The sequence below is a fragment of the Actinia tenebrosa genome, unplaced genomic scaffold, assembly GCF_029948245.1.
Source record: "Actinia tenebrosa isolate PJP-AT-01 unplaced genomic scaffold, QUT_ActTen_1.0 PGA_scaffold5__44_contigs__length_20552954, whole genome shotgun sequence".
Classification (NCBI taxonomy): Eukaryota; Metazoa; Cnidaria; class Anthozoa; order Actiniaria; family Actiniidae; genus Actinia; species Actinia tenebrosa.
In genome coordinates this window covers 15885045-16028457 of record NW_028292582.1, presented here as the reverse complement: position 1 = coordinate 16028457, position 143413 = coordinate 15885045, and the positions used below count along the sequence as shown (strand labels likewise).

Genomic DNA, 143413 nt, shown 5'->3' with positions numbered 1-143413 from the left:
GGATGAAGAGGTGCCTCATCTAGCGATAATACTGGCGCAAAACAAGCATCGGTACCTTTGAATATCTCACACCATTCGTCTCTTGTTTTAGTTGCAAACACCTTAGCAAAATTCTTCTTTTTTTCTGCCCAGGTTTTAAAGTTCAGTTGTTGCGAGAGATCATCTTCACGAATACCAAGGCCTGTGGGTGGGATGAAGAATTAATTACCAGTTACCACTCCATTTAGGCCATTGATCTGATACTCAACAAAACTATCCATCATACTATGCCCTCTTTCTCGCTAGTACGGAATGCACTATGGGCTACACACTCGATAAAGCGGTACGTTTTCGATCGCGTAAATAATCGCATGATGTAATGCATGAATCTTAGTGAAAGTGAGATGATCAGTTCAGAATGGCAAAATATCTGCAAAACGCGCCTCTTTCAATTACTCTTTCTTGAAGAGATGATTGTATGAGTATTAGTCATTACAATGCAAGGCAAACTATATACACTTTATCAAAGGCAATCAAGAGAAAATGAACTAAGAGAAGTAATCCCCGTGCCCCATCATGTGCACACTTTGATGCTATTTTTAGAATCAATGATGCTATTTCTAACTCGTTACCATACCCGCGCGATAATCATGCTTCCCTTTAATGCCTCGTTTTAGGACACGAAAAGCGCCATATTTCGCTACGTCCACGACAAAAACACAGGCTTTTGTTTACTGCAAGACTGGAAGCCGCCTGCCCTAAAGAAATCAACCAATTAGGTTCTTCACTCAAAATATCTCCAAGCTAAAAATAGCATCAAACTGTGCACATGATGGTTACAAGGCTATATAGGTAGGATTCCTTTTCTTAGTTCTTATTCTCTTGATGGCAATCCTATATTGTTAACACTTAGGGCAGGGATTTTTAACTGATCTCTTACCTTCTATTAGGACTTTATAGAATTTTGGCTCAATTGCACCAACAGAGACAAACTTGCCATCCAGTGTTTGATAAGTATCATAAAAATGTGCCCCGGTGTCCAGGAGATTCTCCCCTCGTTCTGCTGGCCAAATGTCACGTGACTTGTACACAAACGAACCTATGTAAGCTGCCCCATCAATCTGAGAAAAAGCATTCAAAGAATTGTTAGCATGGGCTGTTTCATTATTTATCATGTATTTGGAACTAACAACATTTTTTTCACTAGATAGCCTCTTACTTGAAAACACAACAAAATGTTTTACAAGCCAACTCTGAATATGTACTGTATTTAATTAGCTATTGATTATACAGTAGTTGTGTAATTGATGTTGAACTAGCCTACTAACTGACCACAACTTCTAAAACAACATTTGGTGAATCTTTTCATGGACAGGATCTATTTTTGAGTAATTTAACCTTTAGTTTATCAAGCTGAAAACCTGGAAATAGAAAATATTGGGCAAAACATTTTTCTCTGGTTGGCAAAATTCTTTCAGGCTGAGAAAACAGAAATCACATGGAAATGATATAGGATAAATAAAGTGGGAGCTAGTGATTTATTTAGAAATATGAAACATGTATTTTTCATACAAACTACATCTGGGTCCTCAGTGACTTATTCTCTGATCCTCAGACATGAATATATCAATGACATCATTTCCTAATGTTTTCCCACTCACTTTAACACAAGTTGCAACAAGTTTTTGAATGAAATATTTTCACCACTCCAAGATGAACTTCATTTCTTCACCCCACTATGTAATATCCTCTATTATTTGTCTGCCTAAACTGACAAAAAAAAAAAGCATTTTCTACTTACCATTGCAGAATCAATGACTTGACCTTGTCCTGAGTTATTTCTCTCTAATAATGCTATAAGTATGCCCATAACACACATTAAACCACCACCAGCAAAATCCCCAAGTAAATTGAGAGGAGGCATAAGATTAGAATCTTTACGTCCTAGCATTGACAGCATGCCAGAAATTGCTATGTAGTTTATATCATGTCCTGCTTGAGAAGCCATTGGACCATCTTGACCAAAGCCTAGAACATAAAATGTGCATAAAGAATGAAGAGAAAAAGGTTAATTTATGCAAGACTGACTGGTTAGTGTACTAAGATAAGGTCTAGGCTAGCGTATTTAATATCCTGTAACACTGTATCAGCTAGTATACCTACCTGTAGCTGTGCTGACCACAATGTACACAGATGAGCACCATTTTAAGAAGTACAGTACTTAACAAATATTCACCAAGGTGAAGTGAATATCGGGGAATATTTACTGAGACATGAGTCTTTGAGCAGCGAGGTAAATATTTAGATCTTATTAACCTAGCGGGGGGTCTGTAAGGATAATCTTGACCGAGGTCTGTACCCGACCGAGGTCAAGATTATCCCGTACAGACCGACCAAGCTCGGTTGATAAGAGTTTTATTATATGACCACTTTTCATTGAAAAGGACAAAATGTTTTCGCCGTAAGATTAATATGCGATCGAACTGATTAATACCGGAGAATCTAGACCAGTCCTGCGATGCGATCTATCCAATCAGATTGCTCGATTTGCTAATGTCCAGGCTCTAAGATTCACGGTCATATAATAATCCCCGATATTCACTGAGCCTGAGGCAAATAATCATTTTAGTATTTTTAACACAAGTGAATATAATAAATAATGGAGAAGTATTTTTTGTGTTCAAATTCTATTCATCCCTGCAAGCAGCACAAATTAACAATTGAACATGTGCATGAGTGCGTTATGTTCACCTCTAGGTTAATATTGCAGCAGATATATTGTGACCAATGATCGTGCCAGATTTATTATATTCACTTCTGTAAAAATACTAAATACTTTCATTAACTATCCAGGCACAATGATAATATAACTTTTCTATACAGGTGAGAAATCTTAATCTTGGCAAAATATTCAACTTCATTCTGTACTGTGAGATGATTAGTATCAAAATCAAAAGATTAAAAGGTTTAATAAGCAATTGGTTTAGTATTAGTTTGACTATAGCATGTAGTAGCTCTTGGAATCATGAAAATAGCCAGTAACGAACAATTGAATGGTAACTCAAATGTTAAACTTATGGTGAGCAAATGACTGTAACACCCGGGAGGGCGGTGGTACTCCACCAGCATTTTGGTAGGGGTGTTCCGCTGGGATTCTAAAAGGGGTACCCTGTTTATGACAAAAAAACTCAAATTTGTAGACCCTGTTTATGACAAAAGATGTAATTAATTGCACTGAGTTCCTGTTTCAATTATCATGTCATCTTGCATAACGTTTTTTTTACGACCATAATAACCAGTTTCGGTCAATACAAAAGGAGAAACCCTGAATATGATAGGAAACTCAGGAAAAAAATTAGAACTTGAGTGAAATTGCATACCCTGTTTATGACAAAAAGCTTGAAAAACCATACCCTGTTCAGCGGATCATCCCCGTATAGTCCATATATGGGAGTACCCCCCGGGCTGTAACACCTCAGGACTTTGTTTTTTGGCCCATAGATTATTTGACGTTACTGTGACCAAAAAGTTTGGACATTGTCATTTGTCATACAAATGTACTGAAACTCTTTCATAGTTTATCAACTTCATTTGACTTGAGTCCTTGATGCTTATCATATGTAGCTATATTGTAATATAGTGTTTCATCCTTGTTTAAAATAACTGTTCAGAAAAAATAAAGATTTGAGTAATCTGAATATTATATAAATCAAGTTGATAAACTGTACATTTGTACGACAATTTGATAATAATGCCCAAACTTGTACAACATGTGCAGTATAGGGGTCAATACTCCATTTTACAGTTCAATTCAGTGACCACGAATAATAGTTCCTAGCCGAGGCTGGAGTTTACGCACATGATAAAATGTAGTTTTGCTATGTGTGGAAACTCCATGCAGCCTCTGCTAGGAACCATTATTTGTGGTCACTGAATGGACTGTAAAATGGAGTATTGGTGAATTTCATCAAGCCGCAGAATACCTAGCCTGCGCTTACGAGTAAACTTTCAGAGGCACGCAGGCTACAGAATACCAGGCAAACATGTTTATGCATAATAATTATTTTGAGTAGTTTGTAGCTAATGCTTGGTTATCACAATATTTAAAAAAAAAGCCAATCTGAGTGGTACACTCTTTATGCTTAATAGATGTTATTAGAAGATATATTACAGTGATGGGATCCCTGTGTACCTTTTACAAACACCGGGCACAACCCATACCACAGGCAGCCCAATCTCTTGTTCTGTGGTGTTGTTGTATTTGAATGTTAATGGTAATATTTCGCAGTGTGTAAAATTAGTACCTTTAAGAATAAAAACGACTTTCCTTGATAGCTTGTTGTAAATTTGATGTTTTGCTGATTTTGAAGCCAGTTTGGTGCATTTTTACGGAGTTATTGTAAAAACACAACAGAACAAGAGATTGGGCTGCCTGTGCCCATACAAGTTTTACAGTTTTGAGTTTTGCTCATCAAGATCTTTCACATTTATTCAACAAAATTTTTATTAAAGAAATATGTAAAGTTAAAGTGTAAAGTTAAATTTTTCATAACATGTTGATGACATCATTTTTCCACCAAAAAAGAAGATATCCCAAAATGTAACAAGATATGATTTCTGAGAATATTTTCTTCTTCCTTTTGGCCAAGTTTAATCATATTTGGTTTAGAACTAGAAAAGTTATATATCACCTGTATAGAAAAGTTATATTATCATTGTGCCTGGATCAGTTAATGAAAGTATTTAGTATTTTTACAGAAGTGAATATAATAAATCTGGCACGATCATTGGTCACAATATATCTGCTGCAATATTAACCTAGAGGTGAACATAACGCACTCATGCGCATGTTCAATTGTCAATTTGTGCTGCTTGCAGGGATGAATAGAATTTGAACATAAAAAATACTTCTCCATTATTTATTATATTCACTTGTGTTAAAAATACTAAAATGATTATTTGCCTCAGGCTCAGTGAATATCGGGGATTATTATATGACCGTGAATCTTAGAGCCTGGACATTAGCAAATCGAGAAATCTGATTGGATAGATCGCATCGCAGACTGGTCTAGATTCCCCGGTATTAACCAGTTCGATCGCATATTAATCTTACGGCGAAAACATTTTGTCCTTTTCAATGAAAAGTGGTCATATAATGAAACTCTTATCAACCGAGCTTGGTCGGTCTGTACGGGATAATCTTGACCTCGGTCGGGTACAGACCTCGGTCAAGATTATCCTTACAGACCCCCCGCTAGGTTAATAAGATCTAAATATTTACCTCGCTGCTCAAAGACTCATGTCTCAGTAAATATTCCCCGATATTCACTTCACCTTGGTGAATATTTGTTAAGTACTGTACTTCTTAAAATGGTGCTCATCTGTGTACATTGTGGTCAGCACAGCTACAGGTAGGTATACTAGCTGATACAGTGTTACAGGATATTAAATACGCTAGCCTAGACCTTATCTTAGTACACTAACCAGTCAGTCTTGCATAAATTAACCTTGGATTTTCTTTCATCAGTGTTTTTGGTCCAAGTCCTAGTTGTTCCATGACACCAGGTCGAAAAGGCTCTATCATTACATCAGTCTTGGAGCACAACCTTAAATTATCAAAACAAACATTTGATGAGGTAAAAAAAGAATGAGTCTGAAATATGTCTCATAATGACAGAACAGCATTATATACAATGTGATTTCCATTCTCATTTAACCCAATCTCATATGGAAAGTTCCATTTTTAGCAGATAATGAGGGATTTTATCAGCTGATTGAAACCCATTAATTTTGTATCCATTCACCTAGCTACCCCTCCCACCCTCAGCTATACAAACACACATAACCCACCACCATTACTATTACTATGTACTCCTTAGCCTGGTAGTGACCCAAATTGGGGGGAGGGGGAAGGGGTGGTGGCCCTGTGGGGGGGGAGGGGGGAGAGCCTCTTTTCCCGCCCCAGTCTTCAATGCGCCGCTACGCAGGCTATGTACTCCTTGAAGCAATCTCCAAAATATGCAGCTCAATTCAGTGGATAATTTAGGATATTTTAAAAGGGGTCTATGCTATGTTCACTCCGGCTATTAAACACCACCAACATGAACCTCTGAAGAATTCATTTAAATAATGAATGTACTGACAAATCTATTAACAAACCTGCGAAAAGTTTCCACTCCTCTGGGGCTTTTCAAATCAAGAGCTATCGATCGCTTCCCTCTTGCTAGTCTGTCTAGTGTCATAAAAGACTTTACTTTATCTACTCTAGTAACAGTTGCTCCAAAATCTGCTAGAATCATCCCTGCAAACGGAGCTGGAGCGAGTCCTGCCAATTCCAAGACGCGAACCCCCGATAAGGCAGCCATCTTATCCATAAATAACACAGGAAGCCCAACTGAGTCTGTGTGTAGTTAAAGCTGCACTGCCTGCTCTAGGCGACTCGGGTTATTTTTAAAATCAAATTTTCACTAAATTTGGGAAGGTAATGCCTTCATGATAACCGTCACAAAATTAAGATTTTTTGGAGTGTTTGAACAGAGATTTTGTTTAGCGGCAAATTATTCCAGGTTGAATCGGATACCAAAGGAAAACAAAGGCGTGCGCGAAAACATGTTCCATACCATGCCAGTGTTCCAGTGCATTTTATATATTGATTTTTTCACTCTTCCGTATTACGGCGGACGTTATCTTGACCTCCAATAACAGGGAGCCCGATTCAGATTAATTTGAATGGTGAAAATAAAATCTCTATGTTCGACATTCTTAATTTCGCTTTTTTGGTTGGTTTTACTTGAAAAATGACTAAGACAACATAATATCAGGTTTAGTGAAATGCAATGGATGTCTTTCATTTAACTTAAAATTTTGGAGATTTCCGTGTTCTTTTTCAGGTCAAAACTTTATCATCATGAAAGCTGGTAAGCAAAAATCAATGCTTAATCTTTATGCTTTTCGTTTCAGAAGTTCTGAATGTGAATGAAAACTATAAAAAGATATAACTAGCTAAAAATAGTGTGAGCTGCGTCGGTGTTTCTAATGAAACAGTAATGATGAAAACTATAATGAGTTAATGAGTTAATGAATAAATTATCAGTTGAGCTAACACCAGTTTGGTTTCGTTGTTTATAGTGCCTGGCAAGAAAAAAAAAAAGATTCAATAAAAAGGATGGTGGAAGGTTTTTCAAGAACAAAACTAGCCCTGTGGAGTGGCTGGTGGTGGGTAGTGTACGCGTTACAAAAATTCTGTGCGGGAGAGTAGTAAGGACGAAATTCGTTCTCGCCCGAGTCCTACGCAAGTAAGAACCTTGACATAATATGGAAGAACATTTTCTGTAAGGAAAAAACTTTCTGCACGGAAATTTCGGTCATAGAAATAGGAAAAAGGAAGAACCAAAAGAGCTTTTACAAATGAATCCCCCATTTACTTTCTCTGATTCTCCTTAATCTAAATTGGGCTCCCTGTGCTCGAATTAAAACAAATTTATTCAAGGTTTCACATTTATCTAAATTTGGCTCCCTGTAGTTTTGCTAATGATCTTTATTTTAAAGTACAGTTTCGCATGTGGTTCGGTGTGCCGTCTAGTTTCCGGTTTTCGGTCATAAGGTTTATTGCAAACAAAAACATAAAGTTTTATACGTTAGTCTATCACGGAACTAGTTGCTGCAAGCGAGCGTAATATAAGCGAGTAGCGATTCTCATCTTGCAGGTGCGGTCCCCATGTGGAATCCATAATCAACCGTGCTGAACGAAGATCTTCCATCTTAGGACTTCGAAAAGGATGGTTTTGATTCGAGGTACGTGATTTGCGAAGCCTTGGTACTAGTGGTCTGCGGCGGTGGCTTTGTACCTTTGTATATATCTTCAGGTTTTTTGTGCGCGCGCCGTCCTCCTTGGCATCCCCGTTCTCGCGAGAAAGTAGTATCCCCCTCTGAATCCCAACCCAAAGGTTATAGAGGGCAGTTACGCAGGCTAGAAAACGTGAATGTCCTTGATCCCAAATACTGTTCAAACACAAACAAACGCCGAGAAAAACTGTGATCGTAGTGGTAGAGCCCCCAACGAGGTAAATCAGAATCACAGCCTGAATACTAAATGCAATTGCATTGCACGCTACTCGCAAAATTTCACTCTAAACCGCTAGTTCTATATTTCTATCCAAGAGCCCGTTCACACGTATTCGTTTTTGCATGAAGACGCTTTTTTTACGCAATTTCTTGGCGGATTGGCCTTCGTCCGACACGCATTCTGCAAATACGGTCAACAGCAATGATTATTCTAAGACCCCGTCCACACGTATCCGTTTTTGCATGAAAAAGCAACTTTTTATTGCTGATTGGTCTTCCGTGTATTCGGCGAATACGGTCATCGAAAGCGGAAGTTTTTGAAAACGCTGACGTCATAGTATTGGAACCAGTCTCAGACCGCGTCATATTTTTGATAAGCGCATGCTCTATAGCCTGGTTTTCACTTGAGTCGGAGTCGGAATCGGAGTAGGAATCGCAGTCATAAACCAGTTATGCAAGTCAAAACCGATTGTCATAAGCGGAATCGGAAGCAGAAGCCTCGATTTCATGTACATATATTTTTCATATCCGATTCAAGATGGCGGACCGAAAACCGGCTATGGCGCTACTCATGCATGGTTACCATCATTATGCGAAGAAGACGGCGTTTGAGGTAAAAAAAAACCCTAACGTTTCTGAGTTAGAGAAATTTTCAAAAATCGTCAGGAGAATATCCTTGGTTGTTCGCTTCGGCTTCCGGTTCTGCTTCCGCTTAGTCTGATTTTCACTTATCGTAAGGGCCAGAGTCTGGATCGGAATTGGAAGAAAATGGAAACCTTCAGATTCTTCCGATTCCGATTCTGACGCACTTACGACTCCGATCCCGACTCCGCTTTCTGGTTTTCACTTCCGCGTAAGGTGCTTATGACTGCGATTCAGACTCCGCTTCCGACGCTTAACCAGGCTCGAATTTTGCGTGCAAGCTTGGGCGGGTAAAAACCATATGAAAACAGTACATGTGGAAGGGGAAACGATTGACAACGGATTAAAAAGTTTTCGCTTTCCTGCAAAAAAGGGATACGTGTGGAAAAGGTCCAAGTGTAGCTGCTTGATTCTTTGTGTTGGAAGCCGAAGTTTTAACTAAGTTTGTTGACTGGTCTCCAAGTTCCAAGCCTGAATTCTAGTAACAATTATATTAATAAAGGCATAGACAGCCAGTCCCAAATCGAGTGCGCGCGCGAGCTAATCGTCCGATCTGCGCCGGCCACCCGTTCGGCTGTTCAGAATTTAATAGTCGTCCCTTCTATTTATCATAATGTACAAAGGAAGTACCGAATTCCTCCTCCCCCCCCCCCCCCCCCCAAAGCAACACATGAAAGCAACACATGAAACAAAAAGACATTGAGTCAGTCTCAATACTGTTTATAAGTTTGACAAATTAACTGAGTAATGTAGCGTCATCAATCGATTATGTTTAATTAGCAAGAGAACAACATCAAAAATAAAAACACTGAAAAATGGGAAATACATGCGGTGTGTTAACAAAGTCAAAGAGAACAAAGAGGAGTGGAAAACTAGACCAAGATCATACGTTGCTGACCTGGTGTTCGAATCCTGCGTTGAAGTCAACGAGACCGATAGAAAACAACAAGAAAAAGAGGAAGAAGAAAGCAAATAAATATAAATACATTGTACCCGAGACAATCACGACAAATAAGAAGCACGAGGGAAGTAAAGAAAAGAAGCGGAATGAATCCAAAACCTGCTCCGAATGGTTCTTTTCTTGTGTTTCAAGAGAAACAATCTCAACGCATTCTAGTTGTTATGGCAACCTCGAAAACGAGACAGACTTCTCAGCGTTCCCGTACAATACGAGATTCCGCCATTCTCTCGACTCTCAACAAAGTTTAAATGGTTGTTTCTCTAGAATCTCTAGCTCTTTTCCCGAATCTGCGTTTGAAAGTTCTAGCGAGTTCCCAGCTTCTTCTATATCGCGGACGTCAAATATTACATCTAGTGCAAGCACCTCGCTTGCTAGTATGGTTGCGCAGATTAATACTGAAGATAAAACAAAGTGTAATACCATCCTTGATGGACATTCCGAACAAGCTTCAAGAATTCACCACCCTATACAACCTCAAGAATCCAGCTTAACACTAGAAAGCCATAACAAAACTGGTTTCCATCAATGGGCTTTGTCCAATTTTAGCGCTTACAGATTTTCCGAGGAATGCAGTCCAATATTCCTTGCTTCAAGATCAGATAGCATCATAGAAACCGTGGTGCGGCGAGCGCGTCGATATAGATTGCTCATTCCAACATGGGTGTGATACATTCACCCCGACTTGGTAGATTGAGCACGAGGCATGGATAGATATTATAATACCTAGAGACAATAGACCCTTTTCGAGTTCCAAATTACCGCTGTGTTCCTTGATTACAGACTCATTTACTCAGGCTTAGCCTCGATTTTGTGTAGAATATTCACGTGTTCCAGTCAAGGTCCGTCGAATTTCAAAGTGTTTGTATTGTTGTAGTTGTGCATTCTTTCCTTTACCGTTGAACCGTTGGTATTTGTGAATATTAAAACACTGATGCGATGCTAAGCCTGAGTAAATGAGTCTGTAATTAAGAAACACAGCGGTAATTTGTAACTCGAAAAGGGTCTATTAGCTATAAGTAATTTAAAATCCAAAAAATCTAATGATACTACGTTGTATTGCTTTTCATTCAAAATACTATAATCTTATTTCAAAAATATTAAAGTGCTACTACGACGAAAATCGCTCAAACTTGGATTCAGCTGAAACTTCCTAAGAATACTCTTTAAAGGTCCAATAATCACTGTATGAAGTGTTTTCTCGATATTCAGGACGAAAGTATGATATTTTTACGATTATTTTTTGGAGTCTGTGACCTCATACACTCAACATCGAACATCGCTCCATACATTTCTTTGTAGTTTATGATCAAAATATCAGTAGTAAAGGGAGAAAGAAATACCCAAACTCCCCAAAATATAAATTATAGTCACAAGTAATGTGAAATAAGCACATTAGCCACCCTTTGGGCTTCATAGGAATAAAATAAATTAAGGATTTATATACAAAGAAATGTATGGAGCGATGTTCGATGTTGAGTGTATGACGTCACAGACTCCAAAAAATAATCGTAAAAATATCATACTTTCGTCCTGAATATCGAGAAAACACTTCATACAGTGATTATTGGACCTTTAAAGAGTATTTTTAGGAAGTTTCAGCTGAATCCAAGTTTGAGCGATTTTCGTCGTAGTAGCACTTTAAAGTCTAAATTAAAAATAAAAATTCGCATGCCGTAAAATTTATTATTTATTGTTGTAAAAATTAATTTTGTCTATGATGATATGGATAATTAATAGCGCAGCGAACTGATTCTAAAACATTGCATTCTGTTTAACCGCTACGAGGATTATACGAACCGATTTTAATATTTTTACTTAAAGTTACAATAATAACCCATGTAAACTAAGATCAACTGCGATCGGCTGTGAAAATTATTAGCTGAAAGTAAACTTGGAAGTTTGTTTGTCCGAATTTCGCCTTCGTCTTCGTTTTTATGACGTCACGACTGCGCTGCGCTATTATGATACTATACCAGCTGGGCTACCTTTGTTTCATGTATGTAGCAGAATCGCGTGGAGCAGTTAGTTAAAATTGAAATATAAATTTTCATAGAATAACCACTCAGTATGAAGCGTGATGCAAACTGGAATTTTTCCATTCTATAGTTAACTTGTTCTCAATAACATGGATACCTAAATCGTATAACAAAGCGCTAGCGTTTCCATGCCATTTTCGGAGGCTCTTGTCGGGTTATGTGATTCTTAATTATAATTACAGCGTCATTGACTTCTATCAAGATCTATCCGCAGCATTATCGGGTTGACCATCCCACACGTGTTATTGAGAACGAGAGTACATGACAGTAGTATGAGATCCTTTTGCTCAGGTCTGGATTTCTCAGTTGGCACTAGCTTCATCATGAAAAGTTCAAGATTTAGTCAATGGGGCTTCCCCAAACAGATTTTGGTGTCACAGCCTCCAAACCTATGAGTGATATTCAGTGCTATTGGCCTTTAAGTGCACTAATTTCTTTCTGTGGAGTAAAAAGAGCAGCATGAGAATTACGTTCAACTTAGATACCTAGATAAAAATTAATAAGATATGCTGATTTGCACGCCCAGTCGCTGTTTTAAAATCTTCAGCGTATGCGCGAAATGGATTTTATCTTCTTAATAACATGAGCTTGATTTCCTGACACAGAGGCTGTTTGTAAGGTGAAAAAACAGTAGCTAATAGTTCGTTATTGCCACTTTGTTTGGGCTAAACTAAATTCAATAAACATCGTTGTCGGGTGGTTGAAACGTTTTACTCATTGAAGCTGAGACCGAGGGGTATTCTGGGTAGTTGATATCCTGGTCATTTTGGAGAGTGTTTGCATACAGACATAGAGCAGTTTTCGTATGACTGTGAAAAGCTCAGTGCCGTGGGCGTGACGTGCCGTGACCGTAATACTTTCTAGAATTTTAATTGGCTGATTTTTTTCTCGCGCAATATGATTGGTCTAAAAGTGCAGTGATCTTGGCGTGACCGTGTCCGCGCCGTGTTTATGCCGTGGTATTTGATTGGATGGAGAGTAAATTCTCGTGCAATGTGATTTGTCTGGCGTATCCCTTGCTGTGTCACGACCGTGTTCGTGGCGTGAACTTTTCACAGTCATACGAAAACCGCACTATGCATGAAGAGTTACAAAATACTTTGTTCGGTAACTTGAATCTATGTTGAGAGCTGCAAAACTTCAATCTACATAATATGAGCCCTTTAACTGTTTACCCATCACACCCGTCGACCTTAGGTTCGATGATTTAATCTTCAGTGTACTAAGTGATACCTCAAGTTCTGCGTTTCTCGTTTTTATTTTAATAATCTCTTCTTTCAGTTCATCATTTTCAGCAGTCAGCTGTTCAATCTTCTTCTCTGCTTGAATCTTGACAGACATTACAATCCCTGCAAAGGAACAGTTAGTACGTGTTGTTGGTGCAAGCTCTTTATTTCATTCTAATTCTCCAGGGATAAGGTCAAAACATATACAATTGCCATCTCGATCAAGGGACCTGAATTAGAGGGAGTAGTGGTGGGGGAAACCGGTACCTAACTGCCAACCAGGTGAAACCCTGGATTTTGTACAGAAAAATATTTCCATTTTTGTATGCTTGCTAATCAAAGTCAGTATTTGCCTTTAGAAATGGCCACTAAGGGATCCCAGTATCGAGTATGTCTCTGAAGGGAAGGCGGTAAGTACTCGGGTGCCTATTACCTAAATCTTCAATAGCTGAGAATATAAGCAAATAATATAATCTAATTTTGCCTACCATTCACAATTCTCGTAACACGCCACAGACGAAGAATAACTAAAAGGCTTGCTCCTTCTGCAGCAGATTCAGATCCACTAAACGAGAATTCAAAACAGTATTAGTAAAAGAAGAGATACGATGTACCAGACTCTGATATTCCTCAATAGTTTGAAGCAGCGTGTTCGTTTAGGCAATCCGAATTCTTCAGCGATTTATTTGCTAGTTTAGTTTTACCTGAAGGCGATGTCCAGGGCGAATGATACAACAACTACGATACCATCAAAAACCTAGAATAGGAACGCGTAAAGAAACTTGTAAACTTAAACAGTCTTCCAAAATACATTTAATTAACAGGCAAGTGTTTTAGTATGTCGATGACAATATCTTTATTAGTACTCACTAGCTACAATGGTCTTCCCACTGAGAATTATTTCTGCATTGGGATATTGGCATTCCTTGAAAGTTATCTTTTTGGTTAGTTTCGACTGGGATCAATTCCAGGGCATGCCGTTATAATTTGAAGGTTTTGCTCTGGGCTCTCCCATTGCCGGTCTCCCTCCCTCCGTAATTAAAGTCTGTGCCATTCATTGTTCTAACTTCCAGTTTGTCGGATCGTTACGCAGCAGTCTTTCCGTCTGGAATGGAGCTTCAACTTGTTGTGGCTTTGCACGCGCGCGACACAACAACGAAAGCCAATCAAAAGTAGATATATTCCATAAATAAAAGGAAAGAACAAAGAAAAAAGGGTAAAAGCGTTGCAAGGTCTATATATTAGACACGGAATCCAGGCTATCTTACCTCCATTTTATGCCTCAAAAAGTCCAAGCCCATCGCGTACATTTTAAGGATCAGCTAAAAGAAATGAAAGGCGCGAAATCCTGCATTAGAGGCTGAACACTTCTATCTTTAGCTACATTTTGCCCCTTTTCTTTGACAAAATAAAAGCTTTAGCAAGTTTAATAGCTATTACTTCAGAAATAGCTTACCTCAATCAAGAAGATACTTAGAATTGCTATACTTATGTAATGAAGAATGTGGGGAGCTGGGTTGTCGTGATGAACTAAAACAAAAATACAGAACACACCTATATCAATATTGAATTTCTCTAGAAAACGAGTGCACTGATTATTTTTGCAAGTGATCTCGACAGAGTGGTGCGAGTGGTCGACGTGTTTCCCTTGCAGGAATTAGATTTGGCACCAAGAAATGTAGCCTTATTGGCTGGTTGGCTGCTTTACCCACTGAACGTGAAAAATCCCGAAAATTTTAGGGAGAGAGTCCTCAGTCCGGCAAGGAAATAGAGGCAGACAGAGGAAGGAGTCGACATTAGACACTAGGGCCTGCTGGCTGACAACTGTTTCTTATCATGCATTCCAAATATACCTTTAAGAATCTGAAGATCAACAATAAGCTCAGCAATAACAATTATACAGTCCAATACGACTAGTCCAACCACAGCATACTGGGCCTTTTGGCTGTGCAGCAACTCTCGAAGCTTTGCTCTGTTATCTTTCCACCTAAAGGGTAAAAAAAAATATGTCCCTTTATCAATAATTATCCATAAAATACCTATATTTCTCCTTTTTGAAAAACTGATATTTTCACATGTGAAAATAACATGTTATTTTATATATAGTTTATAAATAAAAACTTTTCATAATAATAAAAAGCTTGTTAAGTTGATTTTATGGATAAATATATAATAAAAAGAATATTACATGGGCGCTTGGAGATACGAAATTTATCTTCTCATGTTGAAAATCTCTCACTCGTTTGCTGCGCTCACTTGTGAGAGATCTTTTCAACACTCAAAGATAAATTTTGTATCTCCGCGCGCCCATGTAATATCCTCTATATACCAAATAGAGTGCACTCCATATATCCTTGAAACAAAACTAAAGATGTAATGTCTAGTTGCAGCTATTTTGATATCCCACAGGTAGCCCAAGCTAGGTTTTTGTGGTATCACAGTTCTCTTAGCTTCTCTCTTAACGGTGGAGGCAAAAAATGTGTAAAAACTAGCAGGGTGAAAGAGGTAATACTTTTCAAAAGTCAGCTAAGATTTCTTTACTTTATTTCTCTCTATAAGATTTCTTTATTTTATTTCAAATTTTGATGATTTTATTGACATTTTTAAGGATTGCTATGCATTATCTTATGATTCACCATTTTCCATACATTGGTTCACTGGTCAAACACAAAGCATTCAGTCAAGGTTGCAAGGTTCAATTTTGAATAATCCTTTGAAAGTACCTTGGCGCCTTGCTTGAGCGCTTTGTGTGTTGACCAGTGAACTGATGTATGGAAAATGGTGAATATGACACCGCAGAAACCTAGCTTCGGCTAGATTGAAAACAAAAGCAAATATACCTCTGAGCATCATCAAAGGTTCATTAGATATGATGATGCAGGTATGATAATATAAAGGGGGGCAGCTATTTTTTTTTGACAGATATAGAAGGAGTGGGGGCTTTAAAGTTGGGGATGGTAAGTAAAGGGAGGCCTGGTTATATTTTTTAACTACATATTGGGAAGGACCAAAATTGACACGTTTAAAAACTGGGGGCTCTGAAAATTTCATATTGTAAAATTTGACACCTTCATGGCCCCCTCATCATATTAAATGAATATTCCCTAAATAGCTAGTAATTCGTTGTTTCAAGGATATATGACATGCACTCTGATCCTTTCAATAAATTCTGATCCAATCTTAATCTCATCTTCGATTATAATAATTGCAGAGGAAGGGGTAGAATATCGTGACAAAGGAGCACCCCTCCCCTACCCCCCTCCCTAAAGGAGCATGAACAGTGTTTCTCAATAAGAATGCTACGTTTGTCAAAATAAACAAGACGAAAGAAAACATTCAATTCCACCATAAGTCAACTTTGAAAATCAAATCATTCGACTCTAGGGTAATGGATCTAAGTTGGACATATAATAAACTACTTTGGAGCTCACGAAAGGAGCACCTTAGAGTAGACTAAGATACTGTACTAAATGCCGTTCAAATCATAAAGCGCTTATAATATCCCGATCACAAATTCATATCTTTGCTAACATCAAATCTTTGTAATAACATAATGAATACGAATCAATAGAAATCACAAATCATGCTGTAACAAACAACACCAATTCCTTCTCCTCACCCCGTACCATGGCGTGGATGGTACGACTTCCAGATTCGAATCCCCAGCGCCTCCAGCTTCCATTTCTGCAGTATCAGTCGAGAGCTCGTCGAACGAAAGCCGTCCTACCAACTGCTGATCGTCAGGGTCCATGTCACAAGTCCCAACGAATCAAAAGTTATAATGGTAAAATATTGATCAGTCAACCAAAATGATGCGCCAAGACAGACTCCATGCGGGATGTTTGTTTTCAGTACGACATCAAGCAGGCGTTGCTTGCTTTATGATGATGGGCTCCCTGTGTTTTGATGTAAGGAAGCAAACATGGCGTATTCCTTGTCGGGCCTCGGGCGGTGAAAGTTCGTGATCAAAGCATCTCTTATTTGACCTGGATTAACTTGGAAAAAAAGGCTTTCTTGTTTAAAATTAGTGACGAAGATGGCAACACTTGAAGATTTCGAGGTACTTTTAAGTCATGTCTGATAATTAATGCTTAAAAAAGGGTTAAATCTCAGCATTGGGCCAAAGAAGACAGTTCAACCATACGAAGAAAATAATGCAAAATATATTGAATATAGAGCGGAGCATATATGTTGCGTTGAACTATAAGTATTTGCAAAGATTTTGCAGAAAAATAGGAAAATTTTATTGCACCTTTTTTGATTATCTCCAGTCAAAGATTTTTATTTCAGGGCCTCAAGATAAGAAATCATGGTTGTTAGTTTGAAGGTCTGGAAGTAAAATGAGATACAGTGTATGTTTGATCTTATTGATAGAAAATATGTCATCTCAATTCAAGAGCCCAAAGTTTATTAAAAAAATTTCTTATCATTTTCTTGAAATAACAGGCGTAAATGCATTTCTTGATTCAGTTTCCTTTGCTTTAAAATGATGAATCTCAGTTGTACTGAACCAGATTTACTAAATTCAAGAATTTATTCAAATTCATGTTTATAAGGTCTTTTATACAAATGTGAGAATGTTCTTAATATAAACTGAAGTATACGGCTTTCGCTAGCTTACATTTCATTTTGTTCTCTTGATGTAAAACAAACCTACTCTTTTGCGTAGGAAGCATTTGACAGCTATGAATATGTGGAACGTTTGGCAAGTACTGTAGATGGTGGTGGAAGCAAGGGAGGTGCAGAAGCCTTCAATCCAATCAACTTGTCACAGGTGTTTCAAAGAACCATACAAGAACTATGTGCTCTGGATGAAAAAATGCAAGGACGCATTAACAAGTTAGAAGAATTGTGCATCAAGGAGCAAGAAGAACACAAACAAAGAGCCATAGATTTGGAATCATCCTATAAGGTAGATTTAGAGAATGGCATGGGATACATAATTTTAGTTTGAGCATGATCTTGTGTTTTACTGGTACTAGAATACATTATAGTGAATGTATATTGAACATATAATGCTCATATAGACCCCTTGCAGCACGTCGGAATGTAACTCAATTTGGAGGACATTATCATAGGTTTTTGCTTTTTTCCCTCCAAATTTATCTGCTTTTGACGCCGCATGCAAGGGGTCTATTACCAATTGAAATCAGCAATCTTGTTTACAATGATATATGCTAATTAATTGTAATAGCCCAGGAAAGACCAGAATAGGTTGCAGATGGGATGCTGGTTTTCAATAATTCCCAAGAGAGTGAAATAACAAAAGACACGGCGGCCATGTTGGATGACATAACAAAAAAGACTACTGATGAATCTTTTGTTTTATTCATTCAACATGGTGGCTGGGAAAACCATTAATATTGGTGAAAATATTTTCAAAGGCTCTTGGTACAAAACATAAAAAATAAAACAAAGTATTGGTGAATCAACCTTGTTTAATGGTGATGAAACTAAGACAGTAGTTCAACTGATAAACTAGTGGTCAGCCCTTTAATGTCTCTAGTTGGGAAGGGATGGAGATGCCTATTAGCCTGGTAATCTGAGCCACGTGAAGGTTTAACTATTTGCAGATGTAATGACAAAATTTGCCAAAACGGCTGCACTGTGAATGTTGGCCAAGGCTTGAACTGCAGGAACGCAACTCCCACACAACAGATAGACGCTCAAACATGTTACCCAGGCAAATTTTTGTAGTCATTATACATGTGTAGGTATTGAATTTTCAAGTAGCCTGTCTGCAGCTCAATTGACTTTTGTTCTGGTAGCCTGTAAATAAACACAAGATTTCTTGTTGTAGACCCCCCCCCCCCCTTGCATAGTTGCATAATAATGGTCTCTGATTGGCTGATCTGTCAATTCACTCTTTGTAACTACATGTATTCTGATTTAACTAGGGTAAGACCTTGCATCAGAGTAGTCACTGTAAAATATTTACAGCTGGGCAGGGATGGGAAGACCCCAAGCTAAAGTATGAGCAGACATATTAAGTATGAGGTTGTTCTTATTTGATGTTTTTTTTTAGATTGCAGCTGGCTATTTTCAAGAGCTTGATGACCGCATTAACTATGTAGCCACAAAAGTCGTACATCTTGGTGATCAGCTTGAGGGAATCAATGCCCCACGATCAAGATCTCTTGAAGCTCAGGAACTCATGAAATATTTTGAAGAATTTGCAACCCAAGATAAGCTTACCTCTAAAGTCTTTACTGATGCTGATCAGGTAAACCCAGAAACTGTATGTCAGATTTAATCAATCAATTAAATAGACTTCATTGTTCTTGACCATCTTGGCCATAACAAGAAGGCTATCTTCAAGCAAAACTACTAAGTCTGTTTGGGGTTACACCTATATATACTTGCAAGAAGGTTGTCATACAAGAATAGGAACATTTGTTATTTAGTAAATTAGTGATTTAGTAAATTTACCGATTAGGAATAAATTATCACTGACGTCAGACTAACTACATACTAACATACATGTATCAGAAACGCCAGGCAGTGCTAGAATTTGTAGTTTTAGTTACATTAGTTTTCCCAGTCTAAAGGGAAATACTTTTAGCATTGTTATTATGTCAACCTATTCATTTTACTGCATGATAGCCACAATGTTACACGAGCAGAAACGTACAAAAACAAATACTGATCTTATTTTTTATTTATTCATTTTCGTTTTAACTTTGAAATAATTACATCTTCATCTGCATGCTGGTTACATCATGTCGTCCAAAATTATCTTTTTCTTACTGATGAATTCGAGTCTGACGTCAGTGATAATTTATTCCTAATTGGTAAATTTACTAAATCACTAATGTACTAAATTACAAATGTTCTATTCTAGTAATGACAACCTTCTTGCAAGTAGGTGTATGCATGACATTTTGTACACCCATTCACTTTGATTTTATTCTGAGAAATTAATGTTACATATTGTTTTCAAGAAAATGTTTTGCATTGAACACGATAATTTGAATAATTAATACCCAATTTGATATTGATAATAGTTGTATTTATGAAACTTAATGGGACGGTAACAAACCTTTTTCTGGGTGAAAGGGAGAGGGCTACTACCATTTTTTAAAAGTTTGCTGCAGATCCCCAGCCCCCCACCCCCCCCCCCACTAAATAAAAATGTACCTTCCCTAATAATGATGATGATAAAAGGAGATTTGAGGCTCACATTTCAATGAGTAACACTGTGCTAGGGGAGACATCTATACATTATGCATTATGAGTAAATTAATATTATTGATTAATTGGGAAATAACTTCTTATTAGATTCACGAGGCTGCTAACATCATACAAAAGTTATCAATCATTGCACAGGAATTGCCATCAGACAGGTATGGAATGCTTTGCAAACCAATTTTGGGGTGTATGATCAGATAGTTATATATAATGATATTTAGTATGCTTTATTTATTATTGTCTTTTTAATTTTAACACATTTTTAAAATGAAAGTTATATATTATTATTATTATTATTATTACTATTATTATTATTATTATTATTATGATTAAAGTATATTAGAATATGTTAATTTGTCAGGTTTTTTAGAATGAGAATAATAACAGAATGTTACTGGGTTGCAGATAAGTATAACCTTTTGCCAATCTGGCTCATATTGCCTCCAATAGATTGGGACTGCTGTAAATTAATTACAGCTTTCAATGCAAGATGTAAAGTTCTGTTTTTTTTTGTTTGTTTGTTTTTTTTGGCCTTTGTCCATTTTGAAAATATCTGAAGTATTAATTTTGTATTGCTGATTTACATGTACAAAAAAAAACAAAAACCAAAAAAAAATCAAAAACAACAAGGAAATGACATGATCTGAAAAATAGGAAAATGGGAAAACAGTGGATTAGATCTGCAGCATATTAAATTGTATTGATTCAGACTCCTTGGCTCTTTACCTACTGCACTACCTGTGCCATCTTGAAAGTTAAACATGACAGGGCATCAAAGTGAGAGCGGTGCAGTGACCTTGCAATGATAGAGACATGTACTGATGTTAAAAAAGGTCAATGACTATCATTGCAAGGTATAGTACCTTCTGTTAGTAAATGTTCTTGCTTCGATACGCAGACACAGCTACTGTAATCAACCTTGATATAATCCAAAACTTGCTTATTAATATCATCTTGAATCTAGGTTTGAAGATGTGAAAGATAGAATTCAAGGTATGTATTGCATACAGTGATAGTATTTAATATTACTGTATTTGTATGCTGTAATTAGGAGCACTAACATTACCTTTGTAGTTTCCTCCTAATGGTCAATCATGGACTCTTCATCTATTCCACTTTTTCTGGTGATCCTGCACCCAGTCTTAACAGCCACCTGGTTGACTCATTTGTTAAGGGTCTAAAAAGATATAACTAGCTAAAAACTAGTGTGACCTTGTTCATTTGTTAAGGGTCTGTTGGGCAAGAGGTCATGGTTCAAGCCTCTGCCAACACTCAGGGTCTATAATACTGAGGAGAAAATGCTGCCTTAATTACAACTGCAAATGGTTAGACCTTCACATGACTCAGATGACCACGTTAATGGTGGTCCTGTCCCTACTCAACTAGAGAAACAAGTTTTTCAATTGAATTACTGTCAAGTTTCATCCTCTATAAACAATGTTGATTGGTTTGTCTATTTATTTAGTGTTGAATACATGAGTCCTTCCTTAATGTCATTTACTCAGATCACTATAATAAAGTGGAGGCAAATCTTATCCGCCAGTTCAAGCATGCACACCATGAAGGCAATGTAGAGAAGATGAGAGCTTATGCAGAGACCCTATTGCCATTCAAGGTAGCATGTTTTCTTATATAATTCAACTTCTCTTTAGCAATTTTTGTACATCTTGACCATTTGGTGCTTATGTCAGGATATTTGACTTCATTGATTCTTAGGGATATTCTCAGTGCATTGATACCTTCATTGATCAATGTCAGAAGGGTCAGTTTCACTCTGCTGATGTCTTCCAAGCCGCTATTCCATTATGTGAGAATGTACACACTCTGATTAAAGATGTCTTTGGACACAATGCTGAAGCTGTGATGGGTAAACTAGTGCAAAATATCCACGAAGGGGTTTTCCAAGTAAGAAAATTATCTGCATTATTAATAACTATGATCATAATGTAACCTAAATCCTCGCATTAATTGAGTTTTACCAATAAAGTCTTTATCATAGTCAAGAGATGATTTGTGAAATTCTCTTTGTTGCAGAAACATGTGCAGTCTAAGTTGGTAAACTTTGGTTTTGACAAAGAGCAATCACTGAAAAACCTTTTCGCACTCTATGTCAAGTAAGACATTTATTTGTGATTTTATAGGCAATAGCATGACATGACGGTGATTTGTCATAAATATCCACACAGCAATGGAGTAAAGTTACATAAAGTAATCAATACATCAATAATACCCCTCCCCCTTAAAAAAGAAACTAAGAAAAAATCGAAGAAAGGAAGGAAGGAAGGAAGGAAGGAAGGAAGGAAGGAAGGAAGGAAGGAAGGACGGACACAAAAATTTCATTGTGCTTTTTACAAGTTTAGTGTAATAACTGTTTTAGGTTAGTAGCCGTCCGTGATAGTTTAGTGAAGGGGTGCAAGAGGGAATGGGGTCTGGTCTCTTCTTTTTTCAAAGCGATGCTGTATTATTTGTATTTTTCGTAGTTGGAAGTATCAAGAACATGTATTCCATGTTAAAAATACTTTACTATACTGTGTTTCTATCTAAGGTCTTAATTATTATGGTCAAGGATCTTTTAAAAGTGTGAAGTTATGTGTCTGACTTATAGCTATGGTTTTGTTGCAGGGCCAAGGATACTAGTAAGAAGATGTCAGAGTACAAGCTTGGTTCCGACTCAAATTTTATTGAAAGGCTGCGCAAGAACTTGTTTAGTGAATATCTGAGTAGATATATCAGGTATGATAATGTCACGTGATTACATGCCTGCCACTATGGCATAACTCAATCGGTGTGCACGTTTGAGGTAAGTAAGTGTAAGGTAATGATAATGATTAGAATGATTGAAGTGTGTGTTCTTCGTTTAACAGCACAGAGATTGACCACCTGAAAGAAAAATCTACCTTGATCTTAGACAGATACTATAATTCAATAACCCATCAGAAGAAGGAAAGACCGACTGCAACAGGGTATGTTAGTACAGTTGAACCCCTACCACTGTCAGTTGAGCTTGTTAGGGATCTCACATTTTCCTAAAGCAACCCAGTTTCTTTTTCTAACTCTTGCTTTGGTAGTATGTATCTCTATTTTCAAAACATGAAATAGCTAAACAATCAAATAATGGGATGGAATTATAGCATTAAAATAACATTTGACTGGCCCTTGTTTAGCCTTCTCTTGACTCAAGAGCTCCACAGGCGCATGCCCGTTCGATTGCAAGGTACACCTACAGAAGTAAGTAAAGAGACGTACCTTTCACAAGATGTAGCTGTCAGCCTTTTACAAGAAAACAAGACTGCACTGAAAAGATGTGAACTGGTAAGAACCTTCGACATCATTTGTAACACATATTTGAGGAGGTTGTCGCAAGACCGAAGGGAATTTTGGGCATACCACTATAAGTTAACAAGAAAAATGAAGTGTTTAAGTTGGCAGAGTTGGCAGATATTCTTGGATCTTTGAATGACCTACATGTATTACGCCTTAGCAAGCTATGACCATTTTTTCGAAATAGATGTACATCAGTTTAGTTTAGCTTAGTTTTGTAATGAATTTTTTTCTAATTTTTTTTGAACATTATAGGTTTTAGATATACATACTTTCAGAGCATTTATTTTACTAGCTTTAGTCATAGATTTAATCATCTTTCACTTTCTTTCTTCATTCTTGCTAGTCTGTTTTCAGTTTGTCTGGTGATGACATTAATGACTACCTTGTGTGCTATCAGAATAACCCACAAAAATTGTATCTATAGAATCATATTGAATTCAATGTTTTTTATTGCCTTTAGTTATCTAATCCATCAGACCTGGCTTCGAATGCTTATGCTATCTACCAGAAGCTCTTGGATAATCTTTGTATTGATCATATCGACTATGCACTTGACCTGGCTTTACAAGGTAAGGAATAAGGTGCAGTCTATAAAACTGACACCAATGAGGTTCAGTACAAGCAGCAGTAAGGGGGACTCGCGATCACCATTCGGAATCGCCCGCGAATTACCCGTGTTTACGCACTAGCGTCCCCCGCGGGAATTACCCGTGTTCTGTTATATGTTGCGCGAATGTTAAGATATTTGTCTTATATATGCATGAATGTAAAAAGTTCACCAATGACTTCTGTATAATTTGCCTAAGATCCAAAGTTAACATACCTAAGCCCAAGGGTTTCTGGTGTTGTGGTAAGAAAATGCAAATAGAAGACGACACGTCAGCACAGTGTTACGAGTGTGGTAAAAATATTCGTAATGCCGTACCAAGTGCTACCAGAGAGCAGTATTACGCCAATGGAGGTCGTAAGAAAACGCCATATAAGAGAATAAAATACTTCAGGGACTGGATGAGTCATATCCAAGGTTTACATCCGATATATTTAAGCGACGAAGTAAAGAAGAAAATCATAGACCATTTAGAAGAGCCAACCCCACAAAGTCTACGGAAAACGTTGAAAAAATTAAAGCTAGGGAAATATTACAAAGCTATTCCCTATCTTTTGTCTGAAATTACCGGTAAGTCTATTCCTGAGGTTTCTGATATGACAAAAGCCGAGTGGATGTTTTGTCGGCTGAATAAGGATATTCCTTATTATCCTGACGTAATTTACGAAATATTTTACAAAATAGACCCCAACCACCCCCTGTTAGGATGGATTCCGAGAAAATAAAAATGCAAAACTGGCGTTTATTTTGCCAGAAACCCCACTGGGGAATGCATCGCGCAGAACACCAAGCTATCCCCAGTGGGGTTTTTTTGCATTTTGGGCTTACGGGGCTTATTTCATCCCGCGCCAGAGGCCCTCTAGTACATACACATATATCTTTCTTACGACCCACCAGAGGGTGAACTCCGGACAGCGTCCCGAGACACCCCCTGACTTTTCCAATCGCGAAACCCCCATCGCGGGGTTGAATCGCACTTTCTACCCCTCCCCCCACGGTTGCTGTGAGTGGGGGAGGCTTTTTTTTCACTCACAGCAACCGGTCCAAATGCATCTACAGCGAGGCTCGAACTCGGGACTTTAGGCCTCCCCAGCCCCAAAGTCCACGATCACAAGCGAACGCCAGACACATCTGGACGCTTATGTATGTGAAAATTATTATATTTAATCTGCATATTTTCTAGACTGACGTTCGATATGTAAATAGAATCCCGTCACGCTCTTTTCGAAGCAGATGTTTACTGAGCAAGCTTTCTTTGAAGCTCTTCTTTTGCCTCCTGGTAGATCTTTTTGCGAGATTCCTCGGAAAGATCTTTTACGACTGTTTTTTTATTCCTTATGTCCGACTTTAATTTCTCGTATTTGTCTTCTTCGGCCAGAATAAGCGAGAATTCTACGTCGTCTATCTTTCTGTCACGCAAAGCCTTTGAGACAAGATCGGTAATTGTATTTACTTTAGCCCTTGACAGAGCTATTGTCGTGTCATGCTTGGATATTTTGCTTGACAACTGTTTCATAATACCCGTAGCAACAGCAGAAATAATACCACAAGCTGCCCCAACGCCGGCCAAAGGAACTCCAACAATTATTCCCGGCCCAGTAAGCGAAGTAGCAACGCCGGAGCCCGTTAACACGACAGATATGGATCCTGAAGTTATCGCAATCTTATGTAGCGTACTCCGGGCTCTGACGTACTTTTTTCGGACTTTTTCGTAGTGTTTTGCCTGCCCTTCCAAGTAAGCCAAGATTAAGTTCGCTTTATTCAGACGAAAGTTTTCGGCGTTTAGTTCGTTAGGTGTAGTATAGGGAACATCTGGGTACAACTTAGGTGCTGATGGTATAACATCCATTATATATACTAATGTACGACGCTTTTGGGAATGATATTGAGGAGCAGCCACATCACGACAACCGGGATTACTGGAACTGGAGGGCCTTTAGGAAGATGTTTCCGCATGCAGACCCTAGTAAGTTCGAAAGAAGACCCGATGGGATTTACTATAACGGCTCTAGGATGTACAGCAATGAGGATTTGAAACCTACGCTGGTCGATCAGATAGACAATCAACTGAAGAATTCTGGTTATATCGAACATAAGCCCTTGCATGTCGAACCTAAACCTAGTTGGTCAAAGGAATTATTGCTGGGTACCAGTACTTATCCGATACCCGCAGTTTCATTTGATAAACACCCAAGCTTGGACCTAACGCTGAACATGCGGATCTCTAACAACCATTCCTTTCCGTTAAAGGTGCGAGATATCTTCAAAAACGTTCCCATTGTTCATACCACCGCTAAGGAATCTCATGAATGGTTAAGTGGTCCTAACATGCGTTATTGGCCGCAGCAACTAAACTTTGCGGTTTGGTGTGCCACCAGCGGCTGCGGTGTAAGTGCGAAGTTGATGAAGAATTCGATATTTATGTTTCACTTCCACTTTACCGTCCGAAGAATACTGCATGAGATGGGTGTTATTGCGCTGCCGGGAGATGCCGCGTTTTATCCAAGAGATAACAAATACAGCGTGCCGGCTTATGATAGACTTTGTAAGGAGTTTGGTGTCGTAGGGAAGGATTTCCGATGCACTACGGGCGCTAACAATGGTTTGGGACATATTTGGGCTTATTGGGGGATTGGTGGGCACGAGCTAAGCAACAGGGAAGTTCATGCATTGCAGTTGCGATGGAACACCGGGTATCATAAGGAAACTCACGACAGTAGCACCTTCTTTGAACCAAATGCTAAGACCACTAAGGAAGTTAGAGACGGGCCTCTGTTTAAAGACGAGGGTGGTAAGTATGCCGGGGCTAATCCATTGATTATTAAGATTACCAACGACGAGCAAGCAAAGCAATATTTTAATTTCATACCCCCAGAAGGTAAAGGACTAACTAAGGCCGGCCTTGCCCGTTTGAACCGCAGCATAGAAGCTTACGTGTATTCTATCCTTGGAGCTCAGGTAAACACCCGATCTAGCATAGTGGGGAATACCGGCGCCGCAGAAGAGACGCGAGCCGAAGCCTTGATCTTATTCGAAAGTTCAATTTTGGAGGGTGACATTAGCAAGGGCGTACAGCGTTACCAACTAGCTATACAAAATTCTAAGGCGAGGTTGGACTACGCAGTAGCCCCGGGTTGTTGGTTAATGCCCAGTAATTTATCTATAAATACTGGCTCTGTAGTAGGATACAACAACAAACTTCAACGAGCTACTAAGGATATGAAGTTTGGGGCGAATGACGTGAACTCTGACACTCTTAGGAACATTCCTCACTTCGTGGAGAAGCCAAAAAAGGTACACGAAACGAAGCTACCCGTAGTTAAGGAACCATCAAAGAAGGTCCTGCCTACGATACCTGAGGAATATGACCATAACTTACTAAAAGCCGGTCTAATAGTCGCAAGCATTGGTTTGAGCTATTATATATGGCGATGAACAACCCCTACGTAGCTGGAGTAGATTGTGTCTATACGACTTACACAGGTGAGAAAAAATATACCCAAGCAGCTTGGGTCGATGTCACTGGGATGTCTGTGGATTTGAACTACTCGGGAAAGAAGTTAATCCTTTGTAGTATTTGCATTGGCGCGAGCAGCCACGCCAACGTGGGCTTCAGGTTTTTGGATGCGAACGGTATACTGCAACCCATACGCGCGAAGACGAACAACAGGGAGCCTGCGCATTTCTCCGTAGAGCCCAACCCAGCCAGTAATGAGAACCTATCGGTTTGGACTTTCCACATGGTCGCCGATTGCCATGGGAAGGTAAAGCTGCAGATACGCGTAGATGATACGGGGAAGGTCACGGTAAATAGCATAGAAAATCAGAGGGATCAGCCTTATAATCACGCAACCATTAGCACTCTTACGGTGGTGAGCCTTTAAATATATGAATCCGCACACGAAAGAGGACTGGTTTTTTCATTACCTGGGGGAGAAGGGCTACGTAAACGACGAATGGTATGACACCGGATTCTGGGTGAAGGTTGGGGGCCTGGGATTGATCATGTGTACCATTAGCATTTCGACAGAGTATTCGGGCAATGTCGGGTTTAGGCTCGTCGATGAGGCCAACCATCCGCTATTGCCTTACAGGTCAAAAGATAATGCTAGACATTCAACCCATTTTTCATGTGAACCCAATCCACCTACCCAAGAAGACCTAACGCCCGTGACTTTTCATATGATAGCTAATTGTCAATATGCAAAGCTTCAAGCTCGCCCCAGCGATGCCACTAATTCTGGAGCCAACCCCAGCAACTTCCGAATAAATGTTGTGGAAGATCCTCCGGTGGATGCTACTTGGAATCATAAGACCATTAGCACCATGAGTGTGCTGCCGCTAGTTCCGCATTATCAAGGCGGCGCGAATACTATCTTTACTTATCCCCAGTCGAGAACACCTCGGGCACCCGACAAGGATAAGCCCCCAGTAACGTACCCAGATAAGATTAACCCTTCATCTTCTTCAGGAATACCACGCCGATAGCGACGACTAATATCCAAATGTTATTCCCCACAAACTTTAGCAGTTCTCCGCCGGCCCTAAGTGCCAAGGAAACAACCGAACCCAGCAGCCCAGGAAGACCGGCTGCCATCTTTTTTCCCAAGTCCGTCAGCCCATTGCCTAATTTCTTTACGCCCGCGCCCGTAGCCTTAAGCGTGGACAAGATCACGCCTACTACGGTACTAATAGCGACCGCAAATGCCAGCGGAATACCATACTTCACCAGAGCTCTTTTTATTTTTTCCTTGGTGGTAAGCCCCAGCTCTTTTTCCAGGTTGTCCTTTTGCGCCTGTAATTCCGCGACTCTTTCCTGAAGGGCTTCTACTTCCCTTTGAGCTGCTTCCTTTTCCTCTTCGGTACGAGTTTGGTCCTCGATTACTTCTTGCTGCCGCTCTATTTGCCCCTCCAGGTCTTCGATGGCCTGATCTCTTTGCCGGATTTGTTCCTCCTTAGTATTGATTTCAGCCATTAACCGTCGCCGTTCCACTAAAGAGCCGACTATGGTGGTTTGTAGGTTATCGGTATCGTCTTTAATTAGATCCAACTCCTGCAGGGCGAGGTTAAGAGCCCTTTGAGTTTGATTTCTTTCACGTCGAATTTGGGTTCTTTGGTCTACCAGCTCGCTTATTTCTTGATTTTTAAATTCGACCTCCCTTCTATGTGCGTCGGCAAGCCGCTGGTTTTGCTTCATGTATTCCTCCTCCCTTTCTTCCAACGTTTCCCGCAGTGCTTCCACTGAGGCGCCAGAGCTTTGGGCTTCTCCTAAGTCCTCCCGTGCTTTGTCTAATTCGCGCAGGGCCTGATCCACCTGATTTCCTATTTCTTTTATTCTTTCATCTTGATGGGCGGACTTCTTTTCAGCATCGGCAAGTAGCTGACCTTGCTTTGCATATTCTACATCTTTTTCTCTTAACTCCCTTTGCAGATCCGCGGCACGTTTTTCCGCGTTGGTCCTTTCGGTTAAGTTGTGCAGCCTTTCTAACAGGCTTCTAGTAGCACGCTGAAAGCCTCTTAATCTCAAGACGTCACCCCTAACGTTGCCCTCCTCATCAAAGAGGTTTTGCGGTTTTGTCCAGCGGTCTTTGTCGGGAAATCTTAAGTCTTGGACGCTTATGAGGACTTTGTTTCCCTTTTCCGTGAGCTTTACGTCGTCAGCATCAAAGTTGTCGTAGCGCAGCTCTAGCTCCCGCGCTGCCCACTCTACGGTTTCCCGCGCGGCTGCTTCCGGCTCGCCCATGTTTTGAAGCTCTATGTGCTCACGCGGAAACGTGTACTTGCGTGCTTTGGGATGTCTTAGGGCCTTTGCAATCCTATCCCTTAGGGAATCGTCGACTTGTTGGGTGGGAAGCAGCGGTTCTTCATCACCGTCGTTAATGTCAGCCTGACCTTCCTCAGTGGTGGGATCGAAGTCGGGGTCTGTTCCTTCTACTTCCATTATATATGATAAGCTCAAAGTTAAATCCCAACGTATTACCTAAGCAGGTTGGCGGACTGAAAGCAGAACGCACCTTTCACCGGGTCACCTTTACCCCCAGCAGCGCTAAGCCAGGGGAAATCCTGTACGTAGGCGTGCCCCGCCTAACGGATAACCTAGTCTTAGTTCCTGGCACCTTGGCTTTGAGGTTTGACCTAGCGGTGCAGTCAAGCCCCACAGATGAAAGGATTATCGTTAACAACGTGGGTCGCAACATCGTTTCTAAGATGAGAATCAAGTTTGCTGGGGAATCCTTGCTGGACTTAAATAGGTACGATCTGTATACCACCTATAAGGATCTATGGTTAACAGCATTTGACCGCGCGCAAAGGATAGAACAAGGAATTGGTAGTGTCATTCTACGTAAGGTCCGCACACCTACGAAAACGCAACCTACTGACGGCAGCGGAGAAACCACAGTGGCAGACGCAAAGCGAATAAAGACCGCCTATGGTAGCAAGTATGTCATACCGCTGGACTTTGAAGTAATCACGAATCACGGTGTGTATTACCCAAGACAGTTATCCGAGCTACAGTTTGAAGTAACTTTAGCAGATGCTAATAACATCATTGGTGGGCTAAGCACTGCACTTACCACAACAACCCCATACTCTATTACCAACTTAGAGCTACAGTACGAAACGGTGTACAGCGAAGAGCTGGCCCGTAGCGCTGGCATGGAATATAGCGCCGGAAAGGCATTCTTATACGACCACGTAGTAATGTATAAGACGTTTAGCTTCTTGGATAAGACGGATGAGGTTATCAACCAAAGCATTAACCTCCCCCGAAGAAGTCTTACGGGGTTGATGTTGGTGTTTGCTAAGCCCTACGAGGCCGGTAAGCGTGACTCCGAAGACTTTCACAACCCCAACATTACTAACGTAGGGGTCAACATAAACGGCGTTCCAAACAAGGTCTACTCCCAGGGGATAAAGCCCGCAGACGTGTACAGAGAGGCCATGCGCAAGTTTGGCGACCAAATTAGCCCCGAGGAATTCTTTAAGGATAAGTATGCGCTGTGGATTGACATGCGCACCATTAACGACGAAGACCTACATGGTCAGGGTTTACGTCTAGTAAATACGCAGGATGGCATAACATTGGAGATCAAACGCACCAAGAATGCCTCCGCGGGCGACGGTGATAAAATAAACTGCTACGTCTTCGTCGTGTCTGACGCGCAACTGAGCGTAGAAATGAATCAGCTAAAGAGCGTTGCCTATTGATCCACTCGCTCATCCTTTTGATAAAAAAATATCGTTGGTATATAATGCTTCGCGTATTCGAAAACAACGAAACCAAACTGCAATGCATAGTGCGAGGCGATAAACTATACTTCAAAGCAAAGGAAGTGGCGCTGGCGTTGGGTTACGAACGCCCAAAAGATGCAATTAAGGTGCATGTTCGTGAAAAGTATAAGGTAAAGCTTAGCGAACTTAGAGTGGAGGTGAATCGCCTCCCCTCGTATTCACAGCCTAATTCCCTGTACGTAACCGAATCTGGGTTGTATCAACTAATATTTAGCTCTAAGATGCCAACGGCAGAGACATTCCAGGATTGGGTCCTCGAGGACGTTCTTCCCGCATTGAGAAAGACAGGTAAGTATGAAATAGAAAGGCGGTTCGATAGTCCTAACAAGTTAGTCTTCAAAATGGAAAATGAGTTTGACCTGCATAAGAAAGTCGTGCACTACATACGCCGCTTCTACCCACAGATGCTCATAGCGCCCGACTTAGGGGAATTGCAGGATTCTGACAGCAAACGCATAAAATGCTGGCAGAAGGGTTATCAAAGGGGTCAACCCGACCTCTTAATACTGAACGCGCATTTAAGGTATGAAGGGCTTTGTATCGAATTAAAGACGCCGAAAGGAAATGGCATACTCTCCGCAGACCAACGCAAGATAATTTCGCAGTATGACGCGAATGGTTACCTGACCATGGTTAGCAACGATTATGACGTCATCTGTCGTGCCCTTAGCAACTACGCGGAAGGCATCCGTATTCCCTGTCGGTGGTGCTGCAAACGCTTCAAGACTACGGAGACAAGGACAACGCATTTAAGAATATTTCATAGATATAATGATCGTCAACCAAATACACTGGCGTGACCTGATTTGCGGTAAAGCATACGAAATAAAAAATTACGTCGTCTTCGAAGACATCGACCGTTTACGGTTAGTCCTCAAAGACTTAGAAGGTAAGGAATATTCCCTTTGGGCGCCGGATTGCGTGCGGTACGTAATTCAGGGCGAGGAATTCACCCACTTACGCAGCTATGGTAAGGTAAATGGCCGATGGAAGTTTGACATTGAAAGAAGAGTCACTCCATCTCCTCTTTGTAGTTAAGCGCGTCTGCTAAAGTCCGCTGCGCTTTAGGATCCGCGGAGCACCAATGCCCCACAAAGGATCCTTCGGAGAATACCCTGTCGCAATGAAGGCAGGTGTATTTTTTACGCGGTTTGGGTATCGGTGGCTTACGAGGGGTAATGCAGTCGGCAGGTAGTTCGCAAGTAATACAGTCCATATATTGAAAGGGTGATTAGGGCGCCCCCAAAGAATGCCGTGAAGTAGGCTACCATATACTTAGGGGACTCTGCAAGGCCCCTTTAAAGGGGTCTTTATTTTTATTTATTATTATTCATTATCCTTAATAATAATAAATAAAAATAAGGATGGGATTTGAGACTCTTTGCGCAAACCCTACCTTACTATTAAAGGCCCCAAGAAATGCTATTTCAAAAGTGTCTCAGAATGTTAACAATAAGGTTAAATCTTTGTTAAGACACCCCGGAAACTATTTCAAAAGTGTCTCAGAATGTTAACAATAAGGTTAAATCTTTGTTAAGACACCCCGGAAACTATTTCAAAAGTGTCTCAGAATGTTGACGTTTAGGTTAAATCTTTGTTAAGACACCCCGGAAACTATTTCAAAAGTGTCTTAGAATGTTGACGTTTAGGTTAAATCTTTGTTAAGACAGTTGAAGATATGTTCCTCTTCTCTAACACAACCACAACGATCGCACTCCTGCCTCCAATACTCCCTTTTAGTCCACGGAACGCCTTGGGCGCGTTCAAAAGAGGGGAAAGTACGGACTATCTTCTTATGGTAATCTATGCGATTCCTTAAGTAATCCTCTTTATGCGGGCAGCGACACATCAAATCCGCACATTGGTAGCAATCCACGCCTTCCAAGTCGTAAGCGCGGGAGAGAAACCTATAATTCACTTCATGTGTTTTCCGGTGCGTCTGTAAACGTTGACGACTACTAAGTATCTTATTACAGAAACTACACTGTCTGGTTCGATTACAGACGCCCCTTTTCAGATGCTGCTGCATTTCGAAGGGGTTGGGGAATTCCTTATTACAGTCCTTACGAAGCCCACAAATGCGTTTATCCTGATGTTGTTGCATCTTTTGAACGGTGCTGAATTCCTTACCGCAATCCTTACAAGCGCGGCTAAGGGGTTTCTTTGTACAAACGCCGCGACGAACGTGGTATTGAAGTCTTTGTTTGGTGCTGAACACCTTCTTACACAACAAGCAGTCCATATATACTTAACAATATCTTAGCCTCCATTTAACATCCTTAACAAAGATTTAACCTAAACGTCAACATTCTAAGACACTTTTTAAATAGTATATATACTTAACAAAGATTTAACCTTATTGTCAACATTCTGAAGCATTTTTTGGAATAGCTTATGGGCGACTTAACAAAGATTTAACCTTATCGTAAACATTCTAAGACACTTTTTAAATAGTTTCCAGGCATCCTTAACAAAGATTTAACCTTATTGTTAACATTCTACAGGGGATATCGCATGAAGTCCTTAACGGACTCCTTAGCCCACGTTGCCATCGTTATCAGCGCACCAAACCTCTCCGCGCGCTTCAGACCGCACATTTCATCGTACAATTCCTGCACGCGCTCTTTTAACCGGTCTATCTCCTCCCTTTGCATTTCTATGGTGTCTTTTTTATCCTTTGCGTTGGCGGCAATCCTTCTTACTGCTTCCACTGGCTCCATCTATATATCTAGTGAAAATCCCTGTGATTTTCTAAAATATAAATGAACCCAAATCACATGCCTTGTAACGCTTTGATAGTAGGACCCACCGGCTGCGGAAAGACCCAGTTCGTAGTGGAGCAGCTATTAGGACCCTTTAGATACCGCTTCGACTACATCGTGCTGCTTTGCCCCACCTACGTGAACAACCGCACCTGGACGGGCATAGGAGTGAAAGACGACGACTTCTTCGTAGATATCTTGGACCCTAACGAGTTATCCAGCCATTTGAAGTTCTGGCACAAGCAATTCCCTAAAGATACGCAGACTTTACTCATACTGGACGACATCGCCTGTGGGGACGACGTAAAAAGGCGCACTTCCGAGCTCGTTAAACTCGCCTTCAGCGGTAGGCATGACAATATCAGCGTTTGGTTGCTTTCCCAGCAGCTTACCAGTGTCTCTAAACCCTTCAGGGAAAACATAGGCTCTCTCGTAGTATTTTATACGCCCAGTAAGTCTGACCTGGAAACCATCTTAAGCGACTACGGCGGCGAGATAAGCAAGGAACAGTTACACGAATACATGCGGCATTTAAAGACGCACCAACATTCCAAGATGATCTTCTCTTTAAGGTTTCCGTATTCCATAAAGATCTGCGATCTTTAAAGTCTTTGATTCCTAATGTATATGGACATTGAGCAGCTCTTAGATGAAGTCCCCGCGCAGTTAGACGAAAGTAACCTCAAGGAACAACTTAACATCCTTGTGTCTTCGGGGAAGTGTAAAGAAATGATAGGCAAGGAACTTACCCATGAGCAAGTTAATAAGTTGTCGGAAGAGGAAGTCAAAAAGTTCCATAAGAGGTACGAGGCTGCCCTTGCAAGTAAGACCACGGACGCCGTAGCAGACTCAGCCATCCGACTTGCAACTAAATTGCTTGGACTTGCGCTGCCCATAGACGACGTGGAGCAACTGCGGAAGGACATAAGCGAGGACTATGTCATTGCTCAAGAACTTAAGATAACCTGCGGGTGGTTGTCTTTGAAGTGCGGTAAGTTAATGGCAGTCGCCTCTGCGGCTTTGCACGTAGCTCAGCACGTCGACTTGAAGGAGGTACTAGGTTCCTTTGGAACATCTTGGAAGGACTTCAAGAAGGACAGAGAAGTCGAAAAGGTCTTCCAGGCAGCACTTGCTGAGGTACCTGATCAAGTCGCCTCAAGTACTTAGTCAAGTTGTCCTTAAGTCATTCTCAAGTACTTAGTCAAGTCGTCCTTAAGTACTTGCTCAGGTCCTATTAAGTTACTTATCAAGTCCTTCAAGTCCTTAGATATAAATGGAACCAGAGTCGAAGGTAGAGCAGCCCCAAGAGGAGCAGAAGATTACCAAGGCTAAATCTCCGGGCAGAGTTGCCGCGGGGAAGAAGCTCGCGGAGATGAATAAAAAGAACAAAGCCAAAAAAGAAGAAAAGGTGGAGGAAAAAGAAGAGGAATCCTTCATTAATCCTGGGTACGTCATTGGCGCGTTAGGAGTTGCTATAGCAGCAGGCAGCCTTTACTTACAATGGCGGGCTACGAAGCCAAAAGTAGAACCACCAACATATCACGCGCCCGTGCACGCACCTGTGGAACCAGCTGTTAGAAAAAGTAAGATCCCTGAAATGGAGTAATAACCTTCTCGCTCTGTAATATAATGTCAACCGCGTTATTGAAAACTGTTGAAGAAGCAGCTATTATTACTTCCATCGTTGTGGGTATTGGTTGGGTAGGTAAGAAAGTGCTCAAAGAAGACTTTACTGAAGACCCAAGCAAGAGCTTCGCTAATTTCGCCAAAATGACCGCTGCCGTAGGCGGGGCTATCATGGTAAAGGATTACCTACGGAAGGAAAAGTACCTGCCAACGACATAACTCGTGAAAATCCCTGTGATTTTCTAATACATAATGGCTAGCGTGGTCGTAGGTGGAGTTATTGCGGCTTTAGCATTCACTGGAGCTAATTATGGTGGTCAGTATTTGGATAGATTAGTTAGAGGTGATCGCAGCGGAGATTTAGCCGCCGAAAGGAAGAGACACGACTTAGCGCTGGAGAAATATCAAAGGGACGTGGCAGCTTGGAATGAAAAAAGACAAGCTTACAGGGATTGGTTGGACAAGAACTACCAAGACAAGATGCAGGCGGATAAGAACTTCGAAAATACAGACTACGCCTTTAAGCTCTATGCGCAAGCACACCCCGACTTTAGGTTAAGAAAGCCTCAGTTCAAGAATTACTACCAGCCTTCTAAGAAACAAAAAGATAGCGAGCTGGTCTTTGTAGGAGTTGCAGGGCTGGCGGGAGGCGTAGCTTTGGCGTATCTGCTCTAACGAAGGAAACTGTGTTTCCTGAAATATATGATCGTCTTTTTGGAAAGCGACAAGAATGACTTTACCACTTATCTGAATCCCCCCATCAAAGCCCATAAGGTTAGGCTGGTTAGTTGTTCTTTGTACAATTCTTGGTATAATTTAGTCAATGCCTTGATCACTGAGCATAAAGGCGGCGGCAATTATCAAGGCGTATTGCTGCCCGATGGGCATTACACACCAATCACCCTTGCTAAGGAATTAGCAAAACACGGTTATACTCTCACCACGGGATTACCACACGAAATGACCCTCAAACATAATATGCCAAACTATTCAGTAACTTTTGGAAAGCTTGACCCATTGGGATCTTTATTATGTGCCTCGGGCAAGACAATTACCGACACAGCCATACCTGTGAAATGGAAAGTCGCATCCTCTTATGAAGTCTATTGCGACTTGGTCCATAGTTACAACAATGGAGAAAAGTCTTCTCTTATGTCCAAGTTTCTGCCCAAAGGTAATCCATTTGACCTGGTAGAATACACCCCCATTTCTTTGGAATATGATTTGTCTCATTTGGTAGAAAGCATAAACATCACCATTAAGGTGGACGGAAAGACGGTGGATTTCAACGGACGTAAGATCAATCTCGTCCTGGAATTCATATAATGGGCCGCATAGAGGACAAACTCAAAAGGATTTACTATGGGCCCGAGGGCTATTGGAGAGGAGCGTCAGCTATCAAGAAACTCGCGACCGCGGCCAGGGTATCAGAAGAAACGGCTAAGAACTGGCTAAGAAAACAAACCCTCTGGCAGGTTTATCTTCCCGTGCCCAAGTACATTCCCAGGCCCAGCTTTACCGTAAATACCCCTAATGAAGTTCATCAGGCGGACTTGCTTTTCTTGCCGCACGATAAGGTGAGAAGAAAGACCTATAGATACGCTCTGACCGTAGTTGACATCGCAAGCAGATATAAGGACGCCGAACCCATAACCAGCAAGGATTCTGGAGAAGTCGCAGAAGCCCTAGGTAGGATTTATAAGCGCGTTTTGAAATGGCCTAAGCTGCTGCAAGTGGATGCGGGAACGGAGTTCATGGGCGTGTTTACTAAGACCCTGAAAGACCACAGCACTAAGATTAGGAGAGCCGAAGCAGAGTACCACAGGGGTCAGAGCATCGTCGAAAGATTCAACAAGACCTTGGCCGAGCGTCTCTTTGGGTACCAGTATTGGAAAGAGCTGGAAGATCCCTCCAAACGCAACAGGGAATGGACTCAGAGGCTCCCCCAGGTCGTCGCGGCTTTGAACAACGAGGCGGCCAGGGCTACGGGAATAAAACCCAAGGATGCCATAAAAAAGAAACACGTGGAACACAAGTCCTACGTCAGAAGTTCGAGGGCGGTCGGACTGAAGGAAAAAAAGCTACCCCGCGACATAGTGGTCAGATACCTCTATCAGCCGGGGGAACTCGAAGGTGGCAGTAAGAGAGCCACGGATCCTAACTGGTCTTTGGAAACGTATGAGATTTCGAAGTCCGTCACCAAGGAAGGGCAACCCGTGTTGTATTACCTAAATGGCCCAAGTCGTGGATTTGTCATGGAAGAGCTGCTCATAGTCCCCAAAGACTCAAAGTAGTGCTGCTCCACGCGCCCGATTACACTCTAGGCATGTCAGCCTTACGTTGCCTCTGCAATGCCCGCGTTTATTATTTATGCGATCCACGGAGAACTGCTGATTGTCATTTGGGTCAAACCTCCATAGTAGAGGTATGTTACACTTGGCACACCGCGCCCCTTTCTTATAGACGTCGTCCACGCATAGGTCGAACGTCATATCTTTTTCTTCGTCGTGCCGCTTGTAGCGAAGGAGTTTCTTAGCAATGTTCTCTTTGGCTATGTCTTCTGGCGTCTTATCGTAACGCAGTTGCGGCCCCCAGGCTCTTTTCAACTGCTTGGCATATTCTACGCGGCTTACGGCGGTGTAGATAAGGTTGCTCCAACACAGCCGCTGGTCTATGATCCATAAGGTTTCTTTTATGGTAAGCCCTTGCGCGCTGTGGACTGTCATACAATAGCCCAAGCGCCAGTCTGGATGGGAGGTTATTTTTCCACCTTTTCTATGGGTACCCAGGCTTTATCATGTGTTACTGCGTTCTGCAGTTGGATGTCGGTACCAGGTACCCAGACGTCTCTTTTTTGCATGCGGGTGTCGTGGGGTTTGTAAGAAACGGGCACCAAATGCGTAGGGAAGCGCTCTCGGTGTATATTGAGTAAGTCTTTCTGTATGCGAGACTGTGCCGCGCGCTTACTACTTAGCACCAGATCCTTAGGGTGCCAGGCGTATAGAAAGTCCTCGTATTTCTTCGCTCGTACGCGTTTGCGCAGTGTTTTGCATTGCTCGGCGTCACTGAGGCCCCTCAATTCCGCTTTCAGGTTTCTTATTTGATCCTTACTGCGGTAGTCGGTGTTAATTTCCTCCGCATGGTCTACGAAATCTTTCAGCCATTCGTGGGGCATCTCTCCGGCTATTGGAGGAGGCTGGCAGGGATCTCCGGCGAATATTACTTGACACTTTCCACGGAGGAATTCTACGAATTCTTTGAGGATTTCTAAAGGAACGGTGCAAATCTCATCCCAAAGTATCACCGGAGGTATGTCATGGATGGCTTCTGGTACCCACTTTTGGCCATTCCAACGGAAGAAGCTGTGGTACGTTTGAGCGTCGTGACCCATTTCGCAGAGTTCTCTTTCCAAACGATGTGTTGGCGTTAGCACCTTTATCTTAGGAAAGAGTTCTAACACGCGCGTAGTTTTACCGCTGCCGCCGGTACCATAGAGGTAAGAGAAGCGTTGGTAGGAAATAGGGTCCGCAACTGAAGGTAGAGGCTCTTTGGTAGGCGTAATGGAACCGCGGGTGTGTTCTCCGTGATATTCTACACGTGCCCTCCAAGACCTTATTTCTTCATCTTTGACGCGCCATTGGCCACTTTCTGCAAGTTCATCGGCAGTGTAGAATTCCTTCATCTTTTCCAATACGTGCGGTTTCACGTATAAGGAATCCGTGGCTACGCGGGGGATATCTTCTTTGTCAAATCGCAGGAGCATCGCTAATAGGTTAATGTGCACATATGCGAGCATGCTGGCACGCAGATGGTAATACTGCGGCCGATGGTCCTGGTAATAACACAGCGCATTCCATTCATGTAGTTTATCGTCGACAAGGTAGTCCCATTTCTCTACAGACACCATCGTTCCTTTGTCATGCGCGCGCTTGATGAGGAAGCTTAGCTCGCCTTCGTCCGTTATCAGGCGCCTTTGCATATGTTTTTCACCTTCTTTTGCGCCCTGCGTGAATTTACCTATGACCACGCGCGCTGTGGGGTTATGCTCCGGTAACCACTGCGTAAAGGCGCTGTGACAAAGTATGGCTTCATGCGCTGTGTATTTTAAAAGTTTACGCTCTTCAAAGAACTTCAATAGGGGCACCGGTATCCATTCTTTCTCCTGCAGGTGCTTCCCATACCACGCATAGATTATGGGGTGCAAACCCGCTGCTAATTTCCAGGTGGTCAACCGTACAAACCCCGTTGCTGGGGCGTCGTAGTGACCATCCAACGCAACACGAAAGAATTGCGAGTCTGGATGCCCGTATCTATCATAATATTCCTTACAATCCCCCAGGCCTTTGAAGCTTGCGGGGTAACAGTGTTTCATATCCAGCGACACGTATTCGTCTTCATCGTATTCCATGTTCCACAGACCGCCGTGGCCGTGTTCTACGCAAGCTTTAGCTATGTCTTTGAACTCCTCCGGCGTGGATTTCCAACCGTTTCTTTTCTTTGCGGCTAAGAAGTCCAAACTGCGACTGCTAAGCACTTCGTCGGAGAAGTCTTCTCCTAAAGTCTCACAGGCGCTTTGAATGCGCAGCTGTTCCACTTCAGGACGATACAAAGTACCATCTTGGGTCATAAATTGACTTCCCTCCGCATCCATTAACCAAATAGAATTCTCGTGCATTAGTTCTGCAAGCGGCGACTCCTTGTAAACGCGCGTCTCCTTCTTCTTTGGGAACCTTAACTCCCTCCACGCATGTGCGTTATGCTGGTAAATTACGATAGGCGCACCCCGGCCCCCATACTTGTGCGTCCCGGAGTAGATAAAACCGTCCGTGATATCTTTCACGTGTATACGCCTCTCTAAGGCAGTTTCTAACTTCTTGATGTTTTCAATGGTGGCTCCTGCCCTACGAGTAGCATGCTCCCATTTCCTGATGGCTTCTCTTCTCTTCAACGTAAGCTTACCTCCCCTAGAGGAATCCTCGAAGAACTCTCTAACTAACTTACCCACGCAGTTACCCGGATGCCGCATTGGTTTGAGCTTCTTAACGTCCGGGTTCTTAATTTCATACGCACCGTAAATAACCACGGTGACCGGGTAAGCAACTTCGTAGAACAACATGTCGATGCCCACCAGCGCCCCAGGACGCGTGTCCTTGTTTAAAACGAACAGGTCCTTCCTGCCAGACGCCCGTATTGGATTCCTGCCCTTTTCTATTATCCACTCGCCGTCTAAATACTTTATAAACGTCAACTCCAGGCGGTAATTACCTTCGGGCATCAAGCCAATTATCCTTTCTGCTCTTTCCTCGTCCATCGTCTCGTCTGTATCTCCCTCCATAAATGTCGTGAAGGCAAAGTCGGCGTCTAAGCGGTCCAGCACCTGAGTTCTGAGCTGGCGCACAGTTTTATTTCTAATGCTTTTGATGGTATCCATCTATATATAAAGGATATTTTAACCTCCGTTTACGGTACCCAACACAGCAGCAGTAAGGACACACCGCGGGAAATCCCGTAAATCTGCTGTACCCGCGTTCGGAATTCCGCGGGTTAAACCCGCAAATATACGGCATCGATCGCGAGTCCCCCTTACTGCTGCTGTACAAGACTACTAAAAGAGATGTTTAAAGGCACAGCTCTTTCAAATCGCTATTGCATGGCATTTTTCTTTATTCAGCCGATCAGAGCACTTGCATTTTCCTCACATGAATGGCAAATTCTTGATTGTACATGTATTATGATGTGGTTTGATTGGGTTGGGCTCAGCGCATTTCAGAGCTACTAAAAATGCTCAAATATGGATAGAATTGTGTGACCTAATTTGCAGACAGCCTACTAGCCTCCCCCGAGTTGCATCCTACTGTCAGCCCCTCAATCTCTTTCATTAGTAGCTTGCCAGTTTTCCGCGAGTTGTGACATCAGTGCGCTATCCGGCAAACGTTATCATGTAAGAGAAGCGTATTTAAATTAAGTAATTTTGCGTTTTATCTCATAAAGAGTTGAACGACCCTTCGTTATCACTGATTATTCACAACTAATCTTATCCACTGCACTACAGGGCAAAATATTTCCAAAAAGGATAAGGTATTTTCGTTATTGTATTTTAAACAGGCTTACCTCCACCTGATCCTCGTAGTGAGGTGGACACAGTGTACTTCGAAGTGGTTGATCAAGCAAATGGTATATTTCATCTACTGGAGAAACATTTCACAGACTGCATCATTCGCTTGGTGGGGTAAGATCCAACAACCAATGAAATAGCAGGAATGTCACTCTTAGTATTGACCTCAGTTGTATTATGCTACTGGGGATTGTAAGACTTAGTACTTAAGTTAAAGGATACCATAAACGTTCACGTGGGTAGGTGTAGTCTTTAGAATCCCGATAATGAAAGGATTATTTTATTCCCTAACGCAGTTCGTCACCAGTCTACTCTGAATGTGTTCGAAGAAAGAAAGAAGTCATGGAAATCATGGAATCCAAACTAGACACAGGCATTGACAGGTACTGTACTAGACACAGGCATTGACAGGTACTGTACTAGACACAGGCATTAACAGGTACTGTACTAGACACAGGCATTGACAGGTACTGTACTTTACCAGACATAGGCATTGACAGGTACTGTACTTTACCAGACAAAGGCATTGACAGGTACTGTACTTTACCAGACAAAGGCATTGACAGGTACTGTACTGTACCAGACACAGGCATTGACAGGTACTGTACTTTACCAGACAAAGGCATTGACAGGTACTGTACTTTACCAGACACAGGCATTGATGGTTACTATACTAGACACAGGCATTGATAGTTACTATACTAGACACAGGCATTGACAGTTACTATACTAGACACAGGCATTGATAGTTACTATACTAGACACAGGCATTGACAGTTACTATACTAGACACAGGCATTGACAGTTACTATACTAGACACAGGCATTGACAGGTACTGTACTAGACACAGGCATTGAAAGTTACTATACTAGACACAGGCATTGACAGTTACTATACTAGACACAGGCATTGACAGTTACTATACTAGACACAGGCATTGACAGTTACTATACTAGGCACAGGCCTTGGAGGGTACTGTACTGTACTAGACACAGGCATTGACAGATACTGTACTAGACACAGGCATTGACAGGTACTGTACTAGACACAGGCATTGACAGGTACTGTACTAGACACAGGCATTGACAGGTACTGTACTAGACACAGGCATTGACAGGTACTGTACTAGACACAGGCACTGACAGGTACTGTACTAGACACAGGCATTGACAGGTACTGTACCAGACACAGGCATCGAGTACCTAAAATTATCTTTTATTTGCTCACAGAGTTCTTACATCTCTTGTTGGATACGTCAGATATATTTTAAACTCAGAGCAGAAGAAAACTGATTTTAAACCTGAAGAGTCTGGGCCAAATGACAATTACTTTAGGTGTACACCGGTGAGAATGACCTTATCTCATTTATAGTATACTCATTATCCTATTCGGTCCTTCCTTCCTTTTTTCCTTTCATTTTTTTTTTTTTTTACTGATTTCACTGATATTTTGGAATTCCTTGCATACCATGTTAGGCATGTGCAAAAAGCTGTAAGTTTATTTGCTCACAACACGAACGAATTCGTGAAGCATTGGATGGTAAGAATTTGGAAGCAGTTCTTACTGAATTTGGAACAAGAATTCATCGGCTGTTGTTTGAGCATCTGCAACAATTCACCTTTAGCTCTGACGGTAGGTCAAAATGTCATTGGGCCAGAATATCACAATACATGATGTAGTAGGCCCTTTGCAGTTAATGGTCACTTGTCTGTACTGGAGGGCAAAATTTATGTTTTTATATTAAATTGGTGATTCTTTTTAGCTACTTGTAAAGAACTGAATACACCCTTCTCATAATGGCTGACAAGTGCACGAAAACGAGGTCACCCAGTCATTATTTCACAATAAAAGATCGATATAAAATTACATGAAATGACTTTAAAGAAGAAAAGTATAAAAAAATGACCTTTGTTTTGATCTGCATTAGCGCTAACAGCCTTTATTTTGAATGAGCAGCTTGGCTCAACCTTGCAAGATGACTGGGTGACCTCGTTTCCGTGCGGTCATCAGCCATTATGAGAAGGGTGTATAAAAAGATGTGTGTCCAGTGTTACGAAATGCATTTTTATTACGATCTCGCAAAACAGGTTGTAGAAAGTCTGTTTGTTCTCCAGTAAATTTCACCCATAGGAATCAAAATGTTCATTCATTTGCTCTCATTGAATTAATCAGCACATTTTCACATAATTGCTTAGCTGCAAAGGGCCTATTATCTCATTAACGATTTACGAGGTAACCAGCCAACTATATGGCGAGAATGGCAAAATGTAATAGAGTTTTATGTCGATTGCAGAGCGATTGCTCGGTCTCCCTAGCTTTCGACAGAGATCGAATCTGAATAGGAAAACCGGAAAATCCTATGGATGTTCTTGAGAACTCAGAGGTGTATCAAGTGAAGTACAGTATTTGGATCACCGTTCACTGTAAAGGAAAATGTAACAGTAGCCTTGCCTGGTGTGGTTCAAGGCGTCTTACTTTCAGTCTTTTACTATGTATTTCTTCAATGTAATCGATTATTTATCTCTATCTAGCTCACAAAGCTTACTTTTGATATTAATAATTCTCATAACAGTTTAGGCAAAAATAAATTGCTTATTCCACAGTCTTCACTTGCTCATTGCTTATTTAGGCGATAGTGGTTTATATAATTTATAATTGTAGTATTGTAGTTTATCCAGAATGGTTTTGGTAATTGTCCCAATTAGGCTAATAGAATTTGTTATTCATCAGGTGGGATGCGTGCTATTTGTGACATCAATGAATACCGAAAGTGTATGAAAGAATTCAAGGTATGTAACATCAAGATAAGGGTTATGATAATATTGATAAATATGATATCAAATAAATTGGAGCAGATGGGAAACTGAAGAAATGATGCAACAGGACGTATTCACTTGGGGCGTAATGTTTCTTCACTGAACTACCTCTTATTCTCTTGGTTATTATTATTGGTAAGACGTTGTAGCGCTCGAGAAAAAATAATTAAAAGAGTCACAGGCTTGTCCTAGTGGGAATGAAACGTGGTTTGGAGTTGCGCGACATTTTTGATGTTATGATGTTATATTTCTATAATAGGTGCCCCTGTTGGTGTCCCTGTTTGAAACACTTCATCAACTTGTTAATTTATTCATTGTGATGCCTGATAATCTGAAACAAGTCTGTGGTGGTGACCTACTGGTAAGACGTCTTGTCTATTTAGTGTGAGAATCTTCACGACGGATGTGCTTTACGTCCATCCAGTCACCTTTTCCAACCGTCCACACTAAGTTTCGTTTTCATTCGAAATCGTGTCTCAGACTTTGATCCCCACCTAAATAATAGAAAACGGATAACTGAAGGCAAGGATCAAGTCTCCTTTTTTGCTGTCTTCACTAAAACAATATCCGGAGAACATTTGTAGGCGTTTTCCATGATGTTTTAAACGAATTGAAAGCGTTTTATGAAAGGCTATGCCTGCCGGGTGTGCTAAATATCGACCATCAAAATACTAATGTACATCAAGGGGGCTAGCTTTAATCGTTATAGTTGTTACTTGACTACAGCTATTTCTATTTTCAATAACGTTTGGTGAAGGTTTTGTTTCATGTTGCATTTTGCATGTTGTTTACCTAGCTCGAAATGTATATTCATACATTAAGAATATCAGCGCCGAAGAAAATGTCCGGAAAATCGTACAGACAAAGTGTTGTTACATTACATCGCCCATATTTCGAACTTGTTATGCATCGTGCAACAAAACTTTCACCAACTTTTTTTGAAATAGCTGTTGCCTCACTATATCCGTATTTGCCTTACCCTCCTCGTTTATCTTTAACCCTAGGCATCTCTTGACAAGTCTGTTCTTCATCAGTTTATCCAGCTCCGTGCAGACTACAGGACCTCGAAACTACAACGGATAGTTGTGTAAAGATGCAATAGGCTACTATATACTATAGAAACACTATGTCACACTAAGAAGTGATTGAGAACTATTAGTTTATCAGTTGCGTGAGGTGCCATTCAGGATCAAATCCAGTTGCTTTATCAATGCGACGTTTGCATTATACGCCATTTTTCTACCACTACCAAAATAATTCGCGATTTGTTCTTGATATACAAGCTTGTATTCCCTCATGAGAATAGTAAAACAATTGCTGGTAATTAATTGAACAAAAGTAAGTGTGCAGGAAACTCTGGAAGTTGTAGTTAATGACAGCATAATGCAAGTGTTCTTTTTTACTGCACAGTTAACCGAGGAAATAAGAATCTTGAATAAATATAATAAATTGTGCTTGTTGCGATGTCCCGGCATCGTTTTCAAAATAAAGTAAAAAAAAATAAATATTACAAGGTATTTGCATGGGAATTCAATGCTTCAAGAGTGATTGCTTGAGGTGCTCATAACATTGGTTTCCTGATTAATGGGGTTCCCCTAATATTGGTTTCCTAGTTGTTTGGGGTGCCCCTGACCTTGGATCCCTAGTTGTTGGGGGTGCCCTTGACCTTGGTTTCCTGGTTGTTGGGGGTGCCCCTGACCTTGGTTTCCTGGTTGTTGGGGGTGCCCCTGACCTTGGATCCCTAGTTGTTGGGGGTGCCCCTGACCTTGGTTTCCTGGTTGTTGGGGATGCCCCTGACCTTGGTTTCCTGGTTGTTGGGGGTGCCCCTGACCTTGGTTTCCTGGTTGTTTGGGGTGCCCCTGACCTTGGTTTCCTGGTTGTTTGGGGTGCCCCTGACCTTGGTTTCCAGGTTGTTGGGGGTGCCCCTGACCTTGGTTCTCTGGTTGTTTGGGATGCCCCTGACCTTGCTTCTCTGGTTGTTTGGGGTACCCCTGACCTTGGTTTCCTGGTTGTTGGGGGTGCCCCTGACCTTGGTTTCCTGGTTGTTTGGGGTGCCCCTGACCTTGGTTCCCTAGTTGTTGGGGGTGCCCCTGACCTTGGTTCTCTGGTTGTTTGGGGTGCCCCTGACCTTGGTTCCCTAGTTGTTGGGGGTACCCCTGACCTTGGTTCTCTGGTTGTTTGGGGTACCCCTGACCTTGGTTTCCTGGTTGTTTGGGGTGCCCCTAACCTTGGTTCTCTGGTTGTTTGGGGTACCCCTGACCTTCGTTCTCTGGTTGTTAGGAGTGCCCCTGACCTAACCTTTGCAAGCTATATGTGTTCTGGACAATTCACTCTATTATTTTCGACGTAGATCATCAACCCTACTCTTTTTACATGGATATACCCCATAGGAAAAGAAAGTCCGTTCTTGCACGTGTTTGGAGATGGAGGATGTATATTCAACATAGTTACATACACCACATTGAAAACGATGGTCTTCCGGGTTTCTCCTCGTGATTCTAGGAAGTCTATATCATTTTTTATGACCGTTGCGACACCGGTAGCAGAGAAAATTGCTCCGTGTGATCGCGCCTTTACTTTATATAGTTTATTTCTCATTTGAATATTTATAATTCAATACTGCTGTACAAATTGTAAATTTTTGCGTTTGAATTTATATACATATATAGAGGATATTACATGGGCGCGCGGAGATACGAAATTTATCTTCGAGTGTTGAAAAGATCTCTCACAAGTGAACGCAGCGAACGAGTGAGAGATTTTCAACACGAGAAGATAAATTTCGTATCTCCAAGCGCCCATGTAATATTCTGTTTATTATATAATTATCAATGAAAGTATGTTTTGGATTTTTCAGGCAATTCTTTCCGTGTATTTTTGAAGAGCCATCGCAATGGTGTTATTTTCACAAGTGAAAATAACATGTTATTTTGACGTGTGAAGGTATCAATTTTTCGAAATAGAGAAAAATAGATATTTCATTGGTAATTATATAATAAAAATATGTTTATATATGGCAAGGTAATTTCACGCGCTATGATTGGTCAATTTGCGGTACGGACCGAAAATGAAATGGTTCACTGAGTGTACGTATTTATAATCTTTTAAAACATTCAAATCTTTATCAAAAAATATATATTTCTGGATGAAAATCGTCGGAAAACCTTCAATAAATAACTAAAGATAACTGAAAGTCACTGGCATTTAATGTAAAACTTATCAAACAAGCGACAACTCTTTCATACAAGCGAAACTCTTTCGATCAAGGTTCTACAAGGCACTAGTTGAGCGATTTTGTACGACTAGAAAAAACTAGAAAAAGCTATGCTAAAGCTAAAACTATGTCAAACTACGAACTAAAGGGTGGTGAACAGCGGCTAATTCAGTAAATGAAATAAAGATAGGTTTACAAGTAGAATTAACGTAAATTTGTTATTTCAGTGAGCTAACAACGTCCAGTTTGAACTTATCTGAATCGATCGGGTGAAGGAGCCAGTATAGCTTCTTTCGTAAACGTTTTAAGCAGTTTTCTAGGCTCATCCGCTCTTGAAGTATGTCCATATTTCAGTAATATTTCACCCCCACTTGCATTTAAATGTATTTTTAGACAGGAGAGTTGCCAGAACCTTTTTTAATTGAGTCGAAAGTGTGCCGTCTTCATGTCAGCCATTGTGCATATGGTGGCCTGCTTCAAACAGTCAAAACGTTGAAAATTGACGAAAACTATCCATGTTCAGCCAGCCGTAATTTTCCAAAGCTTCTTATTCATTTCTGGAGACAGTTTTTGAGTTTTTTCTCAATAAAAGGCAGGAAAACAAGCGGAAGGCTGTAGTATTTTTCATCTTGGTTGTGAATATCTTGAAGTTTGAAGTACGACAGTTTTCTTCTCAATCTCATGTTGAGTTCTCGAGGTCTTCTTTTGATGCCTTTTTTGCTTTGCATTTATATGTTTTGCAAAATAAAGCCTCACTTTTGTTTGAACTAGTATTTCAGAAAACTTTAAACTTTAGCTAAATTCTTTCAAAGTAAAGTAAAAATTCTCTATTTGAGCGACTCAAACACTACATGACTTTTGGCATGTACAGGAAGCCCTTCCAATGCAGTTCTCGTTTGACATGCGCTGTCAACTTTACTTTTTGTTGCTTCGCCTCTTTTTGATCTCAATGCCTTGCCATATAATAAATATCTTATTAACCTCGTATGCTCGGTCCGTACCGTAAGTTATGGATCCTCGTTTTTTCCACTTTTTAATGGCCCGCGCGCTACGCGCTTGGGCCATAAGGCAGTGGAAAAAGCTCGGTCCATAACTTACGGTACGGACCTCGCACTCGGTTAATAAGACCTATACATATATAAAGAGAAAAATATCGACTGCGCTTTCAGAAGTGAATAAATCATACAGTTGTCATTTCCCAGCATACCTTTTTGTCTTAGCTCCTATTTTCTCTGTTTTTAACCATGCAGACGATGATTTTGCGATTGATTAGTGTATCCTGAAAGAACTTGTGTTAGTGCTGGAATATCTCTCGCAACCTCGCTTTGAAAGGATGTTTTTCAAGAACTCTCACTGGGCTTGCCAATGTTCTTGCATTAGATAATTGTAAATACTAGCGAAACGAATCAAACGTATCTGATCATTTAACATCAATATTGACTTTATTAACACTTAAGGAACTTAACAAAAACATTTTATATTAAAAATTACTTAGCCCCGTTAAACGTCGAATTTCACGTTTTATCTGATGCAAATGAACAAAACATCGGGAGATTTGGCACATGTAAAATTCGACTTTAAGCTGGCCGTTTTTCAGATTAAAAAATGGATTAAAACTAAGTTTAAAACCTAACATTCTATACCAATATATTTGTAGACAGAGTCTGATGCGTGTGGTGTTGATCTGATCAACTCGTCTTTACTGTATTTGGTTTGTTTTACAATCCTTTATTTAGGTGGTATAGCGACTGCAGCGTGCTCATTTGTAAACACGTGGCTTAGCCTCGTTTAAGGATAAGTAAGAATGAGCGAGACAGTCAGTTGACATAAAGTATGCACAACGTGAACAACACCAATCGTTTAGTTTCAATTGCACCAACTTTAGTTAATTGTAATACGACTTCATCTACGAACACCTTTCTTATACAGTTAATTCAAAAAATTTTGTCGTCGACCAATTCAAGCCTACGCGACTGAACCGAAAGGAACTCTGGGTAGCAATCATTGAAGCCGAGTTGACTCCATCATTTTGTCTGACTAGTTATGCCTGGTTTACAGCACGAACCTTCGTAGGCGAGCGGGAAGTGTCGAAGGAGACTTTGTTTTAATGCCTTCATATTTTCGAAATTGTGAACTGAATCATAACTACTTTGTTTTCCTTTCCCTAAACCCGAAGGCATGCATTTGATGGATTGTTTCTGGCCAATATTGTCTTATTACTAGCGGGAACAATAAATTCAAAACGAATATTTAACCGCTTCAGTGATTTTTACCCATATTCCTTTCGGTCCAGTCGCGTACGCTTGAGCCGGTCAACGACAACGTTTTTTGAATTGACTGTACATAATAGAGGAGCCTGCACAAAGGTATTCTTATCACTCTATTGTCTTGGCGATGCTTGCAGCCATGAAACATAATACATTAAGATATTTCTGCAACAACACACTAAGTCTTCCGTCATAAATATCAAACAATTAAGGGAATAATATGAATTCTTTTCCTTAGTACATCTACAACATTAGGAAAGATCTAGCGGATATTTACTAGGAATCTTTCTTTTTGCCTAATATTTTATTGACAATGAGGGTTTTTTTGGGGGAGGAAGGGAAAAATCCACCGCTTTTACCTTTGAGGTTTGTTATTTCTTTAAGAAAAAGAAAAACTGTTTTTACGAAATGTCTATTGTTTCTAGTGTTTTATATTTATTCCGCATTTTGCTTGTAATTTTTCTAGAAATATAACGATTGCCAATTCCAGTTAGATTGCTTTCTGGAAAGAGACTTTTGAAGCGCCTTCTCTATATCAAACCAATTATTCAACGTTTGATGGACGAGAGCCACAATACCCCTAAAAAACTACTTTTGAATTTGTTTAAAAAAATCCTTCTTAAGCCTTTTTAAAAACTTCGAATTACCAGCTAAGAATTTACAGATTTCAAGAAAATTTCACCTTGAATCAAATCTGTTTTCGAGGTGGATCTCTATATATTATTCTACTCTATACTCCCTCATCATAAACCGATTTAGATATTAGTTTCAAATATCACTTATTAAAATGCCTTTACGTGCGGCTCGATATGGTTTTAAAATTATCTGGAGTCTGAGGTTAACATAAAAATACAAAAAATACCTCAAATTCCAAAATTGTGAATTCTTTGTATTTCATTTGTATTTTTGTATTTCATTTGTATTTTTGTGTTGACTCTTTAATTTCCAAACTAATTTTAAATTGAAACAGTCTTTAAAATGATATTAAAATATTTTTGGCAAACTAAAAAGGCTAATCGAAGCATCGTTACAACCCGGTTATTATTTCAAGGTGTTAGTAGACTTATTGCGTGTCATTACCTATTTACGCAAGTATGACTAACGCGATTCATGACGACATTAAAACAAGAGTTCAAAACCCAGCTGCCAGCCACACGTTATAAGCCATCATGATCGACAAACGGTTTGCTATCATCAAACATCTGCATTGGTTCGTGGCTATTTTTTGGCCCTCCTCTCATTTTAAATTTGAGTGCTGTAAGCCTGTCGGGTTTGCCGGTATCATCACCCAACTCGTATCTGAACGCGGTTGATGGGCCAGCTCTCCCACTGTAGTAACGATATAGCACTACGCCTACAATGACTAGAAGTATTATCAAGAGAATGACGACGATAGCAACCACGGCACCTGTACTAAGTCCTTCACTTTTTGCAGCAGCACTGGACAGCATTGTTATTCCTATAGATAGAAAGAATAAATAAAGTAAATGAGACAAAAGTAAATAGACCATTTTCGTTTTCCAAAATTACCGCTGTTTCTTTACTACAGAGTCATTTACACAGGGTTAGCCTCGAGTTTGTGCAGAACATTCACGTGTTCTAATCAAGGTCCGTCGAGTTTCAAAGTGTTTGTATCGTTGGTATTTGTGAACATTTAAATACTGAAACGAGGCTAACCCTGTGCGAATGAGTCTGTAATCAAGGAACACAGCGGTAGCTGGTCTATTTGCGCCACCAGTGCTTCATAGGCTAGTATTTTTAGCACTTCACTCCCTCTCTCCATCAGTGCTCTGTCGCAGATTAGACAGAAGTTTGAGGTGGTTTCATATAGTTTCGGGCTTTAGAGTAATAGAACTAGAAATTATTTTATAGCAAATACAGATCTATATCTTGTACAGCTCTGTACAGACGAATGAAGCTTCCTTTGAAGCCATACTGACTCGAGGCTGGACATCACCCCAGACAGGCTATCGGCATGGCTCGTTTTAATACTGTAACGCTTTAAAATAAATGCGGACATACTTAAGCGCATCGCGCTGTACGTGTTTCTCTGTTTGAAGTTGTTGTGTTGATTCTGATTCTACAAAAAGCATTACTGTAGAATGTTAAACCGAATGAAAAGAAGAATCACAGATTTTGCAGCAATAACTTTAAAGTATTTACATTAAGATCTACCCTGCGATCAGTCTCCTTTTAACTCCTCTACGGGCGAAAGATCATTCTACACGATTTCTGCAGAGTCTCCTTTCCTTCCCTCGCCCGTAGAGGAGTTAAAATGAGACTCTGCTCGCAGGGTATTTAAGATCTAAACTGTAACCTATTTGTCCTGGCCGTAATACGGGGTTAAAAAGTATGGAAGTTTGTCAATCGGGCCACAAAAAAGTGGCCGTTGGCCGTATTAACGGGTGGCCATATTAAGCGGGTACATTTTACTGTAAATGTATGGGTATTTCGTTGGGACCCAAAAGAGCTGACCGCAATAACGGGGTGGCCGTATTAAGCGGGTGGCCGTAGGGCGGGGTTCCACTGTATCGATTTTTCAAGATAAAAAGTTTTCTGGAGTCCAATTTTTTTATATATATTGTAAATCGCCCTATCATTCTACGAAGAAAAAACTGTAGAAATTTAAAGATATTTGACCACGCAGTTTTCGAGTTTTTATTTTTTTAAATAACGCATGCCACCGACATTTCGTGACGTCATCAAAATAAAAATTATTCAAGTTCTGGTACTGCGCATGCTCGTGCACAACCTGGGGCGCGCGCGTACAAAAACTATATGGAGCCACCTTAAGCACGGATAACCGAGCTAAGAACCTATCGCTTAGTAGGCAATGCATTTTTCAACTAACCACACTTTTGGCTTGAACCTCACTTTAGCGAAGAGGCGTTCAACTCGTATGATCAGCAATTCATAAATCCATGGTAATGAACCTTTAGTTTGCTTTTCATCCCAACGAAGAGAGACTAAGTGTACATGGAATATACATGTAGTATAAGTACATATTTTCTTACCCGACATTCCATCTACAATCAGGAAGGAAGATTTCGATGCGGTTCCATATTCATTACTAGCTTCGCATGTTATCATGCTAGCATCTGACATCTTTACATCTACTAGGGTTAACTTGTCTTCAACTACATTGCCGGCACCAGATTTTGTTTGGACAACTTTAGAGTTTCTTTTCCAGGTAATCGTGGGGTTTGGGTGTCCAAGCGCTCGACAGTAAAATGACACATTTGCACCAGTAAGTACTGACATGTTTACGGGTGGAACATCAATCGAGGGTGTGCCTAGAAAGTGATTAAAACAAAGTAAATAGATCAAAGCACAAGATAAACGTTGTGGATGTCGTCCCAAACGTGTTAGCCAAACACATTAGATCTACAGGATATTTACCACTCTAATAACTGGAACCCAAAGTATTTTATCCTCATGGCAAATGATTTAAATAAAATATAAAAATGAAATGAATATATTTTATTTGGTCTAATCCACACCGGGCCCTGCCAAACGATGCAACTCATCTGCATTTAACATCGTATGCAACAACGCAAGCTGCCTTTTGTGTCTACGGTACCTTTACATTTGTTAAATATAAAGTAGGCGAAACATTCAAAGTTTAAATAAAGCAATATTCACTGGCTTGTTGATGGTATGTAATATATAGCATACACTGCAAGCCATCCCAAATACTGATACTACTGATGCATTAACATTACTAGGGGTTAGGACCCGCTTACAAAAAAATATGGAAAAAAAAAAAAAAAAAAAAAAAAAAAAAAAAGAAAGAAAGAAAGAAAGAAAATCTGATAGTACAGTATTTGTTTCCTAAGGGATAGCAGTCAATCTATAACTTACCCATTAATATGATGGAAGCGAAACTTGCAATTATCTTTTGAGGGTTTCGAGCTATGCAAGAGTATATACCAATGTCACTCATATTGATATATTTGATGGTGAGTTTGCCTTCTCCGATCACGTGATTCTCATCCGGGGTAATAACATTTCCTTCTCTTTTCCATGTAATTGTTGGTTTAGGTTCTCCTTTCGCTTTGCAATTGAGAGTTTTTGCTTCGCCTTTGGAGGTTCTCTGATCTTTGGGAAAGACTTCAAAGCTCGGAGGAACTGAGGGAATTAAAGCAATATGAATATGACTGTTGTTTGTCAATGTAAGGTTAGTTATAGGGGAAATCTGTTGCAACACACAACGATCCTCAGTGAAAAAAGATAATCCAATCATTGCTTAATATCCTGCGAATTCCGAATTCAGTTAATTATTATACCTTTTGCAAACAATATTTAGATTCTTTGTGACATTTTCTTTGTAGAGAAAGTCTAGATCTGTTGTTAATCAACGGATAATACATTTATTATGTCGAAACGGCTACACCACGTGAGAAACAACAGCATCGTGATTACGATATATATTCATGGAACATAGTTGCAATACTGACTCCAAGCTTTTGTAGATCAGTTTTCTTATGGCTGTGAAAAGAACACTGTGCCGTAAGTGTGCCATGCCGTGACCGTGATTCTTTCTAGAATTTTAATTCGCTGATCTTTTCTCTTCAATGTTGTTATTTGGACAGTGCCATGATGTTGGCGTGAACATGCCCACCCCTTGTTCTATGTATTTGATTGGATGGAATGTAAATAGGACGTTTGCATAATGGCGTCCTTTTCTTTCTTGTTTTAAATTTGTATTCCCTCATGAAAATAATTAACTGAACAAAAGAAAGTGTGCAAGGGAGTCTGGTAGTAGAGGTCAATGACGCCATCATGCAAACGTACTATTATAGAAATATGATTGGCCTGGCGTATACCTTGCTGTGTCACGACCGTGTTTGTATGGTGAGCTTTTCACAGTCGTCATGGAAACTGCTCTATATTAAAATAGTCATCTTATAAACGTCATTCTTATTTAGTTCACTTACGTCCAATAGTAAGAGACACTTTAGCAGATACTTGACCAAGTTCGTTAGCAGCAATACATTCATATTCTCCCTTGTCTTCGTCGGCTACGTTTTTAATGACGAGGGTAAAATTCGAAGAAAACGAAATAAAGCGAGGAGATGTCAATTCTTTTCCATCCTTTTTCCATGTTATGTTAGCTGGTGGATAGCTGGAGATGGAACAACTGATATATCCTGTCATCCCTTTCGTCACAACGTTAGGAGAAATATCACGGATTCGGGGAAACTCTGAAAAAAAGGAAGTTAAGAGAAATTTAGCCACTTTCTATTTTTATCATGGCCATGATTTAGACTAGGCCATCAAATTGTTCTGATTTGAAGTTTGAATGTCATTTCTGATAACTAACTCCAGAAGTATCTAAGTGTCTTTTATTGAATAAGCATTTACGTTTTCTCTCAATGACATGCCTGCCTCTTTGTAAATGTAATGGAACTTTACCGTTTATAGTGACATCAGTGGTCGCTTCCACTGATCCAGCGGTATTCGTCAATGAGCATGTGTAGTTACCAGAGTCAGACTGTTCTACATCGTGCACTACAAGCTGACCACTAGAAACGGTTATTCTTTTAGACACGATGTCGTCCCGATTAAGAGGCTTTCCATCTTTCTTCCAGTCATTAATAAGAGAATTGACTCGAGGAGAGACCGACGATGATGATCGGCATGTAATACGAAGTACACTTCCTGACGTTAATGTTATGTTTTTTGGAGGTTTGGTGCCAAAAACAGGTTCAAGAGAAGACACAGCTACGGAGCAAGAAAAAACAACATATCATCATATATCCCGAATGAAACAATGGTGACAATTTGAATAAGTATTGTTCTACACTGAATATTGAATTGAAGTCGTTGCTGAGTGTTTCTCAGTGTTTTTTCTTTTTCTGGACCTGATCTCTAGCAGTTACAGGTTAGCTGTCAGCAGTAAACCTGATGCTAAAGGTCTCTTAGTAATGAATGTGAGCAGAACCAAATGAAGGTTGTGCCTACTTTCTCCTCTCACCTCTACACGTTATCCCGTCTCCTATGTATTTGTCAGGACATTCCAAACATATTGACTCTTTTTTCCCCGACTTGGTAAGAACAGACAAATCAACACACGTGACTGAAGGAAAGCAAGGATTATCATCTTTGCAGGTCAGCGATAACACCTCCCTGCAGTAGTTATTAGCAATATCCTCTATAGTGGTGTTATCACAAACCACGCTGGCATCTTCGCCGTGGAACGAGTCACAGTTATTAATTCCCCAACCGTGGTGACGGCATTGAGTAAGAGAGCTCTCATAACCATAGCAATCTACGTTATCCATCCAAATTGTTCCACTTCCTGCAAGTGAACGAATGAGACAATAATTCTTTAAGTCTATCAATGGCAAATGAACAAATTCAACATTCGAAGGATACATTAGACTCCATATGTTCTAGATTGTTTCGAGTAAATTTATTTATTCCAGCCCCCCTTGCCCCCCCCTGGATCCGCCCTCGTGGGTCGCGTAATTATGGAAATCAGTGGAAGCAACCAAAAGAAATATAGAAAATTTGTAGTGATATAAGATACCTTTGCCAAATTCTGCATGAAGAGGGGCTTTCAAAGCTTTTCCAAATCCCAGTTCTCTGCATACAACGTTCGCATCTTTTAAGTCCCAGTTATCATCACAGACGGTACCCCAAGTCTCCTCGTGTAACACTTCAACACGGCCTTCTTGCTTACTCTTGCCGCCTACCAAGCGTACTGAAGGAGTAGACGGTCGAGACGGAAGAAGTGCAGCTACAGATTGCATTGCACCACAAGATTCAACACATTTGGATCCTTCTATACTCGTTCAAATAAGGACAGAAATGACAAAATATCAATGAAATAAACCTGAACAGGTGAGTACTCATGACTGAAAAAACAACTGACCGATTTGAGTCTCGCTTCGTTCGTAAACATAGGAATCGTTATCAAAGGGGATAGACTGTAAACAGTGCCTCTTTACCCTCCAGACTCAGTTTGTGGTTCTCACTGATCTCACGACAGTATTTTATCATATGGAAAAACCATCGTGGAAAATAATTAAAGAGCAATGCGATAATCTTTCAATGCTCTAAAATAAAACATAGCCTAGCAGCCTTTTTCTCATAGAAACACACTAGATATTTCTCATCCCTGAATCTAGAGTTTACACAGTAAACCAGTGGGAACTAAAATAGTAATGATAAAAAGGTAAATCGTACACCGTGAAAAGATGAAAAAAACTTACTTAAGACTTTTCCTTTTTTACATGTTCTGCAGTAAGCGTCAGTTTCTCCATCGAGGCAGGTTTGGCAATTCGAACTACAGACGAGGCATTTTCGTATCTTCGTATTCCCATATTCACCCAAAGGACACTTATCGACACAGCTTCTAAGATTGAGATATGACGGAGCGAAACAACTCTTGCATTTGTCAGCACCTCCATCGCAAGTTTTACAAGACTGTGAGCATCTTTGGCAGACTCCAGCTTGCTCGAAAAAACCATCAGGACATTTTGAAATACACCTCTTTGACGTGTCGGGACCTTTACAGGCGATTCCAACGTCTTCTGTATGACCGCAGTTATTAATGCCTATTCCACCTTGAAAAGAAATAAAGGGATGACAGTCATGGCCGTGATTTTGAAATCATTGAAGAATACAGAGGTGCCTATATCCTGAAAAAAGGAAATGCCTTCAGTTGGAACTTTTGAGCTACGCCGCGGACTGCCGTACTTGCGGTGGTGATAAGTGACAAAATTAAGGAAAGAAGAAAAAAAATTGATTGGGTCCAGCCATTGGATTTTGCCATTGCTTTTTCAATGCTTTTGTCCTTTCAAGTTGTCCAAGTGATTCCAGCTACATGAATCAGTAGGTTTTAATGCGCATGCAGCTCAAAATATCATTTGCCAAAAAAAACAAAAACAAAAAAAAAACCTTAATGGCCTTATGAAAAATGACACATCTGTAAATAGCAACTATATTAGTTCTTTATCAAATAAGTTATGACTAGAAACTATATGTGTTTTAATTGTTCAGAGAATACTATTAACATTCTCACCTGAATTCATCTTGCAGTCAAGAAGCCTCTTTTCTGTTCCAATACAATGTAGATCATCGAGCAGTATTTTACCTTTGCCTCTTCCATAAAACGCTTGGTGCTTGAACGAAACTGCTGTACCTAACTTGAGCTGACGGCAAGCGACTTGAGCGTCCTTGATATCAAAATTATCGTCACAAACTGTACCCCACTCTCCGTTGTATTTGATTTCCAAGCGTCCCACGAGCGTATTGTTTGTACCAGACAATCTTATATCTTCGATGCCACTTATAATACTTTTAGCATTACATGTTTTGACACACATGTGACGCTCAGTATCTAGTAGCTTGGGGGAAACACAAGATGTACAATTGTTAGGCGTGCCAAAGCAGGCAGCACAATCCACACTGCACGGCTTGCATTGGTTACTAGAAGCTTCGGCATAAAATCCATCGCCACAGTCTTGAACACATGTATTTCTCGCAGAGGACTTGTTAAGGAATTCATTGGCTTCACATGCAGTGCAGTTGTCTGGGAATATTGCACAAAGTTTGCAGTCTGGACTACATTTTCCACATGTTTTGTTCACGCTGTAGATAAAAGTATCGAAATTATTTATATTTTAGTCACGTTATAAGAAAGTCATTCATCGCCTTTACTTCAGGTTTTTCGAATGCAAATCCCGCTTGGTCGCAGTAAGGGACTGGTCGGAAATTAGCAGGGGGTGGAAAGTGGATATTTAAAATCAAAAACAATTATAGACAGACCTGGCTTCAGCTAGTACATATGGAAACAAAACGGTACGCCAGACATGACAGAATGCCAGTGGAAAGAAACAAAAACACAAATTAAAAAAGACTTGAAGATCAAGAGATTCAAGCTCGGCACGGCCAATTATATTATGACGAAGGAAGAAAGATTTTAAAAAGAATAAGCTAATAACTTAACAGATGTTTCAGAACTGATTTCCATCAAGAAGAATATCTGAGAGAAGTCAGCAACACAAAACGTAGAAGAAATGTGACAAAACTAAGAATCAGCAACCACCCCCGGCAAGTTGAAATAGGAAGATACGCGCGCCCATATATAAGAGCAAACGAAAGAAATAAAAATTCAAGTTGAACCGTTGCGCCTACCTCATGTAATACCCATCGGTGCAATCTTTAATACAGTCACGTGAGTTGTCTGGGCCAGCACATCGTACACTTGCATCTTCAGTATGTTCACAGTTTTCGGTCCCCCAGCCTCGATGTCCACACTTCGCTAAAGTAGTCTCAGTTCCTATAAATAGAAGACAGGAAATATAATTAAGAATATGGTGGTGCTACTGCTGATAAGGTGGTGGTGATGAAGATGAAGATATTCAAGACAACATACCAAGACATGCGACATCGTCAAGCCAGGTTCTTCCAAAACCTTGTCCGAACTTGCTCAGCGAGAAAGCATTGGTGGCGTTCCCAAGGCCAAGCATACGACAAACCACTCTTGCATCATTCAAATCCCATCCATCATCACAGATCGTTCCCCATTCATTATTATATAAGACCTAGAAAACAATAAAAATTTAAAGCTAGCCAAGAGGGATGTTAAATCTCAGCTCAGGGAAGAGCTAATACGTTTTCCAAGAGCGGATCCAGGGTTTTTTTGAAGGGGGGTCTCAGGGGTAGATTTTGTGGGCAAAGGAATCCCAGTCGCATTTTTACTACAGGAAGCCCATTTGACCTCAGGAATGACATGGGGGGTCGCGAAACCCCCAACCTTCCCCCTGGATCCGCCCTTGTTTTTCTGAATGACCTCTAACTCTTATGCATATATAAACTGCAGGAAGTTGTAGTATCTCAGATAAAACGTTTAAGCTTTTAAACTTATAGTCAAAACACCTACAACGCTTAGTTCTTTTAATACTTTTAGTGTATACTAGAAATAAAACAGTTGCCACATAACACAAACCTCGACTCGCCCTTCCAAGGAGGTCTTTCCCTTGACCAATCGTATCCCGTGCGTTGTAGCTGGTTTATACCAAGAACCACAGTTCTGTAGACAATCCGAACCTTTTCTATATAAGGGCGGTACACACGACGTGCAGTTTTTAGGAGTGCCATAACACGTATCGCATTTTGAATTACATGGTAGGCATTCTTGCTTTACTTGATCAAGATACCTTTCACGACCACAACTTCGTACGCAAATCGAGTCGTACTTGTAGTATCCATCTGCACATTTGCTGCAATTGGTTGCATTACCATCACACGTCGCGCATGAGGTGTCGCACAACTCACACACGGAATTGCGAGCATAAAAACCTGCAGAACACTTGTCTTGACACTTCCTTATTCCTGGTCCCGAGCAGCGGACAATAACGTCTTCATTGTGGTTGCAATTCGATTGTCCCCAAACCCGATGGCGGCAGTCTTCGAGAGCAGATTCTCTACCAATACAAAACATATCGTCCAGCCATATCTTTCCAGTTCCTTTAGCGATGTGTGATAGAGGTTTGGAGACTGGACTGCCAAGATTCAGTTGCCTGGATGATAATCCAAATAAAATTCATGCAGTGAGTTAATGACTTTTTTTTGTCTGCTGTGCTGTCTGTAATTTCGTTTAGGCGTAATGTCTGAATTTTCCTTGGCGACGAAATCAATAAAAAAAAAAAAAAAAAAACAATACTAATACTAACACTAATACTAATACTAATACTAATACTAATACTAATACTAATACTAATACTAATACTAATACTAATACTAATACTAATACTAATACTACTACTACTAATAATAATAATGACAAGGAAACTAAACTTGTGTAAAAAAGTTTGGAGCTATACTGACGTTTTGAACGCTAGTCCTTCATCTGAATAAAAGAGCAAGTTAGTATAGTTACAAACTTTTTTTAAGCGTATTCGACACTTGCACAAACACAGTCCAAATTATAGCGTAATTGCTAGTCATTATAGAGTTGAATAAACGTGATTTTAAGCTGTGGGCCGGATTCCCGCGTCCCCTCGTAGTTAGGAAAAAAAACTTCTTTGTGAGATATGTAAATTAATCAGTGCACTCACATGTACACATGACGGAAAAACATTTTTTAACACTACACTACACTACACTACACTACACTACACTACACTACACTACACTGCACTGCACTGCACTGCACTGCACTGCACTGCACTGCACTGCACTGCACTGCACTGCACTGCACTATTCCTTGTTGTTTCACAACATATGATCTGTTCAGGATAGACCCTAATAATTCCATTGACGTTTCATATCTACACTACTACAATCCTTTTCAAAATCTCTTTTCATATTCAAATGTTAAAACTTCTATGAGAATACCAAGACAACAGTGAAAATCAGCATAACAAAAAAGCTACCAAAAAGAATTCTGGAAGTGTAGGTATAAAACTCCATCATGCTTGAGGTCTATATTCGAAGAATGGGATAGTGTTAGGAGATTAGAAAAGCAAGATGTAGCTGAGTGTTTATCATATCATGGCGCGACCCCTTTATTGCCCTCAAAAAATAGACCGTGTTCTCAAGGTTGCGTGCGCATCAAACTTGACGTGCCACGAAATTGAAACTGAACGCCAATTCAGCAAAATTAAGTAGCCAGCTTTATGTTAAAAAACGATTTTATGAACTCTTATCGAAAAAAACATTAATAGAAATGTATGATAATTCTCATTATGAGCTCCTGTTCTGGTATCGTGGTCCGTCAAGTTCCTTAAATTTCAGTGTATGCGCACGCGACCTTGAGAAAACGGTCTATTGTTGTATTTTGGTCAGTTTCTATTATTTTATTGTAATGATTCAAATGTCTCGACTTGAAACAATCGTTTGAAGGAAATGGAGTGTAACTCTAATATCTACTATCAGCTACAGGTTATCAAATCTTTTCTCTTATCCCTTTATTTACAAAAAACTGTGTTTGTGAATGTCAATGTACAGTGGGCATTTTCCATAATTCATCCGGTTTATTCCACAGTAAAGACTTCTTCGTGTGTATATTCTTACCTGCACAATACCTTTGATTCCATAAAGTCCCATCCATCGTCGCAAATAGTCCCCCATACTCCATCATGATAGATCTCCACCCTTCCCTCTCGGTAATCAGAACCATTAACTAATCGAACAGTGCTTGACCCAGTTGCATTCATAATAGCCACCGAAACCTTTCCTGAAGTACAGTTATCCGCGCAACTCGTACCATCAAAAACAGATGGAGGATTGCACATGATACACGTAGGAGCCTTTTTGCTTTTGTCGTCTTGACAAGTGAAACATTTGTCAGGGCAACGCACACATGTAAAATTAACCGCGTATTTATAGAAGCCCATTGGACAGTCTTGGATGCATTTACCCATGTAGCGAAAAAGGTTTGGTTTACAGGAGGACGTGCACTTGCCATCTTTGAGTGCGAGGGGTTCACTGCATGATGTACAATTTGTCCCATCTACACCATCAGCGCAAGTCACGCATTTCTTATCGCAAACTTTGCAAGTTCTAGTTGGAGTGTGTCCATATTGTGAGCCACCACAGGTTTCTATGCAAGAGTAATCTTTAAGGAACTTAGGTGCTTTGCACTTAGTACAACGGGTAGAGTATCCAATACAGGCTGCACACGATGAGGAACAAGGCGTGCAAACGTCGTTATAAGACTTGTAATATCCTTCAGGACATTGACTTACACACAAATTAGTTAATGCTTGTCCTGTCTGAGGTCCTGCACAAATGACTCCCGCATCCTTGGAATGAAAACAACGACTACTCCACAGAACGCCTTTGGTAGGGCAGTCAAATATACTTTTCTCAGTCCCAGCGCAAGACAGCGTGTCATACCAGATAGGCAGCGATCCTGGACCAAACGTTGCTCCACGCGTTGCCTTGATTGTACGGCCAAGTCCTAACTGTCGACATACTACAGTAGCCTCTCGAAAGTCCCAAGAGTCATCACAAACCGTTTTCCAAATTCCTCTGTCTTGTAAAACCTCCACCCGCCCTTCATAAGAAGAAGACCGCTTCCCAGTTAAACGGACTCGGCGTTTCAGACCTACTTGAACGTTGCTGCATGTAGTGACACAAGTGTTGTTTGACAAGAAACGATCATCAGCACATCCAATACAATTTGATGGGCTTCCGGTGCATGTCCGACAATTAGTATCACATTTCTTGCACAATCCTTTGTCTGGGCTGCCGAAATAACCTTCGCCACAGTCAGAAACGCACTTGTTATCTAAAACAAAATGAATAATATCAAAAAAATTAAAAATCCAGGCTTGACGAATATTCTTTGATGTGTATTATTGATTATGTCATCTTGTCGATTCATGATTTGGCCTTACCTTTTAAAAACAGGGACCGGTCACAAGTCAAACATGAATCAGAAGAATTTGCACAAGTAAGGCAGCTGGATGAGCAGACACCGCAGTTTCGGCTGTTTGGGACTTCAAAGAACCCTGGACCACACTTTCCAACACACCGCCGGGTTGAATCAGGGCCTGAACAAATTACACCAACATCTTCAAAATGACCACAGTTGTGTTTTCCCCAAGGATCATGAAAGCATTCATCTAGCCTCGTTTCATTGCCAGTGCACTGAAGATTAGTTAGCCATACTGGCTGGCTGTCATCACCTTTACCTAGCCCTCCTCTAGATACCGCAGAAAGTGCGTCACCCAACATCAATTCCCTACATATCACGTGAGCATCATTAATGTCAAAACCATCGTCACAAATGGTTCCCCAGGTGTTGTCTCGATATACTTCAACACGTCCCTCAAAATGACTGTTATCCCCGACTAATCTTATATTTCGTGAAGGGGGTCCTTGTTTCCACTGAAATTCATTGCATTCTTTTGTGCAGGATTTGCCATTCAAGAGGAAAGGTTCATAGCAGCTTGAGCACTTGTCATTAAAAGGACCATCAAGGCACGTACGGCAGGCTTTGGAGCATCGAAAGCAGTTCCCATATTGAGTATCCCCATAAAAGCCGGGTCCACATTTGGTAACACAATAGCGGTCTTTCTGGAAAGTTCCTTTTGGACATTTGCTTACAGTATGGATATGTATGTCCATAAAGTCATCTTTAACTGAAACTGAGAAAGAAAATAATCATTTGAGAGAAAAGGCAAGAGAACAACGTCTAACCTGAAATGCAATAATTTAATACTAAAAGTGAATATTAGGCATAAACAGAAGAATTAAATAAAACATGACCATTTTGAAATTTTAAGAAAAAGCAAAAAAAAAAAAAAAAAAAAAAAAAAAAGCTACAAGATGAGACGCACAGGTTACAACAAGAAATGCAAAAAATTATTTTGAGGGTACACAACACATCCTTTATTTTCTGGTTTTTTTTTTAAATGTCTTGATTCAGATCAGGTTAAAGTAGAGTACCGTCATGAAATGAGTGGGAAACGCACGGTACTGACTTGGAGCACAAACACGGTATGACATGCCGTATCATCGGATGCCAATGTGTCAGTATTTTATTACAACGCGTAGTCAGTACAGCTAAGGTATTACGGTACGTCTATTATAAGGTTGCGAATTTCTCGTATCGGGCCCACACCTTCCAAAACCGTTCCCATGTATTTTGATGGAATCTTAAGGTACGGACACACGGTGCAACATTGCACGCAATATTGCTTGCAATAGGACTGTTGCAGCGTGTGTAGCCTACCCCTGAAACTTGTTGCACGCAATATTGCATGCAAACAATTTAAAGTTGAATCGCGCGCTACTCTTGCAACATTGCGCGCAACAAATTTCATCGTGTCAACATGGCTGCATCATTACCTACAACGTTTTGATAATTCCAGCCAATCGCCATGCACCAAATTTATTGCCGCTGACTAAATTTCTGAACATAGCAGGCTGAAACTAGCGATGTTGCGTGATTTTGTTGCAACGTATGTCACCCCAATTCAAATTTGTTGTGTGCAATGTTGATCGCAATGTTGCACCGTGTGTCAGCACCTCAACGATTTATTTGATTGACGGTAGTCTGTAAAGCTTTTAAGAATGGCATCACTAGTATGATAAAACGACTTCGAGGTCAAAAGGAAAAGCAGTCTCTTTCAAAATAGTTCTTACATTTTCTTTAAGACAGGAATCGTTGTCCAAAAAATATTGTTTCGGGTGGTGATTAAATCATTGAGACCATTTTTCGTTTTATTTTAGTGGTTTTTTTGTGAGCACTTTTGGACCCGAAAATAGGTGACAACTTAAAAGCTATATTGCCAACTACGCTGGCGCTACATTTACTACTAGTTATCTCGATCAGCAAGTAAGTAGTGTTATAATATCTGTGTCCGTCTGTTTGTCCGTGGCCATATAAAATAGGTCATATAAAATAGCATTTTGTTTCAAGAAATGCCACTACAATGAAATTTCTGGCTTGCTTTTTTTTTGCCTGGATTGCAAGACCTTTGTTAATGTAGTAAAATGTCACTTTTTTTTTTCAAATATCAATTTTCTTTCAAAAGATATTGAAGTTTAAAAAAATGGCGGCTATTTTTCCTGATGAAGTCATATTCTCAATACTTGGGCAGCCTTATTATGATGATAAGCTATATCTCAGCCCAATTTCAATCAAAATCAATCAAATTTAGTAGTCATAGTATTAGCTGTTCTTCAAAATTAGCTATAAAGATAAGTTTCATTTTCTGAAAGCTGAATAAATGAATAAATATTTCCTTTTAAGTTAGAGCGAATTATTCAGATTTTCACCTTGGCATCTTCGCGGAGTTTGATGACAGCCGGTAATGAGCGGAAACCAACGCTTATTACCTTTCCGAGATCACAAGACATCACTTGTCAAAAGTGATTAGTTGCCCTGTTGCTTTTTTATACGCTCCTAAAGTTACGACGCTGCTATATCAACTGTATCGGAGCCAAAATCCATAATAACTTGGGAAATAAGCAATCAAAAATCAAAAATCGGAGGCACACTTTTGAAGAACAGCTATCCAAGATGACTTCCTCAAAATTTCAATTAAATCGGTCAAATTCTCTTTGACAATGAACTCAAAATGTACGGGTAACTGAACGCAAAATCACTTCCGAGAAAAACGCAAAATTGTTTTTCAAGCCAAACAAGTGCCTTTGTTGAAACCAAAAAGTCGTTTTTCGTTTATTTCTCGCTATTAAAAAACGCTATTGGAAAATTAGTTTTGGAAATGATAGCTTATTGTGTATTCAATCTTTCATAGCAATGTTGGGGTACCCTGATACCTTAAAATATATGTTATGGTCATACACAATTTTAGCCAAACAATTTTCTGCTCAAGTTAAAAAATAACAAAGTCATAAATCCAGCTCCTAATACTTAAAACTTGAATATTTCTCGAACTAAAAACTAACAAGAAATGAAAAACGCCAGTTATTTTTCTTCAGTTGAATTTTATATAATAGGCGGGTTGTACTAATTTACATATAGATATGGAGCATGCGTGGACGTTTTTCACTCGTTTCGTCAGTATTAATGCTATTTAGTGCTGATTAGATTGAATGTTTTCACAGGTTTACTGCATGTTTGCATTCTTGCATGACTCACTTTAATCCAGTATTCACTCAGACAAAGTTTTCTTTCAAAATATAGACAACGGTATACAATCACCTCGACTTCTTCAGTGAGAGCCACTTCCATATACCCAACAAAATATTTACTAAAACATCTACACAGGCTTTTCCAATCCAAACTTCCTGATTTTGCAACCTAAATCAAAAATGCTGGCCATTTAACAATCAGGGAATCAAAAGAGAAAATTAAATTCTTTATTCTCGATGCGGAAATGGAAAACAAAGTTTCAAAACGAATTCGATGCAGCAGGTTGTAGTTATTTTTGAACAGCAGTTCTTTCATACATGATGAACAACGTTTAGTTATTCAGTAATCAAAGATTGAAGAAGCAAAGGCGACACAAATCAGGAAGAAATATCAGAAAATACTACCGAACGCCTCGTTCTGCTTTAGCTTTTACATCCTACACGAAGCCTGGGTCGCCGTTTGATTTCTGACAAACGTTCAAGGACTCGAATATGGATATGAGGATAATATGAAGCATCCTAGTTGCGAGGGTACTGCAAATGCCAACGATTTCCCTTCAGGAACATGACGTTCCTGCGAATACCACATTCATAACACAACATGACACCGCGATAATGAATATAAATCCAAGGACAGTTTTTGAGGCATCTTTACGAATTTAATATTCCAACTTTATTTTTACATACGACTCATAAACTTTTTCAGTGAGTCTCCCAAACCAAAATGCGTCCTTGTGTAGTCAAAATAACTCGATTCTTATCAGATATATGTTGACGTTCTTTTGACACACTACTTTACTACGAGAGATGGCCGCATGGTTTTTTAATAAAAATAAAAACGTCGTGTAAGATTACCCAAGCGTCAACCCATATTGGTCAAGATGCAAATTTAAGTTAAATCTGTGTTAGTATGGACATGGATGTTGGGAACGAAAGGTGATTTCAGACGTTTTACCCGTCATATTACGCGTGATGGAAAAGAAAGAAAGAAAGAAATCAAGAAAGAAAGAAAGAAATCAAGAAAAAAAGAAAGAACAGAACAGAACAGAAACTTAAAGAAATTCAAAGAAAAGAAAGGAAAAGAAAGGAAAAGGAAAAGAAAAGAAAAGAAGAGAAGAGAAGAGAAGGAAAGAGAAGAAAAGAGAAGAGAAGAGAAGAGAAGAGAAGAGAAGAGAAGAGAAAAGAAAGAAAAAAAAATTAAGAAAGGAATTAAGAAGTGAACGTAAGGGTGAGGAAGGACGTTGTCCACGATTTGCAGTCCCCCTTCTCAGTTTTCTCTCCAGATTAAAATATATCCATCAACTCGAGAGTCATTCGTATGAGTGGGAAGCATACTATACTACTGACTCACAGCATGTATGCCTATATCATTAGAATGGCTTTCACTTATCTTCCAATCTGCTCAGTACGTGAACAGATTCGACCTGTACTTGATAAGGGAAAGGAAAGGAAAAATTAAAGCTAATAAAAACCGGAAACGGAAGTCCTTCCTCATGTTGGATATATAATAGAGCAGATTCTATTGAGATCTCTAATACCTTGTTATTATATAATGATAGTTAGTTTTGCATATCGCCGATTCAGTTGACTGCGGAAAACATTTGAGTCACGTTTTTCGCCCACTCAAAACAACCATGATCTCATTCGATGCTCATGGCTCGTGATTTATGATAAGCAAACTAATTGAAATAAAAATGCCTGTTATCAAACTAAATTAACACAAAGCATTGTTATATTCCATAGTAAACTCTTTTAGCATTCGTTCATCTAACAAAAACGCTTATCTTGAGACTGAGAGGTCGGTACTGACTGTGATTTAGAAAGAGTGTGTCTTAAAAAACATACTTCAACCCTCGATTTTATGTTTTTATATCCACAGTTATTAACAAATAAAGAAATGGTGAAAGATATGCACAAATATACTCGTTATTCATATGTTATTTGGCATTTAGAGATATTGACCTAAAGCTAGACTTTTTATTTATTTATTTACATGCAATTCTGAGGGAAATCTTGTTATTACAAGTTTTATACCGTCCACTGCTATGGCCTGCAGTGAAAAGATAAAAAGATTTCTTCTTTTCCCTATTCTCTTCATTTTCTCCTGTTTGTTTGTTTCTTCTATATTTCTTTCGCATTTTTCCGCTTTAAAGATTTGAAAGTCGAAGGGCAAAAATCATATCACGAAAAAAGAACCCTTTTGGTGGCAACAGTAAGTATATTGAGCGGTCCGTCAATGACCACAATCTAGAATCAGTTTAATTACTCTGCAAAACACCTCGATGCATTTACAGTAAGAAGTTACATTTATTTTTAATAACAATGGATTGTTTGAGTTCAGAAGTCTAGACCTTTCTTCTGGCATGTGCGATGATTGTTATCCACACATGGTAGAGAGAGTTGTAAAGTACCACAAGTTATTTGTAATTTAAAAAGTTAAAATTACTCGGTAAAATAACATGGCAATGCCAAAAAAATATTACGTCGCGACGGATTTGCGGCCCAAATAAAACAATAAGAATTTAAATAAAGAATGTACTTTTTTTCTTGTTTCAGTCATAAATAAATTATTGACACGGCATGCTTGCATAATTTTGTATGCTGTAGCGGTTGTAGCCAGTGTTGCCTAAAATATCCCCTATAATACCATCGAAAAATCAGCGAATAATCCATCAAACATATTAGGATAACTTTGAATAATTATATTAAATACAACAAGTTTCCACTAATGGTGCTTTGAAATATTTTTAGGTTGATCACTTACTGCAATAAATATTGTACGAAGGATCTAAATATTCGATTTATGTTCATTATTAATATCCGTGCTTCGTGCCAATGAGATTATTACAAATCCAGAATCCATCATTTATTAGCTCTAATTTTCAACAGTGAGGGAATCGATCAGAACACAACTTATTAAGCTTATATATAATTTTGCTGTTCTTCATATAAATAATATTTTTACTCGAAGCCATCGTGCTTGAACGGGTTCCTATTGTTCTACATAAGCTACTACAAAGTTGTATTACTAAGATAGTTCCTAAATGTTTATTAAAGCAATAGCACGTCTGTATCAAAACCTTGGACTATGATCAGTGACTGGATAACAAATGTTTATTACGCTTTGCTCATTTCCATGTACGCTATAATTCATAGTCTTCGGGAAAACAAGAGCTAGACATGCAAGGATGGCCAACGCAACACGTTTGACTAAATCACAGTACTTTAGACTTACCTGGCGGATTATTGGATTTCTGAGCGTGGATTTGTAACATACAGCAAGCCCAAATAACTAGCCACATCCATCTCAAGTTCTTGAGAGACGAAGACGTAGGCCACATGTTCTGTCTATAGACTTGAACAAGTTCCCTCGTGTAAACTCCTTTCAAGAGAGAGAGAAAGAGAGATAGAGAAGTAATGTATTATAATGTCCGAACGGTTAGTTCTACTTCACTAAACACCGTCAAAATGGCTCCGATTTTGAGGCGAAATATTACACTAGCCCTAACAATATGTCAATTAACTCGTGGAATACAATCACGGTAGAGAAATGTCTATTTATTCTGTTGTCCTGGGGTCAAGTCAGACCAGCATGACCCCGGCAAACATTAACCAACCTTGGTAATAAAAAGGCCACTTTTTATACAGCAAAACAAGATTTTCTTGCGTTTCTGGTTGAAAAAGTAAAGACGATATTTAAGGTCCAGGAATGATCGAAAACTGTTGACGAGGTTTTGAAAAACTAATTTATTATTATCTTTTTCTTGACTTGCTAAAAATAGAATAATAAAGCGCGCAAGGGCTCATGGGTTTCTACCCCAGACCCCCGGGGCACACGTCCTGAACGAGAACGTTTTTAAAATGGACGAAGTATCTTGACAGCAGCGCAGGAGCAGTATCCTACCTCATATCTAACAGATTTTTAGCTTTAAATCTTGGTTCAAAGCATCCTTTGACACCGTGGGATAAAGACAATATAATGTCTTTGTTAAAAAAAGTGAATGCCTTGGCTAAACTCCAACAAGAAAGCCCACTAAAAGCTCTTCAAGATCAAGTTTCATCCCTCACGCAACAGGTTTGATGAGATTATCTTCAGAAGCTAATTGTTTGTGTACAGTTATTATTTATATCTAAACCATATATAAGTAAAAAAGTAGTTCAGTTATTATGATGTTTAACTTAATCTATTATCAACTGGATGTTCCACTCTGTTTAATGTTATAATATAGTTTACTATACTTTATTCATACGACGCGAGCTATGACTCACTGAGACGAAAATTATAAATGGCGCGTGATAAAAAACAGGCTTAAGATTAAAGTATTTGGGTATTTATAGGTTAATGAGTTCCGTGAGCACCTCGTCACAAGTTCTATATCATCCCCAGAAAGAAGTAGGAATTTCAAAAAGTAAGTGCAGTGGGACCTACATATCATTCATTGTATACATAATGGTTTCCATGGGAATAAATAGTACTAATAGCTAATTTTTATCAACTGTTGATGTCATATCATGCCATAATAAGTGGCCATACCATGCTTAACCATTGAAAAATTTGATGAATACTGTATATATGAATATACAGTCCATTCAAAAAAATGTTATCATCGGCCAACTCAAGTAGGCCAAAAGGGACTCGATCTGGATAAAAATCACTGAAGCAGTTGACTTCATAATTTTGTGGGATTAGTGATAGCTCTGGCCTTAAACAGGACAAACCTTTGTAGCCTTGATTGGAAATTGTGGCATCACAAAACCACACAGAGAGTCCAAGCATTGATTTTTTAATGATTCCATGCATCACTTTCTTATACATCCTTCACCCCCCCTCCCCCCACTCCCACACACACACTTATTAAGAACTGGTCAAGGCTGCAAAAACACCACTTAAATGTACAGTATCTCAAGCATGTTAAGGCTTGGTCTTTTAATGGATCACTGAAAAACTACCTTTCTGCAATAACTCTATCAATCTTAAGCCTATGAAATTGAGTGTTGGGGCTAAAATCATAATTCGGTTTCTTGAAATTTTAAGGATGGTCATGTTGACTTCCAGTGGTCATGTGACCTTAAGGCGAAAATAGTAGAAAATTCAAAATGGCCTGGTGGTTTTTATATGACTCGAAAATTTTTCAGATTCTTGTTAAGGTCAATGTACTTAACAACTTCAAATAAAAATATTTTTGATTCCTATAAAAACTACCAGGCCATATTTTCATTTTGAAATTTCTGTTTTGCTCTCCTTAAGGTCATGTGAACACCAGAAGTCAGAAAGACCATGCTTAAAATTTTAAGAAACCAAATTATCACTTTAGGTCCAAAACTCAATTTCAAAAGCTTAAGCTTAAACTAAATGTGTTTCTTTTTATTACTTTGATGTGTATTGGCAAGGTTGTATAATACAGGCAGAAACTTTTTACTAGTCATACACTCTCAAATCAATTGATACCTACATTGTAGCTCAATATATTCTTTATTATTCTGATCATGATAGGTGTAGCAGACTTAAGGCTGAGATAGATTCCCTGATAAATCAAGTAAAACTTCTATCAAAGGTTAATATAATACAATAGTGTCAAGAAATCTTCTTCAGTTAGAGCTTTCACAAATACTTATTGGTCTTTAATTTAATTTTAGTACATAAGTATGATACTCGTTCTAGAAATATTCTTCATATCCACAAAGTTACGTAGTTAGGGCTAATTACTTATTGGTCATAAATTCAATTGGGGGGGGGGGGGAGGTAGGGGGTTTATATCTTATGACATTTATAATTAATATCATATTATATATATGTGTGCCTGCTTGCGAGGGCGTTGTCATGGGGGAGGGGACGTTTGTGGTTTTGTGGTTTGGTGGGGGGTGAATGAATCAGCATGGCGGGGGAGGATCGCTGAGGCTGAACTCTTTCCTTTGTCTCTTGGAGTTCGGCTTCAGAGATCTTCTTTGTCTTGTGGTTTATTCCTTTCTCGCTGAATTGCTGATGTTTCTTTTCCTGTGGCAGCGTTCTTGCGGGTAGGTGTATACATATTCATATTTATTTATTCTTATATTTATATAGTTCCATATTTTTAATCTTTTTGTGTGTGTGTGTGTGTGTGTGTATTTTACACAGCTCCATTGTAAATAAGTTTTAACTTTATGGATTCTGTGTTAAATAAAGTTTATTATTATTATTATTATTAATATTACAAAAATTACCAAGTGTGGAATGGGAGGCCTGAGTTTTCTTATGACAGCCAAAATATCTGATAGTCTGATACTCTATTGCATTATAATCATGAGGAATGTATTTAGTAAAGCCCATCAGCTGTTCTTTAGGCTTCTTAGAAATAAAAATGTATATGTAAAGAGCAATTCTTTTCTTTTTCTTTTTTTTTTAGGAAAATGAGACAAACCCTCCAAGGGATTTTAATTTGAAAAGAAAACAAGAAAAAGAAAAATTAATGGAGCTAAAGGTACCATTCAGTGAGAATAAAATTGATAAATATTTTGTAGTTCCAGAATTTATTATCCATACCCCAAATAGGGAGGGAATTTGCAAAAGGACGTCCCTACCCCCAGAAACTTCCAATTTCTTCCATACAAACTCTGTAATTTTGTGCTTTCTCTGACCCAAATTCCCTCCAGAATTTCCAATGTGGGTGGGGTATAGATATTTGCTGTAACTACACCTCTGGGCCCTATAATTCAACCAGAACATACGTATATTAAACAAAAGATTTGTCTTTGTATGATGAATGTTCTCGTTGAGTGATAGCAACTATTAGTCACTTAATAGATACATGTACTAGAGTGGATGTGCAATTAAACCGTGAAATAAAATCAAACTAAATACTAACTGATAGTATCTATTTGGTGACTAATATTTGCTAGCACTCAACCAGAACATTTATTAAACAAAAGATTTGTCTTTTTATGATGAATGTTCTGGTTGAGTGATAGCAACTATTAGTCATTAAATAGATACTATTAGTTAGTATTTAGTTTGATTTTATTTCACGGTTTAATTGCATCCGCTCTATATTTATACATGCAACACAATTTAAATGTAAATGAAATTAAAATATTTACCAATAAGAGCAAAGTATTAGTTAATATTATTATTATATTAGTTAATAATGTTATTATTTGTGAATTTATTCAGTTCTAATTTGCTATATACCGGCCTGCTTTAACAGCTAATAGACAAGTTATTGTAATTTATCATATATAATTGGATTTTTTTTTGCTTTTTCAGTTGTCAAAAACTATTTATATTATACTTAGTTTTATTTACTTTGACTTCCTGCTTCATTTCTTTCCAAGCTTAGAGTTTTTTGACAGCTTTGAGGTCTGTGAAAACAAATCATTTGGTTGCTAAGCAGCAATTCCAGATGTATGTAAATTAGTTTCAAAACAGCCAAGTCTTTGACAAATTGTTTGAATAGGTAATAGGTCTTTTCTATTTCACTCTTATTGTCAAAGATATATACCAGTTGGAAATATCTTCTTATTTTACCACCTTATCAAGAATTAATGGAAAACCAAATTGATTTTTAGAAGTGTCTAATTTCCTTTATGAATGTCCAAGCTTTCATATTTTTAAAATGAATAGATCTGTTAGATTTCAAGATCAGGTAAGGCTTTTTAGATATTAATATCCCTTTCATCTTGTCAACACCTTGCCTTAATTATTTGCTGTCCAATATGAATGCCTTCTAGGTCTGCTTGTGATTTTCAGGTTAAAAAAATACCTAATATTCACTATAAGAGTGGATATATGACTAAACATATGACATGTAGTTGAAGAATGATAGATTCAAGCTATTAGGTTGTAGAAAATAAAATACCCTCAATTATAATGATTGTACAGCACCTACACAGTGATAGTTCATTTTTATCTTACACTCTAAATCTTTAAAATCATTCTTTACAAACCATGATATAGCATTCAGGACAATACATCTTAATGTGCCCATACAGAATTTTTATGAGACACACCAAATATTCACACCCTGGATTTCATCTTTATAGTTGTACAGTGTGTATCGGTTGTGTCATAATACAGTATGTGGAATATATATATTTCTTTTCAGTACAAGTTAGTGCTTTTTTTTTTGCTTTTTTTTCTCTATATATATCATAAGAGATATTTAATAACTTTACTAAAGATTATATCAATTGTCCATAAATTTCATGAATTAGCCAGAATGTTTCTGGTGTAACAATAATATTGTTTATTGAGTTTATCAGTATTTATTCAAGCTTGTCTGTACAAGACAATAGATATGTTGCTGCACATTTTGTACCAGGTTGTAATACAAGCCATGTAGGGCAACTTTTTTTCTTAAATTTTTTTTATGCATAAGATAATAACTAATTCAATAATTCCCCAAATTCATTATTCATTTTCAAATATTTAGATTGCAGGTATATGTAGTGAAAATTAAATAGCTTTAATTGTTTGCAACAATATTCATTTGCTTCAAATTATCAGGGATTGATTGACAATTGGAAATGTTTCAGAAAAATATTTATTGTGAGTCCTAATATTTCCTGCATTTGATAAAAACTTAATCACTGGCTCAAGAATAGTAAAAAACTCTTCAGTAATTATTATTTTCATCAACTGCATTTCTGTGATCTTATAAGATAATGTTTTCATAAAGTTTGGTTTTGAACATGGATTGAGATAGAGCACATGCAGTAAAACCATGAATAAAAACAAAGTTGATACTGACAAATAGTAGCTATTTAGTGACTAATAGTTGCTATCACTCAACCAGAACATTTATTAACCAAAAGACACAAGTGGTATTTTATGTATTTGTCTTTGATTGATGAATGTTCTGGTTGAGTGATAGCAACTATTAGTCACTAAATACATGCTATTTGTCAGTATCAACTTTGTTTTTATTTCATGGTTTTACTACATGCGTTCTACTGCTTAGTGCTCCAATGGTTAGATTATATTCTTTTTATTGGTAAGACAAAGCTATTTGTATCAAAGCTGTATCATCTTTTTGATATATTCCAGTCACAAATTCAGAACATCTCCAAGCAACTTGAACCAGATGAAGTGGAAGAAGATTATTTCAGGTATTGCTGAACAAGTTAAAAGTTATATTTTGCACTTTTTTCTTGCTTTCTTTTCTTTCTTTTTTTTTTTTTTTTCTTTCATTTCTTAGGTTTTTTTTCCTTAGTTTTTTTTAGTTTTCTATTATCTTTATGTATATATTTTATACAATATATTGGTAATAGCTAGCCAGTTTGTTGTTCATTAGTCTGCTTTTTATTCTATTTTTTCTTTCTTCAATCCTCCCTTCAGGTATTTCATTTAAACTTAACATTTTCACTTAATTCACTTTTATCACAGTAATGATAAAAGGATAAATTATACACTGTGAAAAGATGAAAAAACTTACTGACGTTCAGGACGCTATAATTCTCTTTGTGACTTCATTGTTTTTGGTCTTTCTTTGATTAACGACAAGAAAGATTGTCGCAAGACCAAAGAAATGTGGCTTATTCACCTATTGGGCACTCTTAGTCCCAGCGGGATTAATGAATGCTTTGCTTTCTACTAAACCATTCTTTTGTCTTTTGATTGTTTGTTTTTGTTTCCTTGCCTACCTTGTTCTCATTGGTTTCTTTTGTCTTATTCTATCATATAAACACTCCTTTCTACCACCTCTTTCTCTTTTACTCCAACGAAGGACTAGCATCCGAAATGTCAGTAAGTTTTTTCATCCTTTCACGGTGTATAATTTACCCTTTTATCATTACTGTTTCATTAGAAACACTGATGCAGCTCACACTAGTTTTTAGCTAGTGATCTCCTCACTTTTATCAAGACAGCAAAAGCTTATTGAACAGATGTGTTCAGTTTCCCATTTGCCTCTAAATAATTTGCTCCTATTTTCCTTATAATTTCTGATTTTTCTTTATGTTGCTCTTTTCAGTTGAGTTTGCTGCAATGCTTCCTATTGAATGCTTTTGATGTTGCCGTTGGCAACATGCACATTTCACCCAAAAAACTTTGAGAAAATTTTGTCATGCCAAACTCATCTGAGATGACGATATAGCGATTGGTGAATGATGACTTGTGCTGATTTGTATTGCTTTTTAATTTTCCAGGAAAGTCCAAAGCAATGGTGTTGAAGGATCAACAAGTGATTTGTTATCATATGAAGAGAAAGATGCTGGAGATGATGATGGGGAGGAGGAGGAAGAGGAAGGAGAATATGATGGGGAAGAGGAAAGGTATTAATCCCAATTGCCCATTAATTAGTATATGTAATAGGACCCCATGCTGTCCAATTAAGAAATAATTGGACGAGGAAAATTCCAACGACTGACAAAATTGAATGAGGCCATAGGCCGATATGAGGCCATGAATATAGGCAATTTGGCAGTCAGAGGAATTTTTCGAGTCTAATTATTTCTTGATTGGGGAGCATGATATCCCATTACCCATTAATTATATAGCTGCCTAATTAATCCCATATCAACAAGACCTGTCCAATTATGAATTATGGGATTAATGAGAAGCTGTATAATTAGTGGTTATAATTATTAATAATAGATTATCATTATTATTAATAATTAAAAGACATGCTTCTGCAAAATACTCCAGCCATATATGATTATTTTACTGAAGTTGACAGGGGCGTAGCCATAATTTTTTGAAGGGGGAAATTCAAAAAGCTGCCATTTTTCCCAGAACGCTGAATGAAAAAAAATAGCCACCGTTTTGTTGCCGTTTTGTTGGGAAAGGGGGGTGGCCAAAAGTCAAAATTACTGTATTTATTTTACGAAAGATTTACTTATAATGGTATTAAATGCGATCACAAAATTGTTTGTCAATAATTTTTGTTTTCATCGGCATATATTAAGTAGTTTGTGAGTGGTACATTTGAGAAAACAACAATATAGAAATAACACCTGTCACAAATTGCTCTTTTGGATGCTATGGTAACTCAAAATTTGATCCACTATCCAACAGATGTGGTTAGACTAGAAAGTGTTGCTAGCTGTCAGGTGTACTGAACATTTTTGCCATGATCAAAGTAGGACTTTCAAGCATAGTTAATGGAGCAGTGAGAATGGTTTGGAAACTCCACAGAACAAAGCTATTGTTTTTGTTTGAGATTGAACCGTTACCGTCACGTAATACTGACTGTGCATGCTGAAGCAAAGTATAGTACTGTATGGATAAAAATACTCATTTCCTTATTATTTTCATGTACTATGAACATTTTGAAACTGAAAATTCTTATTCACCACAAACTATGCGGATAAAATTATGATAAAGATGATAAAAAAGAAAGCATAAAAAAGGCAATTTCTTTTCCAATAAACAATTAATATTAATCATATAGGATTCATTAACAAATGATAAATATTTTAGAATGTTCTCTGTGTGGCCTTTGCTAGGCAAATTAAGACTGGACTGCTTACTGGATTGATCTTTATTCGTATATCTCGTCAATCTTGACTATCTCTGACTTATCCGTAAAACTACAAGTAGATCAACAAAGGAATGTAACTAAATAGTATCGGAATTATACGCGATGGAACGAATTATTAAGACTAAGATTCAATACATAAACACTTTACAAACATATTAAATGATCGGTACCTTGTCCAGATGTTAACTTCTAACTTGAAGTCCTAACTTGACCTCTTACGACGAAATCATTAAGCATGGTCAAAGTCATATTATAACAAACATGGAAAAAATCACCACAAACATAGGTTTGCCAACTATTCCACTCCATTAACTATGTTTCAAGGGATCATGCTGAAGTACACAAACAATCATAAACACCAACTCATCTGCAGTTAGGTACATATTTGACCATAATAGGCTATGTCTTCATATTTTATTCTAGCACATCTATTACATAAATGTCTCAATGCACTTATAATTAGAATACCATCAAATAAATGAATATAATAATATTATATAAATTATGAATATGTATACAAATACTTGCTGAAGTGCGAGTGGAGCACATTACCTAAGGTGGTCTTGGATGTGGACATTTTTGACATCACTTGAATTGTTTTAATGTGTTTTGTTTTGAATGAAGTGAGGAAGATTCTGATGGTGAAGACAGTGATGAGGACACATGGACTGAACAACCTGTAAACACAATAATGGTAAATAATATATCTTCTATTCTATTTACAAGTATGCCTAATAATAATGATAATTAGTAATAATAATTGTAGATGAAATTCCTTCTATTCTGACTGTTTTTACATCTTGCAATAATGAAAACAATAAATAATAATGATTATACAGCTTCTCATTAATCCCATATAGGTAACTGTCCAATTATTTTCTTAATTAGACAGGTCTTGTTGATATGGGATTAATTAGGCAGCTATATAATTAATAGGTATTAAGGACGGTGCCTACTATTGTCCACGCGCACACGTACTGCGCATCTACATTCAAGGAATTTCAAAATTTATTACTTGAATTGCACGAAAGAAAACGTTTATTTTCAATAAAAGTTAAAGCAGAAAACGATCTTAAGTAACCCAGGCTTGTTAAAGAGATAATTTGCTAAGGTTTAAGTATTATTGACAAAGAATCATAAGGTTTTTTTGGGCAAGTGCGTTTCAGTATAAAAATGACAGACTCATAGTTCTAAAAAACCAAATCCTTTCAATAATAAAGCTTTTTACCGTTTCTTTAGATTTAATCCTATAAAACTTGAATAAAAACAAACAAGAAATACAAGTCATATGAAATTGAAAATTTACCATTTATTGATATCTAGGTGTGTAATTATAGTTTTGAAAATCTTTTTTTGGTCGCTAAACACTTTCATCATTAAATTCTTTTACTTTGGAGTTCTCAATCTAAAAAATCATCTTATTACGTACCAAATATTTCACAAATTCCTTTCTGCTGTTAAGTAAAAAGTCAATAATAACTTCACTTCAAACCCAATAGTCTTCCTGGAACTATAAAGCTTATAAATATCGAGTTTTTCTCTGTGTTTTTTGCTTGCATGGCAGGAAGCAGCATGTTTAGCTTGACGTGCATGCAAACGCGCCGAAAACAGAGTTTGTCACGCCGTTTTGCATGCTGTGTAACGCTTGTCACGCATTCGGCATCAGATTTATCCCTAATAATGTTCTTTAAAAATTTGTATCTCTTAAAAATGCCTGGATACCCCTATTTTTTCTTCATTTAAATGATAGAGTAAATGCTAAATTAGCCTCGTGAAATGAAATTTATAAAAAATAATTGGTTTTGAAAAGAATATGGACACAATCTTTGTGTACCTACTGATGGAAAATAGGGAGCACGAAGCTAAAAAATTATATATATTATAGCCAACTATTAAAGTCATGGTAGAATTGGGTTTATTTTAGTAAAGAAACAAAGTGTCAGTCATTTAGGGCGATTTAAATTAGAAATTTCTCAAATTCTTTTGAAAAAAATTTTTTTTCCTGGTGTTAGTAAAATCATGACGTCATCACTTTTTAACAATTTTTAAGCCTTATTATTTCTTTTAAATGCATGGTGACCCCTACTTTCCTAACCAGAATTTGACAATCCTTTGATACACTGTAGGTTAAAATAATTCACATAGTCATTTAAAAAAAAAAAAATTGATTCTCAATTAGTAGGCACCGTCCTTAATTGGATTTCATGGTCCTATGGTGCTTTCCTGTATGATACTAATTAAATCCATGGGGATGTCAGAGGAACATAAAAGAAACACTGATCAGCAACCACTTGCATCAGTGTATGGCCTTTTTTAATGATATCTTAATTAGTTGATAGTGGGATGGGTATGGGGATTTTGAAGGGGTTGGAAATACTGTAGGCGTAATATACATGTGAGTGGGACCTTGTGAGCTATTTTTGTGCAGCACCACAAGTGGGCAAAATCTGAACTAAAAAATATATTACAAAACAGATTTCATGTTATAGAGGTGGATTAGGCCTCCCAGACCAGGGCTGATGTTTTGAAATAAAAACACTCAAAACACACATGAATTTTAAGTTGAGTGGAGGATGGGTGTGTGTTTATACTCCCTCCCTTTGCCACTGTGTATGACATTATTCTAAACAGCCAGATTCATATTTCAAAGGGGGATGAAAAATATGTGTACATGTACATACAATGTTAGTTTTTTTTAGTTAACTTTGTACAAAACAACTGTTTTTATCTAAGCGTAATTAATGGAGCTCCTATAACCATTAACCATGCTTAATATAGTAATTATTATGTTGTATCATTTGTTTATTGAATAGGTTAAGCACGTAGAAGCATTGAGTGATTTCCCAGGTGAACAGCCAGATGACCTACCCTTTAGAAAAGGAGAAATACTTAAGATCCTTGATCCAAGGTACATTAATGTACATAAAAAATTCACTGACATTTTAAAATTCACATTTATTATTATTATTATTATTTTTTATTATTGTTATTATTATTATTGTTATTGTTATTGTTATTGTTATTGTTATTGTTATTGTTATTGTTATCATTATTATTATTATTATTATTATTATTATTATTATTATTATTAATGGGAGGATTAGATTTTCTTTTAGTTTTAGTTTTAGATTTTAGCTATTTCTCTTTTCTTTAATTTCTTCTCCTCTCTACTCCAGCCTCTACTGCTATGCTACCATCCATTCCATGTTACAGGGTGTACACACAGCATTCAATATTTTGCAAACAAAAGTGAAAATTTATTAGACTTTTCGTGATTATTTTTTTCTTGCAAAGGGAGGATGGCTGGTGGGTAGCAGAAAATTCATCAGGCAAAAGAGGAATCATACCAAAAACATTGATAAAGGTTGGTTGGTTATATTCACTTTGAGTCTTGCTGTGCTCTAACTAGGTATTTTATCATGTGTTGATTTATTTCCACAAAAATTTAGACTTGCTGAATGTAAATAATTTATCTCGTTTTGTAGATTATTGATGCCTCTGTACCAACAGTAACAAAACAGGCTGGTGAACTTTCAAAAGAAGGTAACTAGATGAATTGTTTTGTTTATATTTATTGAATAGGTACTATGTTATGATTTAAATTAAGGTTTTTGTAATGAAGCTATTTAGCAGTTTGATGAAAGATTATTGATTGTTATTTGTGTATTCATTGTTTTACTTTTCCGCGTCTTCCATTGGACAATGTGATTATATGTAAATATGCAAAGATGTTGTATAAAAGAAATGTGTACTTGGTGAGAGATATTAAAAGAAAGAAGCAAAGCCGGAATCTTGTCCAGATAGATTACTCGTGACAGTTTTTATCCATTAATTTTATTATGTTCATTTCCAAATTTTCTAATGACATGAATTTTGTTTTGATTTTAAAGATGCAACAATAGAGTTACAATAGACAGTTTTCTCAAGGTTGCGTGCGCATCCTACTTGATGGGCCACAAAATTGAAAAACTCAAATTCAGTAAAATTGCTTTAAATTTATTTAAATTCAGCTTTAAATTTAGAGGAAAATAATAAATTTTATGGGTACTTATCGAAAAAATATTCATGCAAATGTAAGATAATTCTCATTATAAAGCTCCTGTGAACTTGTATTGTGGCACGTCAAGTTTCTTAATTTTGGATGCGCGCGCAACCTTGAGAAAACGGTCTATTACAGTGTGAATTTTTTCTGGAAAACTAAGATATTTGAAGAAATAGTGCAAAATTTAAAATTAGAGTTATGCCGCTTATAATTCTGCTTATTTATGCATTTCTTTTATTCTCAGAGTCTGATGAAGTTCCAGACTTGCCAAGTCCAAGGAGAGAGTGAGTATTCTTGTCACTCTCGCAATCAATAATGAATACTCCTTAAACACCTCTGTATTCTGCAGTCACTGGGTCCTTGCTAGCCTGCTGTGCAGACGTTTTTAGTGTCGGCTCGTTCCGACACTAAAAACGTCTGCACAGCAGGCTAGGTCCTTGCCTGACTGGGTTTCTGATTGTGAAAAATATTTCGTAGAAGAAGTGCTGGTTCAGTGAACTGTTTGTTCAATTTCGGCGTTAGAACTTTTGTAAACTCCTCGAAGCAAACAGGGGAACAAATCATACCTACACGTATGTGACACTAAATTCCAGAACTGATATTGGGCTGCATCTTTGAGCATAAGCTTGGTTGGTCCGATAAATTTGTTTACTTATTTGCGTGTAATTTTCTTCTCTTTAGTGGAAAAGAATTGTGGAAATCCTTACAAAGAGGTTCCAAACAAGAGGTAAGTTCTGGTTGAGATAAATGTATACAGGGTATTAATTTATACCGGGAGACGAGTAGTAGGCCACATGCAGGTGCATGATGAAAATCAGTAATCAAGATCTAACATCATGGATCTATCGAGGGAGGTATGTGACACACTGAGACTTATATATTTACTATCGATTGTAAACAATAGCAGTTACCATTATATGAAGTTTAGGGTATATTTGTATCAGTTTATATTATTACGAAAAATGTCTCACTTATAACAGCAGTTTCTGACTTACTGTATTATCATGAAATGTTGATTGAACTAACATTTAAGGGTACTACATGTAGTTTGGATTAGCCTCGCCTCCGTCCCTCCCTCCCTCTCTAACTTCCTTTCTTCCTTCCTTCCTTAATTTGTTGATAGACCGAAATCTTGTCGTGGCCAATGTGATGGCAAACAATATCTGTTCTATTTGCTTCCAAAAATACGGTTCAGACGAATGACTTGGTCTTATCGTTACCCTGACAACCAGCGTCTTCATCCTTTCACGATCAAGGCTTTGATATTAATCCTTAGTTTGAATAAAGCCCGACAATTTTCTTTTTCATTATTTCAAGAATAATTCAAATATTAAACAGTAGTGAAATGATTTCAAGACTTGCCACAATTCGACTTCTTTTATTTACACACTTTTCAGAATCGGTATGTTTCTCATGAAATTACTTTCGCTGACAGTTTCTATCTTAATAGCAAACAAAGCTGTGCTTAGCAGAGGAGGTCTCTGCATTCATTAGTCACCAATCAAGTATCGTCTAGAGATTTTCAAGGGAGGCAGACATGAATTTGCCTTTAATTAACTGAGGCAAAATGGCGCTGAAAACCGTCAGATTTGCTTTTGACAAGTTTGACATGAACAGCGAAAAAGCAGTCGAAAAAGAATTATGGCACGTTGAACACTAAAAACACTCATCATAGATGTAATATTATATAGCTATTTAAAAACCTTTTTCTTCCTGCCCTCAGACAAGCGTTACCGATGTACTCAAGGCTTTGGGTGCCATGCCATCTGGTTTTCGCTCATCTACCTTGGGGAAATTAACTAAAGATGGTAAGTAGATCTTAACAGGTTTTTCTGTATGGACAATATCCAGCGGAAATCATCTAGTCGTTGATGAAAAAAAAAAACATCAATAAACCGTGAGCTTTTGATTAAAGTTTTTGATTAAATTTTGAATGAATAAATAAAGTTCATGGCATTTTTGGTTTTTAGAACGCTGTCAAGTTAGTTCATGGGTGGTACCAAAACTAAGGCCATCACAACTTGGGTTTAGAGATTTAGTTTGGGACCCAGTTCATAAGCAGGTAGGTAAGGTCTTAATCGCTTAGCACAGAATCATTTCAATTAAAAAAGAAGAAAAAATCAACGTCTGAACGAGAAAACTGAGTTTATAAGAGCACTGTTAATAGCGCATGCGCAGTCTGGTTTAACGGATGCCGTGATCGTGTCGTGTCATGCAACATTTTCTCAGGAAATATGCTAGAAGGTATTCAACGAATTCAACTTCGTGTAGACAAAAAAATACACCATGTGTTGCTTTAAGTTGGTTTATTACTCTGGTCATCTTGTACTTATTTCCCATCTTTACTTCAGCTTACCCTGATGCCAGTCAAAGTGAACAGAGTATTTACTGTTGTAGTTGCTCGCAAGATTCCATTACCAGGGACAGGTACGTGTATCAGTGTGTCTGCATGAGTATGACAAACAGGTCTCACAGATCTGAGTGACTGGTAAAAGGGGTTATTCAAACCGGCTAATTCATGGTCCCCAACCCATTGAATCAATCACGGCTGAAGCAGTTTTCCCAGAGGAAATAAAATCTTGTTCCACAAACAGCTACACAGTATCTGCTTTTTAAAAAGTGCCACTACGATGAATTTTTAATGTTTCCAATCTTTACTATTTAAACACAGTACTTTTTCAAGTACTTTGCAAAAGAAGGAAATTGGCGTTTTTCATTTCTTGTTAACGATTTTGGTTCGAAAGATATTCAAGTTTCAAGTTCATGCTAATCAGGAGGTTGATGACGTCATATTCTTAACTCACAGTTCCCTTCAACATAGATTCCAGTACATCTCTGAGAGTATTTGATGAATGTCATCCAAACTTTGCAGTATACTCGTATTAAAACATGAAACATGAAAATGAACAAACTGTGATTCCTATGGTAACACACTTGTTTCCAGCCTTTCAACGATTGCTTCGCTATTCATTAACTTGAGCAGAAAATTGTTTGACTAAATTGGTGTCTACGACCATAACAGATATTTTATCCTAGTCTTATTCGATAGAGTGCTTGCACTAAACCCGTGAAACTAATACTAATTTTTAGCACTAAATAGTGATAACTAAACAATAGAAAACAAAGGATTCTGTATGAAATAGTACTAATTAGTGCTATTTGATCATACGTTGTGGCATACACTCAACGCTAAACATTGCTCCATACATTTCTTTGTATTTTGTCATCAAAATATCCGTTAGTTTTATGCTCAGTATTGAAAAAAGATACCATAAAATGATTCTAAGCACAAGTAATGTAAGTGGACCTTTGGGATTAATAGAAATAAAGTAAAACATGAAGTTGGTTGAAACAGTTTAAAATCAATTTTCCGCGATCAGAGTTCTAAATGCTAAAATATTAAAGCTAATTTGTTGAACTTGTGGGAGTCGGAACCATGAATTGTTTGCTTAGTGCGTAAGCTCAAAGTGTCCAAGTAGTCTGGCCGTCTGGCCAAGCAGTCTGGCTACTGATCAAGTGTTTGACATAATGGTTTTGTATATCCTGTAGGTGTTGAAGTAACAAGCAGACAAGTAAGAATGTCCTTGTGGGATTGGAAGCGTAAACAAGTAAGTCAGTCATGTAGTACGTTACATGACAGCTGTCTGTATCAACTGGTGCCTGCTTCAAATGGACTCATATTGATGTCTCAAATCTACTATAAGGTCTAATGCTACACCTCTGCGCGTTATGACAACTAAAAAAACATCACAACTGAAAAAAAAAAAAAAAGGAAAGAAAAGAAAGAAAGAAAAGAAAAAAACAGATCACCGCATCATACCATACCCGCACAAAAACATTCACCATTTATGTTATTTCTTCCGTTTGTCCATCCATTTTATATATAATAATTTCCATCTAGATTCTCAGTAATGTACATAGCGTGCGGGCCGTTCAAAGCGACAAAGATCCTTTATGCTGGACCTTTACTGCAAAGGTAATCCACACATTAAACTATATCAGTCAACCCACTTCCTAAAGAATGCGTAACACTACAAGATGTAACGCAACGAGATGTAACGCAACAAGATGTAACGTTAGGAATCATAGACAGCGTTTACTGTTCTATTGCTAACTATAAATAACGTGACTATTCAGAGTTGACTGGGGGACAACTAGCGGATGCTAAGTCAAAACATATCAAAATAAGTCCTCAAACTATTGTATTTGACTATTTTCACGACATCAAACCACAAAACAAGAGATCAAAACAACCTCCAGGACTCTACAAGCCATCAAAAAGAGCTATTATTATTAGCTAGTGACGTCTATTGATAACAACCTATTCTAACCGTGAACACTCGAGTTGGTCAACGAATCAGATTACATGTATTGAAAGTCTATAAAGCTATTCAAGGAGATGAAATGATGAAAGAGAAAGAAAAATAAAAGTATATTTACACAAATAAAAAATAAAATAAATAAACTCATACTGGAGTGTTCACGGTTAGAGTAGAACAACATCATCTGAATCTCTGCTAATGTTTCATATGTTATTTATCATTTAAGGCTGGTTCAAGTATGTACGATGGAGAATGTTTAGCGCGTTTAGATACTACAGAAGATACAATAGGTGTGTATTTGTTGATATATGTATCCATCCGTTTATCCTTATCAAATCTTTCTTCTCTCTCCTTCTTTCTCCTTCTCTCTCCTTCTCTCTCCTTCTCTCTCCTTCTCTCTCCTTCTCTCTCCTTCTCTCTCCTTCTCTCTCCTTCTCTCTCCTTCTCTCTCCTTCTCTCTCCTTCTCTCTCCTTCTCTCTCCTTCTTTCTCCTTCATTCGCCTTCTCTCTTAGCCTCATTCGCAAGCGTCTTATTTCACTTTCTTTGGGACTTGGGATCCCTGTGGGTCAAAGGAGGAAGTACACACCACAGATAACCCGCCAAAGGAACAAACGAGACAACCCAAATATGAGAGAGACGCCTGTCGGGAAACTATACCTACTAATTAGTGCTAGAATTTGAAAGTATGTCAACCAATCAGATTTAAGAAAATCATAATCAGTAGTTATGATTAATACTATGATTGGCTTACCCTTCCAAACCTGAATTTTACGATCTTAGCGAAACTCCTTGAAAACTCCTTCAATTTCTGCTTTATCGTTACTTGCATGGTTTTCAAATAGATCTAGTCAACCGAAATATTTTGATGTTTCCATATCGATCGGCCTACGACTCATACGCAAAATACAATATCAGCCTGGCGTTACTTCTCTTTTATGAGGGGTACTGGGAACGATGTGCAAAAAAACCCATAGCTTAGTTAGCTGAACATACTCCTTGGAAAATTATTTTTGGGTCCTTGAATATTCCTTGGGTATAGTCCTTGAAGTTTAAGTGGTTCCAGCTGGTCTGAAATAGTGACGTAGAAATGACGTCACTCAAAACTGAGGTGTCCATGACTAAACCCTGCGAAAGATAAAAATACGCCCGCCATTGTAATAAAATAGTATAAAATTCATAAGATATTTTGTGACTGTTATCAAACCCGTATATTATTAACGTTATTATTTTTTCATTTGGGGACCTGGAAATCCGTGATTTCAAGGGGAAAAGTGACACGTCAGCTTTGTCAATTTACTCGATTTTGATTGTCAGAGATTATTTTGCTTTCCTCTTTACTATCTCATGCTGCGGTCACTTGTTTTAATATCAATCTTTTCATACCTGCAGGTATTTTGATTGAATTAAGCATTTCATATGTAAGAACGGTAAGTTGATTCATATCACTTTTTTTGTTTCTGGGGGGGGGGGGGGGGGGGGGGACCCAATACTTTGGCTGGGGGGTGGGAGTTTCAACCAGCTATATTAAGCAATGACTGTAGATTCTTGACGGGTCAACTGTAAAAAAAACAATTTGTATTGAATATCTTGTGATTAGGTTCGCAGGTAGCCTTTTACGCAGACGTTCTTAGTGCCTAACGCACCTTTTCCCTCCCCACGAGTTAAACATTGCGTAATAGACATTAAGAACGTATGTGAAGGAGGCTAGTTTGCAGTTGGTTTGATTGTGGTTTGTGAAACCCCCCACACTCCTAGATCCTTGAGCTAGTGTCAATAATCCAGTGGTCACAAAAGGAAGGGTTTTTTACAAGTTTATTTTGATAACATCTTCATCAATCATCTATTCTACTATAAAGGCGAGTGTTTTACTACATTTTTACACTGAAAAGCTATCTTTCATAGATTATAGTTGAGAGATATTGAATTACTAATTGTGTTCAGTGGACATATAGGGTGTTGTAAAAAAAACGTCAAAAAATTCCATTAGCGTTTGATTCCGCGATTGTTTTCGTTCTCATTATTTGACGCAGTACTATTTGATTCCCAAGCGGACTTGAATATTTACGAAATCTTTAGATGTGAAGTTCAGATACTTTGCTTTTCAGGAGATCAGTTTGTTTTACAGGTCAATTTGACTGTTGTTGTCACGATTTTCAATAACTGTACTGAGTTCAAGTGAGGTTTGCTCAGCAGGTTGTTGCTTTGAAAGTAACAATCTTTTCGCTGCTTGTCGAAAATCGGGGAGAAATGTGATATAGAAATAAGGACTCAAACAGGAATTCAGAAGTACTAAGAAGTTAGTTATGAATAATAGCAGCCCTAAGCCTTTGCAGCCTAGACCAAACGTTTCATACGAAAAACCGTTAAGTGAAATTTCGAAAAAGTAAGCAAGCCAGAACAGTGATGGAGAATAGCAACAGCCGTAGAGTAATATGGAACAGACTACCATCCTGACCGCGTTCGCTATATGCTTTGCACGTTTTTTTCTCTGAACATCAGGGAGGTTGGCTTGAACGGCTGGCGTTCTTCTCAATCGTAATGATGTCAAAATGCATAGTAAAATAACGAAAGAAAATGACGAAACGAGAGTGATGGACATCGTTATCATCACAATTTCATATATTGTAGTATATGCCATAAATTCGCAAACATATATTCCATGTCGTAAGTGTATTTCAGTAGTAAAGAAAATCGATATGTTTGATGCCACTGCAAATCCCCATGTGCAAGTCACTGTAGCAACTCGTTGTCTCATTGTATAAGGACGTAGTCTCAGGGCAGCTCCCCTTGTGGCTCTGTATCGCCCAATACTGATTATAACCAACGTTAGCAGACTGACTGCCCTGGATGCAAATTCCAAAATCTTTACAACCTTACACAAGTTCCTGGCAGTTGCAATATTCGGAAAAATCCACCAGGCATATTTGTTGAGAAGAGCAGGAACATTTTGAAGGGTATAAAGTAAGATGACAAGTGTATCTGAAACAGCCATATTGACGATCAAGTGATGGAGATTCTTTTGTTTCGTGTATAGCACAGCGATTAAGATAACCAGGACATTTCCAAAAATACCAAATCCTGCAAGAATCATTATGACCATCACTTTAACTGTTCGTATCATAACAGAGTCTCCGGGACATGCAAGATCATCTTGAGTGAAATTCGATGAAGCATTCATGTTTTGTCTCAAAACTTGGTTCAGCTTTTTCTTCCAGTAGAATTCAATGCTTCCAGTGAATTTCCTTTGAACGTCGCTAGTTTAGTACCCTTTTCTCCTGGCAATAAACCTAAATAACTTAGGATTTCAAAAATTGCAAAAAAAAAGGTTGGTATTCAAGAGGCGCCCTTTTTTGATTCCAGTTAGAATAATGTTGCTGAAATGTGTCGTCTACCTTCAGAACTTCACTTTTGATCATATTATGTATAAAGCAGGTGTTTCGGCTTCAGTTGTTTAATATTAATTGTCTTAGATTTAATTTAGTTGATTTTATCCTGACAACTTACGTTGTAAACATGACAAAAGACGAGTCCTTAAAGAACAGCAATGTCCGTGGGATTATCATATTAAAACCTTGAAAAATACTTATTGTATTTGATTTTCATTAAAGCTTTGTTTTGTTTTGAGTTTGCAATTAAGTTCTATTTGTTTTCTGGCAATGCTTGGATTTTAGATTAATAAATACACTTTCAGTTGTTAGTATGTTATAAAGTTAGGAGTTATTTATTTTGTTAAAAATATATTGAATATATATCTAACACTGAAATAATGGGACTGAAGGAGAAGAATCAATGTCTAGCATCAATGATTTAAAAAAGTTGTTTTTCTTCAAGGGACAGAGTTTTTTTTCTTCATCTTAATAACATTTTTTAAATTTGATTCCGATATTTTTCGCGTCTTTCTGTATTATTTCACTCTGAAAAAGAGCCGTCCATTATATTATTCATTTTTTTTAAAAGTACTTATAAAGTTTTTGTGTATTTGTATTTGCAATAAGTTTGATGAAGTTGTCACCAGAATTGACAATTCTTGGAACTCTTAGCCTCGCTTCTGAGGTAGTTAAACAAGTTAAGCAAGTGACTAGATTCGAGGCTAAGGACTTTATATGCTTGGTGCAGGCAGCCAGCATCCACTGCAACACTGTATTCGTCAGTATGCTGAGCTGAGAGTTTGTGTAGCACCTTTGACGTGATATTTATTAGTTTCGTTGGTTTTATTGAATTTTACTTATGTTTTACTATTGTTTTGTCTTTCCAGTCGACAGGAGAAAGAAGCGAAGTTAGTTGTGGCTGGTGTTTATTAAAGTTATTTGAAGAGACAGGAGTGCCGGCTTCTAACAAGTAAGCAGATGCTTTGATTTTAATGGTCTAAAATTTTGAAGATTGCAAGGTTTTCCTTTTGCAGTGGAAATATTTTGTTAAAAGCGTCAGCTTTCATGATTTTCAAAATATTTGGTAATTAAAGCCTGAAACCTTTAGTTCAATGGCTAGCCTTGCTTGAAGATTTTTTCCCCATTTTTCATAGAAACTACGAATTGCTGGTCAATGGTGGTACACCCTTTGAAGAGAATCGCATAGGTTTGGATGACTCCATCAGTGTCAAAGGTTTGCCCACCTTACTGTCTAAAGCTACCGACTGTTCCGTCCTCATCAAAACTTTACATCTCGTATTGCCAAATGAAAACATAATTTCAAATCGTGCACCATAAGTCTACGTCAATTGCAATAGGATTTGGCCTGTTTCTTTGTCAGCCCAGAGAAACCATATAAATTGATTAAAAGTAACACTAATTATTAATTTTGTTTATCAGAGAGTGCGAATCGATTGCAGTCCATTATCCACACCAATCAACAGCCACGACTTGTCGTTAAACTGACGTCATATAACAAAGCAACCAAAGACTTGCATGAGTAAGTTAAACCAATAGAAAGGCTTGAATATGTCATTGATGATTCTATTTGTTCTGCTGTTGTTTTTGGGGGTGTGTGGGCGTAAATATCTGAAAACCTCCCGACCTTCCCTCATGAATTCCAATCCCTTGAGTTAGAGGTTAATTAAACAAAATAAGTGTGGTATTACTTAACCCGTGAAATAGTATAAACTAATTGGGTTAGTAGATCCTCTTTCTATTATTCTTTCTTCTGTTGCACAAATCATTTTTTTAGAACAAATAAAAGTTGTTTCACGGCTTAAAGAAAGTGACTCTACACTCGAGATCTTTACTCTCTTTTGTACTCCAGTAATCATGCGTTTTTGTACTTTCCAGTGCTCTACCTCAGACCTTGTTGACGTGCCATCAATACGTGCAGTTTATAGCTCAGTACAGACAACTAACAGCAGAAACATTGCTTAGTGAAGGCACAGATCCTTACACAGCAGGTTTGTTGTGGTTGGTCCAATTTAAATCATCCAAATGTTTAGGGATTTTCCTGATGAATCCAGCATCAAAACTCCAATGTTTTTTGCGTCCGTCAATCGAACATTAGCCTCTTACGCAGAGGGTTTTCGTGTCTGTCACGTGACAGACGCTAAGAACGTCTGCATAAGAGGCTAATTGAACATGAGCTTTCAAGGGAAGTGGCCAAATACACAAGTTATTTATTTGGGTCAATACTTCCGATAAACACTGAACTGGAAAGCTTGAGAATCTAGTTACTTCTAGAGATTTTCTCTTGCAGACAGACAGACAGACAGACATATTTTATTTGGCGTTTTGTACAAAGTTGCACATCAACTTAGATCCAAATAAGTTACGAATATATACGTATGTTTATGTATGTGCATAATATCATCTTGCATGTTGTTCAGTTTTGTAGAGTATGGCGAAATTCCATATCTGTTTTCGTATGACCCACAAAAACGGGTTGCTATTTTACTCCTTTTTTAAACCATATCCGGCTCTAGATGTTTAGGAACATTTGTCCTGCTGGCCAGGGCCGTAACCAGGGGAGAGCACAGGGTGTACATGCACCCCCCCCCCCCCCCCGCCCCAATAAAAGCTTAAGGTCCGCTCGTCTATCTCCTTTTGCTTTAAAATTTCATGTAAATGTTTTTTTTATTAAATCAAGACCACTTTCCATCTGGATATTGTAGCATTTTTAAGAATCACTCATCCATTATCCCCTTTTTTCTTTTTCTTTTTTTTCCCCTTTTTTTGGTTCTGCTTATTTTGTTTTGATTTCCCCCCCCCTCTTTTTGTTTTGTTTTGTTTTGGTTCTGCAAGTCATTGCCTGTGCACCTCCCCTGCAAGATCCCTGGTTACTCCTCTGCTGGCTGGCATCCGTTCCCCATACTTAAGGTTCGCAGTAATAATCGAAAATGTTTCAATTATTCTGAAGTGTTTTTCCTGGTATACAGAGCTGATAGCAGATCCCGTCATCTCGACGTTTCCTTCTGTTCTACGTACTCCTGATATAATGGATGCACTAAAGGTAAATTATTTGATTTTTGTTCAGTCTTCCTTACCCTTCTCTACGATCTTATACCTGTCATGTATTTACATAACATCGACTATCCAACTGCAAACCTTCCCCTATAGATAATAACATAACGCCAACACCAGGGGAAAACGTTTGCGCATGCGTGCACTTCAGCACGTTGGCTAAGAATTTTGAAGAGTTTGAGTGAGAAAATAAATGTTTGTTTTCTCAAAGTATACAAAAAAGTTCGAGTATACTTTTGTCAGACCACGATACTGTATTAACAAACACAATATGAAAGAATTAGTCTTAAGTTTCAAGCATGGACACTAAGTTTTGACATTTTGTGAAGTCCAATTCATAAGGCATGTTTGAAAGTCAAATTTACTTATATTTTGACTAATTTGCATACGGATTCAAAGCATGCGCAGACGTTTTTCACTCCTGTCCATAATGTCATGCATTCATCTATTCTCACAGAAACGTTGGGATGAAAGAAATAAAAGAGAATTGAAGCGATCTCAAAGGGTAAGACCATCACCTGCGGGACACGGCAATCTTTCTTGCTTATTTTAGAAATATCAAACAAAAGTTAGCAACAGATTGTGTTGAAGAGTCCATTATAAATATTGTAAAGACGCATTAAAGTGTACATCAAGGACAATTTTTTCTTTCAAAATCAGTTATACGTAAATAGTGTAGTATGGTTACAGTATTTTCCCCCCTAGATATACACACTGCCCTTGCATTGTTTACTGTATCCATATTTTCATTTACTGTATCCATAATCTATAATTGCAACACTTACTGTTTGTTTTTCAGCGAGTTGCATCAGTCATGAAGAACTTTTTTCGCGAGGTTTACATGGATAGTGTGTATCCTCTTATTAACACCGCTCAATTGCCGCCCTTCATATGGGGCGACTCACAGAGAGAAATGGTATGTACCTATAACTCGCTGGCTTTCACGAGCTTTTAGTTTGAAAGCCTTTAGAAGCTGCAATCATAAATGTTGGATTCCCAAAAATGCTGTAACTAGTATAGCTGGAAAAAAGTCCTCATTTTAAACATTTAAACGTCCTTTGAAGTGTTGTTGCTTTCAAAATTTATATTTACCAAATTTTATTTTGCTCCGATAATGGTAGGCTATCTTACTCTACGGTCTGTGTCAACTCGAGTGAGAGGATCTTCGGTGGCAGCCTATGCTACTTCTAATGTAATTAAAGATAATGTTGTTGATTTACTCAAATAATACATCGAATGTATTTTTGTTAATCATTCAGGAGCGTCTTCGAGTAATTCTAGACTTCGGTGCTCATCCAACCCTCGAGAATCTGTTTTCCAACGAACGTCTTCACAAACCCTTCAACATCGACAGAATCACATTCAACGTGGTATCCAAGTACACTATTATGTAAATTAAACACAAAGATAATAAGAATCTGATAGACAGTGTTTTTTAGCATTTTAAACCACACATTTTAATCTCCAGCTTTAGATGGTTGAAAAGTTTTAATATTTATGGGATTGTGTAGATTGAAAATTGTACAATAAGTATATCTTAGACTGTAATATATATATTTCTATGATATTTATATTGTCACAATATATTAATATATTTATATTTATAAATAAAATATTAAAACAGCAACTATCAGTCCTGTGCATGCTTTCCTTATTATGTAAAATGTATTTTAGAGTTTCTTAATATTGAGACATTTTTCTTAGTAACCAGAAACCAAGTGGTAATTGTAGTAGGGTCTAAGGCTGGAAGCAAAAAAATACGACCCCCCCCCCCCCCCCAAGCAAGGCTTGTAGCTTCTGCCAAAAATTGTGCATCCCCCCCCCCCCCATTTTTCTGATAATTTGCCCATCCCCCCCCTTTTCCCTACCAAAATTTTCCCCATCCCCCCTCAATTTCACCTGCCCCCCCCCCCCCCCCCCCCCCCCCCACTGCCATACATAATGAACGCAGCCTAATAACAAATAGGCTATTGGAAAGAGATTATTTAGCACTGAATGCCTAGGATGTGTTTGTTTGTAAGACCTTCGCATGAACAGCCAAAAGACGTTATTTCTTCCTGATAGTTGATATCTTCCATGTCAACAGCTCTCAGATGAAGCTTGGGCAGAATTAAGGTTGAATACTCGGTCTGGTTGATCATAACAGGCCTTGTGTCGTATCCTGCAGAATAAGAGTAGGTATGCAACGGTTCGTGATTCAAATAACTTTTTATTGTGGCTGAAAATACAGCTACCAGCTTTTAATTTCAAAATGTTAAATCCTCGTGCAGACACACGGCGCAACATTGTTGCATGCAATATTCAGTAGTTGAGTCATGCTATACTTTTGCGACATCGCGCGCAACAAACTTCATCGAGTGAAAATAGCTGTAACATTGCTTGCAATTTGAAATCAAGTTTAACCAACCTGGTTACACTAAAAACAAAACCGCTGGCTGAAAGGTTTAGTATAGGAAATGTTCGGAGATGTGGTAATCGAAGACGCCATATTAGAACTATGGAGTGTGATATTGTTGCAAAGTGTGTTACCACCGGTTTAAATTTGTCTCGAGGAATTAATCTGAATACAAGTTGTCGATCTTGTGAGCTGTTCTTTAGATAAGGTCAGTTTTGTTGCATGTTCCCCGTTGCATGTTCCATAACAAGCCCGAACTGCACTATGGAAGATAATTCGGCGAAAGAGCGTGAAGAAATTTTCCAAGACTGTTGCAACTTACAGCATGCAGGCAATATGTAAAAAAAAACGTTCAACAATCTTTTAAAAGGGTAGATTATACACCGTGAAAAGATGAAAAAACTTACTGACTTAAGGACTAGCTAGATTTTTCATCTTTTCACGGTGTATAATTTACCTTTTTATCGTTACTGTTTCATTAGAAACACCGACGCAGCTCACACTAGTTTTTAGCTAGTTATCTCTTTTTTTTGAAATAGCTGTATTTTGGAAAATTTGTTTATCACTCCTCCCCTCCCCTTGCGCAGATGTTTACAAGGACAGGATTTTTTATGATTGAAGTAGATGAAATCCAACTGACAAACTGTTCGAATATTGTCTTTTAGTGCCTTTTTGGTGATTTAGGAATACATGTTGAAAACTAAATTACAAAATAATTGGGATAGAACGCGCGCTACGATTGGTCGAAAACCATGTTTGATGAGGGTATCAAAACACGCTTGCGTCACCCTTTTTTTCGTTTTTTGGCGCGTTTGTTATTTTATAAAACAGATAAAAAAACAGTTTTCCGTGTTTGACATTGACCAAAACACTTGGGATGTTGAGAGAACACTCGAGAAGCTGGAAACCACTCCGCTACGCGTCGTGGTTTCCTACGCTACGCTTCTCTCGTGTTCTCTCAACATCCCGCGTGTTTTGATCAGAGTGTCAAACACGGAAAACTGTTTTTGATCTGTTAAATTAAACTAAAATGTGACTAGCCAGTTATACAAACGCCAAAACCACACTGCACTACTAAAATGTACTCAATTAGCTTCATCAGAGTGATTCCTGCATGCATACCCCTTTAACCAATAAACCCCTTGCAGTACGTAGGAATGCAGCTCAATTTGAAGGGCATACAGTTCTCAGGACATTGAAATTCTTTTATTTTTTCCCCTCCAAATCCAGCTGCTTTGACGTCACATGCAATGGGTCTATTAAGGGTTTTGAGTTTTACGCATAGCCTAATAATCAAACTACAATTTTACTTTGTTACCTTTTCTTGTCTGGCCGACTTCAGGTTTACTCATCATACTTCCTGAGTGTTTACAGTAGATGTTGATAGATCTCTTGACTGCTGACGAACAACAGTGATCTGCAAGGATTCTATTGGCATCGGCATATCTTGAAACCAGGTGTGAAGCGTCTCCCTAAAATGAAAGAATGACAAGATAAGTACCTTTATTACAAAATGCAGCTGGAAAGTTTCTTTCATTACTCAGTTCCAGAATGAGAACATAAAACATTTTAAAAATCAAAAAACTGGTGTTGGAGTTTAAGGACTTATTGTAACTCATCATTTCAATTTCGAAATTTGGGCAGGTGAATGGAAGCGCAGATGCTAACATTTTCACTCAAGACACGTAGAGGGACGTCAACCACCCCGCTCCACACAAAAAAAAATTGTTTAAAATATTATCTTCAAATTTTGCGGAGAAATGTCCCATTAAAGATATACGTCTACCAAGCTAGTAAATAAATGTTTGAAGCAATAGGTTCAGACCACAACCTGGATTGTGGTTTAGTGTTCTAACTAACAGAGTGGATAGATAATACAGGTAGCCTTAAGGCCCGCACAAGCTGTGCAACTGTTGCGCATAACGTTTTCAAAGAGTTGTGGTCTGACGTAGCTTTAAAGGGACGTTTTTGCGCAAGATTTACAGAGGGATTCCATAAGTAGCAAATTCCTTTCCAGAAGCAAAACAAACCGCCCAGTTAAAGTAATACATTACAGCGCTTCTGAATCACACGCGCCAAGTCGTACAATTTCCCGTCACGACGAATAGAAGTAGGTTTTGGTAGACGTCAATCGAGGCGATTTGGGTGTTTCCCGACATTGTTATAGAAATGAAGTCCACCAATGCCTTATTTTGTCGCGTTAGCAAATTTCGTGATTGGGAAACGCTGTTAAGTGATCAATGGAGAGGGATAACAGCAACCTTACCTGTCTGTCATTTCCATAGCTGTAACGTTGATAGACAAGTTCTCCTACGTTGAGTGCGTGACTTTTAAGCCTAGACATGTCATCGTGGGATAGTTTCAATAAAAACGGTATTGTGTCTTGTGATAGGTACAACATGGCTTCTGCGGTGCCGTCTTCCACAAGGCATCTGTACAAATATTATCAATATGTATCAATATTATCAATATTATTATTACATTATATTTTACATAAGTTCTCGTAGCCCAAAATTCCCCTCGTTTCACTCGACTTCCTATTTTCGTTACAAACCAGACAAATGTGGGTCACCATACATTTTTTGTTTCATAGACCCGACCTCTATATTAAGGAAACTTCTAAATTACGGACACCTTTTTTCGGCACTTGGGTATCCATACTGCGAGAGTAAAGCAATAATTCCCAGTATTCAAACATAATAAAAGTTGTGCAAGTACCTTGCTTCGGCAGAGAACGTGAATCCCCCTGTGTTAGCACACCCTTGTGAACATTCCTCTCTGATGATCACGTGACCACACCTGGCACACTGCCATCGCAGCGATACTTTCTGTACAGCAGTAACTCTACAGCGTACCTGAGATATGGTGTGTATACGACTGCCTGATGTCTCGCATTTGACAAAGTCAATCAAAAGTCGCTGAGGAACGCTGCTCAGTTGAGGTTGCTTTATTAAACTCTCGGATGAGCATGCTCTTGAATTGCTTCTGCTGGCCCTATGTACTGAAGGCGCAAGATGCTCAGTGGCTGGTTCGTCAATTGTTAACGAAGAACACGCATCGAATGAACAATAAATGTTTCCTCCACGAGAAAGTTTGCTTAGGAAGCGACGACAGGTTATCACAGCTCCTTTAGATAATATAACACGATAATATTAGAGACTATTATATACTACTTTCAAATATTTTACATGCTTTTGTTGTACACTTTACCTTTTTCTTCGTAGTAACTGCTTTTTAATTTTTCCCTTCTTTATACTTTAATAACACCTATAAACCCGCTTTGCACTAAAGACTGCTGGCGGTACACGCAAGATTTCTAACGCCTGGTGGCTTTCCGACACTGGCTTCAAGCACACCATACCGGCGTTACGTTATGCGACACAAATAACTTAATGTATTAATAACAAGCATTACCTGGAATGAGTCCATCAATATACGAAGCTCGACTTAAATCCATATATACGTCAATAGTATTGGGTGACTCTAAATCCTGTAAGCGTAGGAACACATTCTTGTTGCCAAGGTAACCAAAACCTACTTCCAATTGCTGAACTGTTGCTTCGTGTAATGGACCAAAGCGAGGCACTAGCACATTGTTACCACGTAACATCTGACAAGTAATGTCTGACATGCGCAGTTCACGGCTTAGAATCCGCCCTCTGAAGTTGACCTGCTTAGTACTAGACTCCTCCCTGAGAGCGAAGCAAATATTTCAGAAATAGAGCATAAGCCATGATTTTTCTAATAAAAAATTGCTAAGGTAAAACAATCATATGTGGTACATTTGACATGACCTGCAATTCAGACCTGTATTCAGATATACATGCAGGGTTTTTTAAGAGGCCCAATGGAAAATGTGTGTCACGTGGGATCCTGTCTACGTCCCTGAAATATATTTTATTGCTTTTTTGAAACATATTGGAAAAATGCTAAAAACTATTTAGAAGAATGTTAAGTAGCTCGTGATTTAGCAGTGACACATTTTCATCTTCCCTTTGTGCCGCGCTCTCACTCTTGTCTATATTACTATTAGCCAAATCTAAGACTTACCGAGCTTTGATCGTATAATCTGATTCTTCGCTTTTATTTAAAGTCAATATAGCTTGGATAGTCTGTATCTTGTCATCCTCATCACACATGAATCTTTCCTTTGCTTCTTCCATTGCCTTGCCAACATTTCCCTTTTCTTCTTCCCCAATGTTTTGAGCACGACAAACCTGCTTTACATCCATGGATGACGTGACATCAAGAAGGGCTTTACTTGTATAGTTCATAGCTTTTGTTATGGATGAAGATTTTTTACTTGAAGAACTTTCTTCCAGGATGTAAAAACATCCGTCAAGAAGAAAGGGATACCAAGAGACACTGTGATGTTGCAGCCGCAAGGCAATGCTTTTACATTTGACAGTGAACTCTGATAAGTCATTAGAATTAGAATTAGAACCAAGACCTTGCTCATGGCCAAGGTGTTGTTCTACTTGCTCACAGCTCGAGATTGCTAGCACTTTGATGTCCACTGCACATGCGTAAAAGACCCTTTGTTTCTTTTTCAGCATAAGGTTTTCTCGATGACGAACAAGAAAGAGCGCTTTGCACATGAACACCTGCGTATTGTCAGGTATTTTGATCAAGGAAACATGTGATGTCGAAGCGTTGTCTTCCATTGGCTCATTATTATTATCCATTGCAATCAATGATTTCTTGATATTGTTTTCTTTGAATTGACAGTTAGTCGACGTGTTATACTGACTTGCTTCCACTGGACTTTTATTTTTGCCTTCAGCTTCAACGACTGAATGCCCTGTTGCTCTGCTTAAGTTTGGCTTTTCTTTCAAAAGAATTTCCAAATCATCAATCTTTGCTTGAAAATATATTCTAGTCTTTTTGCTACCCGACAAGTTATTATACGCTGAATTCCGAAATTGTTCGATTACGGCTGTAAATCTTTTTAATTTGACGATGCAACCTCTGTAATCCATCAAACTTTTATCTTCGTTCACCGAGTCCCCATTTCTGTACGGTTTTGCAATGAGGAGAGGAATGTTACCAGTTCGGTCGTATAGCTTAAGGTAGCCAGTCGTTGGTGAGGCTCTTAGACATCCTATGACAAACTAAGAAAATGAGTATCATTATTAACTTTGTTATAAGTACAGTAAACTATCGTTACAGCCGACACCATCGGGACCGTCGCTGGGTGTCGTAATAGCGAGTGTAAGCAATGGCAAGAGATAAATACATAGATCGTATTAGACATTTTATAGAGTTCGTGCTGAGGTAAACACTTAAGATTCAAGGACTATTCAAGGACTATTCAAGGACCCAAAAATGAATTTTCAAGGAGTATGTTCAGCTAAATATGCCAAGGTTTTACGAGGTAGTTTCACATGGCCGACTTTCAGATTTTCTAATCTTTCTGACTAGATCTATTTCAGAACCATGCAAGTAATGATCAAAGCAAAAATGCTAGTAGTTTTCAAGGAGTTTAAGGAGTAGCACGAACCCTGATTTTAGGGTAGAATACGCGGGTGGATATTTTGCACAAAGACGAGAAAAAATGCACTCGTATTCCACCCTAAAATGTCTAATAAGTTATTTATTATGCAACTGAGCTTACTTTTTCCCAAAAAGAAGGCTTCAACATTGATTTTTGAACTAGCATTTTTGAAAACCGTTTTTCTTTTACTGTAGAAAATAACCTAGACTACGAATATCGCATGATATTTGTACTCGTTCCAGGCTTTCTCACAAGTTGATCACAGCTGTACATAAAAAGTATTATTAGTATTAGTACTTACTGATTCGTTTAACAAATCCTTGCTGGGTATGATCTGGTATAGCCATTCATTGGATCCACCACTAGCATCGCTAGTACCAGAACGCCATGCAACACCCTTACTCTTCTCCATCACCATATCGCGAACCTCCATAATAGTGTATATGGATGGTAAGTTTATAGAACCGTGTCTCGTTGGATTACAAGAGTGCGGGTGATCAAAAAATTCTCCGTAAATATTTCTTGGTTTGTCGCAAAAGGACGTCGAAGCTTTGGCGGCGTTGAGGAGTTTTGTAATGACCGACTCTTTCTTCGGTACTTTCCGATGTACTTCTGATTTTGAACTACAAGGAAATAAAAACATCGCACCAGAACTACAATAATTGTTCACAAATTAGTGGATGCACAAACTAGTTTTATAAACAGATAAAACCCACACTATACTGGTATCTTTATATGACAACTCCATTACTACAGACTCCTAACGAGTCGTCACCACGTTTTTATTACTGCGCGCGAAGACGTTTGGGAAGGAGAGAGAAAAAGTGACGCTTTTTTCTTCCTTCCTTTCCTTTATACACCGCGAACTCACTAAATCCCCCTCATCAACTACAGCGCGAGATCAATTACAGCGTAAGAGTAGCGATCTGGGGTACGAGCCTGCCTTTTAATACCAGTATACAGAATCATCGATTCAATTGATCTTATCAGAATAAAGGTGGAGAAAGCAAATTCGATCTGCAGACGACCTGAGCGAAGAAAATCAAAGGACTAGTTCTAGTTCATAATGCGGTATCTAAGCAACGCTTCCAGGATTGTTAACGCATGCGCTGCTAATGTTCCGCCTCTCACCGAGCTCGATATCGTACGTGAGTAGAGTTGTTTGTTGCTTCGAGGGTTTTTTCTCCGGGTTCTCCGGTTTTCATATCCCTCCACGAAAAATTAACATTTAAATTCTAATTCGATCAATCGGCTGCCTTATCAATTGCCGGGTTGCGAAACCTTTTAGGCAGTAAGCCGTCCACCCATGAGTGGTAATTAAATGTCGATCTAAACAACTATTAATATAATGCTATTGAATATGAAAAGGCAGTGTTTTACCTCATTCGCTGCTGACTTGATGAATATCCAGTTAAGCTGCTTGGTCTAAAAGGGAAATAGAGAAGTATGTTAGTTTGATTGAAAACCCCTGTCTAATTTGCGAAAAGCATTTTTAGTGTTTATTCGCTTATCCAAAGAAAGTTTGTCAACCATCTCTTACACCACCTGGACTGTGGGACTGGGGCGCCACATGAGACGAGATCAAAAGCAGCCTTTCTTAGTTCCTACCTGAATATTGACGAAAACATGTGGGAGAGTTTCTCACTAGACTGTATCAAGTCTATGTAGTCTGGTAAAGATAGATTTTGACCATGTAATATGAGAGTACTGACTGGAAAAACTGATGGCTGTGAGAATAAAAATAAACATGACCAGAATCAATGTTATAGTACATATATATATAGTAAGGGCTTCACTGCTGCCCTTGCATTCTGTCTATAGGATTGCTAGCGCTGTTGTTGCTGGTGTTGTCGTTGTTGTTATCGTTGTTGTTGCTGTTGTTGTCGTCGTCGTCGTGGTGTAGACTATAATAAACTTTATTTAACACAGAATCCATAAAGTTAAAACTTATTTACAATGGAGCTGTAAAAATTATGCGTCCCCGGGTGGGCGATGGCAAATTTTGTAATATTTTCGTACATATAGTTTTTATCGTATGACCCGCATCTGCCCGGGCGCGCGCTCTTAAAAAAACTTTTGGGGAGATGGCGTGAGCAGGGCCGTACGACTTTGACTTGCTCGAAGCCTGCGACCGTATTGACATAATTTGCAACTTTTAAAATATCTTTTTTATTTAGGGTCAATTGATTAAATGCTTATTAACAGAGTTAGGTCGGGCCGTACGGGAGAATATTTGGCTCTCGGTCATTTGTACGGCATCACCTCGAGCCAAATATTATCCCGTACGGTCCTCCCACTCAGTCAGTAAGTACATAGTATTACAGACCGTCATTCTCCTGAACATGATTTCCTTGTATAAAGTAATGCCCCAGAAAACACATCAGCATAGCGGATTAAACTAATCTTATGATAAACTCTTGTTACGATACGACAACTATTTCAAAACAATGGCATACTATACCTTCCATTCAGATGCCAAGAGAGAAAACCGTGAAATACGAAGAGTACTGAATGTGCAACAACACAAACCAACTACAGACTAAGAAGAAAGACAAAGTATATTAAAAAAGGATATTTTATATTTCGAAAGTCATTCCAGGGGTTCCCAAGGAGAATTTGTGGCATAAAATCCTAAATCCAAGGGATCCAAAATCCAAGGGGCCTTACGAAGAAGTTGTGGAATCTGAATTGAACAAATACAATACCTTAGCTTTCTTTACCAGATGCACATTGTTTATAGCTACCTCAGCACCATCCCGTAATCCACGACCATGGTGCGGACAGGGCTGATGGACTGTGTACAATCTGAAGAAAAGTCAATTGTCAATAGTCAATCTAACTTGTATTAGTCAAATCCAACTATCAATACTGCGTTCTGATTGGATGAGCTACTACTAGGCTATAAGTTATAACCTAATAGTATCGAAAAGTGCCGGCTTTGAAAACCAAAACATTTGATTTCACTTCAAATCACAACTTGTTACATCTATGTATTTTTCGACCGACTAGTTGAATTTGACTAAAATAATTACTCCTCTCGCCCTAATGGCCTATGAGTCAATAGACCACTCGGGCTCGAGGACTCACTACTAATTTGTTTTTCATTTTCTGTTTTTGTAATTTCGGTTTCTGATCAAGTTGTTTAGGCAGATGCACAGAAGGCCAATTCCCCATCCTTTGATCCTTGAAGTATACAGCTATTTAAAGCGAAAAAGTTGAAGGCTTTGTTGCATGTTGCCTTTGTGTTGCTTACTTATATTGAAATGTATATTCATATGTAAACAATGTCATCACAGAAGAAATTATAACGAAAAACGTATAGAAAACGTTAAAGAAAATTCCGGCATATTGTCGCGACCTTTCGCTGATTGTATTCACATAGCCCGTATTGCAGTTCGGGCTTTGTATGCAACATGCAACATCTCTTCCAGCCTATAAATTTTATGAAATCCTGCAAACAACCTCATAGTTGTTATAAGCCAGAGCGGCGGCTAACTCATAGATCAAAGTGTTTACCCTGTTACGAGGTTTTGCAGAGAGAGAGGAAAACTAGGAAACCGGAGAAAATCCTCGAATCAAATCAAATCTAGAGCTGAGTGAAGATAAAGTATGCCTTCATTCTCTTACCTTACTTTGTTGTCGAGTTCGTACGTCCCCATTTCAAGCTGTGGGTAAGACTTGGTGATGATGCCCTGAAAAATATTATAAGAACATGCGTAATAGGTAAATTTCAGCCTTGTATGAAACGACTGAGGAAGAGGGCCAATGGGCCTTTCACAACTTTAAAGAGCGTAAAAAATGAGCCAGCTCAACTAGAAACCGTGGACAGCTGTTTCGGCCTGTATTGGGCCTCGTCAGCACGGTGTATCTAGTGAGCTGGTAAAATCCCACGAAAAAGTAGTACATGAGAGATGAGGCGGTAAGCCGTGTGGGATGGGCTCGGAAATATATTACAGCATTTAAGACATACGTCTACTCTGCTTGGCAGAATGTACTTCTCTTTTTTACGAGAAGGAAAGAACGCTTCTACTTAGCAGCGCAAGACTAAAGTCAAACGTCCTTATCATCCATTTTTATCACGCTTCTGACAATATTCACAGTATTGATTCTACATAGAGTAAGAATAACCCGAAAAGATTTTATAGTTTGAGTGCGGCTTCTTGAAGTTATAAAGGGCTTTCCATACCATATGATAATGCTGTGACGTACGAGGAGTAATCATTTAATATTCAAAACATTACTGGCACAGATAAATTAAATTTCAAATAGCTCATAACCATCTGTAGGATAATAAACTATCTATCAATTATTTTTATAACAAAGATATGAATTTGCCTAAAAATGAACCAACATATCGCACTGTTGTCGAAATACTACAAAAACTAAATTTTGCTTCATAACATTAATGCATCTTTTATATGTATCTTACTTTGTAGGAAATTGTCAAAGGCTCGTACAGTTCTGTTTTCATGAGCCTTGATGCACTCTTTTCTTGGTCAGAGGTATCATCAGTTAGCACATGCTCATTCTCTCTTTTAAATCGCTTTGCCGAGCTCTGGAGAAAAAACAAGTACGATATGACATACATTGAAAATCTGAACAAAGCTAAATCCTCAGAAAAGTGATGAACTGCGCTACAAGAAATTTCATCACATAACATCAGAACTGGCCCCCGGTAGAGCGAATCTAAGGCAATTAATATTCACTGGTTATAAGACTATTTCTGACTAAGAAATTAAAGGGGCATTTTGCAGAAGCAAAATGTTAAAAAAAAAAGAGCAAACCGCGATATTCCAGAAGAAAAAAATAAGGGTAAAAGAAGAAAGGAAAAATACAAGCCGCCTCGTTTTTGGGTAATTCTAGTTATTTAAGAAGGTTCAGAATTCAAAACTAGTCTTATAGTCCTCTGTTGTTTGGGCAATGGTTATTTAAGAAAGTTCAGAATACTCCAGTTTCGAGTTATCTTTGCTCAGTCTTATACCCCATTCACACCTAAACGTGTTTAGTTAAACTATGTTTTCATTAGGAAAAAAATTGAGAAACTGGAAACCTACAATATAATGAAACTTTCTAAAATATTGTCACAGCAAGACAAAGGATAGTTTACATGCATTATTTCACCAAATATTGTGCAGTGTTCGTAGATAGTTTTCCAAACCTGTTTAGTTAAACCACTTTTAAACATGTTTAAGCCTTGGTGTGAATGGGGTACTAGTCTCGTTTGTGCGTCATAATATTCAGCTACATGTATTCAAGCACAGCCCATGGCATTTTAATCACCTCGTATTGTTCCGTAGTAGGTACATTCTTACTGTACATTGAAACTTAATAAAAGAAAAGAACACATTTGTTAATGTACACAATCGAGGCTAAGACTGAGCAAAGACGAAATGGGAGTATTGAAAACTAGTCCACTAGTCCTCTGTTTTTGGGGTAATTCTGGTTATTTAAAAAGGTTCAGAATTAAAAACTACTCCTCTGACTAGTTATTCTAACTTCGGCCGGTTTCTTCATCATTCCACATTTTAATTATTGGTCACTGAAGACGCAACTGTCATCTTTTTTCAACGTCATGAATCATACTTACACTTGCAACTTTGCTCTGTAGAATTTCTTCCCCTAGTTTTCTCTTTTTCTGTGCAGTAGAATGATACTCTGGCCGGTAATCCAAGAAACGAGATGACTTGGTACAGGCAAGGATCTTGCGCTCGTTTTTCGTTCCCTGAAATATTTGATAAAGAATTATCATTCTTAGTTTATAATTATTTTTAATTGTTATTAAGTGAAGCCAAGAGACCTCCAAGAAACCATGATTATAGTCTCTTGGTAAAGCTGCCAAAGTCCCAACGCGTTTGGGCACAAAATTCCCGCCAAATTTACATGACTTAAGACAAAATAGAGTTTCTCTCGCGGTATTTTCAGGTTGCTTTGTCAAAAATAACACAAAATACAACATGGATAAATCAATGTCATATATACAAAATGAATTTGTGTTCCCCGTGGGTGTGTTATCACAGTTTCTTTGTGCCTACAGTGATACGAAAAGAACTGAAGCAATGTTATGCCAGAAAAACAAAGGATTAACCTGAAGTCATCATGTTTTACCTTATTCATCGTTGTTTCACACACATCAGTAAGAATGTACTCCTTCTCCAGATGTAGAAAATTAACCCAATTCATAAACTGGGATCCCTGTATGGGGAAATGCAACGATGTTAGGCCCTGGCTAAACAAGGAAACATGTTTCCAGAAACATACTTTCTTAAATGTTTCCAAAGGTGGCAAAACTGTCAGGGAACATCGGGAAGCATGTTTACTCAATATCAGTTAGCGAATGCGCACTTTCAAGATAGAGCTAGCGTTGCTAAGTAACGAACTTTTAGAAAGTTGACTTTCGTGGCTAAACGAGGAAACATTGGGAAACACTGGGAAACATTGTTTCCATACGTCTTGGAAGCAAAATTTGTTGCACGTCGCATGCAATGTTTCGCTTGTGGCTAAACTTGGAATCATCGGGGAACATGCGCGCGGGAAACATGTTTCTGAAAACTTGTTTCCTCGTTTAGCCAGGGCCTTAGGAGCATTGCTGTTGAAATGGACCAATCAAATGCTTATTTAATTATTGGCCAAGTATATGCCATTAATTTGACTAGACCGACTTGGTACACCCTGTATATTCTCCATATAGTTTCCTTCTCTTCACAAAAAAAAGCACTTTGAATTCATATTATTTAATCAAGTTCTATAGGTTTGTTTATTTGACAAAGGATAGTACAGTAAGTGTTACTCTTGCAAAAGAAGGCCATTTTGAAATTAGTTTAACATGTAGTAGCTGCCCATACAAACCTGCACAACAACTGATGTGCTTATTTGCCTTTCTGAGCAAGTCAACTGAATGAAGAAGAATGGATTGCTCTTGGCAATGCTGTGTAATGAAAACATATTTAATTTAAACTAGTATCGCAGTAGGTATGTGATGTTATAATAATTTTAAAACTATAGGTAGTTAATTAATTAACTAAATTAATTTCCACATAGTTTGAATAATGCAAACAATGAAGTACTGTAGGAACATCAGTCAGGGGATTCGAGATTAAATATTCAAAAAATCTGGTTCTAATGGAGAAAGGTTACTCTTAAAGTTCATATTTGCCTGTTAAAAGAGCACTTTGGACCCATGTATGCAAAAGAAGGTTCAGTCATCTTACAGCAGTGAGGGGTCCCACAAAAAAGGACTGTAAATGACACTGACTATGCAGTTCCAGAATGGAATAATTTAGTAGGGAGCATGGGGCTGCTATGCTCAGGCAAAAAGAGACTTACTATACCTCTTCTATTCTTACCTGTGTACTGGACTTATTGCTGTCAGTTTGCCATGTAGGTTTAGACTTGCTTTTTTATTGATTCTGTTGAGAAATTAAATAAATGATTATAAGCACGAACCAAAAGCAAATGGAAGTTGATCTCCAATGGACTACTTCGACGATGCAGCAGCCATCTTGGATTGTAAGGCATTATGGGTCATCCAGGGGGAGAAACAAAACAAATATGCTGAAATGACGACCCCACAGTTTGAGAAATTTCCTCAGTCGTGGAACTGTCCATATTTTTAAATTCCTTTTTTTTTTTGTCATATTTTCTTTTTATGAACCATTAATTTCAATCGACACCTTTATTGTAACAAAGCTTTGCCTATTGTGATTCAAAATGGGTACTCCATCATTGAAGTAGTCCATTTCCAACATATAAATAAGACATGTTCACGTAAATAGACAGCCATTTTTCCATCATATTATAATTTATCTCAATGAGAAAAATACAGTATAGTAAATTGTCAAACTCATTAATAATTCATGATGAAAACCGAACAGCAATCACGGCCGTGAAGAGTGTTATAAATCTGATACAAAATTGTGTTCATTTGCATAAACTTTAAGTTGGATTTTCTTGGCCAGATTCACTATAATTTTAAAAACTTTAGTGAAACACAAAGGAACTTACCAAGACATTTGACAAGCAATCTACAGTATTCGTGTCCATGTTGTATCCGATATACAAACTATATATCTGATACAAACTGTATATCTGACACAACATGGCCACTCATACTGTATACACTCAACTGAAGAATCGTTCATGTGGGGTTCAGAAACATATAAAATAGAAGCTGAGACCGAAATGGCACATGTGCATTTTCGGTCTCAGCTTCTATGTTCTATGTTTCTGAACCCGACAACGATTCTTCAATTGAGTGTATTCTGTATTACTTATCATGGATAAGAGAGTTAATAGTTCCTGCCATGTACATGTAGCCCTCTTGTATTCAAACAACTCTGACTTTTAAAAAAATTGATTGCTTGGGCGAAATAATGTCTTATAGCTGTATTATTACCTCTCACATTCTTGGTAATCAGACACTGATGTATAAACAGGCATAGGTTCAAGGCTCTCCTTGTGAATTTTGACTACTGGAGAACATCCTGAAGTGGCTTCAATGTATCCACTGGATGGAAGTGATTGACAAGAAGAACTTGCTGGCCCTAACAGCATCACATATTTAGTTCTATTACAAGAATGATGCCCTGAATTTACATCTAATATTAAACTACATTGTAATATCATTACCATTTTTCTGTCATATTTAATTTTTACAGCAAACAATATTATGTCCCTGTAGTATATTGCAATTTATAGTACAGTTATCAATTATATCAATATTTCTTATAAGCTTTATTCATCCTATTTTCAAGGTGAGTAAGAGTCATATAATAACCTGAATGTTCCCCAGCAATAGTATTCAAATTCTTTAATGAAATTAAAGTTCAACACGATACCAGCAACTTTGAATCTAGTGAAATTAGTTAAACTATTGTCACTGACCATGTTTAGAGCTGCTGAGCACAGGAATGAAAGTCCAGGTTGGTAATACAACCAATTGGTTTAACCACTTGATATCAGCAGTAACAATCTGTATGCACAACAAATAAAGGAGATACATGTAGCACTCATATGCAATAGATACATGTACTGTACACTGTAGTTTCAATGTTCTGACATACGTTTTCGATCAATCTCTATCGCAATGAATTCTCAATCACCCATCCCCCCCATCCATCCCACACACAGAGATTACACAAATATCAAGCATTTGCATGTTTTCCAACTTAACCCAAATGCCATACATTTATTCCTCAACATCTGCAGCACATACCAATATTACCACTATTATGCATTTTACCAACCACAGTACATGTATTCTGCTTCTTAAGGTCATATTGGAGATATTAAGCAAAGCAAACCAAATATTCATTCTCAGTTTACAAAATGTATAAAACATATATCGAATTTGGTTTTCACATTGTTTTGAATTTGGTCGTAGTTAATTATTTCTACAGCCTACACCTTTAGCAGATAGCACAACCTTGGTCTTGATATTACTCAGAATCTACATTTATCATGCTCAACCTCATCCAATAATTGCTTAGTATACATTGAATTTAAGCAGAAAGATCAATTGCTATTTGCAGTAAAATTACTAACTTCGATAGGTAGATAAGATGAATTATCTTCCAGAAACAATGTACCACATGTTGGAGTGGTCTTTGAAGAAGATGGCAACCATTTCAAATATCCAATAAGAAAACTTGGTACAGTTGGTGGTGAACTCTTTTGATCTGTGTGCAAATACAGTACACATATTTATTATTAAGTTGTCTTTTAATAATTAGACTACCTCTCACAGTGAAACTAAGAAAACCATGAACAAAATTGTTTTAGCTTACTCACACCTAATTTCTGGCTAACTATACTGGTCAAAATGACTGGCAATACAAGGATTTGACTGGACAAGTTCCAATTCTGGCTGGACATTGTTCGATGTCTGGCCGTTATTTTAAGCCCTGCCATATAGACTGAAAAAAATATTGTACATGCGGTAGTCCTCCATTGGCAGGCCTATGAAAGTCATTTCACCTGTCAATATAGTGAACAAAAGTTATTATGAATTTCCAAAGATCAGGAAATTTATTAAGCTATCTTTTAATAAGCCCCCAGTCCAAAATCACTGAAAAGGAATAAGCCTTAAATAGAGAAAATACAGTAAATATTGAATAAATACACTATAAATAAACACATTACCAAGATTTGCTGTAGACTGAGTGCCATTCAACATATCTCCATTTAACTGACCAGCACACATTTCTTTCTCATTGGCTAAAGATTCAATGGACATGAAATGATACTGACTCCAAGCTGGTATAGCTTGACCACTATCATCATCATCATTATTATCATCATCACCATCATCTCGCGTCTTTTCTCGTATCAAGGATGTAATACATTCGAGGATCAAAAGAGCAAGATCTGTACAGTTCTGATAACTATTTTCTTTCAAGATGTTCTTCTTGATATGACTGGAAAATGATGACAACCATAGCTTTTCCTGCGCATGTTAGAGAGTAAACAAGCAAGATTTTACTATCTCATACAGCATGTCAACAAAATCGCATTGCTAGGAAACTCGAGCATAACTTACCTCTTCTGTTCCTCCAATATTGCATCTGTCGTACGCTTTCATCAGGAAAGAATCCATCTCCACACAACACCATTTTATTTTAACACTAAAATTCTAAATTTGGCGCAAAATCTTAGAATGGGTAAACCCGCTGTAAACAAGGCTTGCAGGTTCAGTGTGTAAAGGGGGATTCCGCTGACCTAATGGTTTTGTTTGCGTATTGACGCATGCGCAGTAAGTTACACAGTACAATGTCAAAACCACAGGCCGGTCCTGACGGTTTACAGAATTTAACCGATTTTGAACTGTGTTTATAGAATGGGATTTCAACTTAATGATTCGATCTTTAGGGAATTTAGTAGTGCGAAGACTCGTTCACAAGATGGCCGAAGCCAAGAAGACTCGTAAAATTTCGTTTCGATGTGCGACGTTCAACATTCTCGCGCCTTGTTACAACAGACTCAAGTAAGAAATATACGTTTTCGCTTTCTTTATTCCGGGCTTTATTGATCTTGTAAAATAGTTGTGAAGTTTGTGTTTTTAAAATATGAAATTGATAACTGGTTGCTTCTGATTTTTCAAAATGTTCTTTCTAGACGTTTCGGTCTAGTGAGTCTTTTCTTTCCTTTTGTTATTTCTATTTCTACCTACAGCCTGTACTGGCTGTGTTGTATGTCTTGTTAAAGAGCGTTTATTTAGCTTGTTTTGGCTGCTGTTATTTGTACAACATTGACACAGGTAGAAATACAAATAAGATTAAATGCATTTTTAATATGCTTGAGTTTAACAATTATTTGTTTAACAATTATTTATTTTAAATGTTCCTGGATTTTTATTTGAGTAGCTGAGTCACTGATTTTTTCTAAAGTTTTAAGGGGCTGTTTATATGGAGCGAGCCAGCCTGGTAAGCAGGCTAGCCCGCTTGGCCGAGATGAATTTTGGATTGCGTTTATATGGGAAAATTCAGCCCGCTTACCGGGATGAAATCAGTCATGTGATCATCCAGCCTCATTAGCATACGAACTCGTCCCGCGAAAACATAAAGAAAAACATGGCGGCATGCGCAGTAGGATCAAATCCAGCCTGCTTACCGGGCTGGCTCGTTTATATGGGAATTTTTCCATCCCGCTTGCCGAGATCTCAGCACCACCCAACCGAGATCTCGGTAAGCGGGCCAGTCCGTCTCCCCATATAAACACGAAGCATTTTTTACAACGAAAAGAGGCCGAGCCGAGATCTCGGTCAAGCAGGCTAGCCCGCTTACCAGGCTAGCTCGCCTCCATATAAACAGCCCCTAAGTGTACAATGAACATATATACATCCATAGTGTACTGATAGATGTGTTGATCATCACAGTGAATGAGCGATCTAAGCGAACGCTGTAAAGAAAGACTTGAAAAAATGATTTCAAGCTTCAACAGGAATCGAACCCATGACCTCCGCAATGCTGGCTTGATGCTCTACCAACTGAGCTATGAAGCCAATCCTGTTGGTGAGCGGTCATTTTGTTGGGTTCATCAAGCCGCTAAATGTAATAAGTGTGAATATTGAATGGATAGAACTGTGGTGAAATAATGATAGATGTGTTGATCATCACAGTGAATGAGCGATCTAAGCGAACGCTGTAAAGAAAGACTTGAAAACATGATTTCAAGCTTCAACTGAAATCAAACCCATGACCTCCGCCATGCCGGTGCGATGCTCTTCCAACTGAGCTATGAAGCCAATCCTGTTGGTGAGCGGTCATTTTGTTAGGTTCATACATAGTGCACCCAGGCCATCATAAACAGATTGGGGAATCAGATTGCATTTATCTTACAATGTCATGTTGCTTTTTGCACCCAGCCAATCTGGTTTCAGATTTGGAATCGCTGCACCAGATTCTCAAAAAGGGTAGGGAGATTTGATCACAGAAGAGCAAGGATTGATTGGCAAAACCCAGGGCTAATTAACTATATATTGCAGAGGTTTACGAAAGACATCTTTTTTTTTCATTTAACAGAGGATGGTGGAGAACATGGGAGAGTTCTCAGCCCAATCTTTACATGAAACGATATCAGGCAATCGTGGAATTAATAGCAGAACAACCCAATCTTGATGCGATATGCCTGCAGGAGTTTTGGTTTAATGATGATGCTATGGATTTCTTTGAAAGAAAACTGGGGGAAAAGTAAGCTTCAAGACAACCTGAAAACTTCAAAACATGCCCGCTTGTTTTGACCTATACAGTGACATAAACACGTTAGGAGCTGTAGGGCACATGACAAGCAAGCTAAGCCTAAGAACATGAAGAATAGCTGAGTCTTTCTCTTGCTTTTCAAGCTCTCTTCAGATCCCAGAGTGTTTATATCACAGTACAAGGACATACAATGATATGAACACTCAAAAGATATGATTTTTTTGGTTCCCATATCAGAAATGAACAAGTTTTGCATTTTTGAACTCCTCATGTGCAGTTCTTTCAAATGCACTAGTTAGAATTTTCCATTGAGGAGTATTTCGATTTTCCACTAAAATTGATGGCGTCATTGCCCCGCCAAAAATGTTGAAATTCAAAAAAGTAAAACAACAGAGTTGTGAGATGTTAAACTCTACAATGTTACAAAGTTCCAAGAAATTTTAATGAAATACAAAAAGGTTTTGCCAAAATGAGACATTTTTTAGCCCTTCTAGCCCGACGTGTAGAAGTGCATTTAAAAGTGAGTCTTTCACATGACTGACAGAACAGTCAAACAAATTGAAACAAAATTAAAAAAATTCTGATTTTGTCATTTGAATTTTACATTCTTTTAATGTAGATATAGAATTATCAAGCTAAAAAGACAAGGAGAGAAAACAGATGGACTTGCAATATTGATAGATCGTTCAGCAAGGTAACTAAAACAATATACATGTACTGATTGAAGCTGTAGGCCATGTTGGATGCAACAAAAAATACATTAAATATACTGGTGCATTTACAGCAATATTGTAAGGTTTTTTTATCTTTTTTGAGCTATATTTATTTATTCATTTATTTTTGATATTTTGCCTGCAGGCTTGTGCTTCACAATAGGAAGCTTTTCCAATTTCCAACCCCCTTAAAAGATGAGCCATAATGATACCCTTCCCACAATCCATTAAGAAAGCATCATTTAGTAAAGGCTGTTTCTTTATGAATATGTACATCCTCAGTGATTCTTTTGTGTACCTTCAATGCAGGGCAAGTTACAGTACATTGTACAATCAAACCCAGGTCGCATTGGTGAGAGGCGAGCACTCTCACTACTGCATGTACGCCATCTATGCTTCCACTATGCTTAAATTATACACCTGGGCACCTACCTAACTTGCTTTATACCAAGAAGCATTTTAGTTTATTCCTTTTTTTTTTATTGCTTTTATTGTCTGTTTGTTTTTGTTTGTTCATATTAATATTTTAATCTATTTTTTCCAGAATCATAGCTACCCAGTCATTGAGGTTTAATGACTACGGCTACAGAGTTGCTCTGCTCTTGCATTTACACCTTCCTGACAGTGATAAAGAGGTACAGTACGTATTATCCATACTGCATTAAATTATTTTTGAAAACGAATCATGCTTTACTACAAAGTTCCTGTATAACACAGTAATTATAACAAATATGAAATGATTTAATCATTATTTTCTTAAACCATAATAATTATCACAAGAATATTCAAGGGGGTTGGCAGAGCACTGACCAGAAGTGTTGAAGTTTGCTAGGCATCTTAATATTTCTTTGATGTTCTTATTTTTTATTTTTTATTACTTAAACTTATTTGTTTGTTTGTTTGTTTATTTTATTCCTTTATTTATTCTTTTCTTTACAGGTTATTCTTGCCACCACACATTTATCATATTGTCATAACCTTTTTGACCAATATATAAGAATGGTAGGTATTTTGTATTTAAGTAATCTTCATGTCATTAAATCCAGGAGTGAATATGGAAAAAAAAGGAATGAGAATGCAATCTCCCCAATGAAATAAAACATGCTGACTCTAAATCTTCATTGTCAGTCTATTAACTTAAAGCTCTCCGATTTATCAGGAATGAATATAACTATTGAGTACACTGTTCTATTGTAAAAAGCATTGAGTGATGCATTCCAAAGAACTCTTTATTGTCATCATCATCATCATCATCATTTACTACAGTAGTTAGTACATTATGAAACACAAGCATGCTATTTTTCTTTTTGATTCATCCCACATATAAGATATTTTTGCCTAGCCTAAAGGTTGCACAATTAGATATTGAATAACAATAATACATTTTTTCAGTCCCAAGCACAAAAAGTGGTCAATGGGATAGACAGTTACATTCAAAAGTAGGTATTTTGAGATTAGGAAATCCAAATTGTTATTATTACTTGATCATTTTTAACATACTAGTTGCATAACGTGTGTGTAGATTAAAGGGAAGGTTATTTACTGGCTACAGATTTACAGAAGGTTACAGATTTCCAGCAGTCAGGGTTTTGTGTGCACAAAAGAGTATCATGGGAGGGAAGTTTTGGCACTAACAAAACCCCACTGTTTTTACCTGAAAATAAAATATAAATTGTTGAAATGATTTTAATTTCTCTAATAATTTTAGAAATGAAATCAGTTCCATACCAGTAATCTTGACTGGTGATTTCAACAGCCCTGAAGGGAATCCAGTGTATGTATATGTCAGTGAGAATGGCTATGAATCATCCTTTAAAAATGTGCATGGCAAGGAAGCTGTTGTCACTCACAAGGACCATACAGGACAACAACTGGCTGTAGATTATATATTTTATAAGTAAGTAATGCTGTAATACCCATTAATAGATCAACTCTGACACCTTTAACCTGTATTCAAGACATGTGGTGCCATGTACCCCAGTGAATCCTACAGACTGAGTTAGTTACTCAGGACAACTTCCACTAAAATTTTTGCAATCACAAAATCAGATGTTAGTGGAAATTTTCTCTTGTTTAACTCTAGATATAAAACAAATTGAATTTTAAAAAATATATTTTTTACCCTATGGTATAATTTGAAAAAAATTGAGAATTGTTTTTGAAATATGATCTCTAAAAATATCTTCTTGGAATGTAAGAGAACAACACTTTCAAACACATTGGCTCTAATGAGGTTTGCCGACAGATGGGGTGTACCCACAGATAAGGTGTGGCCACAGATGAGGTGTGCCCACAGATGGGGTGTACCCACAGATAAGGTGTGACCACAGCGGATGAGGTTTGCCCACAGATGAGTTTTACCCAAAGATAATGTGTGGCCACAGATTGGGTGTACCAACAACTGAGGTTCACCATGAATTACATTATGCCACCCATCACTTCACATCAAAATGTCTTAGATGTTTTGACAGGCTTCTTGATAAATATTTCCTTCAAATTATAAGTTTGAACCTGTCTGAACCAGCAACTATACATGTAATATCTCTGATGTAAACTATAGCTAACATTACATGACTTTGACAATATTTTTGCTTCATTTTAGAAATTCTGATGCATATAAAATTGAACCTAAATCATCTTTATTATTACCAGAAGAATATAATGATGTGGTAAGTTAGTAAACTTGAAAATAAACTAAGGTAGCACAGAAAAGATTGCATATTATTTTAGCAGCAAGAAGATGTGAATATAAATACTTATAATAAATACTGTTATTTCCAGTTGTGTGTGCCGCTTGCTGAATTTCACTGGGTTGAGAAATATTTGCAGTCATCAAATCCCACACCACAGAACATTCTTTTTGGCACGTGAACTTGTTAGAGTGTTTTAACTCGTTTTGATTACAGTTGAAACCCAGTTATAAATTTTTCATAGTTTTGTTTTCTAAAATGATATTTAGTGACAGTGGAAGAACCTTACAAGCCTGGAAAAGCACTTACAGTCTGTAATGTGGTCATATTATAATTTAGGAGAGATACAGTATCATTGATGAGATTGTAAAAAAATGTATGTAATGTGGTCACATGTTATTTTCAAGGCTCTGTTTATTCCACTTTAACTTGGTTACACATAATCTTAACAAGTTCACATGTCACCTCCACCAAGTTCATGTGCCGAAAAGAAAATACTTGTTACCTGTTGAAATAATGTTTTGTTTGGGACATCTGAATTGATGACTTTGAAACTTTCTCAACCCAGTGAAATTTGGTGATCAGCACACTCAGCTGGAAATAGCACTACGTTTGAAGCTACAGTAACAATACAAAGAAGCTCATAGCTTTATGGAAGAAGAAGTGAATATTTTTCTTTTATAGCAAGTACAATATTAATTGTTTGTTTGTTCAGCTCACTAGCATCCTCTCACCCATTCCATAACTTTAATGGATGTATTGTACCCTTGCATTCCTATATGTATGCATATTTTGATAACAGCTTTATCCTAAAAGGATCATATGATCCTTTGTCATGTTGCACCCCTTAAAAAAATTCATTTGTAAATGAGTGAGAGTGACAAATGGACAGGTTCAAGTAATATTGCATATACTGTATTCTGATCATACTTCACTGAACCTGTAAAATAATAAGTGAAAGTGAACCAATGGAATCTTATTGTCATGAGGTTAATTAAAAATTATTGTTTGTTTTTTCTCTTTTTTCTATCAAATTGAGCTGCATAGAATTGCTGTAAGGGCTAATATCTTGTGCTAGTAGGTTAATAATGTGTGTAAATTATTCTTTAACAGGAGTGGCCTGAGGAGTTCCAGATATCTGATCACCGAATGATAGTAACAGAATTTGAACTTGAAGCAGGAGACTAGATGGGCGATAAAGAAATTTAACCTTTACTGGATATAATTATATAAAAAATACACTATATTTCTATTAGTTTGAATTTAATTACATCTCTATTCTTGGGGTGCAACCACATGTCTGACTCAAAATCTCTTGAGATATTAAAGGGGCACTAGGATGAAAATCAATAAAAATTGGAAATGACTTGAAACTTGTTTAAACTTATCTATATGGCCCAGATAGTAGCCAAGCAACATGTTTCCTTCACAATCAAAAGTGGCGAGAAAAATTATCAATTTTATTCAGCATCTAAATTGTGAGTAAATGACATCATTTACTTAACCCTATTGTTCTTTTCACTTTTAACCCAAAATATCTCAACAGCGAGTGGCTCCCAGGCTAAAATTTTCACTAATCATGTTTACATAGTCATAACTGAGTCGTATTATCCTCAAATATTTCAATTATTCGGACTTTCAAAAATCGGGGTGTTTTCATCCAAGTGCCCCTTTAATGATAATGAAACAGCCAGCATGTTGGTTGATCTAGCAAGAGATGAGGAATGCTTTGTTATGAACTGACATGGGGGCTATGAGGTAATATGCGCCCTATGAGGTAATATCCATCATTCTTTACATACAGTACAGTATGAAGTACATTTTTTGAGGTTATGATTTTAGTGTGTAAAAAGAGGAGGTTGATTTATTTATCAAAACAAACATTATTTACGAGAATATTCCCCTACTGCTTTTTATGTTTGTCTTTAGTTAAGTTCAGTATACAGTTACTGTATGTTTGACTCTTTTCTATGATACATTTTTATTCCAGCTATAAGCATGATACACTTATTTCAATAACGTTTGTCGCCTGAAAAGCTACAAAGCTGAGACCAACAAGGATTATGGGTAGTTACATTTTACATGTTTCAACCGCTTTAATAACTGTTGATGGATTTTAGATCTTTTACCAGTTACAGTGTCACCACTTCTGAGCATCCTCAAGCTGCAAATTTTATCAAAAGCTTGACTTGCTTGATATTAAAAGTTTCCCATGATGCTCGGTGATCTCAGCTTTCTAGGTTATTTAGTGACTAACTTTATTGAAATAAGTGTATGTAGATTGTGATATAGTTATTTTTATGATGTTTATTGCAATAAATTGATTATAATCTATATTCTTAGTCGTACTTTATAATATATAACACATACTCATGCTGAACGTAGTGTAAACATATAGATGTTGTTTTTCTGGTTAGTAGAGTCTTTATAGATCCCTATTTCTCTCGACTGAAGTCAGAGATAAGAGGGAGGTTTTTTATTGGGCTTTTTTCCGTACTTTTTTTTACCTCTATACCTTGGGCATAACGTTTTCCTATTTCAGACCACTTGTCATTCTCTTGAGAATGAGATTATGACTTTAAACACCATTAACAACAACACAGGAGCAAGGTATGTTCCAATTTTTTAATTACATATTTTTCGTCCCATACATTTACTGTTAATGCTTTCACACGCACCACAACTCGTTGCTTGGGATACCTGTGTGTTAAGTTCATTGAGAAACGCTTGACTTATATGGTAAGTTAGGCCGATTTTTCCTCAAGATTCCATCGTTTTTTTGAAAAAAGTTTTTTTTATTTTTTGTCGTATATTTATTTTCTTGACTGTTTTGAAAAGTGTTTCCCATTCCGTCATAAAACTACAGAGCTTGTTGATTGCCCTTAGGGAGTGGCCGTAAAGTAAATGAAACGAGATTGAAAAAATGATGACCCAACCTCATTTTAGAAGCAAAATTGCACATCCCCCACCCACTGAAAAAAGGATCCACTGTTGATATTGTAATGATTTCTGTTCCTTGGTGGTTGCGAAATATGGCTTTATTTTGAGTATATCAATTCGGGCTACAAATGTGTATCATACAGTCTGATAGATGGATATAGGGTTTCAGTCAATGCTATGGTATCATATGACATATAGCATGACATCCTCCTTTCCGTAAAAAACAACAACATATATATATATATATATATATAGATGTATATGCAACGAAAACAATAGTAACAATGACTATATATCAGCTGTCCATGCATACAACTGATGTTGCGATTATGTGCTATTCTTGAACAGTTCTTTTGAAAATTATACATATCGTTCTGGTGGTTTCACGACCCTGCCACTGCGTGTTGTAATCATTCCATTATGTGGTGCTGGATTAGACACTTCTGTTCCAGGAGATTCTGCAGGCGGGCTTTGGTGTCCTATGGGGGATGGCAGTGCTTCTCTGATGTGTGTTCTGTTCCGACGTAGCTCTCCACCCTTTGGAGTAGTGACTGTATATGATCTTGGTTGGTCCAACTTTTCCTTGACTGTGGCCGGTCCCCATTTTTTTGTAGAGGGGTCTTGAATATTGATGTTCTGCCCTGGCAGAAGATCCGGGATTGTCTTGGTGTTCCGGTCATAGTAGTGCTTTTGCAGCTCTTGTCGTTCCTTTAATCTCTCTATGATCTCTTCGTTGTTCTGGTTCCTAGTTATCGAGCGCGGTAGATTGTCTTGGAGTTTCCTGCCAAGGAGTAGTTCAGAGGGTGATGGCAACTTACTGTCGATTGGAGTGGACCGAAGACAGAGTAGAGCCATGTAGGGGTCTTCGTTGGTTCTTGCGGTCTTGTGCAGGACTGCCTTAAAATTCATGAAAACTAGCACTGCTGTAGTGGGGCCCGTTGTCTGATCTTATAATCTTTGGTACTCCTTGTTCACTGAAGATCTGCTTCATCAACTCAATAACCTGCTTACTGCTACTCTGCCCTCTGGGAATTTTCCTTATGAATGGATATTTCGAGTAGTAGTCAGCTACAAGTAGATATTCAGACTCGTTGATGTAGAATAGGTCAGTAGCGATCGTGTGCCAGGGTCTTGGTGGTATTTCGGTTTGTAGCAGTGGCTGTTTCGGATTACTTGGTAGAAACTCCTGGCACGTTATGCAAGATTGGGTGATTTTGTCGATGTCGTTGTTCATGTTCTTCCAGTATACGGCTGATCTTGCTCGGAGTTTGGTTTTTTCTGCTCCTTGATGGCTAGCGTGTAGTTTGTCCAGGATTTCCTTTTGCATGGTAGAAGGAACTATGATCCGTTGTCCTTTGGTTAGGATGCCGTCGTAAATTGTGATTTCATCTCTAAAGGACCAGTATGGCTTCAGAATGTTTGATACTTGCTTAATCATCGTTGGCCAACCTTCGTATACCATTTTCTTTAGGCAGGTCAGCTCTTGATCTAAGTCCGTGTTAGCTCTTATCCGCTCGATCATTTCGGTGCTGAAATGTGGATAGATCTCGTGCACTTGTATTCTCTCGTTCTCTATCGGGTATTTCTCTTCTGGGGAGAGTCGTGATAGTGCATCAGCCAACAGCATGTCTTTTCCTGGTACGTATCTGATCTTGATATCGTATGGTTGTAATCTCAGCAACATTCGCTGTAATCGTGGTGGGGCTGATGTGAGGTGTTTGAGGTGTATGCTTTCCAGCGGCTTATGATCGGATTGCACTGTAAATGGACGGCCAAACAGGTATGTGTGGAAACGCTCACAACCATAGACTACTGCGAGGAGCTCTCTCTCTATATTCGCATAGCGTGTTTCGACGTCGGTTAGCGCTTTGCTGGCGAACGCTATGGGCTTGCCCTCTTGCATGAGGGCTGCACCAAGGCCTTTTGTTGAGGCGTCTACCTGGAGCGTTACATCTTTTGTTTCGTCAAAATAGGTGAGGGTGATTTCTTCACTTATCGAGTTCTTGATTTTCTCGAAGGCGGCCTGGTAGTCGGCATTCCATTGGAAGGGTGTGTCTTCCTTCAATAATCCTCTCAGGGGTGCGGTCAGGATGCTTAGGTTTGCGATGAATGGGGACATGTAGGTGGCTAGCCCAAAGAACGTTTGTAGTTCGCGGCGATCAACCGGTTCTTTCATCTGCCTCAGCACTGATATTTTGGCGGGATCGGGCTGGATACCGTTTTCACTGCAGATGATGCCGTAGAACTTTATTTTGTTCTGTTTGATATGGCACTTGTCTGGGTTGAGTTTTAGGCCTGTTTCTTTGCATTTCTCAACCATCGCCTTTAAATTGATGTCATGTTCTTCCTCCGTTTTTTCATAAACCACGATGTCATCCACGATGCCAATAACACCATCGCAACCCTCAAATGTCTGGTCAATCTTGGCTTGGAAAACGTCTTGCGACATTCTCAGTCCAAATGGCATTCGTTTAAACCTGTAGCGGCCAAATGGGGAATTGAAGGTAGTCAGGTAACTTGATGGTGTGTCGAGTACAACATTCCAATATCCACACTTCGCGTCTAGAATGGAGAAATATTTTGATCCGCTCAGCTTGGGCAAGATTTCCTCAAGGGTGGGTGTTACGTGATGGTCTCGTTGTATGGCAGCATTTAAATCTTTAGGGTCAAGACATATTCTAAGTCTGCCAGTGGGTTTCCTTCTGTATACTAAACTATTGACCCATGCCGTCGGCTCCCCTTCTCGTACTTTGGTGATGATACCTTGGGCGGCCATCTCATCTAGTTCCCGTTTAATGTCATCTTTGAGGCTTATTGGCACGCGTCTCGGTGAGTGAATGACAGGGGGTACATTTGGGTCCAGTGTGATGTAATATTCTCCTTGAAATTTACCTACTCCGTCAAAGCATTGGGGGTATTGCGCGAGAAGTTGTTCCTTGCTGCTTATTTTGTTCGTGTTGTTTGTGGTTCTTGCAGTTTCTTTTCGTGGTTGTGTACCTTCATTCTGTGTTTCGACAGAACAGTTCAAAGAGATTAATTTGAGGTCTAGTGCTGTTGGCAACCCAAGGATTGCTTGGCCTGGCGCGTCAGTGACATAAAAGAGCGCGGTCGTAGTCATGCCTTCATAGCTGCACTGTATTTCGCAAGTACCTAGTTGCTTTATTTTCGCTCCACCATATGCTGTGAGTATGGTTTTGGATGGCTTCAATGCATTTTGGTTTGGTTCACCGTCCGTCCCGACGTTCTGCGGGAACATGCTTTGATATAATTTTAATGGCAAGATGTTTGCTTGCGCACCGGTGTCGAGTTTTGCTTTCAGTTGCGCTCGGTTTTTCGGGAAATGTGGAAGTTGTATGCTGATAGTAGCGAATGCTTCGTCCCTGCGTTCCGCCGGGCGTATGGTTCCAATTATTATCGATTGGAAATGTAGGGTATTGAAATCTTCATTGAAATCGTCATCTGTTTGCATTTCATGCACAGCGCGTCTGCCTTGGCGTGCTTCCCTATTGTTATTGCGTTGTTTGTATGGTTGTTCTTTTCTAGCGCTTGGGTTTTCTGATTCACTAGGTTTGCCTTTCTGACGGCATACTTTAGCCCAGTGGTTCAATCTTGAACAGAAATTGCAAGTCGAACCATATGCGGGGCATTTCTTTGGCGCGTGTTCGCCTCCGCAATTTCCGCATTTCCTGTGCCGATTCTCGTATTTCCTGACAGCTTGAATATGTTTGTCATCATCACTCTGGAGCTGGGCCACATGCGCTAATGTAGCTTCATATGTTCTAGCTATATCTATGGTTTTATCTAATGTAAGGTCATCTCCATATTCTAGTATACGCTCTTGTGCTTTTCGATATTTGGTGCCTATGATAAGCTGCTCGATTAAGCGCTCGTTTACTTCAAGCTGGTCACGAAATTTGCATTTGTTGGCATGATTGCGACATTTGGTCATAAAATCATCAATATTCTCGTCGTTTGATTGCTTCATCTGCTGTAGCTGGTATCTAGCTAGCCTGAAATTTGTTCTCGGCGCTAAATGTTTTTCAAATTTTGACCAAATGTCCTCGGGATTTGTTTTCTCGTCTTCGCTGTCCCAAGTGAAACTATTATAGATATCTACGCCTTGACGGCCTATCCATAGTAGGATGTACGAGGATTTTTCATTATCTGACCTCTTTGCAAATGGGCCATTGAAAATTAGATTACAGTATTGCTTGAATCTGGCGAATTCGTCGTTGATATCGCTGGTTTGCCAGTTCATAACGGGTGGCGTGAACCCTGCGGCCATGATGTTCTATCACTGACGCGGTCTGCTAGCTGTTTTCTTTTATTTCCTGTCTTGGTATCTGATTTAACCACTTACCGAATGTCGATGTATGTTTTACCTTTCACTTCTGGCACCATGTAATGATTTCTGTTCCTTGGTGGTTGCGAAATATGGCTTTATTTTGAGTATATCAATTCGGGCTACAAATGTGTATCATACAGTCTGATAGATGGATATAGGGTTTCAGTCAATGCTATGGTATCATATGACATGTAGCATGACAGATATGGCTTCCGGATTCCGTTCAGTCAGAATCCCAAAAGAATTTTCATGGGTGCACACGTCTTCCGCTCCTTGTAACTTTGACTGTTTCGGCTTCATCTTTCTCTCCGTCTTCATCTTCTTTCTCACTATCAGTCACTCCAATTTCATGAGTAACAATGACATAACTTTCTTCGTCGCTATATAAATCTTCAGTATCCTCATCAGTGTCCTCGCATGAAGTATCAACTTCTTCATGCTTTTCGTCCGTGTCGCACATGTAGTAGCAATAATTAGAAGCTGCATGGAAAGTATTTCAGATCGGGAAGAGCAGTTTCATCAGGTCTGGGTTTTGTAACACGTTTGGAGGGTTTCGTTTAACCTGCGATACTTGACAGAGTAGTCGCATAGGAGATAAGGTATTCTTCGAGGTACGATTTTCGAGTTACACATTTTTCGAGTTACGCGAGGGACACACCCATGTTTTGGGGGACACGCCCATTTCGACATCTGTGCGTAACTCGATGACAAACAGCGTTGAAATCAGAATCGAGTTACGTAACTCGAATCCAACAGACGGAACCTTATTTTCCGAGTTACGCGCTATTTCCGTAACTAGATTCTAAAAGTGAACAAATATTTTTTCGAGTTAATTTGAAAGAGAATAATTTTCTTCTCAATAAATGAACGGAATTAAAATTAAGATTAAAATTAACACATCAAATAAAAAAATTCCCTTGTGGGTGGGCTAAAAAATGATACAGGTAGGCAGCGATCGTACTGTTCATTGACTAGAAATGACCGGACTGTTTTATAGTTTTATGGTTTTAAAGGTTTATATTGCGGTAGCTGTCAATTGAGCTATGTCGAGAAAGTGAAAAAGAGAAAATATATAATTGTATTCGAGTAAGATATACCTGTATGATATTCTCTACTTTCACATCCCCATAATGCCTTGCGTCTTTGGGGGGTAACCAATCAAAAAACTGTCCCAAATTGAAAAGTTTCTTAATTGAATTATACTATACCTAGCTTTTATCTGTACAATACTGATTATCAGTTTATTCCAAGTTATTTTTGCGTGTACAGATCATCAAGAGTTTTGGTCTTACACTATTGATTTACGAAAAAAATGTTTAAAATTTACCTTAAACGTCTTCAAGCTTCTATCTTTTTCTGTTTTTTACTTCTTCATTTTATTTTTGGATACCAAACAAGGTATTTTCAACATTGTCTGATCAGCCTTCAGCAAAATAAGTGTGTTTTTACCCTCTGGTTACCCCCCAAAGACGCAAAGGAATTATGGGGATGTGAAGGTAGAGAATATACGGAAAGAGTAAATATAGACAATACAAAATGAAGAAATACGAATAAAAAATATTAATGAATAGTTGAGCGAGACAACCACCTCGACTTATGGAATCAGTCTAAAAAAATAACGCGAAAAAAATAAAAGTTTAACTCGAAAAAATATTTGTTCACTTTTAGAATCGAGTTACGAAAATAGCGCGTAACTCGAAAAATAAGGTTCCATCTGTTGGGTTCGAGTTACATAACTCGAGTTTGATTTTAAAGCTGTTTGTCATCAAGTTACGCAAAGATGTCAAAGTGGACGTGGCCCCCAAAACATGGGTGTGTCCGAGCGCGTAACTCGAAAAGTGTGTAACTCGAAAATTGTAACTCGAAAATCGTAACTCGAGTTTTTCCTTCCCTCGTCGCATAGCCCACCAGATGTCGTGTTATACAAGATTCCTTCAAGTATTCCATATCAAGCTCTCCAACCTCCACATGCTCATTCAAGAACGACTGTATTTTCTCGTTGAAATAACAGTGTCCTTGTATTGTTTTCTGTTTTCTATCAGCTGTAAGCGTAAATCTAAGAACTTCTGTACTATTATTATTACTGTAATTCCTTTCTTGGAGTGAGAAAAGCGTTCATAAATCTCCTTCTGGGCCTGGCTCATCTTGCATTCTGTTCTTTACATCTTCTGCTAAAGTCCAAGTATTTGATTCCATAGCTGTTTCCCCAAGAAATGATTTCCTGTATTGAAAGCTGCGTTCATAATGTATGGCAGGAGGGGGGGGGGGGGACAGGTGAAATTGAGGGGGGATCGGGAAAATTTTGGGAGGGAAAAGGGGGATGGGCAAAATTTTATCAGAAAAAGGGGGGATGCACAATTGTTGAAAGAAGCTACAAGCCTTGCTTAGAGGGGATCGTAATTTTTTGCACGACTTTAAGGGGGTGTTAAGATCATTCTGGACATTTCAAATTTCACCTGCCAAGCCCCCACTCCCACTCTGCCATACATTATGAACGCAGCCTTAATTCAACGGCTATAGGGTCATTGTATAAATTCCATTTCAGTGTATCTCCATCAACAAGCGCTTATCAAAAAAGGCAAAAGGAATCTTTGAAGAAAGATTTGCTCCCTATCGTTTATGGGGAACTCGAGGAACTATGGAGTTCTGCGATGACAATGAAGAACCAGGAAGTTCTGACGATGACCCTGATGTTGAAGAACTTGTTTATTAACTGAATAATTCAATAAACATTTTGTTCGGTTGAGAAAGTATAATGTACATCACCATGACTTGAAATATGATACTTTATTTTATAATGCCCCCCCTCCTTTACTTTATGGCCAATCCCTTACAAAATTATTTTTGTGTTCGTTCACATCAGAATTGAAACTCAAACAAGCCCTTATTTGCTTTCCATGTTCGTTTCATTATAACAATCTAACAGTCAGTGAAAAAGGTATATGAAATCTAAAGTCAAAATGACTTAAAACTCTCCGCGATGAAAGCCTACCACGTAAAATTGAGAGTCGCCAACTTTATTCTTATGACGATGGAATTTGTCTCAATACGAGTCCCGATAAAAAGGTAAAGATATAAATTAGGGGACACATTCTCAAAGAACATGCTCATCAATTCCTCGATAGCCTGCATGAGCTATGGAAACATCATACAATAAATAATTATATGGGTGGTATTGCACAATTCATTTTCATTTTGTCGAAGAGGGAAAAAACAGACGTACTTTATGGCTGGGCTGGGCTGGGCTGCCAAATCGTGTTTCCATAGCAGATAAACTTTGAAATAGATCAAATTTACTACATAATGAACGTTAATAATTTTTTTATTCGTTAGAGCAGGCTGATTATTCTCGCAGCTTTAGCTGATGTGGGCCTGCTTTCACTCACGCTCATTACCACTACATTTACTACTTGATGCACAAAACGCTCGACTCACAAGTTGATTTTTACTGAGGGGAAAACCCCCAGACAACCCGGAAAAAAAACCCTCTTGGCAAGGGATCGAGAGAACAACACATCAAACAAACCCATGACATGTGGCATCCTTAGGGCTCGAACCAGCAACCCGACCCGCGCTAGACTCACAGCGGTAAAAGGCGACGCATTAGCAGCGTACGCACCCATGCATCGCTAACGCATCCCACATGGAAAGGAGTGAGTATGCGCTCAAAGCCTTCAGTGTCACAATCAAGATTTGTGAGTTTGCTGGTCATAGCAAGGGGTTAATCATCTACGGTCTAGGGGCCGACTAACCTCTCCCTTAGGCTTCGGCCGAGCTTCCTGATCAGTCTGTAAATCTTCGGATAGCGGTGTCGGGGCCGAAATCTCCGGCGTAGCCGTAAATGCTTCGCGCTGGCATACCCTTCTCATAATGGCTGGCGAGCGCACAAAAAAGAGGTCACCCAGTCATCTTGCAAGGCTGAGCAAGGCTGCTCATTCAGAATAAAGGTGGATAGCGCGAATACAAGTCAAAACAAGAGTTAAATTTCCATACTTTTCTCTCATAAACTCATTTAATGTACTTTTATATCTTGTGCCTATATTTGAGGAATATTATAACGTGTGTGCGTGTCTCTATACTGTAATAGAGCAGTTTTCGTATGACTGTGAAAAGCTCAGTGCCGTAAGCGTGACGTGCCGTGACAGTGATGCTTTCTAGAATTCTAATTGGCTGATTTTTTTTACGCGCAATGTGATTGGTCTGACATTGTCGTGACCTTGGTGTGACCGCGTCCACGCCGTGTTCATGCCATGTTTCGGGGAGAGTAAATTCTCGTGCAATGTGATTGGTCTTGCGTATCCCTTGCCGTGTCACGCCCGTGTTCGTGCTAGAGACAAAAGCAGCCGTTTTATATTGCTTTCATAAAGTATTTTGAATGATTTTGCGCGTGCGTGGCTCCGTCCTCTGAAATAAAAACGGTAGCCAGCCAATCAGCACGCGCGTTAAATCTCAAATATTTTATAAACGCAAAATAGATGTCAAAATAGACACTCACAATATGTGGTTGTATTTGGGGATTATCTTCAATATCTTACCTTTCAAGCGGTGTATTATAGATTATTGAAGGGGAGAGGGGTGCGTAAATCCTCAAAAAAATATAGAGCAAGCACTGCATCTAAAATGAACATGAACACTGATTCTATGTATAGAAAGTAGCTTCATAAATGCAAAAATTATTTACCTCCCAAAACTCTAAGTTTACTAGTTGGTGAAAACTCTGCGTTGGGTTCAGTATACTATAGCTCTTGGCTTGACGGGAAGTATTACAACATACAATAAATATATGGTATATATTTTCATTAACTTCATCATGTAGTATAGGCCATCGTGTTCTGTTTAGTATTCTTTATTCTATTCTATATGACCATTAGCAGCACAGAAGGGAGTTTTACCTGAAGTTGAAGTCTTCTCTGTGGTGATCCCTGCATGACGTGTTGTCATGCTTAGATGTTTGATATTTTTATAGCAGTTTGTTTAGCCAAACTGTAAATCATTCATGATATATCTCGACCAATAACTGATGTCACGTGATTCAGGATTACTTTACTTCGTATTCACAAAGGGGTCGTTCTTTTGGGTAAATACAATATATCATGTATGAAGCGTTGGACTTGATGACAAAGAGCATCTTCAAACGAAACCCTTTGTGATACCTCACCTTTTCTTGCTACACTCATTCCTTCAAAAAAGTTTCCAGATCATTCTTTTTTATTATCGATTCATACGAAATGCCAAGCAGCAGAACAATGAAATACACGAAGTTGAACCAATTTGTGCTTGGATTCTTGGTTTGGATGATGGTTTATTCTACAGTCTCTTCGTTAGGGTAAGCTACACGTTATTCTCACGTTAAATTATTATCGTTATTTTGGTTTCTTAGTGTGCCTATTTCCTACATCTTGTACTCTTACTGTACTTTTATTTCATGGTTCCAGTCAATGTGGTGAATATATTGTTATTCACCAGTCACTTATATTCGACTATGTAAAAAAGATCTCTTTGAAAAAGATTGTCAACCGGAAAAACTATGATAAAACGGTTCCTCAGGGTCAGAGATTTTATTCTTTCCTCCATTAATTCAATCGCCTTTCTTCGCAAATGAAAGTACATTTTTCTCATATAAATTGACTTAAGCCCTTTTAAATTTTAACATGAAAATTAAATTCTAATCTAAACATCGTGTCAGTTTGCATGAAATTAAAAGTATGCCGATCCCTGAGCCATGGAAATGACCTACTAAATGCTGGCATACACAAGATGGCCGTCGAGTCGTTGTAGAGAATAATCACAATCACAGTTTGCGGTCGGATTGTTTTCCTTGTCTTAATTATCAGACGCTGTTTGGTTTGAGATTCCTTGATCTCACACCGATAAAAAAGAAGTCTACACAAACGAGAGTTCGTGCAGTTATGTAATACAAATATTTACCAAAAGCAATTTTGTAGGTTTTAATTTTCGTATGCACATTTGGTCTTCTCGCGATTCCCTTGTCTAAACATTTAAAAAAATCTTCTCCTTTCACGTTACTGGCTTTTGCCTTTAAGTCCGCGGAAAGATTTGATGTGTTTTGATTTTTTATTTAATTAGCAATATATTTTCGTTAACTTGGTTTTTCAAAATTTATGAACAAGGAATCAAAATATTTTGTTTCTTCTCATTCCAACTCTTATTAACAGCAAAAATATTCTGAAGCAACAAGCACATTCTTTTCTTCGTTTGTGTTCTTTCTTTAGTGCGCCTTGGATCATTAATACGTACGTGTTTCATAAGCCTTAGAAAAGGCGAAGTTTTATGAAATAGCAAATATAGTTTGTTTTAAAATTTTACCTGATAAATTTATAATCAAGTTCCCACACAGTTTGGGGAAGGAATTTATTTTTAGATTCACGATCTGGTAAAACGACTATGAACGTTCACTTATTCGTTTTGCCTCCAAAAGAATGCATTTAGAATTTTCTGCAAGCAGTGCTAAGAGAATCAACATTACATGCGTTTATCTTGATTGATCATTATTTAGATTACTTATTCCAGTTACAGCTCGACAGCTAACAGGGTTTTCACGAGAATGTAGATTATAGAAACCTTTTCTAAGTGATGGATGAATATAATGTATTTGGATGTTGCAATAGGCCGTTTGCAGTAGTGCAATACATATACTAACCTTTCGTCTTCCACGCAAATAGGCTATCGTGGTAATATATATAATGAAGTCTATACAAAATAAAATACATATTAAATTGCCTTTCCATTCGGCTGCAGACTCACGGCAGATCATAGCAGCCAAGCATAAATCTTTCAACTCGACTGAGATTATAGTATCATGTCTTTCTCTAGGTGCAGGCGTTCACAAAACGCTCAGGTCAAAAACATCACATCCCAGAAGAAGGCCCTTTCAATCATATTCAAAAACTATGACAAAGACGTAAGACCTTACTCGCAAGATGGTAAGATTCACATATCTATATCAGATATTGATTCAGCTAGTGAAAAAAAAAAAACATATTTCAGCATGAAAAGCGGAGTGCAGGGAGGGGAAATGAAGGAATGGGGAGAATGGTAGATGGGAAAAGCTTGTCATGGGATAAAGCTTTAATAGCATATGAAAGTGTTTTCTTTACTTTAATAAAGAACGAACGCCAAATGCAGGAAAAACTTGGAGGTTATCTATCACGGAGGATAAATGAACAACCACTTCTAGATCTGGATGAAATATAATATAATCTCGAAGGCCAATGATCCCAATAAGCTCCCATTATATTTTGTGATGTGAAGGAAAACCCATATGTCTTCTCTGAGTTCGTAAACAGGATGCATCATAGTCTACATTCGGTAAAAAAACACCATATTTGAAAGCTAGACCAGGATGCACCATGTTCGTTCTCTTAGAAAAGGTCTGTGTAACAGTGATAGCTCTTTGAAAAGCCCGCTGTGAATATTAATATTAGTTTCACCGACACGAGTGAAAAACATCTGCGCATGCTCTGAATCCGTATGCAAATTAGTCAAACATAAGTAAATTTGACTTTCAACATGCCTGATAAATTGGACTTCACAAATGCGAAAACTTAGTGTCCAAGCTAAAAAATTTAAGGCTAATTCTTTCAAATTGTGTTTGTTAATACAGTATCGTGGTCTGACAAAAGTATACTCTCGAAATTTTTTGTATACTTGGAGATAACAAACATTTATTTTCTCACTCAAACTCTTCAAAATTCTTAGAAAACGTGCGCGCATGCGCAAAGTGCACGCATGCGCAAACGTTTTTCTCTAGTGTTAGTTTCATCCCGATATAAGATATGTCAAGGATGGAAAACAAGTAAGAGGACAGTTATGCAATGTAATTTCTACTTCAGATGTATTGCTACCAAAATCCAGTTTTCTCGGATTAAACGCGATATATCCATTTGCTTTCCAGGTAAACCTGTTAATATCACAGTCAATATGCGAATTAATTCTATCTATGACGTGCGAGAAGAAGAGATGGTAAGTAGCATCTATACCCATTTTCGCTACTACGTCCCCTAGTATATTACTCATTACTTGATGGTTGACAGGATTACACCATACGGTTTGCGTTTCGCCAGAAGTGGACAGATCCTCGTTTGTCATACGACATTAGTCTTACCCACGGTAAAGGCCATCCTTACATGCAGCTGGAGAGCGCTGACCAAATATGGTATCCTGATACTTTCTTCATGAACGCCCGCTCAGCATTTATCCATGACGTCACTAAGAACAACCTTGGCGTTCGTGTGTTTCCTGACGGGTCAATCTATATGAGTCAAAAGTAAGTGACCATAGCAACTATAAAACAGTCACACCCACAATCTGGGTGGTAATGTGCCGCTCGGAGACTAGGCAAAGCACTTGGCAACGAGGAATTGGTTCTACACATTTAGAATTACGAACAAAAACATTTAAGAACAGTTGAGTTTCAGATCGACCATCCAGGTGCCAACCCTCCTAAAACGGGGTTGACGCATTGTCTTGGGAGCCCAAGCTTTTTACACGTTCCACTAAAAGTCAATAGCCTTGGGGGAAACGATACGACCACATTTTAGCTTTTTTCCTAATCTCATTGGATTCAAACCCTTAACATTGCTAATTCAGAAAGTAATACTTCCTATATTATGGCAATGACTACTTGAACACTTTTCCTTCTTGCTTACATTCAGCATTATTAAAACTTAGCAAAAAATATTTATCCAAAAAATCTAAATGCTGCCTAAAATGTTTTTACTGACTCCATTTTGTATCAGTATTTTCCCTCTAGATCTATATTGCTATCTATTCATGTTCTGTTTGTCATGATAGTACCGAAGCTACTTCACTATTTTCCAAACTAATGTCCTTTGAAATTCAATTTCTTCCTAATGCACTAGGATAACTGTTACAGCTGAATGTCAAATGGACCTGAGAAAATTCCCAATGGACACACAAATCTGCGTATTGATGTTTGAGAGCTGTAAGTATCTGCGATAAATGATAGATAACTTCAAATAATAAATATGATAGTATTATATGTGACTTACAATATTATTTGAAAATTGTCCTTTTGTTAGTTTTCCATACTGCAGCCGAAATAATTTTCAAATGGGAGCGAAGTGAACAACCTGTGGCCATCTCTAAGGACATGAATCTGCCTCACTTTGACATCGTATCGTTGAAAACTAAAGAGGTTAACAATGTCTACAAGTCAGGTCTGAATAAATTTGATTTCCACGAAATATATATATGTTAAATATATTTTTAGTGTAATTATTAACTCGCCTTTCGAGCATCAAAGCATCTCATTCATAACTAATTCATGTAATTTAAATTGCTCCACCAACGTAATTTACATAACACACGTAAATGACTGAAATCAGATACCAGAGATGGGTCTGTAATTAAATCATTTAGAGTGGTATAGCTGTGGCAAGAGCAGTACATGGCCACTATTTAGATAATATTGACATGAATCATTCTTTACTGTTTCCAGGCAAGTTTAACAGCCTTGAAGTGCACATTACCTTTCAACGTCGCCTGGGTTTTTACATCATACAGATCTACTTACCATGCGTATTCTTGGTCTTCCTCTCTTGGATGCCTTTCTGGATGGATCCGAGTGAGACTGGAGATAGACTTGCTGTTGGTATTACCGCTGTCCTTACATTAGTATTTCTCTCAGTAAGTCGAGCACAGTGCTACTCTCACAATAAAGAAAACTAGCTCATTATAAGTCTTTTGTTATTCCACTATATATAATATACTCTATAATCCCCCTCCGTATAGTATTAATATTGCTAGTCATGATTTCCACACAGGGTGCTATGAATAACAAGATGCCCAAGGTGTCATACATGAAGGCCATTGACTGGTATGTGATCGCTTGCTTCTTGGCAATGGTCCTTTCATTCGTAGAATCAATGGTCGTCTTCAGAGCTGTTGTGCATGAAGATAAAAAAGATGCTAAAGACAAAGAGGAATGGGGCGAACCAGTAAAGCGAAAGAACGATGTATTGGTGGGTATTTATAGTAACATCTTCATAAGCAAAGTCCAATAATTGAATCATAAAAAGAATTCCTTAATCTACTTGTAGAATGCGCAAACCCCTGCTAATTTGATATGCAGGAGAATATTTAGTAAATATACCCCTTCTGGCTCACTGGCCATGGAATATCGGCTGATAATGTCCGAGGATGAGAAATAGTCCGTTCCGTTCACTAATGGAGCACAGTTTTCGACCAATCAGCGATCCTAACTATATGACAATACTGAAAAGTTAATCAAGGGTCAAAGTTCAAACGGTCTTGATAACTCGTTTCTGAACTTTACATAAGAACGATAAAATTATAGCTATGCGTATATTCAAGAGATGTTCAATTTTCCGCGAACTTTATAGAACGACGCAATGTTGATAAAAGTTATTCGGGATCATAAACGGTTGCCCAACTATTATGGCCCCAATGTAGATTTTATCTTCAGCTCCATGGTATAGCTCTCAACAACTTAGAAAAAGAAAAAGAACGACGCATTGTTGATAACAGCTATCAATTATTAAGGACTTGACATTTGGAAAAAAAGACTTGGCTAAGCATTTGCCTAGTTGATCAACCTGACTCAATTTGGCAAGTCTTTGACTATGGACGTCACGAGTTGACTCAGGTCGTGAGTATTGGACATGGATGAAAAATTCAATGAAAACTGAGCCATATGTGAAAAATAATATGGTTAAATGTCCTCGTGCGGCCTCGAGAGAGTTAGTAAAAGTCTCTCCATCTATATACTTCCATTAAACCTCCATCGTTTTCGGGGACTTATAACTATTATCCCTCGCTTAGCGGTCATGACGCAAAAGTCCATTCAACCATTAGCCAACAAACAAAATTAAAGACGAACACTAGAGTAGCTGCATGCGGTTCAAACAACATAAAGTTTATTTATAACAATGCCAAGCAGCCTTGTGACGTCGTAGAGAGCCATTACTGATTTCTTTACACGTTTTCAATATTTACAGCAAGAAGACGACGACATGCGAGGAATATCGGACGATATAGAACTGACTGATAATGGTCACCTACGTGAAAGACGTTCACAGGGACGTATCATTAAGATGCAGTCGTTAACCAGGATGAGCTGCGGAGGAACATCCAAGCCAAAGTCTCTTAAAGCAGCTAAATACAACAAAATCGACAGTGTGTCTCATATGATGTTTCCTGGCTTGTTCATTGCCTTTAATTTGTTCTATTGGCTTTTGTACATGACATGAGTACAATTATCGGCTAGTGCGCATGCTTTCCACGAATGCAACTGTGCATTGCTTTACGATGTGCTCGCGGAAGTCATGAAAAATTATACCTTTGTTTTCATTTATTTCTATATAATGACTTCCTGGAGAACGAAGCTGGAAAATGTCGTTTGGGTCAAGATTTTTATCTCGGAATATTTCGTTGAAGCAGAGAACAAGAATATTGAACATGAACACTGGCGACTCAACAGAAATGTGTTGAACGTTTTCTTCAATTACACGTTACGTCATCGCGGCCATGTTGAAGCCATGAAATATTTCTCATTAATTAGTACCCCTTGCTACTACTCGCAAAAAAAATTTTTTCGCACCAAATTGGCCGTCTTGCTTTTGACATTTTCGGGATTGCATGCAAACCATCAATTCATGAGAAGAAAAGATTAAATGATGCAGATTGTTGCTGTTAAGTAATAACAATAAATGTGATCTAAAATGTTCGACTTTTCCAGCCTTCCAATCTTTAATACAAAAACACTTTGCAAAAAAGTATTTTATAATTTTCTTTTTATTAAATTTCGAATCGTATTTTGTAATTGCATGTTTTTTGCACAAGCATCTTTGCAGTAATCTACTTATTATTACAGAATAAATTATGTCCCCAGCATCAAGTATTTTTTTCTTGGAAAACAAATCAGTACAAACTCCATGAGACGGGATTTGAATCCGTAACTTTCTATTTACTGGTAAGATGTAACTTATGGTGGAGCTCGGGATGTTTTTCCCGGTAAAAAATAGCTTGTTGAAACATACTTTATATCTCTAACTTATATTGTATTTATAATGCTTGCAGATGTTTTGCTAATGCTTGAGAACTGAACACTGAACTAATTGATCAGATGCATGCAGCAAACAGCATGCATGTCAAACATTGATTTAGCGGCTACCGTGTAAAAATAAAAAATAAATAAATAAAGCAGGTTTTCTTGTATGAGAATAATATCTGTGATATTTATGTAGCATATGTACACCTTGTGTGATTATTTATTAGCTTTATACTAATAAAAAATTGATTTAAGTCATATTGTTCTGGGGAACAGAAACGATGTTTTCTTTTTCATAAGAAAAGACGGCCTATTGTTTTGTCCCCCACAGGCAATTCCTCTAGGAAATTAATGCAATGGGTCTCTATTCAAACCATGAAAAATCAACTCGATGAGTTGTCAAGTTGTTAAGTATGGTGCTCCGTTTTAACATGACGCTGTAATGACGACGAAATCAATTGAGTGTGGAGAATATAATACTGAGAATCCAAGTTTAGTAAAAGCTCTTTTCAGTCAGCTCATGGTCAGCTGCTCTCAGACAGCTTTATACCAGGAAAGCGCATCTCGACTTTTTCAGATGGAGAATGCTGAAAGTGCACATGAAAATACTTTCAGTACTAATTCTAAATGATTATTGGTCGTTAAGACACGTGATATGTGACATCACGTCATATCACGTGGTCAGATGACTCACATCACAAGGTTCACCCATCGTACCAAGTTTCGTTACCATAGCATTCATTGTAATGACTATTGCCGAATATCGGCGATAACGTTTTGTTTTTTTAACGTCACGCCATGGCACGTGGTCAGATGACTGACAACACATGCCTCACCCATCGTACCAAGTTACGTTACCATAGCATTCATTGTAATGAGTATTCGCTAAAATCGGCGATAATGTTCGTATCGTAAGACACGTGATATGTGACGTAACACATGTCACGTGGTCAGATGATTGACAACACAAGTCTCACCAATGCCATATCAAGTTTCGTTACCATAGCATGCTTCGCTCCGGAGTTATGGCCAAGGGGCTACCAGATGCGTGTGGGGCCCACGAGACGCGGGCCACCTCTTGTAGGTGGCACGTAATAATTTTACTTAGAATGTTAGCAAAATATTAGACAACTTTTCTATAAAAAAAAGGAATCGTCATTTTCTCGAATTAATAAAAGTCGATAAAAATAATAAGTAAATAAATATAAAAAAAGATCTGAGACTAGAGGAAGCGAAAAAGAAGAAAAAAATAAAAGTCATACTCCTAATACGGTGCATGGGAATCGAACCCACGTCCACCAACTTTAATTAGATAATTAATTCCAAGATTCAGAAGGAAAATAATAGTGCCTTCATGCCATACCCCTAGACATCCGCTGGGTCATCGTATGGACTTCGGACATGACGGCGATTAAGTCCCTCTGCCCTTGGGTGTACGGATTACGCAGTATAGTGTTCTAGCCGAAGCATCAGGGGAGAGACTAGCCGGCCCCCAGACCATATCTACAGCTAATCCCTTGCACTCTGCCACGCACTGGCACGGTGATTTGAAGTGGAAAATAATCTAGTCTATCTGCTTCTTTGTTTTCATGGCTATTGTTGTGCTAATTTCCTGAAATCGTGGCCCAGTGGAAAAAACTTGGGCTAACAAGACACTGAGTCAAGCACGGTTGAGTGAGATTAGTACTTGGATGGGTGACCTGAATCTTATAACTTTGTTTTGGATTTTTTTCCCTTCTTCCCTATTTTGTTTCTGGCGGTTTTTTTTTTTTTGTGTTTTTTGTTGTTGTTGTTGTTGTTGTCGTTGTTGTTTTCATTATCGCATTTCAACTTTTTTGAGTCTTTGTAAAACATTATGTCCGGATATTATTTACGTATTTTCCTTCTTTTCTCCCTTACCGTTTGCTCCTTAATTCCTCAACTTACAGGCTCAATTTTACTTTCTTTATTTACTTATTGAAATCTTTCTTTAACAATTTCATTTTTACTTTCCCTTCTTTAATTCTCTCGTTCTTCTCCTTTCCTTTAATTTCGATAGAAAGAGGTAGTTGTTATCCAGAGGCAAATCTAGGAATCAAAGTAAGGGTGGGCCGGAAAACTTCGCAAATATACGTTTTGTCAAGTTTGAAAAAAAAAACTTTACTTAAATGGGGGTGGGGGGGTTAATCTACCCCCGAGACCCCTGCTAGGAGAAGGAGATTCAAGAGACGCCACAAGAGATCCTAGAATCAGTAACCTTCAGATGAACCTTCAAGTCAAATGTCAATGTTCTTTTCAGAAAGGATGGAATACTTAGCGTCATTCCTCCTGAGCCGCCTCAAAAGAAAGTAGAGAAGACACCGGTAGAAGCTAGGAGTTCCTAAAGAGGGACCAGAGCCTGAACCAGAAACATAAACGAGAGTAGAACAAGCTCCAAAGGCGACAAAATCATTTAATGCATGGAACGCCAGATCCAGATCCGGAATTTCCATAATTTTGGATTTTAGAAGTTAAATGCCGAATTCGAAAAGAGCAACTGAAATTGGTATTAACGGTGTAATTTGTGTTGTTATTGTTGAAAAAGAATGTACTGGTTTGACGAGCATCCAAAGTATCAACCCGCGAGCTTCTTGTGCGTCACTAACCCACTCCTCCCCCTCCCCCAAGGGATGGGGATTACCTTTGGTCTTTTGCAGCAAAAACTTGGCGCTAATTATGCAGATTGATAGAACAGCCACTGTTATTGGAAGAGCGTGTAGTTATAATAATATACCTGAGGTGGATTTGATGAACGTTATAGGAATAAATAAAGGGATTTTATGAATTCATTAACACATGTATAACATATAAACTTATTTCTATTTATAAAATATGTCTTAATGAAACTAGAAATTCTAGCTTGGCGGCGCACAAAAGTGAGGAGTGATATACCTCATTTAAATCCTATAGAAATGACCATTTTTCCTAACGGCTTCGGGCCTTGAAAAAAAATGCCTTGTATTTACCATATTTACCAAACCAGTGATATCGAATTTTTTAGGAATTCTGGCATCTCAATAATGGGGTCTGCTTTGCTCTAAAGCATTGCATAATGCTAATTGCATGCATCGTCCGAGTTAATGAATTGAAGGAAATGATATGAAATGGAATAGAATAAGCATGTCCCAATGATTATGTTTTGTGTAGGTGAGAGCCACATATCATCGGGCCCAGCTGGATAAAGATAAACATGGAAGATTAAATGAAGGATATGCATTATCATGACAATAATGGTACACCATTCAAGGAACTCACATCAATCTCATTATGTCAATAAGAAACTGTGTTGCCGTCATGCATTACAATGGGATCAAAGTATAGAGCCTCATTTTTTTATGTTATTAGGATTATTTTGGGAAAAAAAGTGAAAGTAGATGGCATTATTTGAGCATCGATTCTAACGTATTTTTGAGCGGTATTCTTAAAACCAAAACTAAAAATCAGTTTTTAAAAGCAATTATATTGTTTAACCAATCACAATTTTGTGAGAATGTCACGTGATGTTGGCTTTTCCTTTTCAGCGCCGCTAGCTGTGCAAAGTTGACTTTTCGACTATGATGCTATCAACCCATTTATCGCTAACTCAAATAATTCTTATCGAGCCGCTGGTTTCAGTCGAATAGATTTTGCAACAAGACGAGTATTGTACTGAGTGAAGTTAGAAAGTTAGTGAACATTGTTTGGAACATGTGGAAGAGAGCTACCTTCACGACTACAAACTGTAGACTTTTACTGGGATGCTGTATTTACTTTCTGCATGCCAATCTTATTACTACCACTTTAGGGTAAGTATTCAACATCTTTTATACATTGAATAGCCAAGTTATTATTACTTGAAGTCTTATTTCATTGCTTTGAATTGCAAATAAAATCAATAGAGAGAAGCGAAAACGGAAAGTGCGACTGCTGTAATTAAACTTACGGTAGTGATCTGATTGTGTCGTTCTCTGACTTAGCACGCGATCTTTATTAACTTATGGCTTAAACTTTTCAATAATATGCCATCTTTCCTATCAAATTTTGTCATGCTTCCTTTCCATTTTTATAATATTTTTGATCGTTATTATCTTTCTTTTTATTTTACTTTTTACTTTTATCTTTTAGTTTTGTCAATTTTGCTGTTACTAAAATAAATAACGTTCTTTCTTATTATCTATTTATTTGTCATTTAAAAAATATCATTATTTTCACATGTTTGTCATTTGTGGTGGTATTTCTTATATACAATTAAAAAAAGAAAAAAAAAAAAAAAAGAAAAAAGAAGCAGAAACGAAAAAAAGAAAGAAGTAAAAGAAAAAAAAAAAAAAAAAGAAAACGGAGAAAAAATCCGAGTCCCGATCAGGGATTGGAATGTCTTTCCGAATTCGCTTACTTTTGCTGTTACACGATGAATAATCATAATTTCATCTCCTATTAATAGCAACGAAAACTATTCTACATGATATACATATTCTGACGAATATAAAACGATTTGTTACCAATTCACCTGGAATAAGAACAGATTTTCTTAGGAATGAATTTTTTATTATAAAATGATGGTCAGTAATAGACATATGTATAGCAACAATGAATAATAACTCAAAATAACTTTCATTATGACTCTATAGGCAGTCCTAACAACAACATCAATTTAGTCAATCTAAACTTACTTTTAATTGAAGTCGTCCAAAATCCAACTGTGTGTGTTTATAGCGTAGGACGCAGGGACAAATAGTAGGATTTCAATAGACATAGGCAGGGGGCAAACAGTTCCAGTCGGATCGTCAGATCGTCAAGCGACATGTAATAATGATTTTACTCGACGCTTTCTAATAATACTATTTTTGACTCTTTTTTTATTAGACAAAATCATTCATCGAATCCATTCAAGAATATTACATCCATGAAGGAAGCTTTGAAAGTAAATCTGAGAAAGTATGACAAAAGTGTGCGTCCTTATGCACAAGATGGTAAGGGGTCAATTCAAAGAAAGAGATAATATTTTTAGGCATGATAACGTTTAGGAAAGGTGTTTCCAATGAGTAAGAGGAAGCGTCTGGTCATAGGCGGTAGAGGAAGCCTTTGCCAACAATAGACAACAAACGACAACGAACGTTTCAGTGATCAAACTAATGACCCACAATACACGTAGTTTCGTTTCGGAATTAACTTTCTTTTCTCTCTCTTGAAAATCGTTTGACCCCTGCCGCTGACCTAATACCCCAATGACTTGTTTGAAATAGCCAAAAATAGCCAGTTTTTGATGGACTACTTGGACGATACGGCGGCTATCTTGCCAGGGGGCAAAACAAAACAAACATGACGGAAAATATATAGAGTTTCTGTCTTTCTTTTATCGGTGTAGGTTATCCATTTGCCCGTCTTGATTCATTTATAATTGTTTGTATTCTTTGTGGTGAGCTGTAAATATCAATCGACGTCATTACTGTAATAAAGCTATATTTAACCCCCGTGCGCCCCATAATGCCTTGCGATCCGAGATGACCGCTATATCTTTGAATTAGTCCATTAACTTCAGTAATATCTTTTACTAGGTAGACCTGTTAATATCACAGTCAATATGCGCATTAATTCCGTATACGATGTGCATGAAGAAGAAATGGTTAGTACACGTACCATTAATGTCTCGTTCTGAATTGATCAAGCATGACTTTTTGTTTAAATAATTATTCCCCTTGTCATCTCTTGTCCAGGATTACACCATGAGATTCGCGTTTCGTCAGATGTGGAAGGATCCTCGTCTGTCATTTCCTATTCGCTTAACACACGGCAAAGGCCATCCTTATATGCAACTGGAGAACGCTGACCAAATATGGTATCCCGATACTTTCTTCATGAACGCCCGCTCAGCATTTATCCATGACGTCACTAAGAAGAACCTTGGCGTTCGTGTGTTTGCTGACGGGTCAGTCTATATGAGTCAAAAGTAAGTCTCGTACTGCCATACTAAGCATACCTACATGGTTTAGTTTTGTTAATAGTTTGATTGCAGAAAAGCTGCATAAGCAAAGCCTACAGTCTTCGGTCTCATACCGTGGTAGGATACGATAATGCCAGGTAATCGGAGAAAAACGGTTAGCCAATCAAATTGAGACTCATGAGCAGGAAAATAAAAAATGGCGGATAATAACTTGAAAATGCAAGAGAAATGTCCCTTTAACTCAGTGAGGTTTAAAAGGCAAAGAACATGTTTTCGATATGATAATAGATATATACTGTTTATCACACAAGTTATTATCCATCGTTTTTTATTGAAAAAAATGTGCTTTTTGATACTCTTGAAGAAGTTGCCAAAAAACTTGCGATTTCTTGATAGGGTAGATATAGGATATAACAAGATCCATATCTTCCGCTGCTCTTGGGTCCTCATTTTCCATGTATGAGGCATCCTTCACTTTTGTAACTAACCAAATTAATGAACGGAAGAATCCAGAATAATAGTATAATGACTTCTTTCTAATGCACTAGGATAACTGTCCAAGCTGAATGTCAAATGGACCTGAGAAAATTCCCAATGGACACACAAGTCTGCGTATTGATGTTTGAGAGCTGTAAGTAAGCTGTCAGCTGTATAGTCGCTATCTCTCGAGTATACAACTTCTTAAAGCACACCAAACAGTACATTAGATTTAATCAAACCTGTAAGCATCATTATACGATTCCAAACCTGAGTTAATCATTCGGCGTCATAATCACATCATGAATGACGTGCTCATGTCTCGCAAGCAACCCAAAGGACATATGAAAGCCGGCCAAGCCATTACTGTTGTAGATTCATAGGAGGTTCAAGCAGCATGTTTTTGTTTCTATCTTCTAGTTTTCCATACTGCAGCTGAGATAATTTTAAAATGGGAAAAAAGTGAACAACCTGTGGCCATCTCTAAGGACATGAATCTGCCTCACTTTGACATTGTATCTTTGTATACCAAAGAGTTAAATAATGTCTACAAGTCAGGTTTGACAACAGATACCATCTTGATATTCTGATTTTCTAAAAATGCAATTCATTTTTTTAAAATTTTATTTTTTCATTTTTTAATCTATTTTAGTCTGTAGTCCATAATTATGTAGTTAAGCTGTAAGCTGTAAGCAAAAATCACCAGAGGGGGGTCCCGAAGAGGTAAAATTGAAA

The 143413-nt window shown here is 38.3% G+C and overlaps 8 protein-coding genes across 10 annotated transcripts in view; 4 read left to right on the top strand and 4 right to left on the bottom strand.

The window, feature by feature from the left end:
* LOC116299623 (alpha-methylacyl-CoA racemase) overlaps positions 1-6356 on the bottom strand; it is a 6785-nt gene extending 429 nt beyond the window's left edge. The window contains exons 1-5 of the mRNA XM_031708301.2: positions 6139-6356; positions 5464-5585; positions 1781-2007; positions 920-1100; positions 1-181 (exon numbers count right to left, since the gene is read on the bottom strand). The exon at positions 1-181 is cut by the window's left edge and continues 429 nt beyond it. Of these exons, the coding sequence (XP_031564161.2) occupies positions 1-181; positions 920-1100; positions 1781-2007; positions 5464-5585; positions 6139-6353 (926 nt within the window). The 5' untranslated portion in view covers positions 6354-6356. The remainder of the gene's footprint in view (positions 182-919; positions 1101-1780; positions 2008-5463; positions 5586-6138) is intronic.
* Positions 6357-11322: 4966 nt separating this feature from the next.
* On the bottom strand, positions 11323-16765 carry LOC116299624 (voltage-gated hydrogen channel 1). Its single transcript, XM_031708302.2, has 8 exons — positions 16535-16765; positions 14762-14895; positions 14365-14438; positions 14177-14230; positions 13613-13665; positions 13397-13473; positions 12916-13031; positions 11323-12120 (listed from the first exon to the last, which is right to left on the bottom strand). Exons 1-8 carry the CDS (start codon positions 16657-16659, stop codon positions 12091-12093), a joined length of 663 nt encoding a protein of 220 aa, XP_031564162.2. The 5' UTR covers positions 16660-16765; the 3' UTR covers positions 11323-12090.
* Positions 16766-16810: 45 nt separating this feature from the next.
* On the top strand, positions 16811-46169 carry LOC116299621 (exocyst complex component 5). Its single transcript, XM_031708299.2, has 19 exons — positions 16811-16968; positions 17578-17820; positions 18934-19131; positions 20187-20251; positions 21061-21089; positions 21602-21711; positions 21813-22001; positions 22131-22210; positions 22719-22829; positions 22961-23059; positions 23261-23408; positions 23881-23989; positions 41814-41937; positions 42120-42206; positions 43054-43168; positions 43300-43456; positions 44555-44613; positions 44900-45001; positions 45645-46169. Exons 1-19 carry the CDS (start codon positions 16945-16947, stop codon positions 45729-45731), a joined length of 2136 nt encoding a protein of 711 aa, XP_031564159.2. The 5' UTR covers positions 16811-16944; the 3' UTR covers positions 45732-46169.
* Positions 46170-49277: 3108 nt separating this feature from the next.
* On the bottom strand, positions 49278-70436 carry LOC116299620 (scavenger receptor cysteine-rich domain-containing protein DMBT1). 2 transcript variants are annotated; one of them, XM_031708297.2, is made up of 16 exons: positions 70302-70436; positions 69920-70066; positions 63477-64229; positions 62149-63367; positions 60080-60653; positions 59507-59675; positions 59266-59410; positions 58151-58719; positions 57339-57692; positions 56654-56908; positions 56099-56422; positions 55537-55845; positions 55059-55325; positions 53983-54249; positions 53136-53414; positions 49278-51580 (listed from the first exon to the last, which is right to left on the bottom strand). In XM_031708297.2, the coding sequence occupies exons 2-16, from the start codon at positions 70023-70025 to the stop codon at positions 51279-51281; spliced, it is 5892 nt and encodes a 1963-aa protein (XP_031564157.2). In that variant the 5' UTR covers positions 70026-70066; positions 70302-70436; the 3' UTR covers positions 49278-51278. The 2 variants fall into 2 exon arrangements, with proteins under 2 accessions (XP_031564157.2, XP_088893432.1); XM_089037306.1 differs by lacking the exon at positions 70302-70436 and having other exon boundaries at positions 69920-70232.
* A 72-nt stretch (positions 70437-70508) lies between these two features.
* Positions 70509-94575, top strand: LOC116299622 (nephrocystin-1). Of its 2 annotated transcripts, XM_089037307.1 has the most exons (27): positions 70509-70759; positions 71023-71093; positions 72179-72239; positions 73068-73142; positions 75704-75765; positions 76804-76929; positions 78762-78831; positions 80951-81045; positions 81432-81501; positions 81623-81680; positions 82424-82463; positions 82861-82906; positions 83903-83987; positions 84150-84241; positions 84531-84606; positions 85729-85787; positions 86081-86155; positions 86728-86791; positions 87892-87929; positions 90758-90840; positions 91025-91104; positions 91311-91410; positions 91767-91879; positions 92858-92931; positions 93400-93447; positions 93742-93858; positions 94202-94575. In XM_089037307.1, exons 1-27 carry the CDS (start codon positions 70664-70666, stop codon positions 94334-94336), a joined length of 2109 nt encoding a protein of 702 aa, XP_088893433.1. In that variant the 5' UTR covers positions 70509-70663; the 3' UTR covers positions 94337-94575. The 2 variants fall into 2 exon arrangements, with proteins under 2 accessions (XP_088893433.1, XP_088893434.1); XM_089037308.1 differs by lacking the exons at positions 70509-70759; positions 71023-71093; positions 72179-72239; positions 73068-73142 and adding an exon at positions 74155-74303.
* A 300-nt stretch (positions 94576-94875) lies between these two features.
* LOC116299626 (CST complex subunit CTC1) lies at positions 94876-111475 on the bottom strand. Its single transcript, XM_089038111.1, has 22 exons — positions 111366-111475; positions 110969-111272; positions 110372-110505; positions 109712-109799; positions 109224-109371; positions 108175-108237; positions 107678-107756; positions 106937-107023; positions 106419-106553; positions 105261-105386; positions 104459-104523; positions 103537-103636; positions 103293-103370; positions 102440-102558; positions 102212-102256; positions 101133-101454; positions 99388-100448; positions 98752-99029; positions 98056-98464; positions 97604-97769; positions 96656-96809; positions 94876-95103 (listed from the first exon to the last, which is right to left on the bottom strand). Exons 1-22 carry the CDS (start codon positions 111420-111422, stop codon positions 94928-94930), a joined length of 4194 nt encoding a protein of 1397 aa, XP_088894237.1. The 5' UTR covers positions 111423-111475; the 3' UTR covers positions 94876-94927.
* A 113-nt stretch (positions 111476-111588) lies between these two features.
* LOC116299627 (uncharacterized) lies at positions 111589-119260 on the top strand. The gene is made up of 9 exons (XM_031708307.2): positions 111589-111809; positions 113347-113514; positions 114143-114217; positions 114781-114871; positions 115176-115238; positions 115629-115675; positions 115945-116133; positions 116839-116905; positions 118040-119260. Exons 1-9 carry the CDS (start codon positions 111679-111681, stop codon positions 118112-118114), a joined length of 906 nt encoding a protein of 301 aa, XP_031564167.1. The 5' UTR covers positions 111589-111678; the 3' UTR covers positions 118115-119260.
* A 10027-nt stretch (positions 119261-129287) lies between these two features.
* LOC116286695 (uncharacterized) overlaps positions 129288-143413 on the top strand; it is a 16577-nt gene continuing 2451 nt past the window's right edge. Inside the window, exons 1-15 of the mRNA XM_031693260.2 lie at positions 129288-129537; positions 131046-131155; positions 132127-132194; positions 132266-132498; positions 133094-133176; positions 133274-133411; positions 133693-133880; positions 134018-134215; positions 135212-135459; positions 139884-140066; positions 141124-141230; positions 141816-141883; positions 141975-142207; positions 142750-142832; positions 143099-143236. Of these exons, the coding sequence (XP_031549120.2) occupies positions 129440-129537; positions 131046-131155; positions 132127-132194; positions 132266-132498; positions 133094-133176; positions 133274-133411; positions 133693-133880; positions 134018-134215; positions 135212-135459; positions 139884-140066; positions 141124-141230; positions 141816-141883; positions 141975-142207; positions 142750-142832; positions 143099-143236 (2176 nt within the window). The 5' untranslated portion in view covers positions 129288-129439. The remainder of the gene's footprint in view (positions 129538-131045; positions 131156-132126; positions 132195-132265; positions 132499-133093; positions 133177-133273; positions 133412-133692; positions 133881-134017; positions 134216-135211; positions 135460-139883; positions 140067-141123; positions 141231-141815; positions 141884-141974; positions 142208-142749; positions 142833-143098; positions 143237-143413) is intronic.

Coding starts and splice junctions, on each gene's coding strand:
- LOC116299624 (XM_031708302.2), bottom strand. CDS start 16,659: ATGGACCCTGACGATCAGCAGTTGGTAGGACGGCTTTCGTTCGACGAG. Junction 14,896..16,534: donor GTCGTACCATCCACGCCATG/GTACGGGGTGAG, acceptor TTTACCCTTTAG/GTGGAAAGATAACAGAGCAA. Junction 12,121..12,915: donor CGAGAAACGCAGAACTTGAG/GTATCACTTAGT, acceptor TTTACTCCACAG/AAAGAAATTAGTGCACTTAA.
- LOC116299621 (XM_031708299.2), top strand. CDS start 16,945: ATGGCAACACTTGAAGATTTCGAG. Junction 21,090..21,601: donor TGTGAAAGATAGAATTCAAG/GTATGTATTGCA, acceptor TCATTTACTCAG/ATCACTATAATAAAGTGGAG. Junction 21,712..21,812: donor AGACCCTATTGCCATTCAAG/GTAGCATGTTTT, acceptor ATTGATTCTTAG/GGATATTCTCAGTGCATTGA.
- LOC116299620 (XM_031708297.2), bottom strand. CDS start 70,025: ATGTGGCCTACGTCTTCGTCTCTCAAGAACTTGAGATGGATGTGGCTA. Junction 59,676..60,079: donor CCTTGGAAGGGCGAGTCGAG/GTTTGTGTTATG, acceptor ATTGTTTTCTAG/GTCTTATATAATAATGAATG. Junction 58,720..59,265: donor ACCGATGGGTATTACATGAG/GTAGGCGCAACG, acceptor TTTTATCTACAG/CGTGAACAAAACATGTGGAA.
- LOC116299622 (XM_089037307.1), top strand. CDS start 70,664: ATGTCTTTGTTAAAAAAAGTGAATGCCTTGGCTAAACTCCAACAAGAA. Junction 81,681..82,423: donor TGGTGAACTTTCAAAAGAAG/GTAACTAGATGA, acceptor TTTTATTCTCAG/AGTCTGATGAAGTTCCAGAC. Junction 93,448..93,741: donor AATTGAAGCGATCTCAAAGG/GTAAGACCATCA, acceptor TTTGTTTTTCAG/CGAGTTGCATCAGTCATGAA.
- LOC116299626 (XM_089038111.1), bottom strand. CDS start 111,422: ATGGATTCTTTCCTGATGAAAGCGTACGACAGATGCAATATTGGAGGA. Junction 111,273..111,365: donor ATATTGGAGGAACAGAAGAG/GTAAGTTATGCT, acceptor TAACATGCGCAG/GAAAAGCTATGGTTGTCATC. Junction 104,524..105,260: donor CTTTGACAATTTCCTACAAA/GTAAGATACATA, acceptor AATATTTTTCAG/GGCATCATCACCAAGTCTTA.
- LOC116299627 (XM_031708307.2), top strand. CDS start 111,679: ATGATTCGATCTTTAGGGAATTTAGTAGTGCGAAGACTCGTTCACAAG. Junction 115,676..115,944: donor ATAGACAGTTACATTCAAAA/GTAGGTATTTTG, acceptor TAATAATTTTAG/AAATGAAATCAGTTCCATAC. Junction 116,906..118,039: donor CAGAAGAATATAATGATGTG/GTAAGTTAGTAA, acceptor ATTCTTTAACAG/GAGTGGCCTGAGGAGTTCCA.